A 144,179-nucleotide genomic window follows, 5' to 3' on the forward strand; every position below is an offset into this window, starting at 1 on the left:
TGTGCTGCCCATGCGTTAAATCCTCATTTTGTGCAGACTTAATGAAAAAGATAGTTTTCTGTAATATGTTCTGTCTTGTCAGTTGCTCGTACACAGCAGTATTGGGATGCTTTCTTTGTGCTTAATACATGCAGTGATAATTTTTTCACGTGCTCTTTCTGTAAACGTTCCACCACAAAACATTCTGTTAAACTGGAATTAAGGTTGTAAATATGCATTAATAAGTTAGAGCAAATTCTGTACTAATTGCCTACCCACACAACCTCACGGCCATAGATGGAGAAAATGCTGCTGAAGAGCACTGCAAGCTGGATTCTCATCCCAGAAATGTTGTTCTACCTCCACATACAGGGGTCTGACAGAGAATAAAATCCTGTGCTGAAGTTTATAAGAAACACACACGCGAGTATCAGGAATGCAAAGTTGCACTCCCACTTTACAAACATAAAGGACGGGATTGCAAAAGCACTTGTCAGTGGCCTAAATCTGCTCTCCTTGGAGTAAATGGCATTTTCACCACTGGCAGTAGAACTAAGCCAGTAATCCCTCCTTTCGGAAACCCTGTCCTGAGAGACGTGAATTAAACAAATCCTATTCTTTGTGATTCGAATTAAACAAAACAGTTTGGGTTTCTTTTGTTCCCTCAGCTAACGTCTTTGTACAGTCTCATCAGCCTTTCACTTACAGTTACATCACAGGATGAACCACACAGCAGAGTGATTTCAAATTTACTTTCTGTTCCAGCCACATGAAATACATTCTACTGTCAAAATTCTCTGCTAATTCCTTCAGGAATCAGTCAGTATTATTTTGCCTGTTAACTCTGACAGATCTGTCCATTCCCATGGCTGAAATTAATTTTTTTTTCTGTTTCATAAGATCATATTTTATTGTCAACATATTAAGAGGGAGAACAGTATCAGAGAGCATGCAAATCAGATAATAATTACCAGAAAATTAAATAACGGTAATTAATAATGATACCTTTCTTTGTATGATAATACAAAAATTCACAATGGTGTTGTGAAGCTTGGTTTATTCCTACCTGTAATTTACTTTGAGGTCTTAGAATAAAAGGTGCTTAGAATTGAAAAATATCATTATTAGCATAAAAATGAGGTATGTTCTATTTATTTTGTGTATTAATTTAGAAGAATATATTATTACACAACTTTATACTGTAAGCACAAGGTCACACAGGATGTGACTTGTCACACTGTGTTGCCTATGCATGAAATCCTCATTTTGTGCAGAGCTCTGAAATATATATTCATGTCAGAATATCTTACTGTCCAGCGACAGCCCCAGAGTTTCATTCTATCACATACTGGAGAAACAGATTCAGCATCATTTGAGAGGTCTCTTCTTCTCTCAATACCTGAATGAACTCTCATTAATCAAAAACCTACAAACACTCACCACGAGAGAGCCAGCCCCAGTAATGCTCTCCTCAGCCTGAGACACGATGATATCCATTCCACCAGCATTGTTTTATCATTTCGGTGTGACTATCGTGGTCAAACAGCCAAAACAGAGCATTGATTTTACAGTTACTAGAAAACAGAACCTAACTTCACAATAAATGAATGAAATTGTTTCTAGGGATGGAATTTCTCTGGTACTGCCACTGTTCCACACACTGCACAGACCCCTCAAGACAGCTAATGCACCCTTCTCCAGACTTCCAGTCAGCCTAGGAGCACACACTGGAAGTTCAAGCTCTGCTTACACTGAGCATACCAATGGTTGCAGTTTGATAAACAAGAGTTCCTGCAGAGCTCTGTTAACCACCTACCCATCAAATCATCATTGTTTTGCCCAGCTTTAGATGTTTTTCTCCTCTAAACACATTCCTACTGCAGAAACAGAAACAAAATTATTTCAGTGCTATGTCTCAGGGCAGCCTTTTTTTTTGTTTCTTTTTTTAGCAGCCATAAAATTGAGATTTTGGAACAGTTTTAAGTGGGACACCTTGCTCAACGAAATTCTTAAATCTAAGGCAATGTCAGTTTTCATTAAGAAGAGAAATATTACCTTGGTCTTCAATAGCACAGTAGAAAGCAACAGCAGTTTAGAGACCAGAGCAGATCACCAGTGTAGCCTCCAGACCAGAACAGCAGGTTTGACATGATACTCCAGCAAATAGCCAGAACAGAACAGCAATTAACAGCTAACAGGCCACTTAAATTAAGAGCTTTCCTTGAGAAAACAGCCTCAGACCTTCAGAGATTCTAGGAAGTAAAGTGACAAAAGATGGAAGCGCATGGGGAATTTTCTCACAAGGCCTTTTATCCACAGAGTGTACAAACCCAGAAAAGCCTGGCCGAAATGTCAATGTAGGGGAATGTAACTGCACAGAGGAGGGAATAACGAGAGGAAAGGAAACAAGAGATTTTGAGTAATGACCTTCTAAGCAATGGAAACATAACTTTCTTCACTGATGTCTCCAGAGCCAAAATTTTGCATGGCTTGACATTTGGTGCTAACCTGTGTTTTGTACTCTTGTCATGCAACATGTCACCACAACATCTGGTAATGACAGACAGACATCAAGGGTCTGTAGCCAGCCACAGCCCTTGGTCAGGCCACTGCCCCTCCCTTGGTTGCCCTAGACTTAGCAAAGGGATGGATACGCACACTGAGAACCAAAGCTACAGCCCCTGGATAAACGCACCCAGCCGTGGCACCTACAAGCACCTCCACCCATTTCTGTTTCACTCTATGTTTCAGTGCACCACCACCACCCTGTTGATATGAGCACAAGCTTCTTACCATCACACAACATACAACATTAAAACCTGCTCCCACGGATGAGCAGGAAAAGTAATGTCTCAAACTCCCTGTCCCAAACCCTTTTTCACTTACTGCTTCATAACTCTACAGTATAAATCATTTTTCTTTCATTCATGAATTTGACCTCCACAAACTTTTGAAGTCAAACAGTTCAAAGAGTTAATAAAGACCTATCTTTGCTGCTTTTCTCAATCTCACATAGCTCAATGCACTCTGAATTTGGGACATGTAGGAGCACAGCCTCAGAAATATTTGTACGTTCAGCACTGTGACAGAAAAAGTCTGGAACCAGCCAAGTGTCTTCCCCGGCTCCTACATCCTGCCACCTTAGTAGTCATTTTGCCAGTTCTTCTGCTGCCGAGCCCTGGAAGCAATGCATGCATCTCCCAAACATGCCGATACCAGGATAAGTGCAGTGCAGCAGGACTGCAGGACTCCCAGCCAGTGTATTCGGGTCACAAAACCGGGGGGAGGCCACTGCCCCTTAGCCACATCCAGGAGGGCAGAGGTGCCAAATTAGTTTTACAGCTTTCTAGCACTGAGATGTGTCTGGGGCCAGGGGACTTTTTGATGGACACATGGGAGCAACACTTGCAGCCTGCTTGAAAGGGTCATTTCCACATTTCACAGCAGTGGCCTATGGCGGGGGGAAGGGGGGGGCAGTGTCAGATCAGCAGTCTGGGGGCTGGTGTTGGCAGGGGGAGGGACCCAGGCGCCTTTCTGGCTGTTTCGGGGGGTGGGGGGGTGGGGGTGGGGGGTAGGACGTGGAACACAGTTCTGAGCAGCACCAGAAGCTAAACCTGTTCCTTGATTTACAGAGGTTGGGAGCAAGAGGGTTTTGGGGGATAAAATTTTAGGAGTGCATGTTTTACGGCAAGATCGGGGCTGGTGCTGTTCGGGGGTGAAACTGTCTGCAGACAAGGGCAGCGAGGGAGCCAGGGAGATTGAAATAAAAGCATTAGGGGCAAGGATGTTTGGAAGCAAGAGCAAAGACCATTGAAGGTGAAGGTGTTGGAGGCTAGATGGCACTTGGGGGATAAGAGCATTTGCAGAGTAAAAACATTTCGGGGATAGGGCATTTGGGTCAAGGATATTTGGCAGCCGGCACGTTCGGGGGTGAGAGTGTTTTGGGGAGAGGGGTTCTCCGCTGCTGCCAGCTCCCACCGCCTCCGCCGGTGCCCACGCTCGCTCTGCGCTGCGGCTCTCGGACACCGGGAGAAGGAGCCTCATCAAGCCGCCCCCGCCACCGTCCGCGCGTCTCCCCCCGCTGCCCATTTCGGGGCCTCTCGCTCCCCAGGAGCGGAGCTCCCCCCGTGCCCGGGCGGGCAGTTCTCTGCGCCCGGCGGGGCACTGCGGCGGCGGCGGGCGGGGGGCGCGGGGGGCGGCCGCGGGGGCGGAGCCGCCAGTCAGCGCCGGGCGCCGTGACCCCGGGGCGGGGACGGGCACGGGGACAGAGACGGGCACGGGGACAGGCGGCCCCTGGCCGGCGCGACGGCGAGCGCAGCCCGTGTCCCCCCCGCGACACAGACACACACAGAGACACACACACACGCATCGGGCGGGGGGAGCCGCTCGCCCCCGCCCCAGCGCCCGCCCGGGTCCGGCCGCCGCAAGCTCCGCACTTACCCGGGCCGCGGCGAGGTGTCGGCGGGCGGGCTCCGGCGAGCCGCGACTGCGGGGGGCCGGGGGGGGCCGCTTGGGTTTGGGGGGGGTTCCGTAATCCAAGAGGCTTTGGGCTGCCAAATGTAAACACTCCGCCATGATTTCTTTGTTTAGATAATTGAACCTGCCTCCCTCTCCCTCGCCGACTCTCGCTCGCTTTTATTTATTTATTTCCCCCCCTCCCGTCATCATCATCATCATCATTATGGCTTGTGTGGGGTGTTTTTCTTTTCTTTTTTTTTTTTAAGGGTGGTTATTTACTAGCTGCATTTATCAATTGCTGGTTTTACAAATATTTATATATATATATATTTATCTTTAAATATATCCCTATGGCGGGGCGGTGGGAGGCATGAAGGACAGGATGTTGTTCGCGCAGGTTTGGGGGTTGAGGTTGTACCTCCTCCCTTGGCTGCTGGGGCCGGTGGGGCCGGGGGCAGCGGCCGCATCACCTCCCGCGGCGCCCGGCGCTACCAGGGAAAAGGCAGCGGTTCCAAAGGCATCGCCCGCTCCAGCGGGAAGGATGCTGTGTGCAAGGGGGAGACTGGTGGAAACTTCCAGTCTTAAGTTTTTTGCATTTCCTCAAAATTCAAGCTCGACAGGAAAGTGTGTATATTATTATTATCTATTCTTCTTCCTATTATTATTATGCGGGAAATCCCTGTCGGGAAATGGGGGTTTATTATAGGAGCTGTACAGGAAGTGTGAGCATGACAAGTTCCACCTGCAGCCCTCCTTTGGCAGCAAGTTTCTCTATTTGGAAATACCAGTGTATTTCCTGTCAGTACTACTTGAGAGAGACCTCAATGCACTTCATCAGTGTCCATAAACACCTTTCCATAGACCTGATCTTATCAGATCTCAACTTCCCAAGGCTCTGGTGAAGTGCCTAGGGATGCAGGAGGCTAACTTGCAGTGTGCCAAGCCTGTCAGCTACCCAGGAAGGATGCCCCACAATTCCCATGGGGTATTTGAGGAACTGTAGGCACCGCATCTCTCAGGAATTGTGCCAAAGACTCCAGAAATTCTCCATGGCTTGTATTTTATTCCTTTTTATATTAAGGAAGAGCACCACCTCCTGATGTCTCCCTACTCAGTCATTTCTAGGAGGTCCTCAAATGCTACAGAATGTACAGCATTACCTTTGCTATTCATGCGCAGAAAGAGCAATACAGCAGAGACAGTATAAAGAGTTGTTATATTGGAAAACAAGACAATTTTCTCACCCTGTTACACAATAAAGAGAAAATGCTCTGTGACAGCTACCAATTATCAGATGGCTTCCAAATCTGTTTTGCCCCGAGCCTCTTGCTACAATACTGGACACCATTCCCACAAAAAACTGCCTCGGCTTTGGAAATACACTGACCATTTGTGCCTTATTGTACCTTAAATATTGTGTCTGCCATGGGCAGAGGTCCTCTCTCTGCAAAGGGATCACCAGTCTGGACTCCTGAACCTTCTCTAAGTCTCACTAATCCCTCGTAAAGCCATTGTTAATTGTTGGGATAAGGAGCTCTGCATGTATAGTGAGCACAGAAAAAAAAAGTATACATATGTATTACACTGACACTCTATAGGAATACAGGGTTGCATTACAAGTTACATTTTAGAACTGCACAGGTATTTATAAATTATTTTGGAGTAAAATACTGGGAATCTGATTGGGTCATGGCCAGAGTGGAGCAATTGCCATGCAGGCCTTGGAGTTGCTCTCAATAGTTTGGCCGCCCTCAGGTCACCTCTCACAGTCTGATCTCACTCCTGTGTTTCAAATATCAAAACAAACACCATCACTTGGTTTTCCACAGCGACCCTAGCTCTGCTGTCCTGCTTTTTTCTAGTTCTTTTATACAGAAGTTCAAGAATATTTCCCAGTTTCTGCTTTCTCTGCTTCCCTTTTTAAGGTTACGCTATTTACTTATGATGCTATTTTTATTTCCCTGCTAGGATTTCATTGCAATCTCCCCTTTGTGGATTTTTTACTTGTGGCCGTTTAAATTCATTTCAGGCTAGAACTTGGCATAAAAGTTCGCAGCTTCTCAGCCAGATTTGAATTACTATATTTAATCCATACTCAGCTCTTAGTCTTTTTTTTTTTTTTTAAATGAGAGTGAAGATAGAAATAATTTTGTTGTGGTTCCAAATGGTGCCATCATTCTGTACTGCTTTCAGATCTTGTCTTCATTCCACTAACTTTTCAAAAGGACATGCCAGAGCATTGAAGATGTGACTTTAGAAACATGTTGCTTTACAATCCTTTAAAAACAGTTTATTTCAGCATAAAACTTTGTGAAAATTAAGCATTGTGGGTGCACAAGGGTATTTTTATTGCACTCTTAGATATGGCTTGCTGAACAGCAAAGCCAGTTTTCATGTGGGCTTAAAAGAGGGCTAAAGTCTTTGTTATGCTTTGAAAAACAGATTTGCACAATTGTGTTTGTGTTATTAATTTTTGGGAATATTCAGGTGGTGTTTTGTTGGCTCTGCAGATACGAAGAAGAGGTAATGACATGCAGATTTTTATTAAACAAGATAACATTGGGTACCTTAAATTTCCTTTCTCTGTTTATCCATTTAAAAAACAAATGCAGTACTTAATCCAATATGAATTCCACTGAGTAAGTCCAGCTGAGTAGTTGCTTGAGAAATATTTCTACCTAGTCAAAGTTTTTTTTTGCTCCAGGGTTTATTATTATTATTATTATTATTATTATTATTATTATTATTATTATTATTATTATTATTATTATTATTATTAAACTTTTTTAATTACAGGGACCAGAAAAGGGCAGAGCTACTGGTAGTATTAAATAAATGTAATTAAGATAGTGGTTTTTATCACAGTACATGCATAGGTGATAGAGGGATCCTGCAGGCTTTCACTAACTGCTGGTTAGAGACAGTTGCACCAGTCAGACTGGGCAGAGTTTTTCAACCTCTTGCTTCCAGCTGTGGAAAGTTATGGAAAATCACACCAGACCTGCATGATAGTATTTCCTCTGACTTAACAGAGCTGCTAATGATTGATTTTATAATTAGCTCTTGCATCACACCCCGATGTGATGAGCAGGAGCAGAGAGGACCCTGTGGTGCTGGTGACAAATGGGATAAATGGCAGTGCCTGTCTGGAGAGCAAGCAGGCCCAAATCCAGCAGACCCATGGCTGAGTCCATCGTGACTGCCCTGCTCACCTGTGCAGGGAGCAGGCTGCTTTTTCCATGCTTTGGAAGAGGCTGCTAGAGGGGCACTAACTACTGGCCTGAATGGGGATGGAAGTAGAGGGATCATAGGAGAAAGTGTGCAAAGAGCTGCAGTAATGTGATCCATACTCAAGAATCTTTATGATGTCTATGATGGGGCATCTTGTGCTGGAAATGGGAACTGAAAAAGGCTCTTTTGCAGACAAAGTTTGAAAAAATGTCACAGATTTTTAAAACTATGGAAAAAGCTCAAATAAAGTGAATATGCACATTTTCCTCCATTCTTCTCGTTTGGAGCATAAGTCTTTATGGTAAAGTAACTAGATTCTTTGCAAAGCTGTTTTCTGTATTAGTTTACCTTCCCTGAGATTGCATTTGAAATGTGTGTGTAAAAAAGCAATGATGTGTAGACTGGGAGTGTTTTAATCAATGCAATATGACAATGTATCCCCTGGTCATAAAATGGTTGCAATGTGAGAGCTCTGTAATAAGCTGCAGTGTTGTACAAGGGAGTAGAGAAAAGCTCTTAAAAACAGCACTAAAAGTCTTGCCTAAAAAGATAATATCCAGATTCTAAAGTAAGGTTGAGATTAAATCTGTCAGCCTAAGAGCCTGCATCTACTGAACCAAAAAAAAAAGATTCAGGTTCTGAGTTTCTCTTTCGCAAGCAGATCTTTCCACTGTAAATATGAGTAAAAGCAATTACAGAAGAAAATATGAAAAATAAAGTTTTCTTTGAGTGCTTTGCATGGAGTTAACAAATTGCTATTGCACAATAGTAACACTGCATTAATTATGTCACTATTTTTCCTTCGTGATAGATTATTGTTAGTAATTCATCACTGTAACATATTAATAGTGGTATTAGTTTTTAAACAGAACAATCATATTAGTAGCATACTTGTCATATTAGTGAAAATTAACAAAATGATGAAAAATTGCTACCAAGGCTTTGGGGCTCTAACACTGCAAGGAAATCACTTTTTTCCCAATCCAGCAATTTTTCAATGAGCATATATTTTCTTGCAAAGATAAAGAGACTGTTTTACAGTGTTCTCTGTCCAAGCCCCAGGAGCTATTTAAAAATATTTATGCCATCCTTTTAATGTCAAATGTGTGTATTCTTTTATGAGTCTAATACTGTTACGTTCTGCCTTTTAAAAGCCTGTGTGCTGCCATTCACAACCCCTGGCATGAGGTTTGAGGCCATTAACTCCCTTTTTGTTGGGGATTGGGAGTCTGTACTGTCTGGTGAACTTCTGGAGCACAATCCCACTGCCTTTCTAAAGGATTAAGGAACATTGCTTGCAGAGCCACTTATTGTGAACTTGTCCATGTGACTCCCTTTTAGGGCTGTTGTTGAGGGGGTTTCTATTTGTTTGGAAAGGAGGTAGCTTCAGGCCCCTCTGAGCATCCTCCTTCCCACTTATTCATCCTGACCTTTTGCCTTCACAGCGTCTTTATCTCTACCATGGGATCTCTTGCTAATATACAAAGATGATGTATAGGTTTCTCTCTAAGAGTAACAACTTGAATTAGGGAATGGGGTTAGAGAGTGGATTTCCTGCTCCTTCCCTCATGAACATCTGGTGCCTCAGAATCAAAAAAAGAGAAAACACTGACAGAACCCTGAGAATCCTGTTTGGAACTGGAATCACTGGTTTTGCCCACTGCGTTGTGAAACCAAGAGGTAAATCTTCAACCTTTCGGGTGTTTAGAAGCCAGCAAAATACAACATTTTCCCCATTTATGCATCTACTTTGGGTTAGCTGTTATAAGCAGTTTCTTCAGCTTAAATCTGCTAATTTAGTGGAAGACATGAATAGATTTCATTTGATTAACAACAGAATGTCACACTGGGAAAATAAGTATTTATGGCAAGCAATAGGCCACAACAGGCCTATTCAATAATCACTTGAGCCCAGTCATTCAAATGCAAATTAAATGATACATTTCTAGAGTTTTCAGAATGACCACAAAGATGGCTTTATATTCTTGTCTGTGTGCAAGATTGCTTTCTTTGACCACGTGATTCATCTGTAAGTATTTTGGAGATTCAGAAGCACAGTCAGAACCAGAATTCCCAATATCTGTCCAACAATCCTCAGTCTGTTTTTTGCTAAAGCATCTCTAGACAAAATCCATACTGCCACAAGCTGGAACCATCCTAGGGGAGTCAGACACTGAACGAGCCTGCACCAACCACAGATGTGACCTACACATACAACAGGGTTAATAGCAATGTCCTCATTGCAAAGATTAATTAATGCTTATAAACACCTTTTATTCTCAAAACTGCTGTTGGATTAGCCAGGCCACAGCATCTGTATGAACAAAAGTATGTGCAGCTGTTACACCTGGGCTGTGCTTGGCTGAAAAAAGTTCCTCAGGAAACATCCACAGTGATGCTGGGACCAGCTTTACAGTGACCCCAAGTCCATACCCAGTGACCGTCTGCCCTGAAAGCCTCCCAGCTTCTCCCATGGCAGCAAGTCTGTGTTGGGTTGGAAGTGCTGCTGAGCTCCCAGATCTCAGCTGGGACTGGCCCCTGTCCCCACCTCTCCCACCTTTCCCACTCCTGTGTGTAGAACTCACGTAGGCACAGCACAGCTCACACAGGGGCCAGAGTGTCAGCCTGTGCCAGCCCCAGCACCCCCTGCTCTGTAGTTCCCTTTGCTGGAAACTCAGCTTTTCTCTGTGTTTTTCCTAGCAGCAGACAAGCCACGGGGAGAAGCAAGTGGCATAGGTGACTTCCCCTTGGTCGGTGAGTAACAACAGAGAAGTGAAGTTGGAATTTTAGTGTCCCTCTTCTGAAGTTTAATTTCCCAAGTATTTCTGAGCTCTTAAGGTGTTGTGCAGATGATGGCTGCAAGCAGCTGTACACTTCCAAATGAAAATCTCAGCAGTGATGTTTATAAAGTTGTGCATGTTTTGTGGCACTGATTTTAATACAAAACATTAGATTGACATCCAATCTACACGTAACGTGCATTTGACTGACATGGGCATTTTTTATACATTGATGTGACATATGCCAAGCATAACAACAGCTCTGACTGACAACACAACAAAAAAGGACTCCTGTTATCCATGCTCAAGTCAGAATGTTTCCATCCTTCCCTATTTAGTGGTAGTAATTGTGCTACATGTAAGAGAAGATATTTTTGGAGTAGTACAGCATTGGAAATTGGCCTGAGTGGCACATAAGTCCATGGCAGAAAGAGCAAGAGGTCTTTTTAGTCTCTAAGCATTTAGAAAAGATAACATAACTAGGGCTCCAGTGAATTGGAGTTGTCAAAATTCACACCTAAGAGAAAGGGGGTGTTGGGCCTGTTGCCAGGAAACAGCATCTGGTATCACATTTCTAACAGGATGCATGCATATGAATGCAAGTGGGAGCTGCAGCATGATAAATCTATCCCAGAAACTGCACCTCCTCACGTCTGCGTTGTGGCACCCGCCCATACAGACTTCCTTGCCCTCATTCCCTAACAATACTTTACTCAGCAGCCAGAGTTACCCAGGCAGGTCATCTGCAGGGCCAGCTACAGGTTCACCTTTTGTATGACTGGTGCCACAGACTGTGTGCTGGGCCTGAAAGCAAGCCTGGCTGCTCTTTGTGTGGGTATTATATTATATTATGTTAATTATATTACATTTTCTTGCACAATATCTAGTTTGCTCCCTGGCTCAGTTCTGAAGCCTCACCAGGACATGATTTGTGTGGACAGGACCGCATTAAGCTTGCCTCCCACCATTCTCCAGTCCTCCAGCACCATCCCACCTTTAATATTCTCTGTGTCTGGATGTCACTCTCCGTGGTACAGCAACCAACTGCCACAGTGGTTCAGATCCTAAGAGCACAGACACACTCACACAAGAATAATTCTGTTGCGTGGACATGGGGGCAAGACACAGAGCTCAGAGGAGATCCAAGGTCAGTGTGATCTTGGCCAGCTGATCCACCCTGCCCAGAGGGCAGAAGATGTACCTGGGCCTTGTTTTATTCCAGGAAGAGAGATACAGACCTAGAAGACAGTATTACAGGGGTAATACTGGAAGTATTATCTGTGATCAGGGACTGAAATAGTTTGTTAGTGGAGGTTAGAAATATTCACTCTTAACTTTTCCAAGACTGTGGAGTTTCTTTGGAGAACAGAAATCTCTGGAATATACTGGGGTAAAGCCAGACAAAATCTTGACTGGAAATTCCGGACCCTGGGCAGTCTTGCAGTAATGGTCTGAGCAGACATCCAAAGACTCTGGGAATATCTGGTGTCCTGACAAAGTTCCCAGGACTGTCTCATGATGTGATACTAAAATTGTAATAATCAATATTGAATGGACACTGTGTTACTTAGTTTTCATAAATATTTTGTAGTTCATCAAATTATGGAACACACTCAAAAAGTAAAACCTGAGTAAATAACAGGATCTTATTCTGGGCACTCAGTCTATATCATCTCAGCACAGTTTTCACAGACCTCGTTTCTAAACAGCATTTCTATTCACTCTCAGAATGGGCCATAGTGAAGGAAATTAGGATTTCTTCATTATTGTCTTTTTTTTCCCATTAATTCCCAGCAAGATTTGTCTTTGTTCTGCAGTTTAAGTGATTTCATACTTCTTAGATATGAAAATTTGTTAAAATTTACACTACCTGACAACATTAAAATTGAGGCAGACAAGGAGATTTAGGAACTAGCAATGTAAAGGCCCTTTCCTGAAAAAGTAAGAATTTCTTTTCTAAAAGACAGTGTCCCCCTTCCTTCCCCAGTTAGGAGGATGGCTGCTGAATGGTAAAATCTGGTCGTGTAGAGTTTTAGTTGCCCAAGTAGGTGTTGGTCCAGAGTAACAGAGAGGAAAAGCGGGATAACAGAGATACACAATAAGTTAATATTCTCACAAATTATTTCTCCCCTTGTGTTTAAAATGCCTTCCATTTCAGATGGCCTTTGGCACTATAACTGTTCTGTGGCTAAATAGCTAGTTCCTTTTGTAACACGTCATTGCTGTGTCTTTGTATGACTGTTATATTTATTTTTAAGCAAGGCCTTGACAGACCCATTTGTTTTATTTGTGGTTTTATTGCTAATTTTAATCACATTAACCTTATATATATGTAATGTCTTAAACTGTGCCTTGTAATAAAGCACTGGGGTGCTCTTGGGCAGCAGGTTTTACAGGCACATTTTCTGAAGGGACAATTTGTCATATATTATGATTATTCCCATCACATCTGAAATCAGGTTATCTGGCTTTTTTAAAAATGGGTTTATTTACATGACTGTTAACAAAAAAAGTTCTTTTCAAACAAAAGGATTTTTGAATGGAGAATCATCAATTTTAGTAAGAATCTGTCCCTAGCTGAACAGGACAGTATTGCTTGGTACTGCTGGTCACTTGGTTTATGATTCAGTCCTATAAGGACTGATTTATTTGAATGCTATTTTTGGGTTTTTCAGTACCTTCTAGGATCAGCTGTCTTACTGGAAGATTCCCAACACTGATTTGAGAATGCACTTAATATAAAAGCCTGAGAGGAAATTTTAGTGTAGAATTTACCTCTTCAGTGCCCTTCACAAAGCTGTTATCACAGTTAATTGTAACTGCTAAATATTCGCTTTATTCTTCATATTTACTCACAAGAAACTTCTGCAGATACAGATATCAAAGATCACATATCAGCTGAAGAAATTTGCTGTTTTCAATTGCAAGTGTGCAAAATAACAGGTGTATTGCAATTAGAAAAAAATGTCCAGTGTTCAGTTTTCATAATGCATTTAATAAAATATTTTGAAGTAATTAATAATTGATAGGTTTTTAATATACTGCCTTCTTGGCAATTGTCAGCAACAATCTGTATCACTTACTAGGAAGAAGTAGGGCAACTAATTTTTAGTGCACATGAAAATGGCAAATTAGAACAGGGAGCATATCCAGAAGTTCTGTGTTATTATGGTGAGTAAATATGTTTCCTTGTAGGCATGTTAAATGAAAACAATAGTGGAATGGAGTTCATGTATCTTATTCCACATAGATGTTTTTACAGCCTTCTGTGATTTTTTAAATTGTGCCTACAACAATATTAGTTATCAAGAACCTTTTAATTAATTACAATAAATTAATCATGAACGTTTTCTTCTTTAAATCAGCTTTACATGTCTTTTGCTTTAAATTTTCTGAAGTACAAGTTCTGGATGGACAAGCCATATTACCAGATTTTTTTTCCAGATTTTCCATCTGTTTTGTGTTATTTTGACTGGTTTCATCTGCCAGAGGGTACAGAAGAGCTTTACCTTTCAGAGGGATAGAGATGCTAAGAAGCAAGAATATCCCAAGGTGGGTAAGGCTATGTGCTACATTCCAGTCTCCCTTAGCTCTCATATCAGCACAACTAAAAGTAAGGGCCTTCTAAGATTTTATATCAATGTGTTGTTTGTGAAAATGAGAGATTAACAAAAACATGGCATAGTGACCCCTCAAATCAACATCGTGTTTGAGGAAGTTTTATTGTGCCCTGTGAGGCTTCTCTAAGAATGTAAATTAGTTGGAGATGTGTAAAAATGCAGCAAAACAGAAAAACCCGCTGGGGAGTGGGTTACAAGAGGCCACAAATAAAAGCAAGCTTTACCATTGCAATTACCTTGGTTTCTTTTAAAAAGAAGTACATGTGCAAAAAAATTAGTTCTCCAAAGAAACTTATTCTTTGTAAACAAAAATTGCCTTTGGATAATGCTCCACTTGAATTGTCAGTACAATTCAGTACAATGAGAACTTAAGTCTCTGGTTAACTCGCAGAAACTTCTTTGTGTGTTAAATTTGTTCAATCCTTAAGTTCAGGTCACTCTTAAAACTCGAACGTGATCTTATTTATGAAGACTAATTAATACTAAAAAAAATGTGCAAGTAAAGAGAAACTTTTTGAGTCTGTGTTGCACAAGAGAAATACAAGAGCTAAAGACCTAGAACCTCCTGCTGACCTCCAGGTTGTGGTGCCTTGATCTATCAGCAGGGAGGCACCATGTATTAACCAGAGCAAAATCCAAACTGGGAAGGGACAGTCTGTACCTTTGGCTTTTGCAGTCTGAAATGCAGAGGGTTATTTCAAATCTCACAAGCAGCTCTCAGCAAACTCCTGTCTCTTTGCAGAAGATGCTGATAGATAGTTATGACTGCACAAAAAATTGCATATCATGTGGAAATCCGCTGTGGTTGTGATGTGTGTCCAAATGGGGACTCATTAGGCAATCAGAGTTAATTTCATGTGTAACTCCAAGTAGGGCTTACCTTTTATGTTTGGAAATTCTACTTACTCTAACCCCTGTGTCCTATCAGATACTTAATCAAAAGTAGTCACATTTCCAGCCACAGACTACACGTAGCACACCAGAAGCACTGTCTTATGGTTGATTCTGATAAATAAATTCAGTCACTTGGAAAAAAGCATTTGGGAGGGTGGAAAACTTTCTGGATGGCAAAGAATTATTTAGGTTAGTCAGCACTACAGAGCACTGCAGACACGTTCAATGTGACCTAATAAGCTGCACAATGGCAGCCAAATTCAGCAATGGCAGCCAAATTCAGCATTGACAAATATGAAAATACACATATTGGAAGGAACAGATTGAATTGCTCATGCACATTGCTGGCTTCTAAATTAACTATAACAACTTGGGAAAAGGACCTGAGGGTCACTGCGGGCAGCTCAATTAAACATCTGATCAATGAGCAGTGGAGGTTAAAAAAGCAAACAAAATGTGAGAATGTAGAAAGAATGGGGTGGAAAACAATGATAATATTGTAATTCTGCAATTATACACATTGTTGGCACACTCTCCCCAAATACAATATTCATGTCTGGTCATGCCATCTTAAAATATGTAGAGGAAATAGAAGAGGCCCTAAGTTAGGCAACAGAAGGGAACAGAGACAAGGAGAAACCTCCATATTAAGAGAGATTTAAAAGATAAGAAGTGTTCAGTTGGAAGAGAAAATTAATAAGTGGGGACACGATAGAGAGATATAAAATAATTAATGGTATGGAGAAGGTCAATTGAATGCTCCTATTTACTCTTCCCCATAATGTAAGAACAAAGTGACATCCATTAAATTGAAAAGAAACAAATTTAAAACTGATAAAAAGAAATACTTTTTTTACACAATGCATAATTAGCCTGTTGAACTCACTGCAACAAGCTATCATTATGCCCAAGAGCTTAGTAGGATTCAAAAAGGATTATACACTTATTTGGATAATGAGAGCGCCCAGGGATACCTTAGATAGGATAAAAATGGTTGGGGGTGGAGATGTATGAACCCTCATGCTTCAGGGCATAAACCAATCATTAGCTGTCTGGGATTAGGAAGAAACTTCCCCTATGAGCAAATTATTCAATAATTGTCCATTATGGGTTTTCTTGCAAATTCCACTGAAGCATCTGGTCCTGGCCACTCACTGTAGAGACAGAGCACTGGACCACTGATATGATCCAGTGTGGAATTTCCATTTCCCAAATTGCCATGTGCGTTTGCCATGAGGCTGGGAAAGCCATCTCTGCTCCGAAAGGGATGGTTCCCTCTGTTCTGTGACCTCCCTACTGCCTGGCAATTACTGTGCAGTTACTTATGTGTTTATTTGTGACACAGGCAGGCCAGGATCAAGTTCCATCTCTGGGAGAGGACAGCTTTTCCATTTGAAATGCATCACGCCCGGCTTGCGCGGAGCTGTCTGACGCCAACATGTGAGAGCGTTTTATCCTTCAAAGTTCTGGAAAGCCTTTTGTGAGACTCACTGATAGTCAAAAGAGCATGTGATTCTACTGAAGTGTTATTATATCTATTTTGTTTTTTATTTTGTTCCTTTTGATAGCTCACTTGACAGTTTTTTCTCCTTTTTTCACTTGCTCCACAAGTGGGAAATACACCCTGAAACAATGTCTAAAGGAAGCAGTATTCCAGTCCTCTATTGCACTACTCCTAATCCAGGTTAGATTATCCAAGGTAGGAACCTTAATTTACCCATCCTGGAAAATCAGTCAGATACTCAGTTACTTCCTGGGGGTGCTTTGCCTGTAGCAAAGACAAGTAAACCTGCCAATTTTTCCTACTGTGTAATATATTAAAAATGAGAAGCCATTGAGATACTTTTTCATCTATTATCACATTATGGTTTGTTCTCTGCCATTTACCCTGTTTTTAATTCATTCATTGCATCTTATGATCAAGTTTTACTATTACTATCTAGTTTTACTATTTTACTATTACCATCTAGGGGTTTTTTACTGTCACTTTTTTTTTTCTACTATTACTATCTACTATTTTACTATTACTATATAGTTTTACTATTACTGTTATTTACTATCAAGTTTTACTGTACCATTTTACTACATAAAAAGCTGCAACAAAGAGAGTGTCAGATGAAGATGGAATTTCTGCATTAAACCATGTGTGATGCAGAACCAGTGTCATCATCCTGGAATATCCCTTTCTCCCATTTGAGACTTACCCACCAACATCTGGAAATCTCATCTACACACCTCTTACCCTATGAGTAGTGCTGATAAAATTAGCAGTAGGTCAAATAATCACTAAATACAATCTAAACTGCTTTGTTTAATTGTCAGGATTCATTGTAAGTTTTTATGGTACTGTGACCTGACAGTATTGAAAATAAAAGGATAAAAATGCCTCAAAGACAAACTGTTTGTGGAGAAAGGAGTCAACAGTGGAGAAAATAAAGCAAGGTAGAATAATCTGAGGGAGTAAATTCTTAAAGTTAACTGAAAAACAACTTTAAAATATGTAATTGTTTCATTGTGCTGCACAAAAATCATCCTTAAACCACACACAATTATAAAACTATGTTCCACATGAGAGTGATGTAAATATATTTAAATCCAGTTCATGGAAAACAGACAGAAAGAGTACTTGTAATGGTCAAATAGCTTTCATGTTTTACACCCAACAGAATGGTTTAAAGGTTTGTAAGCTTGCTTAGAGTTTGCAAAATTTGGAATAAGGTTTTTATGCAGCAAAAAATGTTTTCCTCATATGTAATATATTAGTCTTCACTATTTGTATATGTGTTTTAATGATATGTTTGCCTTAAACAATAATAGCAACCAATCTGATTTTGAAACTGTAGGAGCCCTTAGGAGATATAGCCAGTGTTTATCAATCTACAAGTAGCAGATGCAATTTCAGATGGAATATAATGGAGAAAATGAATGATGAAGCTAAGTGCAAGGATCAGCACTTCCAGAAAGCCTCATGAATAATGACAACTAGGTTGGAAGCATAGCTGTAGAAAAGTATATCCAGAGAGACCAGCTGGACTGAGTTAACAAATACTTTACAAGAAACTTTCTGAGTCTTTGGGTTTAATTCAGCTGTAGTTAGCAGTTAGAGGAGTTACTATCCAACAACTCTCTCTGTGGCCCAGATTAAGTGAGTTTTCTAGGTTTGATTCAGTTCCTGTCTCCCCAGTGTTCACACTGCAGGAATTACCATTGGAGTGATCCAGGTTAGCATCCTTGCTGGAAGTCTCACACAGGTATGGACTGACTGGGCACAGGAGTGAACAGAGCTGGCAGCCTCACGTGGGCTCCTCTGGGTCATGCTGGCAGCTCTGCAGAAGTGAGCAGAGTTCCTGCCTATGCTCTATCACTTACAGATAGATGGAGGTCATCAGCCTCCAGGGATGCCAGTCAGGGCCTTTTCTCAGCCTAGATTTCCCAGCCTAGATTTCCCATTTACAGCTGGGATTCCTTGCTCCTAAAAGCTGTGGACTGTTGGAGGCTTCAGGTATTCACAGGAGCAAAGTATCAGAGAAATACAGGCAATATAGAACAAGAAAATATTTCATATTTATTTTCTTGAAAAAGGCTTTGTGACACTGTTGAACAGCCTTTGTTGCAATTGCTGAAGTCAATACAGCCCTCAAAGGGGCTTCTGCTGTGAAAGCCTCAGGTCTGTGCCTGTCATGTGCCTGTCATTGAAACCACCTTTACAGCAAGGATGCAAGGTAAGTGAAGGTCACTACAGTGTAGTTTCAGAACAGTGTTTTTAAAACTTTGTCCTTCTGATGAGTCCTTAGAGAAGTTCAGGCCTGTCTTTAATGCACAGTTGCACCAGCCCAAGCTAATAATTCTGTGGCATTAACAAAAATTTGTCTTGGAAGATGTTCCACCCCCTGATCACCACTCATGCAGGCCTGAGAGCTCTCCTGTGACAGCTGAGGATCAGGGCCATTGTGGTGCTGGGTTTTAGATTCTTCCCTAAAAATTACAGTTAAATGTATTAGAATAGATATAGAAAGAAAATCTCATCTATGGGACCTGAAAATGCACTGTGTAAGACTCTATTTAAAAAGTAGTCACATAAAGACTCATTGCTACAGCATATTTTCTTCATTATTTCTGCCTCATTGTATGTGAAACTATATTAGTATAATGAAGTGAGAAATAGCAGGATATTGGATATTATATTTCCTGCCTAGCAGTTTTAGAGAATTTAGCTCAAGGCAAGAGAAAATGCAGCCTTTCTGCCCTGAAGAATAAACAAAAACCTGTTACAGAAATAAAAGTGTCAGTAAGAAATCAGGTAGTCTCTCCACATGCAACAGCACATTTCTTACCATGGCTTTAGAGACCTGCTTAGGGTTTGGTTTCGTTTGGTTTGGTTTGGTTCAGTTTAGACACATTTAGGTTTGTTACACATTTATGTGTAACTTTCTGTTTATATAGAATGGGGACATTTGAGATGTGGAAGAACCAAGCTGCCATTTATCAAACTTGAATGTCAGAGGAACAGTGCAAAGCTTCCTGCTTTATGACTTCAGGTCCCCTAGATCCCAATTAAGAAAAAATTATTTCTTTTCCTCTCTTTTCAGCCTCCATGCTTTATTTTTCTTATTCTCTAAGATATCTGATGTTTCAAAAATTGCTGTTTCTTTTCCTTCTTATCTATGTTCTCTTTGGTGTGCCATTAGTCAATCTTCAAACACAGAATTCTTCCTCCACATAAATAGTAAAATCTTCACAGTTTTGCTTGAGAGATATTTCACTTGCTTGAGTACATAGCGAAATCTTAGGCTATCAGGGAGAGGAGGATCCCAAAGCCAGAGATACCAACATTTTTCGTTTAACAGTAGAAAAATAGAGGTCTCCAAAATGCAGCAACCGAATCACCAAATTACTGATAATTGCAGAATTATCTAGAAAATTACATTAAAAAAAAAAGTTAGAAAATAGCAGAGGATCAGTGCTGCTGGATGGATTAGTGGACAGCAGTCTTGCTTCTAGCAAAAATACCTTGTACTCTTTTACATAAGCTATTTTTAATGTATAGCACTGGTAGACACTCTCTTCAGCAGACTTACTTAATAGGTTTAGGTCAGAGACTTTCAACAGCTGGGGCTGAGAGATTTTGTAACTTAGGAAGTTTAATAGTTTTCCAGGTATTTGTTTAAAATACCTTTTCCTTTTAGCAGGCCTTAACAAAAAAACAAAAATGTATTCTCATAACAGTGGACTTTCTACATTCCACTTCTACAGTGGAACTTTCTGCATTATTAGGAAAAAGTAAAATGTCCATAAAATGATACTCCTAAATTCTGATATTCTTAAATGTTAAACGCACTGACTTTGTGCTGAATCTTTGGCTTGGCCAAGTGAAGGCAGTGCACCTAGAAAAGCACACAGACCTAAGTAGCCCTTTGACTAGAAAGCTCACAGTTTATATAAATAAGTATGCAAAATAAAGTTATAGTATTCAGAAACCACTAAGGCAAATATCCCCTTGTCAGAGGTTGAAGTGAGATGATTTTATTCCACTTCCACAGTTCTGTCTCCAGACCATGATGCCCACCAAAGCTGCTTTGTGAACCTGGACTCCTTTCAAATTACCTGCTGATCTTTGGAAGTTCATCCTCTTTCCTTTCCAGCCCTGTTTGTCCTTCAAAGAGAGATCCAAGAGTTGCTGGAACTGGATCTCCTCTACTTCACTTTCCTACTGCTGGATATTTGCCCCCCTAAGTTCAGTAAAGACTGCTGCAGTAAGACAAGGCCAACCAGAGTTCTCATTGCATGAAACTGCAATCACTGTCATAGCTTTGGGCAACTGAAAAGATGTAAAAAAGGCTGTTCCTGCAGCTGGAAACCACAAGGAATAAGGAGTGCTTCTATGACATTGCTTTTCCCCTGCCATTTATTGGCGTGAAGAAACACCAAGATACCCTCATCCAAGGACTTCCCACTTAGTGCTGCTTGAGGATGTGTTTGGAGAAAAGAAAATTACTCTAATGAAAGGCAGCTTCCAGCCCTGCACATCAAACTTCATTAACTGACATTTAAACAGTTGCCTATCTTTCCTACAAACTGCCATTTATTTTCATCCCGTTAGTTTGCTCTGTATTACAACACAGTTAGCAGTTACTTCACTGTTAGGATCTGTCACTTGCAGTTCCTTGGTGAATTCACATATGTTTTACCAAAATTCCTTTGTTTTACCTTATAGCCCAAACTAAACTATTTTAAACAAAATTTTCCAGTACAGATGGCAGTCTATTTTATTTTTCAGTTGTGGCCAAAGAATAGTACTTCAGCAGTTGTATCCAAACTCTATGCTTTGCATATATCTCAGAAAACAAGCTTATCCTAGGGGTCAGGTGATCAGTTTTGTGGGAAAAACTGTTTCAGCCTTCAGCTAAGGCTTTCTTTTCTATCAAGAGCTCTCCTGCGAACTGAGTTTTCTTTCTGATAACTTTTCAAATTGTTCTATATGACATTTCTGTATTTTCCTCCTAACTCAATCATCCTATCTTTGTTGCAGGGATAAGGGCTGTAATATATTCTCATGTTTGCCACAGAGCAAGCACAGATTCAACTAAGATGTGACAACCAGCAGGATTTCTTATCTACAGAGAGGGTCATCTGTTGTGCTAAAGAATATGGTGCAAATGATTGTACCAGTATATTGCTAATGCTTAAATCTACATTTCTATGTAAAATTAATTTTCTCTTTTGTCTGTAGTTGCAACTTGGAACGCCTTCCTTATATGCACTATAAAATGTTAATAGCAAAATTTAGTGTGACTTTATGACTGTGGTGTCATTTTTCTCAGCTTGATCAGCTCTTTCAAATGGCATCATTATGAACAAAGTTGTTTACAGTAATAAAGCAAGAATAGTTCCAATAAAATAGTAGGTGCCTTTACAGTTTAAGAGTAGCTGGCATTTAAGAACATAGCAGCTCCTCATTCTGTGGGTACAGAATCATACAAGATCACAATATAATAGAGTTAATGCATGTAATTACAAGATTGCCCCCCTCAGGATTTGAGGGCATTGAAAGAGACAACAGGAAATACATTATGAATCTGAAAAGGGGAAAAGTAGCAAAATTACATATATATTGCCTGTGGATGGAGAAACAACTGCATTGAAGCTTTGAAGTCTCCAAAACTGTGGATTACTCTAATGCACCATTATTGTTCACCAGTAATTTATCACCAGTTGCTGACTTCTGAGAATGAATTGGTGACACTTAAAGGTGCATTTATAAATATTTAACTAATGCTACAAGATTGATAGAAATTACTTCAAAACTAGGTTATTGTAGGTATGTTTCAATATGTGGAAACACATATGGGTGATGTTTTAAAAGATGTTTAAGAAATTATGATCTAACTACCAGCTGTAAACTTTAAAGCTCTGGGACATAGGAAATCATTTATAAAGCGTGGGTCTCTATAAAATCCTTAAAGAAACTTCATAGCATTAAGAAAATAATCAGTAATGGTGCTTTAAACCACTTTCCTCTGTGTCCAGAGTCAGCTTGGATATGGTGCAGCTCTGTAATTTGCTGGGAAAACAGCTCAATGTGAGAAAAAGCTACAAGACACCTCACGGAGGGGGTTGGAAGCTGCTCAGGACAGTAATAGTGATATTTGCTTGGTTAACAGTGATAAGTGGCAAAGCTGGGATCAAGGTTAAACAAGTGAAACCTCACTTGGAATGTTCATATCCTTTGCAGTAATTTATTGGCAAAGGTTTTGCTTGGGACAGTAACAAGTAAATCCCAGACTGATGGTTGCTCTTCAACAGTGAAATCTAGTAGCAGTACTGATTCCATTTGAAGGCTGTACTTCAAGATTGCAGTTCCCTGACAGAGAACTGAGGATATGATTGATTTACATGACAGTGTTTTAACTGAGAACACCATAAAATAATTCAAAACCAGTCTGACATCTTGGAAGACAACCTTATATTAAGAAATGTCAAGATTGTAGAGCCCAGAAAGAGAAGCCCATGATATATTTTTTCAATGAATACCAGAAGTGGTGGGGATGCCTACCTATAAAACTCCTGAACAATGTGTTGCAGCACATTGTATCCTTGGAAAGGCCAATCAAGTAGCACATTATATGGTACTTGTGAAATGTTGCAAGTCTTGGAATGAGGAACAGAAATTTGAAACAGGCATATAAATCTGAGTCAGGCTGTTAGGGTTGAAGAATTTTCTTTTATCTGGATTACCCTGCTGCTCTTATTTGATGTTGAAAGGTGTTTATAACTGTTAAACTGGGAATGAAAAATACAAGCCAAGATAATGTGGTGTCACATTCACCCAGGAAGGCTCATTGAGGAAATCAAAGTTGTCTTTGACTCACAGGATAAGAGAGGGAGATCTGTGCCTGGACAGGAGCAGATTCCCATGTTTTAACAGGAAGAACACCCTTGCTAAAATGATTGCCTTATGTTTTCTCATGGTAAACTACATCCTTATTACATAATTGATTTTTGAAAATGTACAGTGCTGCCTTCTCTTTTAATCTTACAGATGTTGAATGACTTTTCCCTGCCTTTTAAAGCACTTTTAATCACTTGAGACTCATGTCTACAGGGTATATAACACTGTGGTTACAACACACAGTGCCAGACAAACAGAATTACTTTGGCTTCATCCTTCCTACGCAAAGAAAGAACGAATTCAGTTCTGATCCTTTAGATGCTCATTACCATACAGAATTACACAAATTATTGTCTGTACACGTGGTTGGCAGTTCCACCAAAATCAAGAAGAGTTGCAATTCAGGGAGGTAAATATTTGCATAAATCTTAGCAAGATTTAGGTCATAATAGCAAACTCACATTTAGGTTTTGTTTTAAACAAAACCTGCTGATTTCCTATAGAATTTTCTCCACAGAAGAAAACATCCAGTATAGTGGATTTCTCAGGTAGGACCTGATATGGTTATACAGAGCAGTGAGAAACACACAGCTCCAAGATCCAGTTTTCCTTTCACTTTTCCCTGCTGTGTTCTCTCTCTTTTTTTCTTCTTCCCCCTTCCCCTTCTTCTGGCTTGCACAAGGGATGGAACAAAGGAGCATAAACTGATCAGATGGGAACGTTTTGCAGTTTTATTACAGGACAAAATTCTTATGAACAGCTCAAACTGGAAATACTTTTTCATAGGGAAAATGTATTTAAAAGTTTGCCTGCCATGCCTGGTAAGGCCAGAGCTGGACTATTTGAATGAGCCCTTGGAATCTTGCAGTTGTCTGAGTTCATTGTCACACAGAGCTACAGCCCAAGATGACTGAAGCTGCTCCAGGCTTTGCAAACCTATTACAAGCATAGGTGAGTTGCTATCATCAAATTGGAGTGTCCATTAAAACTTCAAAGGAGAAGCTTGATCTAAGTTTTCCTTCTCATAATGTGTAATACTTGTTACAGTGAGAGATTTATTAAGCTGCTCTCGTTTTATATGTTAAATCTAGTGTAGGGTCATGGAACATATTAAGGTTTTGACCAACAGTAAAAGGATGAAATTTTCATATTTTGCTATTCATGACCTTGGGACTACCTAAAATGGCAGCCACCTTTAATTCCTTTAATGCAATTGTGCCTAAGCACATCTGTACTTTCTCTCTATTCTTGTTTCAAGAGACAAAAAACCCATGAAAAGATGAATGTGGAGTGTTTTTAGGAGGCATTTTAAAAGCCAGGCACTATGCTAGGCCAAAAAATGAGAGACCCTACCATGTAAAATAGTCTTACACTCAGCTGGTAATGCTATAAATTGAGGAGAAAAAATTCATAATTCAGTAAATTAAGTTTGAGTGCTTTGTCCTACCCTGAACTAAGTCTGTCTCAGCGCTGCACATTAAAGACCTGTAATGTGTGCCTGAGAAATCAATGTTAAAACAGTGAGGTTTTGCACATCCTTTGGTGCTCCATTGGTATCTGCTCTAACATTACCAACCAGCTCAGCACAGCAATCAGCTCATTTTCCCTGATGGCTCTGACCAGAGCTGCAGAGCACAGGAGAGAAGTGCTTACATTTCTTACAGTGGTGTAATCTAGAAAAAACCAACCAAGACAGAACCAACTGGATTTCTTCCCTTCTTTGGTTCTTCATGGTACCTAAGAAACACTCAATAACAAGGTTGTTTCTGTTTAAAGAAACTAAAACATTTGCAAGGGTTGCAAACCCCATCTAGTTTATGGGATAACCAGTCTATTTGTCTTGAGCTGTTCTATGCAGAGAATTTCTTACTTATGGTCACAGAAGATCCTATTCTCACCTCATGTGACATAGGGTAATTATTTTTTTAAACTAAGGAGTTATTCTGCATTTACAATAATGTAACTGAGCAGAGTATGAGCACGAATTTGTGTCTTACTCCATTTTTACATGTAGTTTTCAAAGTTTTGTTTTCACATGATTTACCAGACTGGGAGGGCCACTGGTATAAATGTGGCAGGCCACAGAGAAATAGTCATCCTCCTGATATTTGACAATAGCTGAGAACATTGTCCCAGTGAGGAGGTCAGTTTCTAAAGCTTCCTGTAAAATCCATGTGGAAAGACAAGCTCCTCTGGAGAGTGTCAGAGAGCACCTGAATCAGGCTTCTGCTCTGAACTGCTCAGTGAAGGGTCCTTTCACTCAGCCCATGTATAGGGACATTGCCTTCCCCCCAGTACACATTAGGTGCCTAAATTTGCATGGAGGGCAGTGACCTCCCTGAAAAATCTTTTTTGAGCATAGACTTCATGAGTAGTGAAAAAAGCTTTTTATTTGAGGGGTTTAATTTGGACTGCTGTACAACTGTATTTAAATCTTTTTGCAAAGAACAACCTTTTGCCTACTGTCCTAAAGAATTTATTTGTTTTCATGAGTTTGTCTAACCCTTCAAGTTATTGTAACAGTTTTGTGTATTTAATATACAGTGTGTGTTAATATCATGGACAGTTTTATAACAGCATTATAACTTACACCATTCCCTCCAGCTTTTTATGGACATCTACGCTTCTGCATTAAACTACTGTAGCTTGTGGAATTTACAATAGAAATCAAGAATGAAACCTGATGAAAAGCCTTTTAAATTGTGGTGTAGACATCCACTGCATCCACCTTGCAAAAGGACTAAAATGAAGAGAACTCTTATGTGATAATTTCTAGTGAAAATACAGGATTACCATCCTGCTAGACAAACCATAAAGGAAAAATGTTTGTGGTACAGTAGGAAGGCTAGCTTCATCTTTTTATTTGAAGTCAAGTTTAATTATTTATGTTTTCTGAGGAAAATAAAAGCGGAATGGTAACTATGCATTCTTAGTTTAATGGATGGCTCATTTTAGATTTTGTAGCATTAAAATATAACCAGTATATCTTATCTAGGAAAATAAAAGCAGAAGAGACCAAATAGATAGGCAGAAACACAGACACCCTACTCCTGCAAAAAATGGAGCTCAACAGTGAGGAATTTTATAATAACAGCGTGGTCTAATTACTTATTGTACTTTGAAGATATATTAATTCTTAATTTGAGAACTGCTATATAAATTTTAGTGTAAGCTATATGCAAGTGATGGAAGTTCTTATTATAGTACCAAGCAAAAAGACAAGATACTAAAAAAAGCTGTGATGTTCTTTTTACATTAGAAATGCTCTGAATTTCTACTGAAAAATATAATGGATGACACAAGTTATACTTCACATAATCAGTAAATACTACTATAACCTCACCATGAGGCAGCACAGGTTGTCATATCCAGTTAGTATTTTGTTAGGAAATAAATGACTTCTGGTTATCATGGGCCGCTGTGACATGACAGTGTAAAATCATATCCCAGTCTATGGTGAGCAAGATGATAACATATGTCACCACTCCACTAAACCTGTGAAAATCCCTTGGAATTTCTATTTATTAAACCTCATGTTCACCACTCTGTATAGTGGCTTCTCCTGTATAGGGCTTCTTCCCTGGTTGCAGTGCAGCACTGCTGACTCTTAATTGCTCCTGTGGATTCCATTTCAATAGCAATCAACCTTAAACAGAGCAGTGAAAACTCTCCTTAAAGAAATGCTCTGAACATTCTTCAGAAGGGCTGGTGTGCTGCTGAATTACCTCAAGGATGGCTCTTTAGCCATCTGTGTCAGTGCTTGCAGGCTATGGATTCAGTTATGTTTAGCTCACAATTAAAGCACAGCTGACCCATACTAAAAGTCCATTACCTGCATTTAGACTCTATTTACCTAACAGTTCTTCTCCTCTCTATCACTCACTCTCAGTTTAGTCTTCTCTATCTTACTACAGATGTTCCTAATCATGAATTCCTTAATCAGGAATTACCATCCTGAGGGAACACGTTGAGGAAAATTATGATTTAAGAGTCTCAATGTACTAGGTAACAGCAATTTCTGCAGAACAGTCTTTGCAAAGCAAAAAAAGCAAACTGAAAAATTTATCTCCAGAGTTTAAGATCTCTGAGTTCATATAAATGTCCAATCTCTTTTTTTACTTATGCCAAACTAACATCCCACTGCAACAAGCTCTACATTGTTTGAGGAGAATGTCTTCTGCTTTAAATTTCCCTGAGTGTTCTTATCATACGATAAGATCCTAACTATCCTTATCAAGGTATTATTTCATGGCTTTTTATCATTTCTACCATGCTTCTGTGAAACTGGTGATGCCAGTTGTTCCAGTCTTTCCTCTTTATCCTTTGCATTCTTACCAGAGAGAACTGAGCTGCTTCTATTTCTGCAAACCTTCTGTTTGCAGCTGGTGAACAGGATTGCACATGATATTTGAAATGCAGAGGACAACCAATTTAATGACATTAAAGACTTTTTCATATCATTCTTTTTCCTGTACCGAAATAGAATACCAAAATTTTCTACTATAGCTGCATGCCAAATGGAGGAGTTTATTGCACTCTTGACAATGCTCTCTAGGTCCTTTTCCTTTGATACAATTAATTTAGAACTTGCTAAGGTGTAAAAATAGATTTTAAAAAGCCCAACCTTGTAAATTACATTAATTTGTATATATCAACATGGATCTTCATCTGCCATCAGATTGATCATTCACCTAACTTGTTTATTTTCTTCTGAAGTTTCTTATTACCCTCTCCAGATTTGATTAACCTGAATAATTTTGTGTCACCTGCAAATTTTATCACCTCAATGCTCATCCCTTTTTCCAGTTCATTAAAAAAATATATTAAACTATACCTCTCCTGCTGCAGAATATCACAGACTTGATATCAAATTCTGCTATGGTGAAAACAGAGAATTCATTTATTCCTCTTTTTTATAGCTCCTACTAGGATTGATCCATGACAAAAATTAAGTGAAATATTTTTTGACTGATACAGGAAGTTTGTTGGACATGAAATTTCTGGTTTTGTTTTCAGCTTTCTGACTGTTTATTATCCTCAAATTTCCTGAAGGTTTGAAAGGTTAGACTTAAATGAGTAGACAGTTTACATTTATCTGTATTTTGATGACATATTCAATGAGTTCTAATAGATGAGTGGGTACAAGGATGCCCTGATACACATGGAAAGCCAGAAAGACAATTTTTATTTACCAGATCAGGTTAATTTAGACGTAGAGCTCTTTGAGCTCAATATGAAGAATGGCAATATTTTTACACAAAGGAGTCCTTTTACAAGGAGTCTCTACCTCATTGCTGGATTATCTGCTGCATACAAAATACTGACGGAAAAATTCACATGAAAGGGTGGCACACAGCATTTTTTTTTTTGTTCTAAATTCCTTGAAAATGTGTATTGCATTGTCCAATGGTTTCAAGATATGTGCACTGATTTTTTTTTTTTTAAATGAGATCTGATGATTTAAAATCATCTGTTCATATGAGGAGAGGCTGAGAGAGCTGGGGCTGCAGCCGAGAGAAGGTTACTGGGGGAATCTCAATGTGCATCAATATCTAAGGAGAGGGAGTAAAGAATTAAGGAGCCAGACTTCTCTTGGTAGTGCCACTGACAGCACAAAAGGTAACAGAGACAAATTAGAAAGTGTAAAATAGAGTGTGAACACAAGAAAACTCTTTTCCAGTGAGGATGGTGAAACACTAGAATGGGCTGCCCAGAGAGGCTTTAGAGGCCCATTGATGGGAACAGTCCTGGGCAAGCAGCTCCTGCTGATTCTGCTGGAGCCAGGGCTTTGCACTACATGGCTCAAGAGGTCCCTTCCAACCTAAACAACTCTGTGTGAATGCATATGGAATATTTAATGATCATTATTTGAAATTACTTACTAGACAGTCTAAACCCAGGAATTAATTAACAAGTCAAACAGGATCCAAAACCAGACAAACCAAATAACAGATGGGACAGGTTGAATCTGAATCTTTGGTGAATCTTTGGTGAAGCTTTGAATTTCCAAACCACTGGACTAACTCCATTTGAAGACAGTCTTTTGAAACCTCTGAGATGCTTTGATACATTTATAAAATGTACACCAAGTGCCTCTTCTCTGTGCATAGATTTAGTCCAGTCATATACGTCCAGTGATAAATGTAAACTGTCAGAATTTGAAAACATCATCAACCGGATGCACTTCATGAAGAAGTGAGAGAAGTGATAAATCCACCATTGACTGCTCTGACCTGTAACAATTCAGTTCTTTGTCTCAGCATAGTTAAATCCCTAAGACATGATTTTGTGGGTGAGAATGTGAGAAATGCTTTAATAGGAACTAATGCCTCATTATTTTTTCCAGTAAATTCATAGAATGAAGTACTAATTAAATCATTAAACCCTTGTGCTCTTCTGTACAGCCTACCTTTTTTCATAATACAAATGATGACATTGTTTCAACAATGGGACTTGAAATATATTTTGAGAAATATTTCTCCCATTGTTGCACATTAGACATGTTTTGTGGTCTGTTAGTGTTTAGAGTTTGAAGAAGAGACTTCTCACTTCTTCCAAAGCAACAGAAGGGACTTCTTGAAATAGAACAGGAAATGTTTATGACTTAGAGGAGCACGTGCTACCAGCACCAACTTTAAGAGGTGTCAGATATTTCTGGTGATGAAAATCTTTGTCTAAGGTGAAATGGGCTACATTCTGTTTCTTTTATTCCAAAGATGAGATGGATTTGAAAAACCTACCTGGCTCCTTGATGCAAGGACTCGCCACATGAGATAATCTCCAGCACATTACTATTGGCACGCAGATCTTTCACCCTTTTTTCTCCATGCATTACAGAAAATATTAAATCAGTTTGGTGTCCATAAAAACTTTTGATCCTAGGAACAGCCTAGGGTACTATCATTATCTTCAGGAGAACCATTTGTAGATCTTCAGTAGGTAGCACTAATTTAATTTCTTTGCTAGAGAAAAAGTGGCTGATTTTCTAGATCAATATTTGATTGAATATGTTTGAAATGTCAGCAGATAAAGGCCCCTTTTTCTGGCCCAAAGAGTTTTTGAACCACAGAGGTATACTGTTCTAGCTCCCCTGGGATCTGACTGCAAGGAGGTCTCAAAGATCTGTTAGAAACCTTCCCGCTGTTCCTTGTGTTCTTCCAGCAAGACTTTCTAAAGGTTGAGATGAGAAGAAAGAAGATCAAGAACCAGAATGTCTTTATATCCATTTTTTAATCTTTCCTGGTGCTTCTCTTAACTAAAAATAATCGTTTATAACACCAGTTTACAAAAAAACTCCTGTAATAGGATCATGTGAAAGAAAGAAAAAAAATATTGAGGGCCAGGCCTTCAGATTTGCTTTAAGAAGATGCTCCAACAACTTTTGCAAGCCATTGACATTTGAAGGGCTTTTTCTCTTTCATGACACTAATTAAAGCTGAATATCAATGTATCATCATCTTGAAAGTGATCTATTAAAGAGATTTGCTCAAGGCTGGCAAACCAGGGCAATGGACACATGTTTTAGAACTTCAGAAGAAAAGTTGCCCAGTTATGTTAAATAACTAGAGAAAAGCATGAAAGTGAAAAGATATTCTTAAACAATGATAAGACATGCTGTTGGAAAAGTGGCGTGATGTGAGAGTCCATATATTCCATAGAAATTCATGCCAAATACATGCACACACAGAATTCCCCCCCTCAGCCCCACACAGAACAGAGCTCGTGTTCGTGCTGTGCAAATGATGAGGATTCTTTAAATCTTCAGGGCCTAGAGATACATTTCTTAGAAAGAGACAATGAAATATTGCGGATGGAAACTTCTCATACACTGAGATAAGAAGTGCATCCGAAGAGTAAACCATATTGCCTATCTTGACTACACGTATAGCTTGATGCTACATGATTAACAGCATGTGTGCTTCTGCATAATAAAATCCATTTATCTGAACATTAAAACATGATTTTTCCTGCATACTATATTACTTAGGGCTTTGATTTTATTTTTAAATAAGTATCTTTAGCTTGCTATTAATGTACATGCACTTTGTTAATATACAAATTAGGAAGAAAACTGTATTGAAGATAGTGAAAGCATGTGGTACCTGATCAGTCCTGATGATAGCAGTTCTTACTCATCTGCTGCAGAGTCTAATATCAGTTTTCTGCCAGCTTTATAAATATTATTTCATTTGCAGGGATTCAAAGTCTCTGCTTTAAAAATGGCTTTTCAGTTACTCACTATTTGAACAACATTGCATTCTACTTTATTTCACTGTGAAGTAAAACACATCCCTATAAGTCAAAACTGCATAAGATACAGCTGTAGTTGGTTTGTTTGTCATTTCAGTGACCCTGGCAAAGTCTTTCAGTCTTTTAATTTCTTTTAGAAGCTGCAAAAATGCACCAACATTTCTGTTAATCTCTTGGGAAATAAAGAAAAAAAAAATCACTACTACTCTTGTATCTATCCCATAATTTAGAAAGGTCCCCTAGTAACTGCAGTGCCGCGTATGTAAATAAATTGTTGGTTGCTCATTACTTCATAAAAAAAAAAATAAAATTAGCAGCTTTGCCACCCACTATTTCTGCATCCCACCTAAATGAATAGATTATATCAAAAACACCTCATCCAGTTGCTGTACCAGGTTCTGCTAACCGAAACCATAAGCCTCCGACAGCGAAGTCAGATACCCAATAGTCTCTGCACGGATCAAAGTAAGCCAAACAAAATCTATGTTTTGTACCTGCTCCCAATACGTCTGGGAAGCACTGTTAATGAAAAATGAGGTTGATGTACCTATTGCACACTTTTGGATTATTGTTCACTACCATCAATCTGAAACCTAATGAAACAGAGACCACCTACAGTGGAGGGATATTGTGTCCATCTGACAAACTGCATCCAATTTACGAACTGATGGGATGGCATAAGCTGCCACTGGTCATATGATTTTCAGCTTCTGATTGGTCATACATTAAGCATTAGTAATGGGGCAATGCCATTTCCACTATCATTCTCTGGCAAGAGTGAAAGTATTACATAGTGCACCATAATTCTGTGATAATGATAGCATGCAATGTGCTGGTTTCTCCCCACTGCGGACACAAAAATTGTAGGAGACTTGGCTTCTCCAGACTGTCTTTATGGAATTAACAAAGAAATATGCTTGCCATGACATATATTGAACCTTTTCAGTGCCTTTCTGGGTAACTTTATGGGCACATGTGTTATGTATGTCACAACCAAACTCTGCAGGAAGAGATAAAATAGTGCACACATCACACAATGGGTATAAGCAATGGGCAACCCAGGCTCCAACCTGCACAGTGCACAGAGGTTTTTTCAAAGAAAAATGCTGACTCTCTAAATGGAAGATGCTTTAGTTTCTGCACCTGTTCTGCTCAGTATCTTGTTAGGCTGCTTCTACTTCTACTATATGTCATACTAATAGGGAGAAGCAAAACAGGGAGAAATTATGATGGATATTAGTTGATCCTCTTGTTATTGCTAGATGTGATTATTGCTTTTTCCTGCTTGGGCTCCCTCAGTGTACTCCTAACAGAGTGCAGCTTATTAAAAAGCTCTGCTGTTTAAGTTTTACTGGCATAATAACCAGCTCTCTCTTTATGGTTGTTCTGAACTCAATTCAGTAGCCACCTGTCAGTTTGTGAAACAAATGTTAGATTTTCCTAATGACTATTAAGATTTTCCATGGATTTTTCTCCCATCGTATCTCTCTGAACTTGTCCAGCGCTGTGTTTGTGCTGGTGATTTATGCTTAGCAGGTGTTTGTTTGCTATGGGTTTCTAAATGTTGGCTTCCTACTGCAAGGAAAGAATGGGAAGGTGGGAATGGGTTTATTATATTCTGTATATTGTTCTACAACGACAAAATGGATTTCCAGCTGACACCCTATGTGCTGCCACGAATTAAGCCACAAAACCCTATCTGTATCAGCAATATACCAAGTAATGCAAGGGAATTCACAGTTAAGACTGAAGCTCCATTATTAACTCACTATATTGTGCCTGGATATTGCTGTACATATTGTTTGGTACATACCAGGATCACTGCAATAGGTAAACAAAAGCAGGTGAACTTACAATACAATTCAGTCTTCCCTGTAAGATTCTGTTCCTCATTGTTTTAACCAGACCTTTTGTCTTTTGCTCAATTTTGGAAACCTGAATTGTATCTTTTGCTGTTTCAGTTTTTCAATTTTAAAACGTCTTTCGAGGCTACATGACCCAACACAAAATATCCTTAGTGATCCCTTGTGCAAATGCAATAAATATTTTTAAAATGTTTTAAATTACATTAATCACATAATTATTTAGATCTACGATGCTAAAAGCACCATTGCAATTAGCTAGATTAGTGCAACCCAATTTTAAAATGCCTATTCCTTACTTGATACACTGTACAAGCTTTTACCAGAAACATTGCAATGTTTTTTATTAATATTTTTGCCTCAAGTTCTCATAGCCACTATTCACTTTAGAGAAGATAGCTACTGCTGTGAAGTTGTGGACTGCTCAGTGTCATTGCCTGCATTGAGACTGTCAATCCTTTACATGTACAAATGCAAGAATCCTATAGAAATCTTACCTTTCCTTGTGCTGTATCTGTAGAAATGGTGGAATCCTGGGGAAATCTTACCTTTCCTTGACCTGTGTCTGTACAAGTGGTGGAATCCTGGAGAAAACTTACCTTTCCTTAGTCCACAAAAGCTTCTGAGGCTGCTCCTGTCACCTGTGGGATCATTACCCAAAGCCTCCCCCTCCTTTTTTCTCTCAGCAGAAGAAAAAATTATAGCCTTTACTGGACTTTGGATTATTCTACACTTTAACACACCTTTCCCAGTGGGTTCACACATGCACAGTTCCCCTTTGTCCCCAAAGACAGCCTATGAGTCCTCATTTACTTGTGTCCTTCAGGGACTCCATTGCATTTTGGTCATCTTTTCCCCCCAAGTTAGGTCTTGTTGTTTTTCCAGTGCTGCTGTCTGAGCATGATTTGGAGTTTTCTTTTATTGTTACATTCTCATCTCATCTTATGATGACATTCCTACACCATAAAGGCGAAGGAAGTTACAGCTCAGCTTTTTGGAAAAAAAAATTGAACCAACCCAACAAAAAATACTGAAAATTCCTGCAAGTACCTTAGTACTGTGGGCTGGTTTTGGTTCCCCTTAAAATCACTAATCTAAAGGCTTAAATCAGCATTTCACTTGAAATTAGAGACTTCTATAAAGAATGGAATCTTAAAAACAAACCAACACATTTCTTGGTGTTTGAAGGATTCTACCCAAAATTTACTTTTAAACTGTAAAAAGCTTTTATCTATCCTTTGCATGAATTTAGTTACTGGTCTTTATTCTTCAGCTATTCTGTGTGTTTGGAATTTACAATGCACACAAGTTTATTTATCATATAACTTTCCTTTGGATCATCGAGATATACACTAGAGCCAAGATTGGCTGTCATTTACCAACAAAAGGTTGTTATTTTTGTTGTTAAGTGTCTGTGTGCTGTTTTGACAATAACTCTTCTGTTTCCTCGTCTCCTCTGCTTAAACTTCATAGCACTTAGGAGATAATTTAGAAGATCTTCTGAAGAGTGCTGCCTATCAATATTTGTTAGCTCCATTTTGTAACTCTCATTTGATTTATTTCTTTGTTTGGATATTTACTACTCTATAATAAGAGTACCCAGTCAATGCTCTGGGCTCTACTGATAACCTGTAAGTATGCACATATATAAATACAATTTCCAGTTGTCACAAGGTCCATCAGAGTCCCCCAAAAATGGATATAACAAAAATAATTTGTCCCTACAAAGTGACTGATAGTTCCAGTGACCTCACTGGAACAGAAGCTGTACATCATTACATAGAACCATCATGACATCACCAATCTCTTCCACCTGTATTCTTGTAGGATAGGGACACAAAATGGGCTGAAGGTTATAAAACATGATTTTATAATGTGAGGGAAGGCACCTTGTAAGAGTTAAAAGAGAGATGCTTCAAATATCTGTAGGACAACCTAAGAAGAAAAAATCTCGATGTGAGAAATCCTGATTACATCACTTTAATCATTAGTCTTTATCTGGTGCATCAGTTTTTATGGATTTTTCCATAATTTTATTGGTTTTAAAAGGACACAGCCAAAGTTATAATAAGCCTAGTTAGCACTTAAAGAATACTGACACAAACTACCTGCCAGACAGAATCACACACACGTGTGGGGTTGTAAAATCTGAGTTCTGATATTGTACCCATGGAATCCTTTTTATCTCACAAAGTCTGCAACAAGTCTCTGTAGATCTTGAACCAGGGACTTTTTTATAAAGTGTTTGAATCACCTTCCTTTTAAATGCTGCTAACTGTGAAATTAGTGTTGTCCCTCAAAGTGCATGGAAATAATTGTCAGTAACTGAACACAGTTTGGGGGCTAATTATATAGAAATTGATATTAAAAGAATACTACAGGATTGATTGAGTTTTGCAGTTCATATTTAGTTTTCAAATTACTAGAGCTGAAAGGCTGTGGTAAGAAACAATAAAAATCCATTCAAAGCTGCTACAGCAAATTAAGGTTTACTAGTCCTTTGAAAGACAAATGATCCAAGTGAGGTAATGTAGGGAGGACAGTAAAAATGTTCCTGAAATTTGCCATAGATTTAAAATATCAGGTGTTTAAGGATGGTGCATGTTGAGCACATGTAATTTCTCCAATTAACTTCTGTTTAAATGGTTGGGGTTTCTGGTTTGGGTTGCCTCAAAAAGGAAAGAAATGCCTTCTTTATGTGTATCAGCTCTAGAATTTTGTTGAGGGTCCATGCGAGTCAGAACATGCTGAGATGAGAGAGGACCATAGGTTGTCATGGCCTTGATCTCTGCTTTGAATGGGAGCAGGAAATTTGGTTTGGAGAGAACTTTTTCTAATTGAAAACCCACTTGTCCTAATCATAAAGTGTCATAAGTAAATGGGATCTTGACAAAAGTAGAAAATATGAACTTACCTTTGTTCCTCATGCTGGAAGGAATCTTGCAACCCTGAAAGCAGTTGAAGCACTCCCAAATTCACTTGGGAGGAGAACTGTAAAACAATAAGAGAAAAGAAAGAGAAATCATGTACACTGTTGCATGTCATAAACCCAGAGGATTTCAAATCTATTGCCTATTTCCCTGTAGCCAGAAATTGCTGGAAATTGCTGGGCAGTTAAGAAAAAAAAGTCAAAGAAACATTTATCTTCCCCCCCAAATTTATTGGAGCAGTAGTATTTCCTTTTTAAACTAGTAGCATGGAAAGACCACTAAGGGGTATTTTAAACATATATGTGACAATGCAGAATGTTTAAGATGTGAATATCCTACTCAAGAAACATTTGGAAGGAAAGACCTAAAACAATTTCATTCAGGGTTTGTTTTTTAATTGAGTCTTATAAGTATTGTGAGGAAGACAATATCCTTTTCTGATTTGTCTATTTTTCTAAAAAAAGTCATTACTTCTTCATTAAAAAATCTAGAGAAAGTATGTAAGAATAATTGCCAATGTTTTTCTCTTAAAATAACTATAAAAATACTATTATAACAAAATTTTAAATCAATACAGTCTAGATAAGTATAAAACAAATATTCTCATGCAATATATTTTTTTAAATCTGCTACGTTTTGGGTTCCATGGAATTGTTTGGAGGGTGAATATCTTCCTATAAATTTTACAAGATTATTGTATTAAGTAATTTGGATATTACAAAAGCAGTGAATTGATAACACTGATAATAAAAAAAAATCATTCTAAAATGAAATAGCAAACTTTGGAAAATAACTGAAGTGCATGTCAGGAAAAAAAAAATATCAGTTTCCCTCAAATAAGACAAAATTGAAGACTTAGCATTTAAAAAAATTTTTCAGAATCAAAGGCTATGGGGAAAGACTGCATAAGACTTCCAATTCTAAAGGATCAGAAGTAAGGAATTCAGAAATAGTTGATGGTATTAGAAGAAGCAATAGTTTTGCAAATTGTGTGAAATGCCACAGTGGTAAATATATGCAGAGAAACTAACAGCCATCCAATGCTCAGATACTAAACATGATTAATTAGTGAGCAATTAAAATGTTATAGGGATGAAGCCAAAGTGTTCTTTCTTGGAGGAGATGCCACTGGCTAAAGTTACTAGCAGTAGAAAAGGAAGCACACTTAGATATAACAGCCCACTGCAAATGCATATGATTAAACAAATTTATCTACCAAAATGGTTGTACAAACCACATTTAATGAGTCTGATGGAGGTTTTAATGCATAAGGGGTGCATTAAATCTATATCACATTGCTAAAGGACCCTGTGAGCTTCCTGAAACAGCTCTGCCACATAAAACCCAATTAACTCTCAGAGTTTAATACAAACTGAACTTCTCCAGATGGCTCAATCATTTGGAGTTAATTCAGACATTTCTGCCTGGGTTAATAGTATGGTCACTGTGCTGAAACAACAAACAAACTTACAAGAGCTTTAGAGATAAGAAAGACGGGAATAAAGCAAACAACCTACAGTGGTTCCCTAGAACAGGAGGTGGAGGGATCGTATTTAGACTCCCAAACACAAGAGAGCTTTCAGTTTGGGCTATCAGCCAAGGAGCCTGGCAAGTCTAACTCCGTAAGGAATTTATTCCTTCAGCTCTTTTTAGAAGAGGTTTGCAAGAATTAACATTTTTCACAATTCCATCCTCATCTGATCTTTAGGAGTATCTTGTTGTAGACATTGAAGGGTATGGACAGCATGGAATCAAGTAATTACTACTCACCTGCTGGGCAGTGAGGAAGTTCAGCTCCCAAATCAGAATGTGGAATTTCTGTAGGGGAAAGAAGATTAGACTCAACAGAAATGCACTTTTTGTTCAGCCTAGAGGAATTTGGTTATACAGAAGAAAATAGTGACAGAAAGCTAGACTTGACCCTGTACAAATGAATCTGAGTGTGTGCATGGAATACTTGAACATATTCATCCGTGACTTCTTATGGTTCAGCACTTCCTTCTTACAATACATAATGGAAGCAGGTTGAACAGCAGAAGGAAAATCTTTGGAATACAGGAGACACAATTCTGCAGGTACTGGAATGTTTTAAGACTGAGCATCATTTGCAATCTCAACTGTGTTATGGACTACTTGAATATTTACTGACATGTGCTTGTAACACTAAAAAATGTTAGAGAATAGTAAAAATTCTTTTATTTAAGAAAGTCTCTTGTATAATGCCTAAGAAACAAGGATTACTTTAAAATAAAAGCATCTCATATGCAAATGATGCTTTGATAAATCCTGTTGTCCTTGCTGAAAAGTTATTGCATATTAACACCTGTGTTTTGAAAAATCAGTGAATTATTGTGCTTTTTCTCTCTATCACTATGACTGCCATTTTTAAACTCGTTAACTGAGATTTGAATGTTACATTCCTGGCAGGAATTTTCACTGGTGGGAATGTTGCCTTCGCTTTAGCTGCCTTAGAAATATGAATCCAAGGTTAATATGAAAACAATTTTCCTTAAAAGTAATCCTTCCTTATAAACAGCTCACACATATTATGCAGTAGTACAACAGAACTCTAACATTGCACAATTTCACCAGAAAAATCTTTCAAGCTTTCAATAGCTTCAAGGCCATGTAGTTTGAAAAAGAAAACTTCAAAGACCACCCCTAAATCCTAGTCCTTCTACATGACTGCACTCTTAGCAAAGTTCCTCTCTATTTTCTTTGTGATCTTTCATGATTTAATTAGAAAAATCTTTTTTAAACTTTTTTTTTTTTTACTGTTGTAGTATAACATCTGCATTTTCAGCAGTATGCTGTTTAATCACATTGGGTTATAAAGTGAAATTCTTACTACTCAGTGTAATATCTTGTAGAACCATGTGTTTGGTCTTTTAGTGTCCCTGACTCATCATCTTATATTCTTTCATCAACATTTTAATAGCCACTCTTAAAAATGTAATTTGATGGATAATTCTCTAAACCTGTTTCAGTTTTGTTGTTTCTTTTAAAAGTTATGTCCCTGCACATGTTTTCTTTCTGTGATTACTGCACCTGAAACTAATTTCAAGCACTCAAAGACAGACTTAAGCCCAGGGCCAGCATAAGCTCATAAGTTGATAGAGCTAGGCCAGGTTGTGGCATTGATTCTGGTTCTCAGGTAGGATAATTTTGTCAGTATGAATTCTTTCATTTTAGCTCCAACATGTATATTTATAGTATATATTTTATGTTATATATCTAGCATATGGTATGTAGTGTAATTTGAGTGTGAGCAACTGAATACTGGTTTAACCCTGTGTTTAATCCCTATGTAATTTGTCCACAACTCTTGCAGTCAGCAGTTTCTGTCTCTGTTCCCTCTTAATCTAAGCTGTAAGTCTAAAAAGGGGAATATTTATTCCTTTCTATTCAATTCACAAGTAGCTGTCACAGAAACCAGGGTACTAGACTGATTGGGAAAGCCCAAAGAGTATCACTGCTGTATTCTTCCTTTGACAGAGTTTGTCTTGTCTTTAAAGTTTTTGCCTTTTTTTTTTTCCCACCTAGGAAATAAGGAAATTTAAACTACTCCACTGCATAAAGTTTAAAACAAACCAACCAAACAAAAATGCCCTAAAATCAAAACTCTGAACTGAATAAAAATCTTTGCTGTCTGTGATTGTTAAGGAAATTCCAGAAAGATAAATAACTTGAAAAAAACAGAGAAAAGAAGGTATAAGTGCTAAATATCTGAAGGGGAGTCTACACCTAAAACTTGAAGGCGTACTTTGAGTTCTGATTTGGAAAATGACTGTGCAGTGCATTATGGAAGCCATATGTGCCTGCTTGGGGTTTTTAACCACATGTTGCAGAGTAGCCAAGAAATGAGTGTATTTTTTTCCTCTGTGTTTAAAGAAACCCAACTCAAACTGTATACAGGTTTCTACCAGATATTTAATAATGCATCAGAAAACTACTATGTTTCTGTAAGGGAATGAATGGTGGGGGGTGGGGGAATTCTGTCCTTATTTTCAGGTGATGCTGCTGAAATTCTCATGTCTTGCCATGCCCACCTTGCTGAAATTCTCATGTCTTGCCATGCCCACCTTGTGCTTCCTTAAGCAAAATCTTTGAAACGCTTTGGTCCTTAAAGCAGTGTTGGACTGGATGTATGCTTTTGACCCACAAGTGATAATTATGAAGCCTTGTTCCAAAGGTGGAAGGACTCTGTATTGCAACTTATATTACTAGTTAATTCTTTAAAAAGTAATGATCAGAGCCATTGTCTGAACTCCATTTCATTACACATGAGCAAATCTGGAATAAAGTTACTGCAGTCAGGTTAAAGTCAATGAACTAGATCAGATTTATATTGGCTCGACTGAGATCATAAATTGGTCCTGTAATTGGACCTTTGGTTTTAAATAAAACATTTGCAATTGGCTGTTCTGCCCAGGGAACAGACAACTGTATCTTGACAGAGTTCTGAACCTATTAGAATTAGTTGGGAAAGAGTGACTAGATGATGAACATCAACATCTATAAAAGAGAGAAATAAAACTGCAAATAGAAAAGTGCCGAATTTGAAGTAGATTATCCTTAAGCTTCCATCTACATTAGCAGAGTAGAAGGAAATGTGAGTTTAAAGTAAAATATGTGGTGATGAGGGTGTGATATCTATGGCACTTTTTTTTTTTTTTTTTTTTTTAAAAAAGCTGTAGCTGGATTTAAAAGACTGACAGGACATTTACAGCTGGAGTATATTAGATGCATTTCAACATTTTCTACTTGAGTTTAATCCAAAAGGAATTTGGTTCATGTGGTTCAATACCACATCATGATGTGAATCAAAGCACAGGACATGAGGACAATCAGAGATTCACTTCAAAAGTACAATGCTGATCTGAACTAAAATGACACTAAAATAAGAACTCCCAGGTACAGAGAGCTATTTGTAGGCTTTGCTGAAGATTGTTTATACTCTCAGTGGAAACTCTCTTACAAAGTACCTGTGAGTGAATTCTCACTGTTCTTTAGAAGAAAACATGGCAAGAAGGCCTGTGAATCAATTGCTTGAAACAAAATATAAAATTATCTTGTCAAGATCAAACTATCCTTTCTGGGTTTCATGCAGTTAATATAAGAATGGTATATAAAACATCTTTTAGGACTGAATTTCTCCCAAAAGGAATTATTCAGAAAGTAACAAGGATGTACTGAGATAATATTAATTCTGCTGCTGACCTTTAAGAGAACACATAAATTGCGGGGGAGCTACTTTTAGCCCAAACCAACTAACCTGGCAAGGTTAAGGGCTGAAGTACAGCTTTTGCTCCCTTTTACAGAACACCTTCTGTGGTCAGTGCAGGTGAAATCCCCAGTGTGTTGATGGCCCCGTTACAGCCTTTCCACAACTAGGTAGGTGTCTAACAAGTCAACTTGCAGAAGAATTCCATGTGACTTGATAGCAGAGCATCTTCAGGGTAAGGCAGCAGCTGAGGAATCCTTCAAATAGATAAGGCTTGATAGTGAGGCTGCTCACACAGTGATAGACAGCCTTGCTTATGCACCTGCAGCAGCCACCACAGCTCTGGATTTGTGCTTCCAGAGCTTTTCTGGAAAAGGCAATGTGATCTGCTTCAGTGCAGCTTTTCATGAAAGGGGTTTCTGTCTGTCTGTCTGTCCATGGCCTGAGACAAGGGCACAAATCTGGGAGTTAACTGTGTGCTGCAGAGACAGCCCAAAGGGAATTAGTTCTTTTGTTTAAGAATAAACTGACTGCTGCTTGGACATGTGGTTCCTTCACGACAAAAAGGCAAGTAACTGGGTTACATTCAGAAAAATGATTTTAATGAACAGGAAAATGGCATTTAATCTTTTGGTGCATCCTGCATTTTATGAGCAAATTTCATGGGAAACTGTGTAAATGGAACATAATTATTTTTAAAATAGAATCCTTTGTTATTAGCTGCATAACTGTCGTGTGTACATAAAGCACCCTGCTGTACAGACAAAAGACTAGAAAAGTTTCCTGGAGAGTTACTGCTATTGAAAGAATAAAAATTGAAGCAGTGGGATGAACTTTTGGTTCACAGACTCAAATACTGAATGTTAAACCTGGCTGAGAGAAAATCACTTTATTCTGATAACCGGATTAGTTAGAACAAAAATAGAGAAAATTAAGAACTGAAGAGCAGAAAATTAAGGTGGAATGCAATTTAAAGAGTAAGTAGATGATGTAGGCTTTCATTTTCATCCCCCCTAGTGTCCAGCTAATTAAAATTACAATCAAAATGAAAGTCTAAACTTGTAAATATCTTTAGCTAATGATTTTGTCTTTTTAATCATCTTCACATTCAAAGACTTTATTTTATTCATTTAGAGCTTTACAATAAAATGAAATTGTTTTCCTCTAGTAAAATCCTTTTAATTTTCGTTATCTGTTTCTTTTTACATCATACATTATGTATTTTCCTCTTTTCTTTCTAATTTCTGCACAGTATTCTCTACTCTTATGGTCTGTGCTCCTCTTAGGCATTAACTTAGAACTGTTATAAAGTTAAATGGAATAAAGTGCTAAAATGTAAACTTCTTGCTTAGTGCAAAATCCCTGGAGTTGCATCTTGTAGCTCACAAACTGATCTAGACAAATAGCAACTTACTTCATAAGGTGCATCTGCAATGAATTTTTAAGCCACTGATCACATAGTACTTATTGTTTTGTCTCAATTTAAAATTTTATCTCCTTTGTTTCTAAGAGAAGTAATGGATTTGCCCCAATTCATCAACTGCTATTTGTGGATAATAGCTGGGTTTTTTCTGTGACTTGTTAGGTCCTTTTTGGTTTTCATGCTTATTTCACTGTGATATTTTTAAAGAACATATTTAGTTTTGCTTCAGAACTTGTTTTTATTATGGAAGTATTCTAGAAGAAACCTTGAAACTGCTGCTTGATGATACAGTTCTTTCTTAATGACTTCCCTCATTTTGGATAATAGGAATTTTGTTTTATTTTGCTAGACAACATTGACTTAAAATGGGCACTAGGGTTGTAACTTAGCCATAACAATGTACTTCAACACCATAGAGATACATTTATTTTGCAAACTGGCTCATTTCAACTGCATGCAACCTTTCACAACCCAGCTATGCTGTAAAATCTGAGGATTCTGCATTGGATTCTGGGTGTCAGCCTGGATTCTGAGCTATGCTGGAGAGATGGGCTTGTATTTTGAGTATTGTAGTTAGAAAATCCCACAAAAAGGCAGTGCCAACACCCAGGTGAAACACCAGAAGTTCAAAATACTCAGATTTGGTAGCTGCTGATGGAAAGAAATGCAGTGTGAATGCATCTAAAGGTGCTTGACCTTTAGCTTTACAGGAAGGTGTTTCTCATCTGTAATGACTCTTCTGGATGCTTCAAGCCATATCTCTACAGGAGATTGATGAGTGGGTTTGCAATTTTTAACCTACCTTTTTTGACTTACCTGGGAAGATTTACACATCAGTCATCACTCTGGTATCTGAATTATCTTCACATAAAACCTATTAGGACCACAACAGACCCTAAAAACTATCATAAACTGTCTGACATGTTTTAGATGTTATAACACTTCTAGCTGGAAGAAAACATTTTCATTTGTTGATCTTTGCTTTGATTTTCTAGTCCATTAAGAGGAAAGCATGTTAGTATTATACACTTTTTTGCAAGATAATGATCAGTTTTATATCAGTGCACTTATACAGAACTCTCCTGAAATAGTCCCATTTTATGCTGGTAAAAGCAAGGCCAGATTTTGGCCCAGCATGTTTTGGAATCTCTAACAGCACACAGCCCCTGCTTCTGAAAGGCAACTTTCATCTGGCTGCCTGGAAGATCTCCAAGAGCTTGTGCTCTGCAAGGTTTGAAAGGGATTAACTGCATACTCTTGTGTCTTTAGAATCAATATAACATATGGATTGGCCTCATCTTCCTGAGCTGCCACTGACTGCAAAGGGAGTATTTGTACAATTGGGGAAGATGTAATTGGGCTTAAAGGCTCTGTTTTTTATGTGCAGAGTTAATTTATGTGAATGCATTAATGTTCATACATCAGTCATTTTGCTGGGTCATCTGCCAAAAAGAGTGCCAAGACTTTGCCTATATATACAAAGATGAACGTGAGCTTTGAGAGCCCTCTAGTCCCAAGACATTTTTAAAATAGCCAATGCTTAACTTAATCATTTTATACTGTTAATAGATCAATCACTGCTCTTGGTTTGGATATGATAGTAAAAGAAATAATTGCAGAAAAATAATTGCATTCAAGCTCATCAGAACAGAGGTGTTTGCTGCTTAGACACTTCCGTGAACAGCTGCACTGCTTTGTGCTGAGGTGTTATGAGGGAGGTGTCCAGAGTCCCTGAGTTTGTGAGCTGTTAACGATGAAAAATATTTTTAAATAGCCAGAAATAAAAGCAGAGTGTAAGACAACTCTATGCAAATAGGATCACAGAATGGTTTGGGTTGGAAGGGACCTTAAATACCATCTAGTTCCAAAACCTGCCATGAGCAGGCACACCTTCCACTCTCTCAGGTGGTTTCAAGCCTTGTCCAACCTGCTCTTGGACAATTCTGGGGGTGGGGCAGCCACAGTTTTCTGGGCAACCTATGCATGGGCCTCATAACCCTCACAGGGAATTATTTCTTCCTAACACCTAATCTAAACCTCCTCTGTCTCACATTGAAGACATTCTCCCTTGTCCTGTCACTCCAGAGATAAGCAAAGGAAGATGTGTCTGTGGTATCTGTGCCAGTAAGAGGTTGTGGCCTGGGAGGATGGTGGTAGGAGGGGAAGCCTGGTGGTTTTCACCTGTGTGCTCTTCCACTGTCTGATCTAACATCTTGTTTCCAAAAAGGGTGGTTTGGCTGGTGAATGTGCCCTCCTGATGCTTTCTTCATGTCATCTCTAGCGCCTCTGTCACAGCTTCAGCAAACCAGGCCAGTTTGAAAAGAATTTTAAAAAAATCCCCATTAGCTCTTGGTCAGTGACCAAACTGACCCATTGTACAAGGGCATTGATTGGGAACCAGAGCTGGCATAAGGGAGAAGAGGCTGCAGGGCCAGGAATGCCAGGAACAGGGGAAGGGGAGAGCACAACAGACCTTGACAGCAAGAGGAAGCCTTTCAGGGGGAGCAGGAGTCCAATAAAACCCTTTCCAGGTAACAACCATAGTTTGCTGCATTATTCACAGAAAACTTCAGGGAGTCACAAAAATGGCTGTTGGTGAGTCTGAGGTATGCTTTAAAACCATGGAAAACTGAAGAGAGGAAAACTCCTTCACTAGCTGAGGACAAGGCTGGAGTGTTGTTTCTTTTTATGTTGTTGTGAGGTTTTTTTGGTTTGTTTGTTTGTTTTTTGTTGTTTTTCTCTAGTACTTCAGTTAAGTTTCAGTGGTTTTCTCTATGTACAATGTATAGCTTTTAGATACAAGGAAGCAACTTTACCTTTATTTTAAAAACCTACAACTACACAGTACTCAAAGTACTATTTTGGTATAGTTAGTTATGAGTTCTAATGTATTGTTTTACCTTTAAGAATTAATAAGGGCTGGAATCTTAAAACTGGGGTCTATAGTGCACGTTGGAGAGGCTTGGGAAGTTGTTCTCTGTTTTTTAGGTCTGCTTAAAAGATAAAGCCATGCAAGAAAAAGAGTTGTTTGTAGGAAAATATATTAAATCCTGTTTTTAACACCCAATTGTGTGACTGCTAGGTAGATGAGGAATCACCTCAGGAGAGAGGTGCTGCTCTCTGAAATAGAGATGCTTTGTATCAAAAAATAATCTAAACAAGAAAAGTTTGAGAACACTTGATCGATGGCTTTTTGCTCTTAGTAACATTGACCTTCAGTGGCTTGAAATACTATTGTAATTTTTCAATTTACTATTCTAAAATCCAGATTTCATAAACATATTATTATCTTTCCATTATGATTACTTATTGCCTCCAAGGTCTGCAATGCTTTCCTTTAACATCTAAATGGAAATGGGATTAGGATGAGATTCTGTCACTCAGGGGATTTGTGGGAAAAGGTGGGGATGTGCACAGAAAAGGTCATTTCTTAGGGACGAGATGAGTAAAATGACACTGAGTTATGAAAAAGGACAGCAATAACAGTATTAGCCATTTTGCATGGGTTTAAATGGATTGTTTTTTGTTGGAGACACTAATGCTGGAGAACAATGCACTGTTATTCTCTTGCTTTTCATAACATCCTTAAATAAATAAAAAAATCAGCTCTTAAAAAATCCACATTATTTCAATGTGGTTCCATGTGCATTCTGACTGATGAATGCACTTTCTTTCTGACTGTTTGTGGGATGACTTAACTAACAAAATGTAGCCCAGAAATTGGTGCTTTCAAGTGTTTGCTCTGTACACTGCTTGTTTTGCCACTGGAGCCATGATTTTATTGATGGCTTAACTGGCTGAATATGATATTTGAATGGACAAGTAATTAATAACATACTCCATTAAGATTCTTCAGGCAAACAATAATTGTAATTAAATTGGTTTATGTGGCCTGTGGCTGAAAGATCAGATCAGTGCTCCTTTCCCTTGAGAAGCAGAGCTGTCCAACTTCTCACTGATCTTGTTTTTCAGTTTTTCTGCTTTAAAAATGCTGGTATGCATGCCAGCTCGAAGTAATATGATGCTTCAAGTAATTGCATTTTTTTTACCAAGTTTCAAAGTGTGCAGTATATACAGTGTAAAATAATGATTAATGTTTTCTGGACCCCAGTAGTAGAATATTTTATGCTTCTGATCTTACGGTATGTTTATTTAGATGCATTACTCCATAAATGCACTTGGCTAAAGGGACTTGACATTTTTTTTAATGCCAGAGACTCAGATAAGCATGGCCAAAAAAAGAAGAAAAAAACCCCAGCCTTCAATTTTGCACTTGATGCAATTAAGAAATGATCAGTGGACCTGGTAAAGTACAGAGCTACTTCACAATTAAATAAGGTAATTTCTAGTGCAATGCATACTGAGAGAAAACAGCTCAAGAGGAGAAATGTTTTGGTCAAAATTAAATTAATAGATAAGACGAGGGATACAAATTGCTGTGAAACACTGGATTAACTGCTCGTGGTGAGCCATGCTGGGTAGTGAAATGCACAGGAACAGCTTCAGGGGAGCAAACTACACAAGGGCTGAACACCATGGTATTTTAAACCTGATCCTGCATATGTTTAGAAAATGTTTCTTGCCTTGGTAACAGTCTTACATTGTCCAAGATTTTCTGGAGCAGAAAAGGGTGAGTAAAGCAACATTGTTGCACAGAATTGAATCTTTCTTTCTCAGAGACACTGAGAGTTTGCTGGAAGTCTGGAAATCACCAGTGACACTTCCAAGGTATAAAAAAAAGTTGAACAGCAGTGAGAATATATATTTAGTAGCACATATTCCTGAAAATCCTACTGTGATGAGTTTACATGTCAAATCTTGGGACTCTTTCACCTATCTGTTGCCTCCCAGTGCATTCCATATTATCCTTCCAATAGCCTCTGGAACAACATAAAGCCACAAAGGCTTTCACTGCTTTGGACTCTTCTATTTACATGCAATCCCTGTGAATGGATCTCCCAAGCTAAGGGAACAGGATTGAGCTGCAGGTGTAAACATTTGTGTGGTTTTCTTAATTTCTCTTTCAATCCACCTCCTGTCCCACACAGGCACAGTTGCTTGTGCCACACACCTCTTGGGTGACTATGGTAAGTCCCCTATCTCTTCATAAAACTAAATTTTCTTCCTCAAATATATCTAATTAGGCCAAAAGCAATGATTTCTTTCTTAAACATGCCTGTTTGGGTGGAAATTGACTCTTGCATGATGCTCAGCCTCAGTGATGTGCAAAGTTTCAATGCCTTCTAAAACACATGCCAAAAACCCCAAAGTTTTAAGTTTCTCTCCTCAGGCTTTCCCACATACTGTGGCGGCCAGGTCCTGGCAGCATCCCACCCAGAAAAGAGAGGAAGGTTTTTATCCCAGCACCTGTGAGAGGGCAGAAGAGCTATTATGACCCTAAAAGTGTTATGGGAGGAAATGTTGACCACTAGAAAAGAATGCATAAATTGAGTAAGCCCTTTGCCCTGGGTGGCATGAAAATCTCCATGAAACAGTCAGCTGACTATGACTCATACTTAATATTAATCCTTGCTTAACAGCTAGTCCTTACTTAATCCAGTCCCCTCAGGATGTGCTAAATAGCAAGGAAACACCGGCTCTGCTCTAGGGAAGCCGTGCTCCTTAAGCACACTGGGAAAGACGCTCCTCAAAGTAGCAGGAGCCCCTCCTTGCTGTGGGAGAAAACAGGGCTGCTCCTCGGTGTTCTCTGGAAGCTGCCCCTCAGGAGCTCTCGAAGCCGCAGGGGCTCCCCCTCAGGGTTTCCCGCCTTCGGGACGCGCGCGCGCCTCCCCTGAGGGCGCACATCCCTCAGCGCGGTGCGCTTCTCCCCTCAGGTGTTCGCCTCTCCACAGGTGCGCTCCCCTCAGTGGCACAAACCTCAACACTCGAGTGCGTTCCTCCCCTCAGGTGCGCTTCCCCCTCCTCAGGTGTGCTGCCTTTAGCGGCACAACCCTCCTCTCAGGTGGGCTCCTCCCCTCAGTGACACGGTTGTCCCCTCAGGTGAGCTCCCCTCAGTGACACAACCCTCACCTCAGGTGTGCTCCCCCTCAGGTGAGCTTCTTGCTCCTCAAGTGTACTCCCCTCAGCGACACAACCCTCACCTCAGGTGTGCTGCCCCTCAGGTGAGCTTCTCGCTCCTCAAGTGTACTCCCCTCAGCGACACAACCCTCACCTCAGGTGTGCTGCCCCTCAGGTGAGCTTCTCGCTCCTCAAGTGTACTCCCCTCAGCGACAGAACCTCACCTCAGGTGTGCTGCCCCTCAGGTGCGCTCCCCTCAGTGACACAACCCTCACCTCAGGTGTGCTCCCCCCTCAGGTGAGCTTCTTGCTCCTCAGGTGTACTCCCCTCAGAGACACAACCTCACCTCAGGTGTGCCCCCCCCCCCCCCCCCTCAGGTGCGCTCCCCTCAGTGACACGCACCTGACCCCTCAGGTACGCTCCCCCCTCCTCAGCTGTACTCCCCTCAGCTACGCAACCCTCCTCTCAGGTGTACTCCCCCTCAGGTGTTCTCCTCTCCTCGGGTGCTCTCCTCTCAGGTGCGCTCCTCCCCTCAGTGACACGCTTGTCCTCTCAGGTGCGCTCCTCTCCACGGCTGCCCTCCCCTCAGCGGCACGCGCCTGTCCTCAGGTGCGCGCCCGCCTCAGCGTCGCGCGCCGCCCCTCACGAGCCCGCCCTTCCCTCCCTTCCCCTCAGGCGCGTGCGCCGCCCGCGGGCAGGGGCGGGGCCTCGCGTTCGAACGGCGGCGGCGCCGAGCGGGAACATGGCGGGGACGCGGGCTCTGCTCCGGCAATGCCCGCTGCTGCTGCCGCAGGACCGCCACGGCACTGCCTACGAGGGCTTTGTCACGGCCCAGGTACCGCGGCCCGGGCGCGGCTTGGCCGGCGGACCTTACTCCGAGGTGGAGGGGGGGGTGCTTCCCGCTCTGCTGGGTCTGGGGAGGGAGATCGCTTCCCGCCGTGCCGCGCCTGGCTGTGAGGGAGAAGCGCTTCCCGCCTTGCCGGCTGAGGGGTTCAGCCCTGCCGGGGTTCCTGGCTGAGCCACCGGGAATGTGAATTGGGGAATGCCGTTTTCCTGCCCTGAGGGATCCCGTCCCGCGAGTTGTCTCTGGGAATGGCTTCCTGTTGCCTTCTGGGCTGGGTTAGTTGTGCTGACAAAAGTGGTTTTGGGGCAAGGCTGAATGTGCCCGCGTTCGTGACCTGTGGTAAAAGTTGACATAAAGGACTGATGGTGGGTGTTTTCCTTTCATTTACTTTTGAGGCTTCAGCTGAAGGGGCTGCATTATCCTTGGGGGATGTGGAAAGCGCGGTGCAGGGGCAGAACAGCGCCTGAGGCAGGGTGAGGAGCGTGCTCCCAGCCCGCCTTTGCCTGCGCTGACACTCTGCAGCTGTGGCTCCTTAAAACATCACCTACACAGGGCTCTGAACGGGTGCATTTTAATTTAGAAATAGCGTGGCAGTAGTAGATTGCAAAAGACATGGGCTGTGTCTGCTAGTATTGTCCAAAATGTAGCTGACATTGAGATTGAAAGGAACCTCTGGAGGTCCTCTGCCTTAAGTAGTTGCTTTAGACCATTTGCAGCCGGGTTGTGAATATCTCCTACCAAGAGTGTGCAACCTCTTAGATGGCTTCTTCCAGTTTCTGATCCCCCTCTTAACTATTTAAGATTTTTTTTTTTTCATTCTGCTTAGGTGATATTTCCTGTATTTCTGTCACCTGTCAGTGTGTGTCACTCAGATCTGGCTGTACCTTCTTTAGTCTTCCATGATCCCTCTTTTCCCCAGGCCAAATAGTCCAAGCTCCCTCAGGCTCTCCTGGCATGAGAGATGCTTTGAGCTCTTGGTGACCTTCAGAGCCCCTCCCTGGATTAACTCCAGTGTGTCCATGCCTTGCTTGTGCTGGGGACCCAGTGTTCCCAACTTCAAGGTGTCCTGAGCTGGGGTAGGGTCTGGAATAAAAGTTTTAAGATAAGTTATCTGCCCCCTTTGCTTCGAGGCTTCACTGACTTTCTTTATATCAGTTTTATTTTGATCATCCCGTAAGAAAGTAGAAGGAGAACCTCAATAAGGACTGAAAATACAAGGAGGGGGGGTAGTAGAAGCTGCCCCATGTGGATTGCACTAATAAAAAAATTAAATTTATGTACATGGGGCTGCTTTTGTTTACAGTTTGTAAAACTCTGCTGAAATCAGTGGATCAGTGCCCAAGGTTCTTTTTAGTGTAATTGCTTTTATGATAAGCATCTGTTTTGTCTCACTGGGATTGAAGACAAACTTTCATGTACAGTAGCATGTTTTGGATTACATTATATGTTTTTGACTTGTCCAGATTTGGATAAGGTTTATTTTTCTCCTGAAAGGTGTTATGTTTGCTTTATGAAAACTGATGTACTGAAGAGTTTTTACTGAATATTGTGAATTAAAGGTCAAGAGTACTTCAGCTTCAGAATTAAAATCAACATTATTTGTACCTGTCACTCATACTGCTTTTTATCCCTAAGGAAAGAGATTCTGAATAATATTCCTGAAAGACAGAAAAGACAAATTTTCTTTCTTAGTCACTGATGTGATGGGGAATCATTCCCTCAAGTGTCTAATATTTTTCTTTTCTGACCTTCCTATTAACTAAATACTTCTTTTTAAGGGTAGAAACTTCCACATCAGGATACTGCTACCAGTGGATTTGCAGTTGAAAAATGCCAGGTAAGAGACTTTTATGGTAGCAATTTCTAAGTGTGATGTAACAAAGTTAATTTTGATAAAAGCAATAACGGATATGAAAATGAGTTATTCTATTTTCCAATATCAATGTTATTAATTAATTCTCACTGGTTTCAGCTTAACCTTGCAACAAAATTGCACAGCATCAGTGTTAATAAATGCTGACAATAAGCATTGCCTATATCAAAATATTTTGTTGTTAATTAACTTTGAAACATGTTGTAATTAATTGGTTGTATTTACATATATGAAGCAATGTACTTGGGAAAAAAATTATATTTTTTATATCATTTGTATTTATAGACCATTTATATGTCACCATTTGGGAAACAGCAAATTCAGTGCAAAGTTGTAAATTTAAGCAATTATGTAAGCAATTTAAGCAATGATGGTTAACAGAGCTTTTTAACTTCATTTTCTGTTTGCTGTTTCTATTAATTGGTATGACCCAACTTTCTTTAAAAGCCCTGTTCTTATTTCTGTGTTTGTCCCAGCAGTCTGTGGGAAGTGGGGTGAAAGAGGCAAATCCAGGTGCATGGATGAGCTTTAACTTTGTATCCCACAGTCTACCTAGGCCAGCCAGCTCCAAACTGGGAGCAGATGTGGCATTCCATGGCTTTATTACATTCTAGGCTGGGTAATTAAAACTGCATTACAGGTAACTTTGACATTTTCAGGTTATCACTTTTAAATATTAGTGAATTTTATGAAGTTACACTTGCTTGCAAGAATGATGTTGTTGTTTTCAGCACAGAGCAGGCTTTTGCAGGTTGATGCTTAATTTTTAATGGGCTTTGGCAAAGTGACATTTGGAAGTTTTAAGTAACTTTGAACACAGTTTTGAAGTATTGTTTCCTTCCTTTGTTTTTTTCCAAGAAAAGCTGTTGTGCTGTTGTGTGTAGAAGGCTTTCTGCTCTCTTTGAAAAGTCTTGTACTGTGAGTTTGAAATGTGTACAAACTCTGTTTGTCCAGGGTAGAGTGCAGCTGGCGTCTGAAGAGGATCCTGCACAGCTATCGGCACATTTTGAAGCAGGTATACAAGTTTAAAACCACTTATTGAATTATTATTATTATTATTATTATTATTTTGTCTTAAATCTTTGTTTATAATGATTTTGTGACACCTTGGGACACCTATTCTTAAAAGGGTTAAAGAACTTTCCTTTCACTCTAGAGCCAAGATTTATTTTTAAATGTCTGAGGGTTTACAAGTAAATATAATGAGAAATGGGTGTAATTTAGTAATTTTTTTTTTATTCAGCTTTTATTCTTCTTCTTTTTTTTTTTTTTTTTTGGAGATCAGGCTATAGTAATTTTTAATAAGTGACTTATGACATTTTACTGACACTTATCTTTAGTCTCTCAATTAGAACAGATTTTGTCTTTTTTGAAAATGTATTTACTTTTTTACAAGTTGTTCACAATGCGAAGGAGAGAATTCACGTTAATTATTAATAGACTCAGTTCACTTTTGGGATCTAAATTCCATCTCATTATCCAAAGGAGGCTTTGGAGTGAGGATACAGCAGCCTTGGAGTCCCAAGGAGTACTTTGTTTGCAAGGAGGAGCCTTTGCCACAGGTGCTGCTTGAGACACTGTATCTCATGGACACGGCTTCAATAAATACATAAATGAGTGCTGCCAGGGGATGTTTCATTCTCAGTAAAGTTTCCTGGAACTTCTCTTCTGTAATTGGAAAATTTAAACATGTGGAATGCACTTGGTCTTTTTTATGTTTGGTTTGACAATACCAGAAAAACAATTGGGCTGAACCACCAGAAGTTGCAGAAAATTAACTAATCCTCTCTTTCCTCCAGAGGCTGCACAGCTGCCCAGATCTTGTCAGCTTTATGGTGGAGCTGAAAACTGTTTTGGTGAGTGGCAGGATATATGTGTGGGACATGGGATGCTCTTAGAGCTTGGGGTTTCACTTTCAGTGTTTTACAGATTACTGTCCCATAGATATATAGATTTTTTTTATTATTTATTAAGAAGAGGTGATTCTGTATATATGCTGTTCATGTAATAGCTGTATAAATATCCTTTAGGATTTTAAGTGACTGTATTCTTTGGAAGTTGGAGTGCTGTAGAAAATTTAAAATCCCAGCAAGGGATCTCAGTGTAGAGCCATTCTCTTTGCAGTGATTTTCTTGGAATTCCTGTTACTGTCTAGATGGTAAGGCAGGCTTGTAATTATACAATGGGCTGTAAAGTCAGTGGATTGCTGGAGGTGCTTTCACCTAACAATTTGACGAACAAATGCAGAAAGCTTTTATTTTTTTTCCTAATATTTCAGAGGCTGCTGTTTATTCTCCTTTTAAAAATTTTGCAGGTCTGGGGTTGAAGAGTAGCAAACCTTTTAATAAACATGTAACTGGGAATTCTATGAGTATTCTTGCTGATGAATACTTCACCCAATCTACTTTACTTTAGAAGTAAAACATGGGAAGTATTCTTCAAAACCACAGCAGAAATTCCTCCTGGCATTACTCTGCTGCTCTGCTATGCTTGGAATAGGCCTAAACAAGAATGTCTATTTTGGAATGCTTTACAATAGTTATTCCAATCTATTTGCCTACGTACACAAGCACTCAGAAAATGAGAATGCAGTGAAAGTATAATTCATTCAAAATAGCAAAATAGTGATTCTCAGTTACTGCAGAGAATGAAAACCCTGACAACTGTGTAGGAGACCTGGGCAGGAATAATTGGTAAACTTGTCTTATAAATTATATTTTCATTTAAATTTATTTTATTTTAAATTATTAATAATTTTATTATAGATGTCATAAATGTATGTGTTCTCTAAGCATAGTTTTAGCTCAGATGCACTTTTAAAGAACAAATAGCACAACACAACTGAAACACATGGTTAGGGCTTATTTTTCACAGTAGCATTAACTTTTGATAAAAAGTTCTTTTTGAAACATTACTACATTCTTGATGAGTGTCTGTACCAAAACTTACTCCAAGGGATCCTGTGATGTTGAAACTGAGAAACTGATTTTGTTTTTATTGTTATATAAAGTATATATAAATATTAAAAATATGGGAAATATCATAGATGTGTTTTCTTTTGTGGCAGTGGAGCCCAGGAGACAGCTGTGGGCTTAATAGAACCTTCCTTTGAAATGTTCTTTCAGTCAAGATGCTTGACTTCAAATTTATTAGCTGAAAAAGAGGCACATTTGATATTTGCATCTGAAGACTCCGTTGTCAACATCTGTGGGGTTTTTTTTAAATTGCAGATGTTTTCATTACCACTATCTGAAGTAATTTACCAAACAGCTTCTTTGTCTGCTTTAGCTGGAGGCTATAACAAAACAAATGCACTGTACAGTTAATTTTACATAAGCTTAATATTTCCAAATGAATTGCAAAAATCACATGGCTAAATAGATGCAAAAATATTGAAATTGCTCTTAATGATGTTTTTAATGTTCTTTTAAACAGGAAATTGCTTTAAAGAACACACAAGACCTGCACATCCCAAGGCCTCCAGAATACTACTCCTGCCTTGTCAGAGATCTAGAAATACTGGGCTGGAACAGGTATGATTATTTTAGTTCTTAACAAACATCATCTTTAGAATATCTGTTTCTCTTTTGTATTTGTGAGCTGAACACATCAATTGTACTCATTCTCTTCATTTACCCTATTCAGAAACTGATTTTGCTTTGTTTTTAAATTAAAAAAAAACCCAACAAACCTGTATCAATTCTAGGGATATATTCTGTCTCAAATAACTGAGCTGAAAGGTGATACACTACTAAAAAATAATTTCTTCTTTGACCTATAAACTGCTGTTATATTAAACATATTTAATGTTAATATTTATAGTTCTCTTTTTCCCTGTTTTGTACAGCTGACCCTATGGATTATGGCTGATCATCATTTACCTTTATGCTTTCATAAAAACATTTCATACTTTTTTTTAGAATTAGCATAATAATTTTTAAAGAATCTGCTCTTTCAGCACAAGGATCTTCTTAGAGGAATTTCTTATTTATTCCACAGAAAGGTAAAGCTACCAAAAAATTCATGAGTGGAGGGGAGAATATGAAAGGCTCTCAACCAAAAACTTTAACAGGTGTATCTTGTGCTAAATGAAACACAGAAGCTTTAGGTGTAAGAAGAGTTTTGAGTTTTCCCACCTGATTCCTATAGATCAACAACATGTGATTAACACTAAATGGGAATTTCAAGGCCCACTTTTATTTAAAGATTTAAAACACCCTTGAGAAATCAGCTGAAGTTTTTGTCAGTGGTTGCCATTGTTAATATGTAGCTGTGCCATACTCTACTTAAATTTCACAGACTCAAGTCAGAGAATATTAGGTAAAACTTCTTAAACACGTGGGAAGTAAATTTTCAGTTATGTTTACTCTCGCAAAATGGATAAAAAATTAAAACACCAACCAAAAAAAACCCAAAACAACACCCAAAATCTTGAAGAAGGGTTGGGGAAGTCAGTCACTGATCAAAGGACTGCGCTGCACATAGGGAATCACATCAGGTTTACTCTGACTTGGAAGGAGAATAACCTGGGCAGGCCATGTGAAGTCCATTAGCAAGTCACACTTTTGATTTCAGAGTGCTTTTAGCACTGAAGTGACTCTCTAAGGAAGCCTCTTAACTGAGGCTGATTTTGAGTTGTAGGTGATGCTTGATTTGCATGGCAGTTAAGAACATCCTGCAATGATCTTTCAGCAGAGCTGCCCGTGTTTGGTGCTGGCAGTGAGGAGCAATCACTGCTCACACCTTGAGCTTTATTTAAGGATTTTTCTCAGGAAAAACCCTTGCTTGTTGTATACCCCAGATTTACTCATTCCCAGCAAATTTTGGGTCATGCTGGAAGCTGACTGAGAAATTGAAGGGTTTGGGTTGGGGAGAGAGATACTACTGCAGGAGTAAAGTTATAGGAAAGGCTCTTCTAATACTTTCCCATAATCAAGCTGGTTAAGCCAGTGGCAATGGAAAGCAAATTATCAACTATAAAGCACCTGTAGAGCTCTTATAATCCTCATGGGGATTCAAAAAGGTTGCCAGTATCTCTTAAGTCCATGTTGTCTCAAATCTTAAAGCTCTTATGCATGATACTTTCCCATTTATTTCATACAAAGTATCTTCTGCTCTTGCCTTCTCCATTTCCAGGGAATCCTGCCTTGTCCTGTGCTCTCAGTCATTTGTGTGTCATGCTGGACTTCAGAGATTTACCTGAGGCATTCCATCTTAATGCTGATTCCTTTTATTCCTTTTTTTTTTTTTTTCTATGATAAAATGAGGGAGCCTACAGAGGAATAAAAGTCTGTATAAGTGAAATATCACCTATGTACACAAATCCTTATATGTTTATACAAACTAAAAGAATCCATATAAATCCATTTTCTTATAAATCGAGATTGAAGTGGTCCAAACAAGGAGATTGTCAGAACAGGTAAAATCCCAGTCTGATACACTTTTGAGCTAAAGCTGGAACAAAGCAGGAGTAATGATGTTTCCCCCTCCCCGCCCCAGTTCAAGGAAGAATCCTCTAATTCTTTCAAAGTGTATCAAGTTTAACTGGCTGCAGTTGAATTACACTTTTATCAAGACTTGTCTTTCTTTCAGCTGTTGTGGAGAAATACTCCCAGAAATCTGCAGGTCTCTTTAATATTGCATTAATCAGCATTAAACATGAAATAATCTCTCCCTTCTTACTACCTCTACTGCTTTCTCCATCTGTATTTTTCAGTTCCCTCCTATTGAGGCTATTTCATTTATGTAGACAATTTTCATCTTTTCACTGCCTTCCTAGGGATGTGCAACCCTTTAGTGTACATCTACTTTTTCCTCCACAAGCCTCTACAACTCTGGTGCCAGCTTCACTTGAGAGAACCATGTGACTTTTTCTAGTATGTCGTGGTTTTAAAAAAAATAAATGTTGCTTAGGCCAGCAAGCAGATGCTCTCTCTGAACCCTGTTAGGCCTTTCCATCAGTCTGGGTGATAAGTTGTGCAATTATCTTGGACTGCTTTTTATCTTTACACAGGAATGACATAGTAAAAATGCCAAAATATCCACATGCCCATTTTACTGGTAAATATATGGGAAGGTTTGAACCTTTTTGGCAATTGTTGAAGCCACTAAGCAGAATCCACCTGTAGAGAAGAATATATTTTACAATTGTATCCATCTTCATTGTGGTGGGAGACATGAACAGTGCCATCTTAAGCAAAGAGTCAGAAGTTTTAAAACTTTTTCACATTTAGCATGTACTTTCTGCTTGCTAGGGTGCATGAATACAGTGTAAAACTGTCATGTAATGAAGGCAAATCATCATAAATAACTCATTTTGTGCCTGTTCAGGTACTATTTTCTGCAGAAAATCAATTTTGGAATATGAACCAATATGCACTGAATTTCCCACAATAATAGTATTGATAATAAAAGAGAACTTCATTGAAGAGAAAAGCAAATCAAGAGCATAAAAGTCTCCTAGAGTAAGAAACTGCAGAAATGGATCAAAGACTTGACAGGAAGTTTAATGTGTACATAAGTAGAGGCTGACAGGAACATGCTGTGTGTGTCAAAGGTTCCGGTGATGGAAAACTGCAACACGGTGCTCACTGACCACAGCGTGAGCCCTGACACACACTGTAAATAACCCAGAGATATATGACTGCATTAAGCACTAGGCTGGTGTATTAGCAGCAGTAAATCTGCAGCAGCAGAAATGGTTGGCATATAGGGCTTCTTCTGATTAATATTTGTAACAGACTAATCAGAGCATTTCAGGCCTTTCAAACTGCAGGGCTCTGAGAGTTTTCTTCTCTCTTCCAGAGTGGCCTATGTGGACACTGGGCTGACCACAGTCAAGTTAAAAGCTGAAGACTCTTGTGGTCGTCAGCATCTCATCACTCTCAAGTTAAGTGCAAAGGTAAAGTGGTGTGGGACAGAATGTCTTGAGGCTTTCTTGAAGTATATCAAACTTTTTTAGTTCATTAGGAATTTAGAGGGTTGGTTTGCTTGCTGGTATGTCTGTTCTGCAGAATAATAGGTCAGTTATTTTTTTTTTTACTTGAGTTTTCAGACTAACTATATTTAAAATTAATATTGGATTATGGTTATCTGTGAGATGCATCTGTGCATCACATGAAAAACACTTTGATATTATACTCATTTGACTGGATTACTGACAAAGCCATCTGGGAGACTTTCCTTCATTATCACTCCATCCAGAGACTGTGCATAGAACAAGAATTAGAGGATGTTGGGTTAGTTATTAACAAGTCTTGCTGTTAAAGTCAGAGATGTAAAGATTTATGAAAAACTGAAGTCAGTCAGAAAAATTATTTCTTTTTAGTCTAAAGAAATGTCTCATTTTGACAGTACTTGCAAATCAAACCCATGGCATTTACAGAAACAGAAAAAATTTAATTCTTCCTGGTACTTATCACTGAACTCAAATTACAGTGTTTCTTCAGAGAATGTCTCATTTCAAGGCATAAATCTCCCACCAGGGACTGTGAATATCCAGGCTGTGCGGTGACAATTGCCTGGCAATAACTGTTGTCTTCAGAAGATCAGTCCAGGGGAAAAAGGGATCTAAAAGTGTCTGGATGTTGTTGTTTGGGACTATCTGTGGTCCATCACCTCAAGTTAGAATCTTGAAAGCATGAGGAAGGGACATGGTATTGAAGGATGAAATCCCACCTTCACAGGCATCCTGTGTTCCTTTACAAACCAGGAGGTTTTTTTAAAAGTTTTTTAGTCTTACATAACATGAACAAGCTTTACCTTTGTAGGGGAAAAAATACTATTTGGGAATGAGTTTTGCTCAAGGAGATTTTTAGAAAGAGTAAAACTGTCCTACATGCAGAGAGTAATGAGTGCATAATTAATTTGCTAGTCAGTCCACTATTAAATACACTGATGGAAAAAATCCATCTGGAAGTACAATTATGGCCTATTTCGTGTGCAAGGAGAGGAACCAGGTTGTGTTGTTTATAAGGGATAAATATGCTTTGTGTGACACTAGAAATTTGGTGCAACTTGCTGCCCTGAGGTTTTCCTGCCCTTAGGACAACAGAAGTAAAGTATTTTAACTGTTTGAAAGTATAAAAGTGCAGAAAAAAATTACAGTGCAATATTCATTTTTCCCAAGCAGCTGCCATGGTCAAACTGGCACTTGTGCATTGGCTGCTTCTGTTCAGCCTTAACTTAGCACTGTTCTGAAGGAATGGAGATTCCCATTTTCTGTCCTTGTACAAGCTTGTGGGGATTTTTTGATAGTAATAAAATAGCTGAATACTCCTCATAGCAGTAGAAAGCACCATCTAACAACTAAAGATGTATATAATAAAAAGATTAGATTATCAGACTTGTCTGTTTTAATGAGTAATCATCCTTTTTGTTTTCATTTTTTTCATTTTGTTTTCAAGTGGTTTTGATGATGAAGGATCAATTGCTTGTCCTTTTTAAACTATATCTGGCATTTAAACTTGCCAGACAAAATTTATGTGTGAAATACTGTTTTGGTGACCTGGGGATTTAATTTGCCTTCATACACACAGGCACTACATTTCAGAAGACTTGGCTGAAATCTTTTTTGGGAAAGCATTTCTTTTGATAACATGCTTTAGTAAAAGTGTGTTTATTTCTGTTATGCTGTTTCTTTGATTAGGATCAGTGCAGGAGCATTTCAGACCCCAAGGCTTCAAATAGGCCACTGGAAGGATTTGCCTGATGTGTAGTAATTAAGACACTTTGGTAATTATCTGAATGATCTGGCAAGGGCTACGAAAATGCTTTCTCTAGATAAAGTTAGCTGCATGCTCAGAAAACCAATATAAATATTGTATTTAATAACTGCCTAAATTGACCTAAGGAAAATAGGATGTTTTCTGACACACACATTTGGTTGTAACTGTAATATGCGAAGATGTCATGGAGTTATCAAGCATTTTATAGCTTCTTTTTTTTAATACAGCCTTTTAAAAATTTTCTTATTGTTATCTCTTAATTTGGATCAAGTTTTTTTCTTTAATTTTGATCTATGTTCACTCATTTCTATCTAAATAGTTGAGTACTCTAGATTACTTTCAGTTTTAAAAAACAAAATGTTACCATTTAGAACAAATAGCTTAAATTAAAATTAGTTCTTGACTCATGGAAGGTTGTTTGATTTTTAAACTTTGCTTTCCAGTATATATAATTGAGGAGAAATTCTTAAAAATATTTCATTCTTTGTTTCTTAAGGTTTCTTTAATGTTACTTTGTGACCACTGAGCACAGAAAATTGTGATTCTCCTGCCTTTACTAAATACTGATATATAAAACATTTACATGTAGCTTTCTTCTTTAAATGATAATTAACATTCATAACTGTTCCTGAAAATGCTTTACATACTGTTTCCTCTCAGAGCCAAGTTCTCAAGATGCTTGAAGTGCTCATATTTTGTTATCAAATTTGGCAGCTGAATATCAGTCTGACTTAAAACCACTAAGAAAAAAAAAATCCCAAACTGTATTTTCTTTCCCTCCCTCAGTATCCCACAGAACCACCAGATTGCCTTGTGGATTTTCCTGTTCCATTTGCTGTTTCCTGGATGCCACAGGTAACTGCTGGACTAGGCAGCTTTTTTAAAATAAAAATACATATGCAATGAAGGGGTGGTAACAAGGGGTTGGCTTTGGTTTTTAACTCCAGCTTCTCTCCCTGTGTGCATTTTATTTCTGTACATGCTCATGAAAATGTAATAGCACTGAATTCCATATTCCTTATCATAGTACCTTAAATACCATCCTTGCCATGAGATGTATCTTGCATGCTGTATGTACTGGTTGGGTTTTTTTAAGCTGTTCATATGACAGAAAATTCTCTAGGAATTATGGTGGGAAAGTGAAAAGGAAGTGAAATATAGAAAAAATTATTGTCTTTTAGAAAAGAAACACCCTCTGAAGTTGACAGACATTGAAAAAAGGAGTTGGTTATCCTGTAGAGTTTTCATAACTTAATAAAACTTTTCCAGTTATAATCAATATAGGAAAGTATTTAATGAAATTCCAATTTCTTAGTTTAACTGATATTGCTGCTGTGAAAAACCACACTGTCTTTTGTGAGTCTTTCACATTATTTCATGTACCTTTCTTTCTGAATAGTGCATGTGTGCTTTATTAAATGAATTTAAATATGACTACTCAGATACAAGCTAATTTGAATGTAGAAAATAATTGATATTTCATTTAAATTGGGAAAATAGGCTTTTACATAAATGATTGCACCTGATAATTTTAACTCTCACAAGGGTTTCTACCCAGCAATAAATAACTTACATAGGGGAGATGGCTGGGAGGTTGCAGCAGGATGAGTTTAAGCTGGGCATATAATTTTTCTGCAGAGCTCAAGGTTCTGTGTGTCACCTCAGACCCACTAATATTGAGAGGAAATAACTGCAAGGATCAACCACTGCAAATGAAAAATGTATTTATTTATGTAATTTTATGTTTTGATTCTCTGATGTGGTTTGGAACAGTTTAAATAAATGTTTTTCCCTTGAATTTTACTGGAGTCCCTATACTCTGGCCGGGATTTCAAGTGCTGTTTTTAACCTCAAACTTAACACATTTCCACCAGTGTTTTATTAATTTTACAGCCTTGCAATTTATGTTGCCTCAAATTAACAACATTTCAAACATCCCTGACAGTGACTGCTTCTCTGTGTTTACTATTAAAAATTTTAAAGATGGACTCACGTTTTAAAAAAATGCTCTGGAAAAACCTGACATGGAGCAGCCTTTGACAAGTTAAAAATGGGGGGGGATATACTGATACTGGCACTACAGCCAAGGAAAAATCCTCTTTAAAAATACAACACTCTGATGCTTAGAATCTTTTTCCAGTTAGAATTACCTGGGGACTATTTGAAAACGTGAACAAAAGGTGTTTGTGTGTAAGTGAAGAGCCTGTTCTGAAATCATGAGACACTAATTCCAGCTGCAGAGAGCCTGCCCTAATCCTGAACCAAATACCAGCAGACAGAAATGCTTTAGCTGTACAGCAGCTTTTGCAAATTGACCTTTTGTGTGAGGGTGACATGAACCCAGCACTCGTGGGGACAAATGGCTTTGGTAATTGTGTAAATTGTGTTTATTTTCCAAATGTGTGGGAATCACTGTGGCGAGCAGCCCTCACACCGTGATAAAATATGGGTTAAGCTTAGATAATGCTGCAACACCACTGGCAGCAGAATTCAGCAGGTACTCAAGTGCATGAAAATTTTGGTTCCTAAAAGGGACAAAGAACAGGCTACACCTCTTCTCTAGTGAAATAACATGGTGTTTTGGTACCAATTGGTCTTAAACTTTTAATATTACTCCTTTAAAGTATAAATTGACTAGGCTTAACTAAATTGGTGCAATGGCACCATTAGAATATAAACTCCTATGAAAGAAAATATAAATAGATTGCAGGTAATTGATTTTTCTTTCCCACCCCCTGTGTGTGCTGCTGCCTATTTCAGGCTCATGGATTTTAAACTTGAGGGGTTGTTGGTTTTTTTTTCTTCTCTTTTTTTTTTTTTCCCTTTCGTATAATAATAGACATGGCTTTATGGCATCCATATTAAAAATGGGTAATTTTCCTTATGGTCCCTGTCTTCCTGCTGGGTTGATAATGTTTTGATGTATTTTTCTTTTGCTCTGATGAGAGGTCTGCTGCTGCTGCTCTGACATATTCATTTGGATGAATAATTATAACTTGCACAATGTCAAGCTGAAGATGGTGGGGTTTTGTGCGTCATGACAAGCCCAGTAGCCAGTGCAGGTGTCTCACAGCATGAGCAGCAACAGCCAGTGGATTCTGGCTCAGAGGAGACGTTTTAGAGTAGTAAGAAATCAGCACCAAGGGCAATGCTGCTGCTGCTGCTCCTGCTCTAAGTGCCAAATAAATGCAGAGTGCTTCTCAATGACAAGTGCAAGAACATCTACTTATTTCTGTTATAGCCTTTTTCTAAAGAACCAGATAAATGTGCTGTCTCCAGTTTTAGCTCACGCTGGAAGTGCAGCTCTGCAGAATCAGGGTGCCTCATGTCAGGGTGAGGTTTCCAGACTGACCACTGCCCACCTGGCTGGCTACATGAAGGTCATGGGAGTGGAAATGAATGACTAATGAGGTCATGCAGCAGCCAGCAAGGAAACAGGAATGCAAGGTGCAGAAGGTGGAGTGGTGGGAATGAGATTATTCTTGGGTTATTTAGAGGAAAACACAATAAAAAGCATCGTAATTGTGCTTTTTCTTGGCAAAGGAACTTCACAGGCACCAGCTGTAAATGCAGAAAATGGAGATGGTTGACAAGACACTTTATAAAGATTTCAGGCTTGTGTCTTGGCTTGATTTCTTTTAAGGAGAGGGGAAATTGTTAATCTGCTGTTGATGAGGAAATGTTTTCAAACAAATCTAAGGAATCATAAATTCTTTAGGTGATCCCTTTTCCATTTAATGACTGTTTGCTTTATTAAATTGTATTTTATTTATTAATTCATGAAGGGCAAGAAGGTAATGGTGCCTATAGTTTAGGCTATTTCACCTTTCTTATTAGGGGGCTTTGCAGTTGTTTTAATTTTGGTTAAACAAGTTTTGTGTTAGGAAGAATTTTGGCCAAAAAAAATCTCAGAATGAAGATTGCATTTTTATCTATTTTTAAAAAATAATTTGCAATCAGTTGTTCTGTATTTACCTTAATTAGAACTTTCTTTACCACCATTTGATCGCTATTTAGTTCATCCAGGATTTGGAGCAGATGCTTGAAATTTGGCAGAACAGCCATATAGGTTACAGCACTTCTTAGAAGTTCCTGAAAGGCTTCATTGGTTTTTTGGCAGGCACAGACTCGAGATTTTGTCTTTATTCTTCCCAGCCTCTGTGGCTCTAGAAATAAGAACCAAGAGTAGAGGGAGATTTTTCTCCCATTCTTTCTTATTCCTTTGATTGGAGGGAATGGTGTATGGGCAATAAGGGTGGGCTTGGGATAATGTTTGAATTGAAGGAAGAAAGGAAATGGCATGAGGAGGTCCTGGTGATGAGGGGGAGATGAGAGTGCAGAGGATAGAAATGGAAATAAAAAGGTTGAGAAATCACATGATCCTTTCCCAGTAAAAGAGAAGGTGTGTTCTCCTTGGAGACAGGGAGGTCCAGAGTATCTGATTTTCCCTGGACAAAGTCAGTGGTGTGAATGGATGTGGGATCCATGGATCTGATAACACAGAGGTGACACTGGGGTCACAGTTCCTGGGACCCATCAAAGCCAGAGTGTGTTTATGGAGGATGGAGGAACCAGTTTGGCTTTGTGAGTGCTTTTACAGCGAGGGTGAGCAGCACTGACAGCCTGAATGAGGCATGTCTTGTTTTCCAAGGAATTTTGACATATTTTACACAAATTCTAATTCATTTGTACAAGGGGGACCAGGAAACAGAGTTGTGCTGTGAGAGATTATTAACAATGGTCTTGGTGTAATTTAGACCAGAGAAAAGTATGAGCTCAGGCTGTTGTAAAAGTGCTGGGCAGCGACCAAAAATTAGTTGGTTAATCAAATCAAAAAGGAATCTTGGAGTTTTCATGGTTTGCATGACAAGCAGGTGATGTATTTAAATAGCTATAGATGCATGTAAGTATAGAGCAGGAGACAGCTGGCAACATCAGTGAAGCATGCAAATAAGATCAAATGAACAGTGTGAAAAAAAAAAGATTTAACTACCTTTTTAAGGAACATCATTGAAAAATTACAATTAGTATTAAAATTAATTGGATTTTAAAACTTATCTGTGGGTTATAATCCCTTGATGTTTCTTTTTTCTAGTGAAACCCTTTGAATTCCCGGAAGATAAAGATAAAAATGATTATTAGAGGATTTATCTGTATGTGATATAGAAAAATGTAAAAAATCAAAATGGAAAGCAACTGTTGCAAGTACCAGAAAATTATGCTATTAATTTAAGTGTCATCAGAGCACAAAAGATCACATTTCAGGACTGTGTGAAAATTATTAAAATACTGGAAATAATAGTACTTAAGATGAAGATACTATACTCTAAGATGTGGTTAAGTGACTGACACTATTATATCACTTCAGGTATTATAAAAGTAACAAAATGCTTTTAAAGATAATAAGCGTTACATTTTGAGATTGGCAGAATTCACACTTCTCTGCTTAGGTGCTTTCCCAGTTTAATATAATTTAACAACAGCAGGAAAAATGTAGCATTTTATTGCCAAGCTACGCTGTTTCTTTCTAAAATACACATGCACAAAATATAAAAAGTTATTATGTAGAAAAATTCTATTTCTTCATCTGAGAACACTTAGATAATTTGCTGCTCTTTGTCCAGGTGAGAAAGGAAGAACATAATCACTGCAGATTAAAGGAAACCATTCCTTCTGTATTTTGTTTAATTCATAGAAAAATACCTGCCTGAGAACAGAATGTTTAATTTGCTTTTTCTTTTGAACCTCAAGATATCTGAAATCTGTCCCTCAATGGGCATCTGCTCCTGCAAAGGATTCCCTTGACCACCAAGTGTTTTCTCTTCTTGGAGAAGTCTTTTCCTGGGGAAATGGTGACTTCTTTTTGCCCACTGATAATTTCAAAAGAATTCTTTAGCATTGCTGTCCTGTATATTGTCCTGTATAATGAAAGATATTTCTGATTCTGTGTAATCCACTCTCAAATATTGAAATCCCCCACGTGTAATCCTCTGCTTATTAGATGGTTTCTCCTATTCATGCCTTATTTACAGGGTTTGAAAGCTGATCTTAAGCACCTGTTTTTATACTGCTTAATTTGGAGATAATGATGAGGTTGTTGGGTGATATTCCATGTTTTATGCTGTCACGATACACTGGGACACACACATGGATTTCAGCACGCCTTAAATGAATAAATTGGTTTTAAAATATTCTCTCAGGCTACTGGTGGAAACTCAATGAAATCTGTTTAAATTTCTTGTTTTCTTAGAACTCCTTAATAGACATTTACCACCAGTTTCTGGCAGCATTGGAGTCGCTGAAGGAATTCTGGGATGCCCTTGATGAAATCGATGGGAAGACATGGGTGCTTGAGCCAGAAAATCCCACACGGAGCGCTACAAGCAGAAGAATTGCAATAGGTAGGAACAGATTTAAAGGGATACAGTGGATCTGAAAAGTAAAACTCAGGGAGCCGTTTTGTTTTGCTTGTCTCATCAGATGGTGCTTCTTTGGGTTTGGGAAAGGAAAGGCAGCACTTAAAACCAAAGACAGAACTCTTTTGCATATTAAAAAAATAACTTTCTGTAACAGAATGCTGATCCTGTTTGGGAAATTCATTACAACTTTCTGGTGTCAGATAAATGAAAATTTCTGCAGGAAAGCCTTATGTATTTGTCAGTGATGAACATGGAACTGTCAACAGCTGAGCACTTAAATGGTAACCCTAGAAAAATCAGTATTTGTAAAAAATCAGCTTAGGTGAAGCCTTTACCTCAATCACAAATTCCAGAGTTTTAAACTTTAGATTCATCCTGTCCTGGAGTGGAAGGAATATTGGAGTGCAGCCCAAGGAAAAGGGGCTTAAAGGAAGCAAGGGGAAAGGACAGAAATAAAAGAGGAATAAGGCTTCCCTGTCAACACCTGAAAATGTACCTCAGTTTACATGCTGATGTCTGGCATTTTAAGGTCTTAACATACATAGGATAAGGAATTTTATAATTATATAAAATCCACATCACCAACAGCAAACTGTAGAAATGTGAGAATACAGAGTGGACCCATGTTGTCCCTGACAGCTGTAGAGGGAGGGAGGAAGGAGCTGAAGGGAAGCTGCTTCATGGGAGTGGAGGGAAGGACAGGAAAAGTTGAGCAAGTGGCTGGAATGGCGTGGGTCAGACACCACTGTGTGTGCAGTCAGGGGGGCTTTGTCCTGGTCCTGCTGCCCTTTGCCACAGGCCAAGGAAAAGGGAAAAAGCCTCAAAAAGTGCCTCAGAGCAGCTGAGGAGAGGAGGGACGGGGCTTTGAGCCCTTTGTTGTCAGGCACAGAGAACCTTCAGCTACCTCTGAACTTTGATTTCATTCATTCCCACCTCTTCCAGGATAGAAAGCTTAATGCAGCTTTAATTACAGAAAAGGTTGGGTTTTACCTGGGCTTGTTCAGAAGAGACTCTGCTGTCATGTTTTGGAGCTGGATCCAGAGCACCACTGAGCTGCTTCCCTCTGAGGAACATCCAGGGATGGTGGTGGGGGTCTTGTAAAGCCAAATATTTGCTGTTTCAAAAGTACAGCATTGTTGTCTCAGTCCTGGAATTTGCTGGGGAGGGGACTGACTTCTGCTGCTTAATATTGGGTTTGGGCTTCTCTTTTTGACTATAAAAGATAAAAATGAATTAGTAAGTTATATGTCTCTACCTTTAAAGTTTCACCAAGATTTTGGATGGATTTTGTCATCTAGCTTGGGTTGATTACGTTTCTTTCTGAGTAAGTGTAAAGGTTAAGCCAAGTCTAAAAGAAACACAAGCCTGACAGGTTTAATTAATCAGTTGCTAATTTTAATTACAGTTTGTGGAAATGTAAATATTTGGTATATACTGATATTTTGTACAATCATTTGAATACCTCCAACTTTGTTATTATTGAGCCTAACGAAACCCAGCCTGAGTTAACCAATTTAAAACTGCCTTTAAAAAGGGTTCCTTTTTCAAATCCTTGACTGCAAAACTTCCCCATGGCCTTGCTTTCTCCTTGCAGGGAACAATGTCTCAGTGAACATAGAGGTAGATCCTCACCATCCAAACATGCTTCCAGAGTGTTATTTCCTTGGAGCAGATCACGGTAAGGCAGCAAATTCCACTTGTTTCTCCTCTGGACTCAGACCTCTGATCCCAATCCCTGCCTGGAGCCTGGGAGATTCACTGGGGTGATGCCATTATTCCTGCCTGTTGTTTGCAGAAGTGAACCCTCTGAGAACTAAACTCAACAACAACATGCACTTGTGGTGAGTGTCCCCAGTAAAGCAGGCTGGAAACCCAAATGGTGTTTGCCATTCCTCATGTGGATTTTTCTCTCCCCTCTCCCACCCGCAGGGATCCGGAAGTCAGTTTGTTACAGAACTTGAGAGAGCTCCTAGGAATTGATTTTCCATCTCGTGCTGTGTTGGAAAAAAGCGTAAGTTGGTTTTGGCTAAGGATCAGTCGTTATTGCTGAATAAGTCACATTTAAATGGTCACTTTCTAAGAGCCAGGGACAATCAGGGACTTTTGAGAGGTAATTGGATTAATTTGTTGTCACAAGAACTTGTGAACTTCAAGCAACAGTTGTCAGAGCTTGTTAACCGTTGATTAGAGGTGCACACTTCCCTGTGGCCTTCATAGCAGTGAGGACATTAATAACAGGCTCCACTATTAAAAGGAAAAGAGGACGTTCCTGAGTGGCTAATGAGATGTGGAAAATCCAAACATTCTGTTATGGATGTTGATGACTTCAGTTCTAATTAGGTGGAGCTGCTTAGAGGGGACAAGAGGTCATCCAAATACTGGTGCATTTCAAACAAACTGGGAACTAATTTTTGACAATGCTTTAACACTGGATTATGAGCTTTGCATTCACTCAGAAAGCTTCTAAAGATCTGATCTGTGTCTAGTGACAAATCATAGTAGTTAATAAACAAAAAGTGCTCAAAAGTATGAAAATGCTTGTTGAATGAGATGTAATTCAGTAAGGGATGAAATACAACCCAGTCAAGTCTTCCACACCTGGAACACAGTTTCACTCTAAGCCATTGTGACACAAATAGGTATGTCTTAAAAGCAAAATATAGTAATTCCGGCCAACAAAAACTGCAGAAGGAAAACCACAGGTGAAGCCCAGCCCTGCCCTTCAGCTGCACTGCTGTGTTGCAGGACTTTGCCAAGGACTGTGGGATCTGCTACGCCTATCGGCTGGAGGGCAGCGCGCCCGACCACGTGTGTGACGATCCTCGCTGTGGGCAGCCCTTCCACCAGGCCTGTCTCTATGAGGTAAAGTGACCAGTGGCACAAACTGGCTTTAGCTGGCTGGCATGTTCTGGACAACAAGCACTGGCCACTTAAATTCTACATTACGCAAGAGCCCATAAGGAACATTATGGCAGTCATGTGTCCTGTCACCCCCAATTCCTACATGAGCTCTCTGGGAAAGGGAATCAGAGGCTGACTTTTCATGCACCCTGTCAGATGTTCATCAGCTGAACTCTGGTAATTAATAGATGTTTCTTAAATTGGAGATGAAACCAATGTGATTTTTAACCCACTTCTTGTGTTGCAGTGGCTACAAGGCCTTCCTACCAGCAGACAGAGTTTTAATGTCATCTTTGGTGAATGTCCCTATTGTAATAAGGTAAGGAAAGCCAAGGAGTAGGAGTGAACTAGAGTGGAAGAGGCAGATGCATCAGTGTTTAACTGAAAGTTTTCTGACACAGTATAAAGACAGCCCCACACTAATGCCAGAGTAATTAAAGACCACACTCCATTGTATTTAATGATACTTTTTTAATGTCGTAACAAAAGGTTCAGTTACAAACAACAAAAAGAATGTCAACATTTATAACAGAAGCCAGCACAAGTAGTTCAGAGAATCCATAACTACTGAGTGCAGATGAGAACTTTTGCCTGTACAGGCATGTACTGACAGGATTATTTAAAAACTTCTTTTTCAAGCCCCTGACACTGAAATCTTCAACGAAGAAACTCTAGGAAAAAGCTGCGTGGTGGGAGCACCACTGCACTCCCACTGAAGACACAGGAACAGCAACATCACAGCAGATACAAGGAGAGGACAATGAGCAGCAGAAGCACCAGAACAGCTGCAGTGTAGGGATAGGTTTGATCAGCAAAGGCCAACCTCAACACAGCAGAGAGAGAGGGACGAGTGGTGTCAGCACCAGCGTGGGATGCAGCTGCAGGAACTGGAGTTACAAGGTGATTGTGTTTCTTTCGGGATTCTGAGAGTATTCTGTAGGGGTCAAATGGTGGCAGCTCTCTTGCAGTGTCTTCCTGCAGGGGAAAAATAGCTGTGATTATAAAGCTAATATGAAGTGAGATGTGAATCAAAAAACCAGAGATGCCATTGAGGTATTTAAGTTATCCTAGAAAAAAGAATTACAATTCTTACAGAGTCTTACCTCTGGAATTTGCACTTGTATGGATATTGTGTGGTAAGTGTGTAACATACAGCATGGTTAAACACCTCCTCAAGAGACATATCTATATTTACTACTGAAGTCTATAGCTGAAATTCTTCTTTATCTTTGACTTGTGTCCAAAAATGTTTTAATATATTCAGTCTCTGCTGTGTTCTTACTAATAAAGGTTTATCCTGGAAACTCAAGACATGATTTTAGAGGTGAATGTGCTGGCTTCATTTGTGTAAATTTTGCATTTGACAGTGAAGCCAAACTTCAGCCCATCATGAGGAACATAAGGAACATAAACTTTAGAGTGGGGCTTGTTCTGGCTGGCCAGGGGTGCCAGGGCTGTTCTACATCTCCAGCAGCAATGCTGTTCTTGGCCAGCCTCCCCCTCTGAAAGGGATCCCCAAACACCACAATCCCACTTCTCACTTAGCCAAGACTTGACTCTCTTTAATAAAAACTGCCCCTTAGCGCCAGGGACAGCTTTGGTTTCCTACAGAGCTTTCCATTACCAAGCTCCTGAATTACGTGAGAGGAACAGAGCAATTCTGCAAAATGAAACTAAGAGAATCCTGCCTTTTTTCCTTCTCCACTTTCTCATTTGAATGGCTTGAATGCTATCTGACATTTAAAGTCCCCCCTATTATGCAGAATGGTTCTACATAGAAACAGCATGTTTAATCCTATTGGAATAGCAGCTTTTCCATTAGAAAAACTAAATCCAAACACAAATATCATCTAACCACCAGCCCAGTGATTGGTCCCTTTTCTGCAAAAATTTTACATTTGAGGACTAGGAAGTAACAGTGGAATGCTTTCCTATTTCAAAGTTGTGTTTGACTTGTCAGACTCCATGTCCCCTGCTGGCAGCCAAAACATCTCCCAGGATGGTTCTGCTCACCACTGTCCTGCCTGGTGCTCTCAGGTACAGCTGTGCTTTTTCTGCTTCCCTCTCTCAGCTTGTACCGGAGTCTCCAGGCAGTGATGATCAGACTGCTTGAAGCAAAGAATTTTGGATTAATCATAAAGCTACCTTTAAAGTTACATTTTTGTGCTCATTAGAAACTGTCCTCATTTAACCAAGTTATTTGTTTATATGAAAGGAAACCAGGGTGGAATCCACTCACTAAAATCACCAGAGCTCCAGAGAACAGGAGCACAGGGTGATCATGGAGATGGATGTGGTGCTGTATTATTTGTATTAAAACCGATTCATTTTTTCTTTTTTTTTCCTGTACGGTTGAAGAGTGAGACTGAAACTATTCATTCAGCCCTTTTATGCACTAAATTAACAATAATATTCAAGATGAGTTTGGTAATTGCTAAAATCCTCTGATGCAAATCTCAGAATTTTAGGACTTTAAGCAGTGAGCGCGATGAAGTTATCCACTACACAGAGAAGGAAACTACTGAACAAAGTTTCTACCAAGCAAAAAGGGGGTCCACAAAGGGAGACAGAAGAGCTGGGAAGTAACAATTTGCATCCACATGCAGAGCTTTGCTCTGCAGCTACACAGACTGCAGTGGTAGCTGGCCAATAGGGCATACAGGCAATTACCCACAAACCTTTAGTGTTCGTGGCAAACAGAGTTTGTGTACACATAGTTGAACCCTCAAGGGGTTTTTGGAACTCTTGTTTTTAGAAAAGCTGATCTTTCCTTCTCAAGGCACTGTGACTGTTGTATGGTAACACCAAATCCCTCACCTTTTTTGGGTGCTCAGGTTCCTGAGATGTAGTGTAAAATTTAAATGGCTTCTCTTCCACGTGGAACTGCTGGCGTGTTCCCCGGGTCTGGGGCCTGCTCAGGCAGCTGCCGTGGTCCTTGTGCCCCATGTCTTCCTTCTGCTGCACTGGATTTAGGGAAGGCCTGGGCAAGGGAGCCCACTGAGGTACAGACAGTATCTCTGTTTGCTGAAAGGAATTCCATAAGTTCACAGTCAGCACAGGTCCTGATCCAGCACTTGGAGGTGCCAGGCTTGGGGCAGGTCAGGCACTGCCCTCCTGGCACTTCTTCCCTGGGCTACCAGACACTCAGGTTCCTCTTTGGAATACTGGAAGCCAGCAAGCATCTGCCAGCTTCTGGAGTCTGTGCCAGAGCCCGTGGCTCTTTTCCAGCCCTGTTCCTCCTCACCCACCCCACGGGATGGACATGGAGCTAATGAACAGGGAGAGCTGGGTGCTGCTGCCACACCCAGATCCTCACCTGCTGCAGCTCTGCCTGGGGACGCCTCCTGTTCCGTGTACTTGGCTTTCCTTCTTCCAGGAGCTGTGTGCCTGTCACCCCCACACACGCTTTGTTTTGATAGGCAGGTTCTTCACCTTGTGGCTTTTTTCCCTTCTGCTGAGCTGGTTTTGCTGGAGGCTTTGGGAGGCGACCCTGGGGTGCACAGTAAGCATTTTGTACAGTGAAAAAAGGTCCAGATCTCACACAGAAAAAGAATGATCTTCACCATATATACACACCTTAAACAACTGCATCACTTTCCAAACAGGACTTAAAGCAAAACCAAGTTTTCACTTAAAGTTCCAGAAGTGAAAATAAATGGGTTTACATCTAAAAATTACCATATTTCATCCTAATGAAATTACAGGTTGGTATTAATGCAGTTGTTCTTTAGTCTGATTTCTACAAGATCAAGCAAGCAGTGACCTGGCTTTCCCACCCACTTTCACCCCACTTTCCTTTTGCCCAAACATCAGCACTTTCACTGTAGGGGGAAAAGATGGAAATATTTATCCAGAGCAAAAAAGTGTGGTAAACAAATATGGGAATTAATGCAAATAATATTTTATCACCTATCTTTGGTGTGCAATTGGAACCAAGAATCGGGATATAGCCACTGCTACAGTTCTTATGCCACCTCAAGATTAAATTCAGATTCTACACAGGGAGCAATATCCTAAAATCCATGCAATCCTCTCCACATCATCAAGGAGCTGATGCTACAGAAGCCTCTGTTACAGGTGCCATGGCTCTTCAGAAGGGAATTAACTCCAAATCCCCGCATTTCCTGTGTACCAAAGTGGTACAGAAGGAATCAGATCGGCTGGAGTCAAATCCTGCTCACAAGAAACAAGTGAGGAGACAGTGGCTTGTTTGCAGTGGCTCCCACTGTTCCAAGGTTGTCTCTTCAATGGGAGAAGTGTTTGGTGAAGGAGAGAGGGAATGGGAACACCGAGATAAAAAGAGTCAGGCCTAGGATCACTCCAGGCAATGCCATGAAAAGATGCATTGAGAAGAGCTGCCTGTCAGGGCTGCAGCACCCAGTGCACAAGGCCACTGAAACATTGCACTTGCTGAAAATTGCAATAAATTTCAAGAGAGTTCAGTTACCTGTCCTCTCTACTTGCATTTAAGTCCTCCTTAAATCCTTTGGATAACCCTAAAATTGCCTTTCTGCAGCTGTTTTGCAGCGAGTGCCTAGAGGAAACTGGCTCATGTCAGCAGCAGAACTGGCGGAAGGAACAGGCTGCAGTCACACACAGGTGATCCTGGTGTTCTCACTGTTCCAAGAAGTGAGACACTCAGCATCACAGATTTCCCTGAGAAAGTGCTGACAAGTGCCAAGATTTAGTAACACCCAGGCATTGCCCCTGATCCTGTTTCTGGCCATCACACCCAATCCCACTGAATCCTGCAGCACAGGAATGGTGATAACCATTCACTCCTCAGCCAGGGATTTTCCAGGGGGGTGTGACCTGCAAATATCCAGTGCTGCAGCAGCTCCTGCAGCCTGCAAGGCTGGGATCGTCTTTTATGCTACAGACTGTTGAGCTTTTGACCAGGCTTAAGAAGGAAACAGATTTACTATTTAGTGTCTGACTGAGAAATCAAAGACTCCTGTGAAACAGAGATCCAGCAGGATCAGCTGGAGATCGGTCAACAGCTACCTGATGCTCCCAGTCAGTTCACAAAACAGTGCCAACTTAAAAGAACTTCTCAAATGAGTGAGGGCACAGTGGTCACCATCACAGCCACATAAGTCCAGTCACCAAAACAGCTTTTGGTTTTGTTAAAAGAAAAAAGAGGTAAAACCAGAGAAGTCAATAAAAGTGCTAAACTAAGTATCTGTAATTACCAAGATCAAAACCCAGTACCTTTTCATTAAACATGAACTTTTGTTCTGCCTTCCACAATACGTAAATAGTGCTGACAATTGGTTCGTGAGTCACTTGCTACAATAAAATCTAATTGTATCATGAGAGAAAGGTGACAATCAGGAGATCATGAAAAAATTACATATTCTCACTGGTGGTTAATTAGCCATGCAAAACCCCCTCAAACAGATATTCTCTTCTATTAGGAATGATTACTATGCAGGCCTACAGATGTCAATACCACAGTCATTCAAATACTTCTTTCCCTACTAATTGAAGGTTGTAAAGCTCTGGTGCCAAGGTTTTGCTTCCAAAGAGCTAATTTATGACTAGAAGGATATTTTATGTCTTCAGTTGCAGCAGCTACAAAACTCAGCAAATCAGAACCATCTGTGCACTGATACTTGAATCACCATTCATCTCGCAGCCTATCAGTCACATTAGTTTGCATCCTGCATTCTTGGCTCACGTACACTTGTGATGGTCCAAAGTTCACCAGGAATATTAAAAATGGATGGGACCCTGACCCTGCCTTATTGCACACGCCCCAGAGCCCCACACGGGGCTGCTGCATGCGGGCACTTCCACAGGAACAACGGGCCTGACATTTCCCAGCAAAACTGCTAATTACCTCCCTCTCTGCTTAGGGGAGCTGGGCTTTATTAACTTAGAGCACTGCAGGAAAATAGCACAGGAGAGCTGTGTCACTTGGAAAACCCTGTGCCAGTGCACACCAGCAGCTCAGCTAAAGCCACAGGAACATCTCCTCCACACTGGGGCTGCAGGAGGATAAAGGCAAATGACAAAGAGCAGCCTGAAAGCAAGAAAATGAATTAAATGCTGTCACTAATAAAGGTAACTTTGCTTTTAATCTGGGACGAAGGAAAAACCTGGCATTCAGGCCTGTCTTCAAGATGTTAGTGAACAAAGTCCTTGACTTCCCCATTATCCTGAAAGTAAATCATTCTCCACAGACCTACTGCTTTGAAGTGAGAGCCTGTGGGTCAAAAGGACTCATGGCAGTTCTTCCTCCTTGAGGGTTGACATTCCACTTTTTAGCAAAGCCAGGGGAAACAGGAATTAACAAACATGGTGTATTTAAGGCAGAAGAACTGCTGTGTCAGTCTCATTTTGAGAGCTTTAACTATTTCCTCCTCTCCAAGAGGGAAGGCCAGAGGCAGGAGCTGTCAGGAATGCTCCCAGAGCTGTCTCACTCACCCTGGACACCTTAGCAGCGAGGTGATTCCGTGCACCCGCTGCTGTGGAAAATTCCAGGGGGCCGTCGTAGCGCATCCCGCTTGACTCCAGGCCATCCAGCAGGATTTTCTTCAGCACCTGATACTTGGGCTTCTCAGCATAAGCTAGGCCAGAAACAGAGGCTAGAAACTTGGCTATTTCACCTGTAGAGCAGATTAGAGTGTGAATTTCACTGAGTGCAACCCCAGAAGTTCGGAAAGGATCTCATTCCAACACAGATGCCAAACGAGACAACACAATTTCAGCTGAAGGCACACTCCAAACACAGAACTGACAATGTCTTGTCTTTTTGGGAGGAGAAAGGGAAAAGACAGACTTGGATAAACAAGCCAGACTTGAAGTGCTCCATCTCGTTATGTTCATACACTAATTCCCACAGCACTGACAGCTATCCAAGGATAAAAATTTAAACATTTTACCAACAAGTATTGATAATTCTGTGTAAAAGAGGAAAGTCTTTGATAGATCACAATATCCCCTTCAATATTAATTACTCTGAACAGTATTATTTTAATCTGCATAAATACTATACTGGGAATGTTTTGGAAAAATACAACTTTTTTTTTTTTTTTTTTTTTACTTCAAACACTACTATTGTTTTTCTGATTGCATCCCAAAACAGTCCGACAGCAGCAACATTTTTCCATCAAGTGGTTCAAAAAACAGGGAAACCATTGAATGGGCAGAAATAATGCTAGTAGGAAAAACATATGGGGGGTTCAAACTTTTCTTTCAGTTGAAGACCCAAGTGTATCCTAAAACTGGAGTGCTACACCAGATATTAGCATCTGGTCAAATCCCAGCAGGAAAGATTTATTAAATATGTATAGACATCATGAATAAATTTCACTAATACACACTGCATTCCAGTAATTCCAATGCAAAAGTGCTAGGAAAATAAGGGAATAAATCAAAAATAGATACTGACCTTTGGTGTTTTCCCTGGGTTACTTTTGTATTTGAGGGAAGGAAGAAACAAGACAAGACAAACTCTGCATCCATTTGCTTTTTCAAACTCTGAGCAATGAGCAATAAACCTTTGGTAGACAGTTGCTTACTATTTCCATGCTAACAGCTACTTCTGTTTCCAAGATAGTCACTGCTTCCCAACACCTTGGATTACATATGGCCAAGATCCCTTATGTCACTCCATGGGATACAGCACAGACTGAGCAAGATTCTATTTTCAAAGACTTTGTTCAATTTGTGTTACTTTCCTTCTCTTCTGCTCCCCCCCAGAGTCAGACACTGAACTGTGTTTAGGAAGAGACTGAAGAGCCAGGGGGTACAGGTGCAAGTACACTTACTGCAGCTGCTTCCAGGAGAATCCCACCTCAGCACTGAATCTGGGAGCTCATCCATAAGTCTGAAACAACACCAGAGTGCAACAGTTTAATGCGCTTTAGGAGCAGGTGATTCCTCATTTGGGATTTAGGAAGACAGCAAGTCTCAGCTCCAAAGGGAGTGGACCTCCAGGATAGCTAATGATTCACAGGACTGCTTTTGAACCCAGATCTCCCCTCACCAGCTCCATTTTTAACTGTTTGAACTCTGCTGGTTTCACCAAGACCAGGCTGACACCTAAAACTGCACTTTAAGTTTTTCTTTGCACATACTTTAAACTTTTTAGAAGGAAAAACAAAAGCCCTTTGAGCCAAATGGCTTGTTCTGATTTCAGATTGATGATTCCAATTTCTATTTTGGAATTTAAGCAGCAGTTTTGCTCTGCCTTCCTATAATTTAGCATCAGGTCCCCTCTGCCACGGAGCACATGGCTGCCAAAGTTACACCCAGGCACGACAGGGCCATAAGGGGACAGGGAGGTCACATCACCCAAAGTCCCACACATTTCATCAACAGTAGGGCTGGAGGTGGAATTCCTGTCCATCCAGAAACAGGAACAGCAAAGAAGCCCAGCATCAATTCCTAAAATCAGGAATAACACCAGCCCTCATCTTGGGCAGTCCAGCACCCAGAGGAACCTGAAAATTAAGACAGATAAGAGGGATAACCTGGGCAAGATACCTAATTCCAGGAATGAATTCATTAGAGTAAGAAGATATTTCTGATGAGTGGAATCTGTGTAATTTTCTATGCATTTCCTTGGAGCCTCTTTTTGCTCAGCATCCTGGAAACGTGAGCCATCCAAGGGTTAACGGAAAGGGAAGAATCAGTGGAGCAGCTTGATTGATTAAATTGATTTCCCATTGAATTGTATAAGTGTTACCTTGCAGGGGGCTGTGTAATGATCAGAACTTCTAAAGGAGAAGTATTAAACACAGCAGAGGGTGTCAACATCCCCAGCTGCCCTCAGCCCCGTGCACGGGCTCCAGCCGCCCTTCCCTGTGCCGGGAGCTGCTGCCCCGCGTTGATTTCAGGGATCGGCCAGCCCCAGCAGGTACCTCTGCTGTGACCTGCCCTACTTCAAAGTTTGCTGCCTCCTGGTACTGGGATGCTCCAGCTCTGGGTAACTCCTCTGCTGTGGAGCCTGCTACAGGTACCCCGTGCAGTTAACTCCCTCCAGTCCCAGCTGGGAGGGCAGAGGAAGAAAACACTGATGCACTGTTGCTCCAAGTGAGCTCCAAGTAACGCTGGGAAAAAGGAAAGATTTTCACCAAGCTCCTTAGTGTTTTGGAATTTAATTGTTTGTAATGGCAGTAGGCTTATGTAACACTAAAAACCTACAGAAAAACATCTGAAAAACAGTATTATATAGAAAGTTAAATAAATAGAGTGCACATGTGGAAAAACCACCAAGAGATGTTTGTACTCCAGTCTCTACAAAGCGCCCATGAAGTTTAATGGAACCGCACAACAGCCTTCTGTATGTGCACCAAGGCTCGTGCTAATTTACAAATGATTTCTTGGAAAAAGAAAGAGTATTGGAAAAATACACAGCAGACAAAATGCCTGTGTACTGTGCACTGGAATCCATCCTCTCCTCACAGCAGCACAGACATAAACATGCAAAGGAGAGTAGACATGCACATAAAGTTCCCATTTTAACTGCTTCCAACATCTCTCTTAATTAAGGAAAATTGTTTTAGCTTTCTCCTAAGGTGCTGTTCTACAGCATGGAAAGCTGTGTTTCCCAGAGCTGGGAAGCAGTGAGGATGCTGCAGGGCTCCAGGCTGGTGTGTCCACGTGTGGGGGGGTTTGTCCTTACTTTGTTTTCGCACTCTGGACAGCCACAGGGTCCTTGAGGTTCTGCTCCCAGGGCAGCTTCCCACACAGCCAGTGCAGCATGCAGTAGCCAAGGATTTCAAGGTCACCTCGTCTGGATGGGGCTAAAATGTGGGAAAGGGGAAAGGGAAAAGAGGAAAAAAAAATAGAATTAAGAATAGGAACCTCTTCTTAGGAAATAGAAAAGACTTTGATTGAACTGGTGCTGATGAAATATGAAGAAGCCAAATGGGCAAAGTGTTTTGTTTGTTCAGCTGTATTAGACCTGAACCGCCCCGGCATTTGGCCACAGGCCACAGACAGGCAGTGACTTGTTCCTGCTCAAGTGAGGGTCAGCTTCCTCACCTCCTCCAACTCCATCCTTCCTCAGTCTGGCCTGTCACATGGACTTGATCCCCATGGCCTCTGACATGATCCAGACAGCCCATAACTGAGTACCAACACTTTCTCAAAGAGCCAAGCAGTAAAACAAAGAAATAAATGTCTGCTGCTAAATTGCTAACACATGTTCCAGGAAGTCCATGGGGTCCACATTGGTCATGCAGGGACTCTGTGAGAGCAGACTAAACACTGATGGCCTTTCCTGTTCTCCCGTGGAGCCGTTTGAACTCGGATGCTGGGACAAAAGTGCCATCTAGTGTGCACTGACTCACCAGAGCCTGCTCCCAGCTCCAGCAGCGCCGGCCGAGCTCTGCACAGCCCAAAATGCACTCGCTGTTCAGCAAAGTCCTGGGTGAACTTCCCACTGCTGCTTCCAAAAAGGAAGTTATTTCAGGAACAACTTACTCTCTGCACACCCCAGGCAGACACAAATACAGGAGACAAAATTAAATCAAAAATTAACCCCATCCCTGAGCATCCTCTACGCAGATAAACTGAAGTTAAATCTGGACTGGCTTTTCCTAGAGAAAGAGAGAGGGGAAAAGTGCAATATCAACAGAATTGCTAGTGCTTGCTGCTACCCAGAGGAGACCAAACTTGCTAAAACTGAACAAGCAGGAGCACTGCAGGATTTCTTTGAGTTGCAGCCTACAGTTTGCACGTCAAAACCACATGGAATCTACAAAACCAGAAACTGCTTGTCGTGATTAAAGACAGACAGATGTAGAACTTAAATTTATGCTTTTCCAAAATGAATTTGTGCTTTCCAAGAAGGAAAGGAGAGTTCAGACTTGTTTGGCACTTTTTATCCAGTGCAAAGACCAGTAGCTGAGCACTGTGCTGTTAATCCAGCTGTAAACAGATATCATATTTTATGGGCCTTCATTAAATAAATTCCAGAAAGTCACTCGGTGAACTTATCTTTTAATTTAAGAAGTCATCTGCTAAAAGCCATGGTGCCAACACATCATAACTGTCCCTCATTCCTGTACACACATTACTGGAAAAGCAGCAGATTAGTTTTTATCCATTCCCTATCTTAACTGCTCTTAGGCCCGGGATTATTAAAGGCCCTGGATCCAACACCGCTGCGCTGTCCCTTGGGCATCGTTTATTTCCTGCCCTGGATTCAACAACGTCCTAATGCAAGACTTGGCTCCCATATTAAAATAAAAACACAATCTCTACCACTTGCTGTTCTGTAGTGATTTCTCTGGCTATAAATCTCCCAGTAACTGTGGAACAATTCCATTCACACACACGTGTTCACAACTCTTTTTTCCATTATGGCAATTCCAGATTCAATCCATATAAGCCAGCATTTTTGACTGCAGATCCTCTAATTTTCACAATGTCTTTCTGGCACCTGTTTGTGTGAGAGGGGCTACAGAAAGTGGCCTTTTGAGGAATATTGTCAGAATTCCAATGAACAGCTTTTTTCCATGGGGGAGATTCATTGATGTGTATTTATAAATAACAGCAAACCGATCAGATTTCAGAAGCAACCCCAAGAAAAGTCATTTTCTGACAAAACAGTCCCAGAGACTAAAGTTTCTTCATAGCTAGGCCATGACTAATGACATTCCCTCTCACCTGCAGCTCCTGGGACAAAGCCACAACAAAGCAAAAGCCTTGGTGACACCTGCTCAAAGCCACAGCAAGCACAGGGACAACAAAAAGTCTGTGGAGCTAAAGCACCTGTGGCCAGCAGCAACAGGAAATGTTCCACAGGAGACAGTAAGTCAGCCCCCTATCCCTTCATCTCCCAGGCCACCACAAGGGCTGCTAAGTGCAGACATTTACATGGGGTTTTTGCAGAACCACTTGAAAATGTCAGCATTTGATTCTTGGCTGTACTTCTTATTTCCCTCTGCTCCATAGAAGTGAAATCCCTCAAGCTTTTAAATCATTTAGATTCTTGTTAAAAAGTAATTGATTAATCTTTAACGAGTTAGTATTATCTATGGACAATGGAATTATTAGATTTTCATGTCAAATCCAGCACTAATAGATAAATTTCAATGATATGTTTACTTGCAAAAATAAATCTGCTCACACAATTGAAGATTACAGGAATTCTTGATAAACATCAACGGAGAGAAATCAATCTGCCTTCACTTTAAATATGACAGCCAGGTGAAAATAAAACAATTCTGCTTGATAACTTGTCACAGTTACAAGAGTGTACACTCCAACCAGTACTTATTTAAATCAAAGTCTTACTTCTCTGCTAAAAAACTTGATTCATTTTATTTTTTCTTTTTTTTTAATAAATGTTTGATTTCTGCTTTTCTACTCACAGGATTTTTTTACTATTATTTTAGTCTCATATGAAATAGTATTTAATGGGAACATATTGGTGGTATTTTATTCCACAATGTCTTTAAAGTTTAATTTTTTAATTTGGAGATTTAAGGCCTGATTCTGTTCTCAGTCATGCCAAGATAAATCAGGAACAACTCCACTGAAGTTGATGAACTCACAACCACATCAATGAAATCAGAGTTTTAAATATACCACAAACATACTCAACACACAGGCACAGGCTCCAATAACTCAGAATAACTGAAGCAATTCGCCTTAGAAGAAAATAGATGATGTATCTCTGTACACTGAATTTGGCAGCTATCTCCACTGTAATTTATATTCAGATTATTATTTCCAAATAGATCAGGGATATCACAATATGCTCTCAAAACTCCACTGCTCCTAGGAACTCCTCTGAAACAGAAGTAAAAATGGGAGGTTTCTCTATGGCCTCTGTTTAGCTGATTTTCTCCAGCCTTTTGTAAAGATCTAGCAAGTGACAGATGAAATATTGTCTTATTTTAATCATCACTGCTATGTGATAATTTCACTATTAGTGATTTTTTGGATTAGAAGCTTTTCATAAACAGGATCATTCTGGTTGCTCATGTTGCATGGATGGGCAGTGGCACCTCCAATTCTCACTGGCATTACAGGACACCAATTTATAGTAACTCACAAGCAAAGAGAACTCACACCACAGCCAGCAAGGCAAAAGCCCATAAAGGAAAGGAGGGTTAACATGATCATGGTGAAATGCAATTATGATAAAAATGTATCATCACAAAGCGATATAACTTAAAGGCTGAGATGATTAAAAGCCAGACAAATACAAGGCTTGACAAAAATCAGTGCCTCCATTAGGAGTAGGAGAAATTAGAAGACCCCAAAAAGCAGATAAGGAGGTATTCCTTCCCCCAGGTGCTGGTCAGTCTCAGGAGCTCCCTGGAGCAGGATGATGACCAATGGAATAGTGGGTGGGCTCCACAGAAGAGGTTCGAGAAATACAATTAATTAATGATCCATTTTAGTGCTTGGAGGCCATTCCACAGAACTATCCAGCCTCAGACAGGGCAAAAGCCAGCTGGGAACCTCCTGTGCTCTCCTCATGCCCAGCCCTGCTTGGCACAGTGCTCAAGTACTCCCTGACAATAACCACCACCACGGGTTGCTGGAAAGCAAAATCCATGGCACCATCACAATCCAGAGAAGCCAGCCTGTGACATGGCAGAGAGGGACACCTCCTGTGCCAGCCACGCTCTCTGTCCCAAACGGGGATCCCACAGATACACACTTGATGGGATGGACAGGCATGGAAGTCACAGCAGAGCTGCCAGGAGGGAATCATCAGGACTGGTGGAATGGGATGTGCTGAAAGAAAGAGGGTTGGGGTTCTGCTCTGAGGGGGAGAAGTTCATGTAGTGGGAAGGCTGGGAGGTGCAAGGCAATGTCACCATGAGATCTGGGTGGCAGGAGATGCTGGTACCTGGTTGGAAGCAAAAGGTTCCAGGCTTGCAGTAAGGACAACATGTGGCAGAAGTTTAACTCTTCTTTCACATCTGTGTGGCAGAAAAAAAGAATCACAAAGGTGAGGGCCTGACAAGTAGGGGTGGGCAAGCAGCTGAGATTCACTACCTTTCTGAATTCCTGGTGTAGAGAACAACAGCCCTTTCCCAGGCACAGTCCTCAGATGTGACAGAGTTGTAAATGCTTCTCATCTTATTTTTGCTGCTTCTGAACATTCCTGGCAGCTTCCAGAGGTGGCTGTAGAAGCCCATCCAATCTTTTCCTTGCTAGTGACTCTTCTTTCACTTACAGCCACCTCCTGCTCCCTCCTCTGCTGGGCACACATTTCTAATCCAACTCTCAGGAACGAAACCATCTTTTTATTTATTTCCCACTGCAAAGTTCCACCCATTTTTCGCCAGACTGGTTATATTTTCCTTTTATTATTTAGGATTTACAGTTTGTCCTGTACACAGTCTTTGGGAAACACATATCAAACTGCAGCAGATCAATAATTCATTTGACCGACAAAAAAAAGGAAAAAAATCCTGCAGGCTCCCTCTGAATCCTAACTATGCATGGACAGATGCCAAATCAACCTCTTGATCCAGAGCCACTCAGAGCTCTGTTCTCTGGAAGCAGGCTCCCAAAGAATGTATTTCCAGGCATAGGTGTTTATATTCCTGCACATCCTTCCTCACAAAACGAACCCTGCACATATTTTAGTCAGCAGAACAGGAAAAATGGCCAAGCACTGAGCTGTGTTTTTAATACCACTGAACAGCTCTGACTGAGCAGGGGGGAAAACCAGCACAAGGGCTGCAGGGCTTTCCCTGCCATCAGCCCAAGGCTGGCACTGCCCCGGACGTACCCAGTGTCCCAGGGATGGAGCCCAAGGAGTACATAACTCCATGTCAGGGACACAGAGAAGCCTTCCCAAAATCCCCACTCTTGTGGGAAGCAACTTTTACTACTGCAGATGTAGAGATCAGTCCTGCAGAGACTTCAGTGGGGTCTCTACTGATGCAAGAGATGGCAACACCGCTCAGAGTTCCTGTGAAATGCTGGGAGAAGGGAGAGGACTCAGCTTGGAATCGATGGCAAACACAAATATATGCAGGAGGGAATTCAGCATAGATACTTCATACTCTTATGTTCATCAATGATAGCAAATTAAAACTGGGCTTACACACTCGATGCACAGGACTGGAGTATTTAAAAGAACCTCAATATGTTAAGTGCAGTAAATCTCCAGAGAAATTAGCTATTGACTGCATGCCTCAGTGAGGAGAAAATCTACAAAAATCCATAAGAGGCATTGATCCAAATATTACTTTTTAACACTAACTATGTAACAACTTTTTAAATGTACACTGAGTACAGATATAATTCTCCTTAATTATCAATCAACAAACCAAAATGCAATACTGTTTATACAGGCTGGTCTTTAAAAATGAATACAGCGAGTACACTCCAATGAGACACAAACCAACGACGCAGTTGTGCCCCGAGATATCTGCACCAGAATAAAAAGGGTTTCAATTTCAAATACCCACACCCTGGCTGGGATGGGATCCTGCCACAAATCCAGGAATGCTGATGGTGTAGGCTGGATCCTGAGGCAGAGGCCAGGCTGGGCCCTACTTAGTTCCAGAACTCCAAACACAGCTCAAGGATGCAGCTGCCACAGGAACAGCACATCCATCCCACCTGGCCTTTCCAGAGGCTGTCAGAGGAACACAGACCAATCCCACCACCCCAAAGTGTTTCCCTGCAGTGGCCTCTGGTAGGAACCTTTCTGGATCTCAGTGCACTGCACACTCCACACCTGGTGAGCTCCAGAGATCCTGGGGAATAACCTCCCATTAAACTCTCCATTCAACCACAGAAACTCCAGCATTGACTTAAATTACTGGGAAGGGAATGCATTTGACTGGCTCTATGCAAGGAGGGTATCAGCTCCAAGCATTGCCAAGAGGCACTTTTGAAAGCTACAAATTCCTAATTTTGTTAAAGCTTCAGCATGTCCCTCAAATCACTGCATGTATTCAGTAGCTGCTTCATGAACAAGTCAAAATGTTCTCATTTGTCTGGCTCAGCACAGCCACTGCTGCTGTTCATACTTATGTTGCTGCACACATGCAGGAAATGCCCTCTGGAAAGGATCTCATTTATATAAAATAACATTTAAAAATTAAATTTATATTCCTGGAGCATTGAAATAACAAAGCACTCCACTCTGAAAAGCTGGGTGACACCAGAATGAAGGCTGTCTCTGCACCTTCCATTTGCCAACAGTCTTTAAAGACTTTTCAGAACACCCCACCTCACTTTGTACAGGAGATTGTGCTGAGACTGCACCATGAGTAGGGAATCCAGGAGATTGCTGAGCAAAGAAGCCCTTTGCCCCAGCTGCTGGAAGTCTTTCAGCATCCTAAGACATCTCTGTGCCTCTCAGCCTCACACCAAGAGAGCAGGGGAACCCATTGCTGTGTTCTGCCAGCTGAACCCGTGCAATCTCCAACAGAAGTCGCTGCAGATGCAGATTTTCCCTGGGATGTGGAGAGCTCTGCTCAAGTGGGGAAACTCTGGCAGTTTGATCTTCAAGGGTTCAGGCTGTTTGTCGTGGTTTAACCCCAGCCACCAATTAAAGTACCACACAGACATTCACCCCCTACCCCTCCCTCGAGAAAGGAGAATCAGGGAAAAAAAATTAAAATCCATGGGTTAAAATAACAACAGTTAATTATTGGAACTGAAATTTAAAAAATAATAATAATGAAAAGGAAGGTAAAGAAAGGAACAAACCCCCTGACAGAGAAGTGATGCACAACAGAGCTGCTCAGCACCACCTGAGCAGTGATTGGCCCCTCCTGGCCAATCCCCCCCCATCCCAGTTTACCCCAGGTATGGAACATCCCTCTGGCCAGGTCCCTCACAGCTCCTCACTGCCAGAGCATGAGGAACTCATCAGTCCTTGACTGAAGGTAAGCACTGCTCAGCAACAACTAAAACATCCCTGTGCTCTCAGTGTCATTCTCATCCTAAATCCAACCACACACTGCACCAGCTACTGGGATGAAAATTAACTCTGTCCCAGACAAAAGCAGGACACCACCACAAGGTCAGAGCTGGCATTCCATGTGAAGAGTTTGGATGCTCTGTAACATACCAGATCCCACATCATGTTCTGCAGTCTCTTCTAGCAGGAACACCAGAAAAATCTGTGGATTTTCTGTTTGCAGCTATCAAGGAAACACTTTCCAAGTGTCAGGGGTGGGGGGTAAGCTCCCTCAAATTATCTTTCTGAACATTTTGTTTTGTGGAGTCCTCTGGTTTTAACAAATTCCACCATGACTTTGAGGAGGTCATCTAAGACACAGATTGCAAACTTACCTCAGGCTTCCTCTGCACACCTTTTGTTATACAAGTCTGTAAAATTTCCCTGCACTTTCAAATAGAAGGAATTATCTGTCCTGGAATCACTTACCCATCCACAAACACTACCAAACTGGCTGCTATAACCATTCAACAGCCAAATCCTAAATATTCCAGCTTCCACCTACCCTTCAAAGAGCATCCACAACAAATACCAATGCACAGCCACACCACTCACTCTACCAGGCAAAGCAGGCAGAGTCAGGTCTCCAGAAAACAGCCTGCATGCTTGGGAAGGCCAGAAGAGTCCAAAACAGATGCTCTCTTCTCACCACAAAATATTTTCTAGCAGGTGAAATGGTGCAGTTGTCTTAGCAGGAAATACTTGCCAGTCTTATTTCATTTTTCCTAATGACCAGAGTTAAACGAGTGCAGGTTTTAACAGCTCCAGCAAATTATCAAGACCCTCTACATTACATGGTCAATGGTCCTTTTAATAGAAAAAGCAATAATATACAGTTGTTTGTGCCAACTAAAACTCGTTAGAAAGTATTAGTTTAAGGTAACAGTTCAGCAGTTATTAACAAGCACAAATTCCTGCAGTTATCACTGCTGACACTGATGCTCACCAAGCTGGCAGCAGCAAACCATCCCTCCTGCTTGAGATGATCTTGGGAGTGAAGGAGGGGAAAGGGGAAAGAAAAGTTAACAAAAACACTCTTTTGTAGCAAGAGTCAAAGTTTTTCAATAATCACCATTTTTTTCACTAGCATAACATTAGAATTGACTTTTTGTCTTGCTGACATAGCAACTAAGAAAGTTGTGTTGCATTGACCATATTGATTGTGAACAATGCAGCCATCAGTGGGACTTTACACCATATATTTTCAATATTGACCTCCCAGTCCCTTTTCCATGGCTCTATGGGTCTGCTATTGGATTTGGACTGCAGCGTAATAAACAGCTAAGGTTTAATTAATGGTAAATGAATACAAGACATAGGTTATGACTTTAACTAATTAGGGAATTGTTGAATTAAGTCTGCCTTGGAATGCAAGGCAGTACAATCAATATCCAATAAAAGGACTATGTATGTAATTTACCTGCAAATGTGTTTCCAATACCATCAAAGTGAGTTTAAATAAGTAAGATATATGAAAGGCTACTGGAAAAAGATTTCAAAAAGTTAACACTTTATGGCTTCAGAAAAGGTTTTTCTCCTTGCAGAAGGAATGTCATCTTGAAATTCCCTCCCATAAGACAGATGGTGACACTCAGACACAGCTCTCCCTAAAGGACAGTGCAGACTCCAAGCCCCTTTCCTTGACAATGCAGCATTAGCAAATGCTGCCTCTGCAGGGTACAGCGAGCACAAACCAGTCCTCCCAACACAAACCAATTAAGTTTGATGTCGAGCTCTTCTCAGGGCTGTCCTGGGCTGCTCCAGTGCTGTGTGTGCAGAGCCTCACAGGGTTCCTCCTGCTGCCCTTCCCCCAGCCCTGGGGAAGCATTCCCAGGCACACGAGGAGGTCACCACACGAGGGGCTGAGCAATCCCCAACACTGCTTCTCCTGTGTACAGCAGCACTCACAGCCTGATTACTCATTCTATAATCACTCATCTGAAATAAAAAAAAGAAACCTACCTACTCCCTTGTGGGCATCTATGCTGGTAAACTCTATTGTCCCATTATGGCCCTTCCTAGGATTTTCCTGATACTGTTTGTGGTTCCCATTGGGACAATATCTGTAGCAAAGTCCATAATCTGCAAGATAAACCTGGAAGACATGAACAGACAAATGAATAATGCTTTTGTCCTTTGAAAGTATAACCTTTATAATTAAGTCTTAAGAAACTGATAGGTTAAGGACAGCCTTAGATCTAAATTTTATTAAACCAAATGGTGTTTCAGGATAAAATATGTACAACTGGGGGCTATAACAGCTGCCCTCCCCATTTAAATCCTTCCACTACTATACTCTTATTTCAGAGTCGAGCAGGATTTCAGTCATTTCATTTTGTTCCTGAGCTCTCTGCTCTCCAGGTGGGCATCCAGACATCATAAACTGCAATATGCCTTTTATGCAGCCTCACGTTGCTTATGGGACCCCATCCTCCCCTGACTTAAGCAGGCACACTCCCTTCCCCATTTGGATTTTCCAAGCAGTTGAGACTCTTCCAATTCAACTCTAATGTGCACCTTTCAAAGCCAGAGGAAGAGGCAGCAGCTTCCCCCAGCTGGACTGGACATGGGGCTCCAGAGCCCCAGGGCTGCTGGGCACTGGCCCACCTGTAATCCAGCCCTTTGGAATGCCACTGTCACTAACTTCCTACATAAACTATTGAAAGTGAAGGCTAAAACAAAGCAAAGCAAAACAGCCTTCCCCAACCCAGAAAGCCATCCCAGTAAACCACTCTTGGATATAGAATGCATTTTAAAAAGACACAGAACCAGACTGTGGTCTCTCAGTTACTCTGAAGTAAATACATGGAGTGAAACCAATGTAAGAGAAAAAAAATTGGGCCCAAGTTGTGTATACTGCAATAGTGCCACAATCACCATTCCATCCACGGATTTCTGGGGCAGAAGCTGAAAACCAACTGAAGGCATAGAGATCATTTCTGCTAAATCTTATTATATGATAAAGAAAAACATCTTATTTGAACGTTAGTTTAGTTTCCACTTTAGCTACAAAACAGTTTATCCTAGAAAAGTCTAAAATAAACTTTCCTGGCACTCACTTGCTATTTAATTATGTCAGTCCTGGTAAAGGCAAAAAACAAACAAACAAAAAAGCCTCAAGAAAACGTAACGCATTACTTTGTACCACATTCTGTTAAACTTCTGATTCCTGTTTGTGCTCCAGGCAGCTTCAAATCCTGGGATTGCTGGTCTCTTGGTTTTACTGTTTCTGCTGCAGGATCTGAGCTTATCTGGAGCGTGTAAGCCAGGCTGCAGCCCTCACTTCCTGCAGGGGGGTGGCTTTTAAGATTATTGATGATGTTTCTCACCTGACAGCCCAGCCAAACTGGGATACAAGTTTAAAGACCAGAGGCATGGATGGCTACAAAATCTGGGACGGGGCATCAGCTTGGTTGGGCTGACTGATTTGATTTTCTCCTGCATCCGTTCTCTGGTGTATTCCTGATGCTCTGGTGCTGCCCTCACTGAGCCCACAGCCAGAGAACTCACTCAAACTACCCTAAAAACCAAGTTCTGTGAGTGTCCTGCATCCTTTGTGAGCTGGGAAGGAGACAGGAGCCTAGGAGGTGCATTCTTCCAGACTCAGTGCTGTGCTTTGGATTCTGCTTGACTACAGGTTTCTGACATAGACAGGAAGATAAAATGCCTCTAAAAATTAAGGCCATGCCTACATTAAAATAAGATTTCAGCTGTTAGGAAAGAAAATATACCCACAGCACCACTGGTAGCTCTCTGGTTTGGGCTGGGCATACCTGCTTATGTGATAGAGACTCCCATGTGACAGCCCAGCCTTAGTGATCTTTCAAACTACAGTAACAACAGGCTACCCAGAAAGCAGTCACAAATATTTGCTAATCAAATTTAAACTCCCCCACACTTATCCTATCACAGTAACTTTGTACTTTTTTATTTTTAAAGCAGCTCCATAATTTTAAATCAATGGATTTGCATAAAATATGCAGGGTCATCCTGACATCTGATCACAGCAGTTCTCCTCAAAAGTTGGCCATGAGTGTACCAGTTCAGCTTCTTTCTAGCTGGGCCATTTATCACTTCCATAATTTTCACATCAGATTTTTTCCACAAACATGGCAGCCTCTCAAGGCAAAGCCCCTTGGCCACCAACAAAAATCAATCCCCTTCAGCTTGTACAAAACCAGCAAGGCACTGTTACAACCTTGCCACAACCATTATCAGAATGACTGTGTTATTTTAAATTACCATTAATTTCATTTCATCAATTCTCATTATAACCCTTTCATCATTAAAAAGATATATAGTTCTTTATAGCTAGTTGTCACTTTTTGATAATGTAATACTGCATGCCCTTCCAAATTTGCTCAGAACACGGAAGAGGTAGCTCATTTAGAGTTTATAGTTGTTGTGGAATTTTTAAGGGTATGGGGAAGGGGAAAAGCAGATGACTGTTAAAGAATACTGACAAAAATTAGGCAGTTTTAGTATGTGTTTCAATACCATAAATATTTTTTATCTGCATGCTTTTTTTGGGAAAAAAAACCAAACAAACAAGAACAACAAAAAAAAAAAGAACAAAACAGAGCAGAGCAATCAAGACAAACAGGACACTGGAATAAGAAAAGGTACTGTGGATGAGGAAGGTGGAGCAGGGACAAGCCCAGAACAGCTGGGTTTAGCTGTGGCACACTGTACACTCCTTCCCACTCACTTATTTTAACTCTCTTGTTCAGGTTTCTCTTCTTTACATAGCCCAGTTTGTATGAGGCTCTGCAGTGCTTAGCATGGTCTGTAATTAATGGATTGTTGTTACCAGCCATGAGCCAGATTTCTAAAGCCTTCACCTTTAATTTCATGCACACATAAACGTGCCCATCTTGGTCAAGTGAATTATCACAGGCACAAATAATTATTTGTGAGCACAAGCAGCCAGCCACAGCTTCAGCCATTCTCTGCCCTTTCTGTGCATGACTCCCTCACAGTGCTTGGTGTCCAAAGTGCTAAATATCTGCTAAACAAACACAATTCTTCCAGCTTGGACCCATGATGATATCTGATTGCACTGAGCTGGGTAGTTATTAGCCTGGCCCTCTGGATTCTCATGGTATTCCCTTTACCTGGAAGGACAGAGCAGGAGATTTATTGCTGGCAGGATGAAGTACAGTGATTTTCTCTGTGTGTTTCCATTCCTAGGTTTACGTCATGCCTGTAAATAATTAAGTAGATACCGACTAATAAGAGGCAGATTGGTTGCTAATGGCCAGAGTGCTGTCAGGTTCAGTTGGGCACTGGACTACAAAAAAGGTAAAGGCAGACTGAGCTCCATTGTGGTTACCAGCAGAGAGAGGGGAAGGGGCACAGGGCATCTCTGCCCTGAAGGAGAACAGAGAAGATCTGATTTTTTCTCAATTCACCTGTACTTTAGCAAGTCTGTCCCAGTGGGCTAAAAAGCAGGAATCATGATAATTCACCTCACAATGAAAAACAGCTTGAAGTCAGAATTGCTTTCATGCAACTTTTTCCCAACAGATCAATGCATGATTTCTGTATCTTCTGAAACAATTCTTCTGATAATCAAGTCAGAGTTCTATAATGTAACTGTCTTGTCTAAGAAACACTTCAAATCAGGACTAAGATGCACATGCAATTAAAATTCACAGCTTTTAAACCCAAACAGACTTGAGTCTGCAACACATCTGCCCATAAAATCCATGGGGAAAAAACATTACAAGGTGATTGCAGGAGGTGCTCTCCCAAATCTCATTTATTTAAAATGCAGATTTTAAGCTCTTGTCTGGTGACCACTTGCCCCTCTTACTAGTATCACCATTTAAATGAGATGAATGGATTTAAATTTCTTTCAGTCTCTAAGTTCTGCTTTATCATACAAACAGTTAGGACCATACAACGAATTATCTTTAACTCTCCCCAGCCCTGAGACTGTGTTTCACCTGTAATTTATAGTTCTGATGACTTCAAGTTTCCTTTGAGGCCTCAGTGAGATTCATGGGCTGTGCACTCCCCTCAGTCCTTCACTGCTGCTTTGGCAGTCCCTGTGCAGGCCCGTGCTCAGAACCATTGACTGCAGAATTGATCCTGTGACCTGTAACTCGGGGAATGGCCTCACTGCCCCCTGCTGAGCACATCTGCAGCTCTCTGAGTCACTCGATTGGGAGCCTCTCCCCATTTCTAACCATCATTTGGAGGTCACACAGTGACAGCACCTTTACTTTATTTGTTTCTCTGCCGTGCCACAGAAAGCAGGGGATAGCAGTATGGATTTCACATGCCCTTTGAGAAAGGGGACTCTTACTTATTGGCTATGGTGTAAATTCACCAGGTTAATTTACAGAAGAGAGAGAGACCAGCAGCAGGAAGTCTAACACAGGAAAATTGCATTTTTTTCTGTCATTTAGTGACTGCTGATGTGTGTTCTTAGATGCAAATCTGTCATCAATTTTCTACAGTTGCAAAAAAAGATAAAGTTTAGTGTAAAGGTACACCTGCTTTTTTGAACAGGGATTTAACTCTCTTTACCAAAACAGAATATGGAATTATATTTTGAATAGAGATTAATATTATTTTTAAGAGATGAGTTTTTGGTTTCTTTTAAAAACAAGTTTCTCTAATTCTAGAACACTTAAAATATATTTTCTCTTAAAATCCTAGACCCTAAAGAGAAAGAACTCACTGGCATTAAATTTTTGAAAAACCTCATAACAGAAATCGTTAGGTCAGGCAGGTTTATTATGCCAACTCCCACTGGAGCCACAGGAGCCCCTGGGCTTGTACTCCTGAGTTGGAGTTTGCCACAGGCTAGATGCTCTTACTCCCTATTTATGAGATTAGGTTGATCATTTTACCTTTAAAAAGAAAAACCAACCAAGACCAAGGCAATCAAGTTATTCACTGTGTTGGCAGAGCGAGAAAGGTGGCACAAACACTTCACACATACAGGAATGGAAGTTTGATTCACACCACAGAAATGCAAGAAAATATTAGAAATTCTCCCCATTAGCACTTCTGAACTAGAATGGGAACTTTTTGAAAAGTCTTATAGAATAATTTCAACAGAAATTTTGGTGAAACAAAATTCTACAGCAAACCTCCCAGCAGTGATGGACACTTCATAGGTGTTGAGTTAGGAGCTATTCAAACTGGAGCATTTAATGATTTCTTTTATTTAATAAACCCTAGAAAATAAACACTAAAACCTCTGTCCAGTAATTCACAACTGTCTTCCTGTCAATGAATTTACTATCATTAAAGCAAATTACAAGTACAGCACAATCTTCATACAAACAACACATGAAACAAATCAGAAAATCACCCAGCACCCTGCCCAATTCCAAGTCAGCTCCAAGTCTTAACATTTTATGATTACTGTAAGTGGACACTTCCAAAGTGACTGCAATTTGAAAAACAGCAGCATTTCTCGCTGTCATAAAAATATATAATAGCCAAGACAAAAGGAAAGTCCTTTGCGTTATGCTAATGGTTGCAGATCAATTTGGCTCTAAAGAGCCTCCTCCTCTGGATTCAGCAGAACACCATAAACTGTGATTATGCACTGGCTGCAACCACTGTATAAACCCAGGGTTGTCTTAAACAGCCATGCTGCGTTTCAAATGATGTCTTTCAGAAAGCTAACAAGTTAAATTTGACTCAGCCATTTAACTTGGAGCTTTTAAAAAGAGCAGATACACTCAAATGGTTCACCTCCAATGGCAGTGAGCTGCTTTGCAAGATCTGGTTCTTTATCACAGCAGCAGAGAAATCAAAATTGAAAGAAGTATTGCTTAGAGCTAATTATATTTAAGTGAAGTTGAAGATGTCCTTTTTTCCTAAATGTTTTTTTTTCCAATTAAAAAAGCATACTTAGATTTTATTACCTGAAGAAAAAAAAAAAAAGACATCAGAGGAGCACGTGCAAAACAACAGGACCAAAAGATTTGTTTCAAAACATTTTACCCAAAGACTTCCATTTCAAGGTTGCCTTCAGAGTGCTAGAGAACAGCAACTTTAATCCTACTTACCTGTCCTATCCACTACAATGAGCAGGACAGGAGAGTTAGGGCATGGAAACAATTCATGGCAATATTAGAAATCTAGAACTTCCCAGAATGAAAGTACAATGGGCCACATCCAATCCTTTAACTGGTATAACCTAGAGCAGCAATTAAATCCCACAATTTATCCTCTTCATGAGTTTACTCATCCATAGCAGTATCCCAGTCAGCAGAACACAGAGGGAACAAAGAAGCAGGACAAAGCTGGCCTTTCTCAGCCCTCTAGCTCCACAGAGCCACTCCAGATCTGCTGTGAGGAGATGTGAATGCTCATGCATAAACTCATTTTAATATGTGAATTGCGAAAGCAAAACATTTGCAAAACTTAAAACTTTTCAATGGTTATAAACACAGTAAAGGGGCAGATAAGTAAACATGCTCACCTCATGTGGATTGCTGTAGCCCAGAAGAAGATTTGCTGCTTTAATGTCTCCATGGACATACTCATTTTCATGTATGTACTCCAAAGTATCCAACTAGGAAAGAGTTTAGAAGAGAGGAGAGAACATCATCATCATCTTCTCCACTCTGCCCCCAAATATTTCTCACTTAGACAGGGGAACCAAGGGCTACAGAGATTGAGCTGACAAATTTGGCTTGGACTAACAATGGCAAAGCATAAACAAGCCATACTTTGCTTGAGATATCCCTGTGGATTTACCTGAGTACCAGCTTCTATATCACAGAGCAAGAATGAAACCAGTACTTTACAAACACCAGAGGAGATGCTGAGAACACCAAGCTCTAAGAAAAACCATATTCCATCAGCTCTAAAGGCTTGGCATACATTTGATCCTGCCAGCTATTACATGACCAGCACCTCATGCCACAGCTCCCCTCCATCAACACCTCCAGCTCCTTACTGAGGCACAACAGCTCTAATTATTATTAAAAAGCACATTTGCATGTGGCAACTCATCCAAAGGACAAGCCAGTCCTGACTTTTGGAGTGTTACAAGTTTATCAATTATGTGACTATGAAAGCCCTTCAATTAAAAAAAAAATTATATTTAGGTTAAAGGGATGCTTTGGACGCATCCAGTCTGAGAGTTCCTCTTCTCCAACTTAAGACCATTATCCCTACTCCATTCTCTATCCACCTCTGCTCAGCAATAGCAGTACTTCACAACACAAATCATGTTACAAAGGAGACCATGTGTAACTTTCTCTTGGGAAGTGCCAGTCTACACCCATTTGAGAACAAAACTGGTATTTGCAGACTGGACAAATCCTGGCCTGTATGAGCAGTGTGTTCAGCAAACACACTGAAAATTTGGCATTCAGGCATGCAATTGTGAACTTCGACAAATATGGATGTCTAATACAATACCCTTCAGACACTGAAAAAAAATCAATACATGTTGAAACATGAGAATAGCCTTACACATCTCAGTCTAGACACACAGGTTGAAGTGGATGGTCTGTGTTTTAACTTATTAGAAAAAAAATTGGTTTGACCAAATTTCAGACTATAGGGGAGTCTTGATTTTCCACTGAATAGTTTTTTTTTCCTAAAAAAACCCCAGAGAAAGAGAAAATACATAGCATTTACACATTTAATTTTAAACTCAGCAGCCACCTAAAGGAGCTGTATCAGCAAGGTAATTCTCTAGTTGAACTCAGCAAACTTGAGACACAGGAATTTCCCCTCTCTCTGTGCGTACCATCCGTGCCCCAAGTTGCAGAACAATTTCCTTCTTAAACCTGCTTCCACAGTCTTCAAAGATTCTTTGAAGGTCTTGCCCCAGTCTCTCCATGACCATGAACCTGTAGCTGTCAGGAAATACAGAAAAGGGAGGGATCCTTTAAGACATAACTGCAAGTTTGTGTCAGATTGAAAGGACTAAATCTCCACTTTTGAAAATGGGTGGTCAGTCAAACTGAGGCTTAATTACCATTTATCTCATTACCTTTTTCCCTTGTACTCAGCCAGGCCTGATCCCCAAAACACTGGAATTCCTAAACATCTTATTTTTTTGAGATTCATCCATTTTCTTACTGTAATAACAAGAAGAACATAACATTGGGTTAAAGGCAGCTGAGAACTCCAGGTCTGGGGTGTTTTCTCTGTCCTAGGGCTGGCCTGTCTCTGGAGTCCATTCCTTGGTGTGCACATAATAAATGTGGCCTGTTCTGGCTGCTTGGCTTCTGTTCTCCCTTCTGACCAGAAAGGACAAGGCCAACACTCAAATAACAAAACCTGCAGCAATCTAGAACTACCACAGCACCAGCTGGCACTGGTTCTGGCTTTCAAGCTCTAAAGCAACAGTTCTTAACAAAAGTAGTCAAACCCAGACTCGTCCTTACCTCTGAGTCAGAGCTGAGACATTACTTACTATGCTCTTGTTTTGCAGCCCTCTGGTAAAACTTCAGCTCAGAAAACAAGGGGCCATTTTCAAGATACTCCTGTTGAGGAACCAAGCTGGTATCATAAAAGGTCTTAGAAAGACAACAGTTTCTAAAGCAAACATGTAAGAAATACCAAGAGAATGAAACCCCTTTTATCTCCCATGTTCCAGATTTCATGTCACGTGAAATTTAAGTAGCGCAAAAGAAACGTTATTTGGCAATGCATTTTCTTAACCAACACAGATTCTTTCAGATATTATTAAAGAGACGGTTTTCAGAAATATTGGAGATCAGGTGTGTTTGAGATCATAGTCTAATTTTCCTTAGTAAACTGTTGAGGAGCTGTAATCAAGGAAAAAAATCAAGTCAAGGAAAGACTGTGTGTCATGGAAATGCCAAATATATCCCCAAGCAGGGAAAGGGTATAAAAACCCAAAGCACCGAAAGCAACAAGCACGCAATAAAGACCCAATGCTGAAAATAAGGGTAGATAATTAAGAGGAAGAACTGCAAGCAAGTTAATAATTTAGAAATGAGATCTACACGTTACCACTTTAATGACATGCACTGCATCATCTTCAACAGGAACCTGAGTCTGAGGGGATGCTGTAAAGGAACAAAGAGATGGAGATCAAGCTGTATGCAACAAAATGTAATTGCAAATAAAGACTGTGCTAACACTGAGTCAAGCAACCAAAAATACACACCAAAAGATAGTCTGAATTCCTGCCTTTAAAGGTCAGAGCTTTGCCAAGTTCAAAGAAATATAAAACAAAACCAACACAAAGAGAGAAGTTTTAATCAACAAGTAGAAAAGCAATTTGAAGCCCTGTTTTCAGAAGTCTCCCCTGGATGTTAATTAAGGAGTAAGCAGGATGTCCTCAGTGCACACTGGCACCACAATGAGCCATTCCATTAGGACAGACCCTGTTTAAGTCATTCCAGCCAATTGGAAAACCACTGTATTTGGTTGCTGTCAATCTGCTGTTGTGACAAAGACGCCACTTTAAAGTTCTGACCTACATTATGCCTCTAGACAGGATTGTCTGCTTTCCTCTATCACAAATTAATTTGGCCCTAGAACCTTGATTTCTATTCTGGCATTATTTAGACACTGGCCTAAGTTGGGGATAGCACAGCCACCACCTGCCTAAAGGGGAGCTGAGGGATTGTGCCTCTCAGTGCAAGTAGAGATTTCAAAACAATAATTGACCACATGTGCCAATTACAGCCCAGGAGACAGAACCTCTGTGCACAGACAATGCAATCCTATTTTCTTCTGACCCTGAGAGAACTATCAGCTCTCTCTGATACTACTGAAGCTACATAGAGCTACACTGGGATTAAAATTTAATGAGACTAAATCATCTTTTAGAATCATCACTGAAAAAAGGTAAAAAGAATACAATTCCTAGGAAATAAGTGTCCCTTTCAAACTTCTGAAAATGATCAAATACCAACAACAGTCCAGGTGTGAAACACTTCAACCACGAGCACACACAAAAATAGACCCCTTTTATCCGCATAATAAAAATCAAGTAAACTTGGATCTAATCAAACCATCCAAGCTTACTTTTTTTGATGGTCAGGGCATAAAAATACTTCTACAATGAAGTATTTTTATCCTTCAGCTGCCATCTTCCTTCAATTCTATTCAGCATCTTGGTTAAATCTGGCAGGGTACACACCCCAAACACCCACAGGTTCCCCACTGACACTTCCCCATGTGAATGATGCTGTGCTAAAACCATATTAAAATAAAATTAAACTATAAAACCAGTAGATCTGGAAGGTGTGAACTATCCATAGACTCACACAAGTAACAGTCACATCCAGAACACACATTAAATCTACTAGAAGGGAAGTTTTGGTACACTTTGTTCTTACCATATTTTTGTACTGAAGTGGGAATTAAGGCACAGGCATTTTTGTGTTTCATTTTTGTCTGCCACATATAGAATATGTGTTAATAGAAGACATTAGTAAAAGGAGCACATCCCATATGTTTTCACTGCATTCAACAACACATTACCCAAATAGAATTTGATGTGCTCCCTTCACTGGCACAGATCAGAAAAGAACCTCTGGATAAGAAAATGTAGTTCAATACCAAGTTACTTAACAGAGGTTTGATAGGTGTAGGCAAGTATCAAATTTAAATGCATTTGAAAGAGGCTGATCTAACTTCCCTGTAGACTTCTTGACATTTTATAAAGAGAGGCCTCATTCATGATAATCTGGAACAGAGTAACAGCTGTCAGGGTAATGAAGAGGAGCAATTAACAGGAGGTAGCCCAGCAAAAGGGCTTCACCCCCGTGGTTCTTACACTGTGCTGGCTTGGATGCTTTTGGAGTCACACTGAAAGTCACATCCTGAAGGAAAATAAACCCAAACATAACCAGGAATGGTTACAAAGTGAAAAGTCAAAGCTCAACACGATACTGAAACAGGTGCCCCACAAAATGAGTTCATTTCAAGTGTACAAAAGGAGAAAAGGTATTATATTTACTGCACATACATGGAACAAGGCACAACAGTCCCCATGAATAACACTAAACTTCTTACACAGATAATGCTGGGACAGTCAGTCTCACCCATACAGATGAGCAGAAGTTGTAGGTGCACCTTTGGCTACACCACTTTAATTGCCCATTCAGATGCCAACCAGCAATACTCCAGTCGCAGCTCAGAAAAAAGACAGACTATTTTTTTGTCCATAAATAAACATAAATGGTTTTTTAAAAATTGTCTCATTACTATGTATAGTTATTTAACAGACTGGAAAGGCTCCCAAGGTTTAACAAACAGTCTGATTACATACCTCATAGACCACCACCACATACTCTCCTGCGAGTTTAGCTCATAGTTAATTACTGTATACTCGTAATTAGCCATGTGCTAGCCTCGTTCTGTGTGGTAGCACATGGCTATTTATAATATTACAATCAGTTAAATGCTAGACTGCAGGACAGTGAGCAGGGACTCTGCAGGAGAGCAGTGCTGATAGGCAGGAGGTCTCTGATGGCAGATAAGTACTCACAGAGGGTACCAGGAGCACTATATGGTGAGATTATGTTTGCAAAAAAAGCCCTTAAAATAGCATAACAAGTGCACAAGTTCCCAGCTTATGCTGCTTTTGTCAACTAGAGATGCACAACCCCTGACATTTGGGGAGGGGGTTGTTGATGCAGGCACACAACCCAAACCATTGTCTGCATAACTGGGAGCACGGGTGCAGGATGTAGTTGTGAAGGAGGCTGTGGCTGTTTTCCCCTCATGCCAAGAGGAGTCTCACAAAATATTTGTAGAGGGCAAAGGACACAGCTCTGCTTTCCCTCCCTCCCCTTCAATCCATGGTCACAGCTAGCACACCAGAGTGGGGCACACAGCTTTAAAATGCCCTCTGAAATAAAGCAGTGCAGTAAGATTCACATCCTAGCCATGATTTCCAACTGCTGTGCCTGCACAAAAACCTCACCTGGAATTAACCCATGTCCAGGATTCCCTGGTTTCACCCAGCACAGCAGTTATGGCCTTATCATGCACTTTAACCATGAATTGCATCCTTTTTGTTGCTGAGTGCCACATCCTTAATTAATGGCACTCTCTAAATGTTAACCAGCTATGGTAACAAAAGGGTGTTTGTGGCTGAACTGCCATTTCCTACAACCACACAGCACAATTGCAGCCTGACACAGAGGAAGGTGCCAATTCCCTCTGCCAGTTCAAACGTGCTTGTTGTAGTTTTAGCAGTTAATTTGTGGCAGTCACATTTGGAATATGGTGAAATATTTTCAATGGCTCTCACAGAACCACTTTTGTTGACAAAGTTTACACAGTGGAAAAGAAAACAGCATTGATTTGGCAGTTTGGAGAAACAGCCCTGCTCCTGTCCACAGCTGGTGTCTTTGCCACTGTTGGATATTTTGAGGATGTATTTGTTTGGGAAACACAAATAAAAGTATTTTCAGAAGTTCCTTAGTTGCTACTATTTTATTTTTGCTTTGTCCTATTCATTATCTAATCCTGAGGAGTAATATATCAGCTTAGTTTTTGCAGAAATCGAAAATAATCTCAAAAATATCACATTTCTGAAGTTACAGGCTACCTATAAAAAAAGCTGGAGAAGTTCTGACCCTGTTCAAGTCAAGCCAAGAGCTGTTAAATTCAATGGGCAAAAGCAGGGAAGGAGTGTTGCTCAGAGCATAAAAAAGGACCCAAGCTGCAGCAACAGTTACTAAAAACAAAATGTACAGAAGTACATAAAAAGCAGCATTTGCTAAACACCACTTCATCTATTTCCTACATAGGGAAGGTGTAAAGGCAAACAAAGCACATTGTCTCCCCCTCCCTGACACTGCAATATCCAGTATTCCCCAAAAACTGAAACATTCAGTGTTTGAAGGGTGTTTACACCCCACTTTCAGTGCAGCTTAAGGAAGATCTCCTTCTCTGTTACTTTATAGATGCAGCATCTTTTCCTGGACAGACTCTTTGCTGAGCAGCGTTTTTGACCAGGTTTTATTCAAGATTCTTATTCCAGGTAGCTTTAAGAATGTAGAGGGGTTTTAAATAGATTACAGATAGATAACCCTCCACTAGACCCACCTTCTGCAAGACCAAACTAAACTGATTTTGGGACAAAATAGTGTTCAACTGCTCCACTTCAAATGCCTCCAAGTTAAGAGCATTCAGTACTGGTAAAGAAATTTCACAACATCTCTTACTTGTGCTTCTGTGAAACCCTAATCTTGACTCACCAGAGTTTTTGTATGCCACATTAATGGAAGCCAATTGTTTGACTTTCAAAGTTAATTACTTCAAGCTGGAATATGGATGACACATCCTTTAACCCCAGGCAGAAAAGCTTTGCATGGCCTGCTCTTACAGCACACTCAGATGGGAGCCCAGGCCTCCAATATTTAAAACTTGATGCACAAACTGTTTTCTGGCAAGATTCTGCTACAGCCCATCTGCTGGTCTGACATGGTGCCCACTCAGAAGATACAATGCCAGTTTCAGTAGGGTACAGGTGCCAAAGACAACTGAAGGAGTGCCCTCTGTGAGGCAACAGGTACCTTAGCTGTCCTCCAAAGCTCCTCCTCCCTCCCCCACAGAAAGTAAATAATAAATTCAACCAAAACTGCTCTCCTGACCTCCCAGCATTACTCAGCATATAGAAGAAGAATCCCAACACATGATGTGGCAGAACACTACAGTGTAAGAGCAATGACTTCTGCAGGCTTTGTAACAGGATTTCCACTACTGTGCAAAAATGAGTTACACATTCCAAGTCAGACTTTCAGCTTACAAGGGACCAAAAGAGAAAAAGAAAGGGGGAAGATTCCAGAGGAAGCACTCACCAGCAAGAACTAGTAAAGGTAAGGAATATTTTCTCTTTGAGAGATGGTGCAGGTCAGTCAGCCCTAAGTAGCCTCTGAGCAGCAAAATCATGCTAAATTGATGATTTAGTTTGCCTACAAACAGGGCGCTTGCAGTATTTCTATTTGTACAGTTGTTATTAGTGACTAGACAAAAAAAACCCTTCCTGAAGTGGTGTTTGTCTTCTAACAAATTTATTCTCACACTAAGGTTCACACCTGCAGGTATTTTAACATCTTGAAGTTGAGAAAAATCCATCCCTAACCTGAGTTACCTGCTAGTGCTTTTAATTACAGGGCTTTGCTATTATGATCCGTCCTTCCACTGAACTAATAAAAACCATGCTGAATTTATCTTTTGGTATAATTTTACTGCATTTTGAATTATTTGCTGAATTATTTTAATTTAGGCAACTGCTGAAGGATTTTGTTTCTTCAGAAGCAATTGCTAAAGCAGCTTCCCAAGCAAACCAAGGAATGAACAATAGGACCAAGCTTCCATTGATGCTTCTCTTCCTTGACACAGGTACATCCCTGCTCAAAACTATACAAATTATCCATGGAAATTAGTCGGAAACAGAAACAAACTCTTTCCCACCTCAGCCTGATTCCCAGAATACCAGCAGTTAGATTGCACTATGACCCAAGGTTTAAAGAACAGGCCCTACCAGACCTCCTCCAGTAGCAGGGCTCACTGTACTGCTAGCATTAAAAGACTATATTCACACATTTAATCTCTGCTTAGGAAGAAATTCTTTCTCTCTTCCTTGAAAATGTGAGAAAAAAAACCTCAAAAGGAAAGGAAAGTGCACTGGCTATACTGATCTCCAAGCAGGGTACAATTCAATGATGACTTTATCAATACTTACTTTCCTGAGCTTCATAAAATTAAAACACATTCACAATGTAGTAAGTTCTATTGTAAAAGACACCATCTAAGAAACATTTGTGCATAAATTTAAAAAAATATTTCTATTTTTCAGAACCATCTCTTTCCACGAGAAAGAAGCCTGCAAGCACTGGATGCAGCAGGCTCCACATGACAGAGGAATCTTAACAAAACATTGTGTGACCTTTCTGCATTTAAATTTTCAGTCCAAATTGTGCATTAATAGAGTGCTTGCAGCAGGACTAGAGAATGATTTATATAAAGATGGGTGTTAATTACTGGCTGTGATCAGAGAGATAAATGAGAGAATGTAAGGCTCCTCAGCTCTTGGTTCATTTTCCACTGCTCTCCACAGGGCTACAAACCAGAGAGTTGTGAGACCACCAATGTCACAGCCTTCCACAGGTGCTCTTCATTCTGCTCCCCTTATCAAAGGGGCAACAGCTCTACCTGAGAGCAAATCAGCACCAGCAACACAACAATTTGGAACAGATTGGAAAGAGTAAGAATAATCAGAAAACAAGGGAAAGCATTTGTGAGGCAGGGCAGAACCTGAAGATCATGGTAACTTTCACGCACACAGTTAGAAGTTCTGATGCCCTACATTTGCATCCTGGGACTCAGGGTCTGGAAATGCCTTTCAGCAGCTTTGATTTACTGAACAGAACCTTCTTTCACAAAATGCACCCCAAGTAAATAGATTTTGCAGAGATACTGTAAAATTTCTCAAGAACGTTGTTATAGATTAATGGAGTATGGAATACCTTTAATGGGAAATTAGGCTATAACAACCACATCAAAATCTTTACACTGCTACTGTAAAAATACTTATTAAAAGAGATAGCTGGCAAAGTTAACCTTTAATTTCATAAAAGGGCTGTGCTCTTCATACCTGGCAGGCAATTGAACCTCCTGTCTCCCACCTCTCTAGAGCTCCTTCTCTCTAAGTTAGTGGTCCTCTCACACCTTGCTCTAGATGTTTTAAAAACAGGTCTGAACAGCACAGAGAAAAGGGGATGTTTCCAAGCTCCTGTATCTTAAGCACAAAAATTTTTCATTCACTTCACTCCCCCTGGTTCTCAAAGACAGCTGAATTTTGTAGCATCAAGGCCTCAAGAAGCTGCTAAATGGCATACTTTAGTATAAACACATCAGAGATCAAGAGGTGGACAAAAAAAAGAGAAAGCTTCAGTGTCAATACTTAGGGATAAATGTCCATTTTCTCTTTAATTGATGAGCTACAAGGGGAACTGAGGCTTCAGTGCAGTGCTGCAGGTAGCATTCACTGTTCTTCCTGAAAGAAGGGATTAAATGAACACAAATACCATTACAAAAGTGGCAGCTGCATTTCCCCAGCCATGCTGTCACTTACAAAAAACCAGAGAACAGTAAAACCAAGAGTCCCTGATTCTCACTCTAATCCACTGACTGCTCTCCAGTTCAGTGGGAGCCAAACTGCAACAAACACCTCAGTATAAGAAATCACCTTGGTGGGCTCTGTGATCAGACAGAAAACTCAAATCTGCCTGGAACTGTCTGAATCCCATGTGCTAAGCCACCCTCAAGGTCCAGTGTGATTTGCCTACAGCAGGAAATGACAGAGCCATATTCTGAGTGATGCAGGAACACAACATTTGAGTGATGCAGGAACACAACATTACTGGTCCTACACATGGAGAGCTACACTCACTACAAACTTGCTCTCTGCACTGCGTTCCCAGTTCCCTCACACCCTTCCATCTGTGGGAGACTTCTGCAGGTTCCCATCTCCCTGTCCTTTATCTTGGAACGGAAGCTCCCAGAGACACCTTTACTCATGGTAACATCTCTCACGTGTCCAGCTCACAGCACCTCTCAAATGTAACCAACTAATGCCTCAAGGTGCTCATAACAAGGCAATAAAATATACCAAAAGGAAAACTGGTGCCCTACCCTTTGACACCTCTGTATCTGATCTGTTAGCTGAAATCCCTGTCATTCCCACTGGCTCTGAGGAATAGTGTGAACTATAGAAATTTCAGAGGAAGCCAAACCAGAAACTTCACTACAGGAACCTCTTGGATGTACTGCTACTGTATGTGTAGCTGATTTCTGTACAAAAGGAAGCTGGTTTGTGTATAGGAGTGACTTGCTTAAGTTTTAAGCCTTAATATTCCAAATAGATTTAATATTACTGTAACTGAAAAAGACCATGAGGCTTCAAGGACAATGCATTGAACTGCTTTTAGGTCATTCTTCACTGCTCCATACAAGCTCAACTTAGCTCCAAACAGACACTGAGAAATAGTTTCTATATACTGCCATGAAAAAAAAAGAAAAACCAAACCACCCAAGCTCATAATATTGGCTGGGACACAGGATTTGCCCTTTCACAGAGACCAGCAACAGTAACATACATTCCACCCTCTGCAGTGACCCAGAATGCTTTACAAGCTGCCTTTCAGAATTATTCACTCCTCACAAAGCACAAACTGACTGAAATGCAGTGGCTTCTTCTGAAGGAATCACAGAAACTTATCTAGGCCAGAGCAAATACAGAACACCATTTCCACCTCTGCCGAAAAAATGTGAATTCAGAGGCAGCACCCAGCTAAGTATTGTTACTATTTCATTTCCTGGATCAAAACTGATTTACTCTCAGCCAGAAAATAACACTTGCAATAACCAGAAACTGAAAGAGAACTACAGAGCATGAGGCTGGCATAAGGCCAAAACCCTGGCTAAGAAAAGCACTTTTACTTCGAAAAGCATCACCTGTCGGTGCTTTGACCAAGCGGCACCTGGGTTGCCCTGCTCAAGATCCATAGATAATCGTGTTAGTATCCAGCAAAACGAGCTGGACACGCCATGGAGAGCACGCTGCATCATGAGCAGGAATGCAGCAGGAACCTGAACAAGGATCACCACCAGCATGTAAACCACGCTTTTTAAAGTTACTGCCTTTTCCAGTTCCGGAAGTTACAAAACAATTTGCAAGTCACCCTCTTAATTAGCAGCAGTGTTTTACCTAAATAGATCAGGCCAAATCCTCCCTGGCCGATCTGATTGCCCAGCCTCCAGGTTTTTCCTTCGGTGTCTTTCAGGATCATGTCTTTAGGGAGCGGGACTGGCAGCTTGCCTTTGCCGGGACCTTTGGGCGGCATCGTACCTTGAGGGAGGGGAAAACGAAAGAGAAAGTTTGTTGAAAAATTGCTGCCAGAAGGTACAAAGTCCCTCGATGCACTTTGCCCACCAGCACGGAGCAGGGCCAGGGGGCGATGTCCCTCAGCCCGCTCCCCTTCACCCACCTCCACAGAGCCCCCCCGGCCTCCCTCCGCCGCCGGCCGCAAACTTCCCAGCCGGGCACTTCCGCAGCAGCCGGAGGAGGAGGAACGGCTGGCAGGACGCCGTCTTCCCGCCGAGAAAGCCGGGGCGGGGGAACCCGGGGCGGGGATCGGGGCAGGGCCGGGGCAGCCCCGGCCGGGCCGGGGACTCCCGCAGCCGCCCCCTCAGGGCCCTCCGCGCGGCGGGGCGGAGCGCGCACCATTCCCGCCTCCCCTCAGCCCCGCCCTGAGGCGCCGCCGCCACCGCCTCTCCTCGGGGGCACGGAGCGGGGGTATGGTGCCTCTGCAGTCGGTGTGTCCCGGGCGTTCCGGCTCCTTGCTCCGGGAGAAGGGAACTGGAGGAGCACGGACATTAAGGGGAACGGAGAAGGAGAGAGATGGAGCAGAGAGATCATGAGGGAGATGGCGTCCGCTGCCATCAGCCCCAGGCGTTTCCGCTCTCTCGCTTCTGAGGCTGCGTTTCGCGAGGGAGGAACTTTTAAAAAATTATTTCGTGCACAGAGAAGTAGGAGATCAGACGGTCTCCTGCCTGAGGTAAAAAAAGAAAATCTCAGCTGACAGGATTTGGAGTCAAAAAAAAACCCCAAACTATTCTCCAGGCACTTTGAGAAGGTGCAGCGAAGTCACAGAACTGTCGTGGTGCCACGCTTCCCTCAGGCCACTTCGGTTTTCCCTCAGGATCTTCCTGGCAGAGGTCAAGAGTAACCATTTCCACCCAGAGACACAGGTACTGCCCCCAGAACAGCACAGTGGAAGAGGCAATGGCCACCTCAGGCTGGTTCCAGGCAGGGACAGAGGAGAGATGCTGCTGACCCAGGAGTCCATCAGGCCCATCCCCATGTAAATTGGCAGTAAAGCACACTGTGAGGTGAGTTTTAATTGCCTAAGATCCCAGGGCTTAGCTTTGATCACGAGCCACCATTTTGTGCAAGCTTTGCTTTATCGATAGGGTCCGTTCACCCAGGTACACAGCACCTGGGCAGACCTGAGGGGGAACCACCACACCACGACTACAAGTCCTTTTCCAGAAAAAAAGGGTACAAAACTTAAAAGTTTAAGCCTACTTTTTTTTAAAAAAAGTACTTCTGTCTCTTTTAAAAGAACAATCAAAATCTAAAACATCAACAACCACATAATTTGCAAGTAAACTTAAAAGTAGTAACACATATTACAACTGCAAAGCCTGTATTGCCATCAGTAAATTAAGCCTTTATGTAACAATTCTTTTGGCTTCATCAGTCTTGCAGGCTGTGGTTTTATCATTATTGAAAAGACCAGCTTAAGAATCACCAGCAGAAAGCTCAGCCATAAAGAGAACAAATTCAAAATTTCCATAAAGCATTTTGTAGAGTTTTTTCCCTTTGCAGCAATTGCCGAAACAGACTGTAGGAGGGTGGTGTTGAGGTTGTTTGGTTAATTTACGAAAGCAACTACAGATGCTCAGTTCAGCATCAAAGAAACCATCACCATTATCAGTGTGATGTGTTACCTGGGTAAAGGATCTTTCCAGAAGAAAATTATCTGAAATAGTTGCCTGGGAATCAGAGGACAAACCTCTGTTTAAGAGAAAACGTCTTTGCTCAGCTGTTGCAAAGAAGTATCCACGTGATTGAACTGAAATGAAAGCATTATCAAAGGGCTTCCTGCTTCCGGGCTCTTTCCCTGCCCACACTAGAATAAGAAAGTGAAACAAGTCAGATGAGGTAGACGGAAAAAAAAACCAAACAAACAGGTTAAGTATGAATAATTCATTAAGTTCTGCGGAATAGTGAACCATCTTTAATAACTTAGAGCTCTATCACAACTTGTGCAATTTAATGTTAACATGTGGTATAAGAGGGTTTAAGGTATTTATCCTACAAGTCACAAGAAATACCTGAGGGTTTTTTTTGGTTGTTTTGTTTGCTGGGGATTTTTTTTTTTGTTTGATGGTTCTTTTTTTTTTTAGTGAGAGAATGGATGCAAAGTTAAAGATTTTCAAGCTTTTGTCAGTCATTAAAAGTTAAAATCCTCAAAGACAACCACTCAGGAATGTAACAGAAACTAGTCATATGACTCATATTTAAAAAGAAAATACTAAAAGAAAAGTTTCTGCACATATCAGGCTGTTCCTGAAAAATGAGCTTATAATTTAAATCCAGATCTTTATTAATAAACAGCCATAAGGAGCAGGCCCACAAAAAGCTGCATGTTACCAGCAAAGTTTTTATGGTTTGGTTTCAGACACTTCAAAATAAAATTGACACATACATACTTTTAGAAATTAATAAAGACCAAAGGCTTTACTGAGAAAAGCTCCAAGCAGATTAGAACTTGATTCTAGAGCCTTTGGCCCTGTTAAATAGCACATGTACATGTTTTGTGGGTGGGCCTAAAAAAATCCTCTTTTCCTGTGGAACTGAACTGGAGGTGGGGCTTTTTGCTTTTCCCCTGCTTGTAATCAACCAATTAGCAACCTTCTCAAAAACCTATTCTTCATTTATGCAGATCAAATAAAGCCAAGTGCCCTCTTCACAGTTGCTACAAATGAGCAGTTTGGGGAGGTGATAAAGGGGATGAATGACCATTATAACTACAGATGTGTGGGTTTGGGTTTTTCAGGAAAGCCTAATCATGATGGAAGCAATTTCCCTTCAAGGTGATCCAGCTACCGCTACTGCCAAGTTCAAAAATCCTAGTAGGAGAAATGTGTATGTGCTAATAACAGTAAAAATGTACAGATCCCACCAATATCAAAGTCTTTCTGTCATATGTTCTGGAGAGTAACAATCAGCTGTGCTGGTTTATCATGGGCTTCATTTAAAGATTCTCAGGGAGTCGGTGCTTTAAGTGTTTAATAAGACAGCAAACCTGTCCTGAAGCTGTATTTGTTTCTGTCTTTGTCTTAAAGCACTGTACATTAAACATTCAGTCCTTTTTCCATTTGCTTTAATTTTCTTCTCCTTGCTCAAACCTAAGCTTGAATATAAAGGATTGCAGTCAATTATATGAAATCTTGCAGTGTCACATGCACAAAGCCCCTTAAATTTCCTACAGTAGGTGAGCACTTGTAGCTTCTTTCACCATTGCATTGTGGTATTTAACACTGACATTTTAGCACTCCCACATTCAATTCCCCTGCTTTGCTCCAGATCTCACCGATGCTTAAAATATCATGGCTAAATTTACTCCAGAGATGTAACATCTTGATATTAAGAGCATTGACAACAAGGCATTGAGTTTCAGACTGCTTCCCAGTTTGTGCTGGAGATCTATTTGTGTCCCTGCATCTGTGCAGATCCCGTGCTCCTGCCGGGCTCGCTCCATTGTTGCTGCTCCCTGCCAGTTCCTCAGAACTTTGGGAGTAATTACTTCTTGCAGTATCCAGGGAGCTCCAACACCCGGGGGCCGTGTTGCTCAGCTCAGTCATTGCCTGGGTGCACTGACACCCATTTCAGAGCCTCCTGACTCTATTTTGTGTGGCTGGCCCTGTGATTGAGATCACGTAATTACAATAATTAGGAAGCTCACCTCAGGATATTATCAGAGCAACCCACCCAAACCTACGTCCATATGGTCTGAAATAGCTAATGACTCAGTTAATGTGCTATGTCCAGCAGTAATGGACACTCAATATGGATGGCATGGAGACATCATTTACCAAACTCATGACTGATTAAGGCTTTTCATTTAGACAGTTCTTGTGTTTTGCATCTCACGGTAAGTTCAACCTGTTAGAGGTGTTTATGTGTTAAGAAGATCAGAAGAAAGAAGCAGAGACTTGGAAAAGGCAGGTAAGAAGTTAGTCCTCTCTTTAAAGGAAATACAAAAGATTGGAGATTGGGAACTTTCATGTGAAATAAACAAAGATTATTTGAGAAGTGCTGTTAAAGTACAGTGACAGTGGCAACAGGTGACATTCATTTTGCCTGAATTAATGACTCCCACACTTCCAGAGGAGCCACTTTAGCCTCTGGAACTTACCTTCCTTTAACACTCACCTTGCTACCCATCCCATGGAATTGTGCAGCCAGTTCTACACCCTGAACTCACCAGAACACAGGAAATCAATACAAGGAAGGCAAACTTCCTGGCAACAAAAGCACCCAAAAGCCCTGAAAAGGGTAAGAAGGAATGCCTGCTTTTGAATGAGCTACAGAATATGCCTAGTCAGGGTCAGGATTCTTCTCACTGAGGAATTATTTTAATTTTAAAATGCTGCTCTCTCATCATTTTCATAGCTATTGGGATGAGCTGTTACTCCCTGTTCCTATCACTATAACTGCAAAGGTGGTCAGAGCCTGGGCATGTTCTCGTCTCTTGGATGTCAGAGGTTTTATTGCTCATGCCTTTAGAAAGCAATTATTGCTGAGCACTCAAGAAAAAGTGTTTTCTTATCCATTTTTATTTTCTTTCAGAAATGTGTGAAGAGGTAATGTAAGTTTATTGGTGTTGTGGGAATGGGTTGTGTTTGCAGGGAGAGCAGACTGTCTAGTGCTCAGAGAAGGGAAAGGGATCAGGAAGATTCCCCTCATGGGAGTAATTCCTGGGTTCCTAATCCTGGTTCGGCCACTGCCTAACCTTATAGGAATTATTTCATATTTGTTTCATTTTATCCATGGAAATCTTTCCATTTCTGAGATTATCCACATGAAGTTGTTCAAGAAGGGAAACTCATCTGTCATGGCATTCATTATTCACATATCAATGTTACTTTTTATGTATAAACTTAATTATGCTGGTAGGATATATTAAATATGACTAATTTTACTGCAGGATTGATTTTTTTCCCTGACCTCAGAATAAATATTGATCTTCATGATCTTTAAATGTAGTGCAAAGGTTGTTATATTAATGGCATATTAATAGAAAGTAGCCCTGACCATGCAATATTAATATATTTGCATTGTTATTTCTCAATTCCCAACCAGAAAAAAAGGGGCAGGGTGCCAATGCCTTCTTTCCCAGGAGAAATCAGGGAGCCATTGACTTTCCTGATTGTTGAGACTCCTTTCCATACGTTGTTGTGTTTTGGCTTTTTGGTTTGAGGTGTGTTTTGGGTTCCTTTTCAATTAAAATATTAAAACCAGTGATGAAGTGGCAAACAGACTTTCTAAAAGATCTAACAAAACAGGGATTGGATGTGTTTCCAGCCTGTCCAGGAAAGCAAGGCCCTGTCTGAACCTGAGCGTGCTCCACTTCCCACTGCCATGCTGTCAACTCCTCGTGCAGAATCGCCGATCTGGGAGGAGAAATGGGATCATTTGATAGTTTGTGGCTCTGATTTCAATAATCAGGCTAGTCATTTTCTTAACAGCTGATTTTTAAAAGCAGTTGCCTTATTTAAGTGAGATTTTGCCCTGCGTGTGTGACTTTTATTTATTTTTTCCTCCTTCTCTTTTGTGTTTATAGTGACTCTTGAAAATCCAGGCTTGGAACTGTTGTTCTAATGGTTGGCTGAACCAAGACAAGTCTGTTAGTTTTTAATACTCCTCACAGAGTAATTGTATGTGAATTTTCTATAAATTCTGTTTTATAAGAGGTTACACATTGAAATAACCTTTAAATAGTACTGTACACTTTCTATAGCTCCTGAGAAAACGGTGCCCTGTTTAATTCAGTATTACCAATTTCATGAGCAACAAAACCAAAAGAGAAGTGTCCTTAAACAATTTGCTGAAGAATATGAAGTTGTGAGGTACTGGGGTATTGGTGTTAGAGAAATAAAACAGAATTTTAGGATACAAAATATGGAAACTGTTGATTTGGAGGAAAAAGAGGAGAAGCACAGGAGGACCATGGGCTAGTAATGTGATTTTAGAAGTGTAGAAAAGGCAGGTCTGATCCTAGGTTGTATCACATCAAGTGTTTTATTATGAAATTCACAATACCTATGTGGTAGCCTTCATTTGAGAATACATCTTTACAGTCCTTGAGGGTTAAATCATGAAATTTATGTCAAGGAATGCAGAGGGCAATGGCCAAACTCAGTTTTTCTGTGGAGAGCAGAGCTAGATTGAGTGGAAAAGGAACCCATCTGCTGGGAAGCAGTTCTTGTAAGAAACAGATTTGATAAGAAGTTTTGAAGAAGTTTCTTGCCAGAGGCAGAGTAAGCAAAATTATGGGTTTTTTTCAGATGTTAGGTGTGCTGGGGGATAGGAACACGCTCCTTTGTATAAGCTGTAAATAGTAGGGAATTAATTAACTTGATAGTTGAATTAAGAGCTGGGCAGAGGACAAAAACAGGATATTTGTTTTGTACCTTCAGAAATACCATGAAAGGCAATAATGAGGCTGAATTTATTATAACATGGATTATTTTATGATATGCAGGGCTACATTGTGCAATGAACCTATCTCTCTGTCTGCTTCATGATGTTAAGACCTATTACTTCCATATACTTTCATCCCTTGCACAGGAAAAAAAGGAGGCAAGAACTGATGAGTTTGGAGATAATTTTGTCTTTTCCTCAGAGGATTTTCTAGGAAAAAGAAGAGATTTTCAGGTCATCTAAACACTGTTAATAGTTTGGTGCTTCCAAAGCGCAGAAACACGATAATGGTTTTGTACTATGCAAGTAAATTAAGACAATGGCACTTAACAAGTGTTTCAGGAGCATCCTGGTCTGTTTGTCCCAAAAGTTTTCAAGGGAAAATCGAACTTGTTTACTTGTTGACTTAATCTTTTGATGAAAATGCAGCTTTCTGCACTTCTCTGTGACTCTGGAAATTAGTAACTACATTTAGCTATTAGGGATATCAAAAGAAACAGTTAATGTCTGTTCCTGCATATGGTACTGTTAATTTGCTTGTTTGTGTGTCTGTCTGCTCTTTGCTTGTCTGCTCCTGTGTGTGATATTTTATTGGAGCACATGATTTGAAGTAGCTGACTGCCTGCTGTGATATTTATCCTATATAAATTCTACATTAAATGACAAATTTTAGACCCATCAGAGACATAAGACTAAGTCCACCCATTGAAATCCTATTTGTATTATTACTTTCTAATGAATTCTGTACTACAGCAGGTGTCAAATCATATCTGTTGTTTTGCAATCGAGTATGAATAGAAGATGTATTGCTATTGCAAATGAATCTAATATGAATCTAATGAGCAGTAATGAGCAACTGTTTTGTCATTATTGAGGCAACCACTGTGATGCTAATAAACTCTCGTTTCTGCTACTTAGAAAAAAGCACTGACCAGGATTTATATCATGGCCTTAATGTCCCAAAAGCCTGAGGCAAAAGAGAAGAGTGGAACCCCTAAACTGAGTGTAATTTAGTAATTTTCTGTGTGGCAGGCTTCTTATTTTCTCTTATTAAATGAAACCTGGTTTAAGTCTTTCAAGCTTTCTTACATTTGAAAGGAAAAAATGAAGAATGAGAGTCTGTTAAAGAAACATCAAGTTAAGAAGATGGGCATTCTGCCTTAATTTTCTTTAACTTAAGTAGACTAATTCCATACTTCTACACTTGGCAGTGCTTTTGTGATGCTAAGGTAACTGTGTGCAAAAGTTTTAAAAGCTGTCACTTTAAAAAGAACGGGCCATGAAATCAATACAGAACTCTGATACATTTTGGGGGAACTATCTCAACTCTATTTTAATTGGAACTTCATTTTTTATTTTTTAAATTTATTTTCATTGTGTGTGGATCATAGGACTGCTGAACAAACAGAAATTTGATGCAATAGAATTAAAAGCTTATTCCATAACTTAAATGTAAACAACTTCTGACTTCTATGTGGCTCTGCATCTTCCAAGAATAAATAATACATAGAATGATACATAAAGCTGTGTGGGAGGGACAGCTGGGTCCATGGTGCTTACAACTGGTGGAGCACAGGAAAACCAGTTAGCACTGCTTTTCTAAAAGCTTAGTACAATCCTTCCATCAAAAAATAATGCTTCTGTGTATAGAGCCTTCCTGGAGCCATCTCCCTGTGCAATAAAGACGCACTGGAGAGATTCATTTCAGTGCTTCATTTGGAGGCCTGAACTGTTCAGTGTAGGGTGCAGCTGTTTGGTTTACTACAGTACACTCCAGACTTGCTTTAACTGCTGGATGGAGACTGGATTGCCAATATTTAAGGTATTATATAGACCCAGCAGTGAAACTGTGAATTCCTGAGCAAGCCAGGGGGTGGGCATTAGGACAAGTTACAGCAGTCATCTCTCAAAGTTGCAAATAGGATATCAGAGGTTGTAGGAAAGTCATAAACTGTTCCTTCCATGCTGGGGCACTCAGAGAACTCGTGGCCCCCTGAGCAGGAGCTTGCAATAGTTCTCATTTACTGACATTCCAGTTCCATCTTGATGCCTAAGGAGGGAGGGGAGAAGGGAGTTGGGCTTTCTGTCAGCTGCTGTGCCAGTGCTCTGCTCTTAGCTGGGTGGGCCATGACATTCAGCTTCTCTTCCCATCTTCAGTAATATATGGATCAGATTTACTCACCCTTTATGTAAATCACAGGATTATTTTTCAGTACTGCTTGATGGGCAGAGTTGAAAAAGACAGCTCAGCTCTACCACATCAGTGTTCTAGAACTCACCAGGAAATGCCTTTCTAGATCTGTTCACTCCAAAAGTCGCGTGGCTTCATTCACTCCAAATGGAGTTACTTCTACTGCTCCACAATTTGTTTGTACCACAAACCAAAGCATGATAAGGGGAGACAATCAGGAGCTTTGTTTTGAAGGTATAACCCAAATACTATTGGAGATACATCCCTAGTTCAGAAGGAAACAAGGAGAAGCAAGAACAGGTCCAGATCCAAGAATTACTATTAAACCACCATCTCCAGACAAGAGAGTCTGTGAGTTGCACATGATGATAAAAAGACTGTGGTTATAAAGATTTTGGATGAAATATCTGATTTCTTTGTGCATTAGGATGTAATGTACTATATTAATTTCTTTATTGGGGATTTGATTCCTTAGATGATACATAAATTTTTGTGACCCAGCACATCTAATGAAGGCTTTTGCATTGCTCATGGAGTTAATTGTACCATATACACAAGTAACAGTTCAAAGGAGTAAATTAATACTGTGTAAAAGTTCAAGACTATTTATATTTCACTTTGCTAACTACAATTTCATAAAATTGTGTACGTTGGTCCAAGAAAAATCTCTTCAGGTCATCTGTTCCAACACCAGTACACAAAGCAGGACCAGTTCTGAAGCTTTATTAGTCTTCAAAGCTCAATCAGATTGCTCAAGGCCAGAGCTTTCCTGTCATTTGAACACTGTAACAGTTTGTTATTGAATGTCTGGCAGTTTTATAACAATTTACATTTTTCCTGATTGCTTTCATCTGCACTAATAACAGACGTATGTGGTGGCATCCACAGGTCTTTGTTAGGGCTGGATCTTTCCTAGAGCAAACATGGCAGAAACATGGAGGTGGAAGTGTCAGCCTTTTGGAATGTGTTTATGATCATTAGGCAGGGATGTTTCATGGCAGTAGAAGCCATCTTTCTGTTACTTTTTTTGTGCAGCTCCTCATAGACAATCTCTGCAATCTGGATTCATGACTCATCTGTACATGCTAATGAATGAACTACAAAATTTAGTGCCAGGGGCAGTAAGTGTTGAGGGGCTGTTTGTCTGACAGTCTTTTTTTTTTTTTTTTCATGTAATAAATTTTGCTCCAATGGAAAAGCAAAGCAGTTATTAACTCTGAGGCTACCTTGTCATGGAATTGCTGAGTAGGAGAAAGTTAGGCTGAATGTTTCTTTAGACACTGCCACGTGTTTGAGGGTCAGTGAGGAGCTGTGATGACCATTCTGTGGCTCTCTGTCCATAATTCTGGTAGCTCTGGACATTTCTTTGAGGTCTCCCATACATTCTGAAGTGCAGGAATGAAGTAGAAGTGTTTGGTGTGGGAGGTCAAAGGGCACTTGGGTAGTCAGCTACTCAGAAGAGAGCCCAAGTGGCAGCAACATTCCCAAAGATGAGAAGAGAATGGGGAGAGTTGGCAGCAAGGGAGCAAAGGAGAGCTCGACGCAGTTTTACAGACTATGCACAAATCACAAGAGGCCTCATCACAGGTGTGTGTGTTACACAACTCTCTCCTGGGCAGGGGCTGAGACAGAGCAGATGTTCAAGGCTTTGTGTTGTTCACCTTGCAGCCAGGGTCACAGAGTAGCCTGTGGGGGATACCCACAGTGGGTTGGGTAGCAAGGGGCTTGCTGCTGGCATTGGGAACAGACAAATTTGGGGAGCAGATGTTGTTTAGACCATCTTGGAATTCTTCAGTGGTGCAGGGAACTTTCCAGCAGTGCTACCAGTGGTGCACAGACCCTCGTGCTGACCGCACTGTTTGCAACTGTGTCAAGCTCCACCTAGAAAATTTCACCAAGAGGATAAAAGAGACTCCAGAATTAGGCACTGTGACTGAAATAACTGGAAATTCAGCTGAGATGACTATAATTTTTCTACTTGTCTGAGATGAAACTGCCTTGTGTAAGTGTCTGTGCCTGACATTGTCATTACATCACTACAATGACCTACTGTAATTGAGTGGTTCATCAGATCGAGCCTTTATGGAAAGTAGATTGCCATGGGAAGGCATTTGAGGAAATCCCTTAAGGATATAAATATCACTTGCAGGAATCCAGAAGCATGTCTTTAGGAAAAGAAAAAAGATTTCCTTCCAAGAATCCGAGTCGTCATACTCTACTACTTTTACATAAATAATGAAGCAGCTGTTTAGCATAACCATTGAAAGCTAGGACTAACTTTGTTTATGAACACCAAACCCCAGACAGTCTCCAGAGACATCCTTCCCCTTGATTATGGCTCTCTTCTCTCTTCTGCTGCTTCCTCTGAGTAAATGTCAACAACAAATTAATCAAGGGGTCATTAAGCTCTAATAATCTATCCCTGTCCATCCCCTTGTTCACACAGAATAGAATCACAGACTCATTGAGGTTGGAAAAGACCCCTAAGATCATCAAGACCGACCATTCCCATGGCATTGCCAAGTTCACTGCTAAACCACATCCCTGAACTCCACATTTACAGGGTCTGTCAATCTCTCCAGGGATGGTGAATCCACCACTTCCAGGGCACCTGTTCAGTGCTTGACAACCCTTTCAGTGATGATATTTTCCCCAGTATCCAATGGAAACCTTCCCTGGTGCAGCCTAGAGCTCATCCAGTCTAGATTGAGAAGTACAGTCTTGCACTTTCTCTGTGTTAAAGAGCTGACCCTACTCTGTCAGAGTGAAGGGCACCTGAATCCAAATGAGAGGGACAATATGCATAAAGAAAATGGACTTACATTCCCTATTCTAATAGGTGGCAGAAAATCTATAAAGAAGCTCTTTGTAAATGCGTTCCCAAGGCGAGTAAAGGAGCAATAATGCAGCCAAGGTAAATGTTACCCTCACAGCAGAGGAGCCTGCAGTGTACCAACATCAGAGAAGGGCTATGTGTACTATGTGCAGTATGCTAGGAACCTATGGATAAGGAGCACCACAGCCAAAAAAAGGCCATTCCAGATGAATTTCAAGTTCTAGGAAACAAATACCAGTATTCCAAAACTGGGGTGACTCTAAAATGTCATGAAACCATTTTGGTTTGCTGTGTGTGCTGACTGTTAAATATGAAGTATGGAGGATTTGCAGGGGTCTTGTGAAATGAATGTCTTTCTTCCCAACTATAAAAATAATCTTTGTTTCATGTCAATTCCTGCCAGCTCTTCCATCCTACCAAGTTTTGACAGGCCACAAATTTGGCCCCGTTAAGTAGGTTGGATGTGGACATTAGAGGGTTTCATAGCTTGTGATTATTAGAATGGATGATCACACTGGCTGTCACAACCTTCACATCTCTCTGGAATTTCTAGACCTTTCAACTGTGCACATTGTATTGTTAATCAGAAATATGCATTGTTTTTGGGTTCACAGCAGTTGTGCTCTATAGTTTAACATAATTTTGTAATCCAAAGAGAAATCAGTTGAGTCTGTATTGCTGCCCTGCAAGAAGGTACTTGTTCCTACAATTGGATGAATTGGAATTGCTTAATTTTCACTTTCTAAGTTTTCAAGGTTTCCCTCAAGCTATCAATGATCTTGTCATTCTCTAGCTCTCATGTGCTTTGTTCCTTGACTCTATAGTGGAGTTTCACTGTGGCTTTTAAATCTCTTTTTTAATAGCTAAATGCACAAGGGAGTGAAGTTCATTTCTAGTTCTTGTGAGGTATTTATTGTCCCCAGTTATTCTGTACTATTACAGGCTTAATTTTTTGGCAAAAGGAAGAGTAAGGTAATTCCAAACACCCTGTCTGAGCACTCCTCAGTACTGTCATGCTTTTGTATTTGTCTAATGCAAGGCTTTAATTTTATCAGTGTTCCTGTGCATCCTTCCTGATTAAAGGAGAGTGAGCGCTTGGTAACTGCCCAGATCACCTTTGATCTCTTTTGAGAAGGGCCTCTCTGGAGGCTCTTGGCAGCACTGAGCAAAAACTTGGTGTCAGCTCATAGCAGAGAAGTTGCCTTGCCCTGTAGAAACCCTCCTGCTCCCGTGGCTTTGCTCATCTCCTTTAGCAAGCAGCTGCTGTCAGTGCAGAGAGCCTTAATGGAGCTGTGCCTGGGATTGCTGATGAGCTCCAGCAGGGACTGCACTGCAGCTCCCCAAGGAATTGGCTCCCCCAGCTGAGCTGTGTCCTTCTGGAGCCACGCTGCCCTCGGTGACACGGCGGGTGCGTGGCGCTGTAATGCAGCACTCCGAGGCAGGGTGGTGGGAAAGTCATTATCATTTCAGTTGGGAAAGGCAGAACTCAAGTGTCTGAGTGTTAAAGGATTTATGTTCTTTTCATCAGCCAGCCCGGGATGTTTTGTACAAGGCCATTTGGGAAAGTTCAAGGGTAACTTGAGTTTTAAAGTTTTGTTGTGATAGCAAGGAGAGATCTTTTTCCTGATGGAAAAAGAAGAATTACTGGAATAATAATAGCTTTTTTAAAAAAAGAACTTTTAAGGGAAGGAGGAGTTTTATGGATTAGACAAGAGGTTATTTCTAAACAGAGAAAGCATAAAAGCCACCTTTCAACTGAACTCTGTAGTTGGGGACAAAACAGCTTAATGAGTCTATTGCAAGTAATAATCACAGGGATAGAAGCACAGGCTGAGCCTCTGGAGAAGGTTCTGGTGACAGTCATCCACCTCCTGATTCCTGCAGTGAGATCCAGGAAACAGAAGGCAAAGGACATCCAAGTGCAGTTAAGTGGAAGAAGGGTAATAGATATTTTACATCACAGGTTTAAAGACATTGTAAAAAGAGAAGTAAAAGAGGATCAGGAAAGAACTTATACTCACTGCTTATATCCTTTTGGGCAGGAATGTTGCAGACTTCTGTACCCTCAAGGAACTTTGTTTTCAGTGTCTAGGGATGATGTTTCATTTATTTTCCTGAGGGCTTCTCAAGATGTATTTTTAAGGTGCAATGGATAAACAAAATCTTATTTGCAGTAACTCTTTTCAGTTTTAAAATGGAAACAGTGATAAATGCAGAATGCATGCAAACCATCTTTCAGAACGTGGCATTATTTCCTCTTTATAGCTCCGAGTGGGCTTTCATTAATTGGTTGTAAAATGAAAAAATCAAAAACCTTGTTCAAAATGCACAGAAACTCCATAAATGCTTAAAGAAAGGGCTGTGTTTATCAGTGTCATTTTCTTGCTGATGTTTGAATGAGTCAAGGAACACAAGCAGATGAAACAGAAATGTAGGCAAAGCATTGAAAAGTCCAAGTGCATTATTCTTCTGCTACTCTTCAGAGTTTTATTCTTCTGTTAAAGCACACATCAAGCTTTCAAGTTTGGGGTTTTTGATTTTTAAAAAACAACTCCTGTGTTATAATGTGCTATGGACTGGTATGGGATGGACTGTCCCAAGTGACACACGATGCTCACATATGAAGTCATTTGAAGGTTTTGCAGCTTTGTAAAAGAAGCAAAAGCTTTGTAGTTTAGGCATCAAACTACAGAGGTGCAAGTCTTTTGTCTGCAGCAGGCTGAAGATTATGGATTATCAGAAAAAGGAGGGGAAAATCCTGGTAAAGGACTTTTGCAAGGGGAAGCAGTTAAAAGGAGAGTACAAGCTTGTGCTTTTTGTGGTGTGATCACAGTACTGAAGTTACTCCTAGGGTTTAAGTGTAATTCAAACACATCTCAGGTATCTGCTTCATTCAGGTACCAGAGACAAATTACTCTGATGACATAATTAATGAATATTTGCCAGTGTGAGGTAGCAAAGGGAACCAAACAAACTCACCTTTATCAGTATTTAGCTTTTCATGAACCTTGCATGTGTTTCACAGATACCTCTCCAGGGTATATAATAACCATTCATAAGAATTTGGGGTTTTTCACAGGACATTTGTATGTGAGGGGTTTTGTTGTTGTTTTGTTGAACTTAAACCATTGATTTCCAAGAAAAGCAGCAAACCAGAAGCCTGTCTTAAGGTGCATTTGCTTTGTGTTTTTGAAATGGTCAGTGCTGTCAGTAGCTCAAGAAAGTAGTGACATATCAGATGATTTCTAGATAACAATAAAAGTGTTTAAAACATAACTAAATATTATATCTTTATATCTTAATTCATGGAAGTGCATATTCTATGACAGATATGTAATATTCCAACCCGCTACAAAAACAACTTTTTAGATAGAGTTTAACTTTTTGTTAAAATCAAGGGAAAAGTCTTTCAACTGTTTTGTTTTCTTTTCTGGTTTTTACCCCCTGTTAAGGATTACAATTATTAATGATTTGTCATTTTTCTATGACAAAGACACTGAGTAAATTGTAACCTCTAGAACAGAATATCTAGAATAATTTGAATTTAGTTAAGGTTTGTGTAATATCTAAGGAATCTGTTCAGCCTAGTATTATGAAAGCTTAGTTTATTAAACAAAAGGAAGCTTTCCTGCACAACTTATTCTTGTGAAGAGGTTTCAAAGATTCTTCCAAGCATTTGTGCCAACAAGACCTTTTTATTATACATTCACATGATAGGCAGTCACCCACAAGAGCAGGTGTGAAAATCAGAATTTGTAAATTCTAATCCTAACAGAAGTGTGGGCTGAAGGTATCCACAGTTTCTTGCCATGTTCAAATGTCTTATTATATTTGTTAGTCTAAAGATCTTCTTTGACCATGCCCTAAAACTTACTGCCTATTTTATGGACTTAGAGAATTTGAGAAAAATTAGTGCTTCTTGTTGAGTCCTGCCACCTTCATGGACATGGAGCATCCCAGGCTCTTTGCAGACAAACAACATTTCTTGGAGAGGAAACACAGCTCCATTGCCAGTACTGCCTTCTGGACAGAATAAACTCTTAAGACTCCTGAGCTTTTGGGTAACTGCTCAAAGAAGGAAAGATAGGATTTTGTGCAGTTTTCCTCAGCCTGGCTTGCCACAATGAAATATTTGAACTTTTGCATGGATTACTTTTACTCCCTGCTTTTAGCACAGAAACAGTGGGGTTTGTGCCCACATAAGCAGCCGTGTTTCCTGCCAAGGAGGTGAAATTCCTGCCACTCCCTTGAGGGACAGAAGTATCTCTGTCTTCACTTCCCATGTGCACAGGGAGCTGTGCTCTTCCAGGGTCCCACAGGAAACCAGTATCAAAGACCAACAGATGTGTACGGACAGACAGAAATGTATGGACCTTCCCTTCCATGTGTGTCTTTCTGCCAGCATGGTTCACCCTCTGCTTCCCTTGCTTTTCCCTTCCCATTGCACTCCCCTCTTCTTGGAAAAGCCCCACCTTGCCTCTCAGTTATTCATTTTCAGACCACTCACACTCTCACTTCATGGCAGGAAAGCTCTGCAGTTCCGTCTCATGCTGAGCATTAGCTCTTCTGTAAGTTGTGGTGCTGCTTTGTTGTGCTGTGAGATCCAGCTGGGGACAGATGTGCTGCTTCTGCTGTGCTCCCAAATGTCCCCTGTGGCTGGAGTAGAGCTGCAGGGATAGAGGATTCAGTGCAGGCTCAGGAGCAGCAGCAGGGGCACAGTGACAGCACTGGCAGTTGTTGACTCTCGCCAGGTGTAACACTGCAGCATGAAGGCTTTCCATGCTGTAAAGACAGCAGCAATATGCCTAAGTTAGAGCTTTTCTGAACTTAGAAAGCAAAACACAAATAAAAACTCAGCTGAACAAAAGCTGAGTCTATTAAAGAAGCGTGTTAGTTCCAGGTTCTGTAAAAAAGAAGCTGCTTTGGAATAAATCTGACCTGACAGTGACCTTCAGAATAGACTGATCTTCCCAAAGGAGCTTCCTAATTTGTACCTATAATGAACACATCATCTATATAACCCATTCCTGTATTTGAACTACGCCATGTTTGTTCCATTATATGATGAAATACAGATGTTTTTCCAGACACACCAGGAAGCTATTTCTAAATCATCTTTTGCCCCACTGCTGACTAAATAAAGTGATTCCAGGCTTTCAAGATTTAAAACAGGTTCCTCTCTAAACAGTTGTTGAGGGTTGCTTTATAGTCCCTGTAACCGCAGAGAGACTCCTGCTATTTCACAGGATCCTTGCCCAGCACATGTAGAAAATTACAGAGTTAATAGCTAACAGTAACCATTTTCTCCCACAGCTTTCAGAAGCTTTATTCTGTTCTGGAGTGTGCACAGTCCTCATGCTGACAAAGAAACTGAAGCCTGTCCCTTTCTAACCATATGGTGCTTATGTTCTTTCTAGCAAGGCAAAAAGCCCCTCTTACATATGCTTGTTTCCCAGGATGGCTTTCACAGGGGCAGCCTGGAAAATGTCAGAGAATGGAGCCACAGCACCTCTAAAAAGAAAACTGGGACTATCACCTGTGGGTGGTTACCTAGAGTAACAAATTTCTGTGGTTAGCAGAGACTTCTTGTTTCGTGAGCTCTTCTGTCCCTACAGAAATGGGTTGGTGACTTCTCCAGCTGACTGCTGATCATCCCATTATTATTTTTTTTATTCTTCCACCCTTTTGTCAGAGACTGCCTGAGCCACCCCGTTGCAATGAAGGGAAGCCTAAAGACAACTTTATGTTGTGCCATTCCCCTTTCCAAGAATATCTTGGTATACCTTGGTGAAATTTGAAAAGTTAGCTCACCTGGAGTGTTTGGGCCAGATCTCCTAAACTGCTGCAAAGGGCAATTGTTCCTTTCAAAAGTACCAAAACTCTCTTCTCTCTCTCTTTCTCTGTCAGTGAAAGGAGCAGTACGGTGAATTCTTGACCTGAATTTGTGCTAATTCTGTACCATAAGGATAGAGCAATGGCTGTCAGTTTTCATGGCTCTGGTGATCTTCCTTTTGGCATTCCAAAATCATTTGACCTTATGTGGGTGATAGTGAGTGAGAGGCATGAAAGGAGTTAAATCACTAAACTTAAAAAAAAGGAAAAATGGACAAATTTGTGACTTCATAAGCTCATATTTTGCATGATTTTTATGTGATACATCATGGAGAAAATGAATCAAGTACTAAAAATGTAATTAGATCAAATCCAAAAGGTTATAGAATGGTTTTCAAAGTTTTTTCTCTAAATCGGTGACAGAAAAAAGGGTTTCTTAGACTAAATTTTGTACAAGCACAACCTCAACCAACCCATTTTTGGTGCTAGCCAGGTTTCCTCTTGGAAAATACCACAATAAGAATTTTCTCTTCTCTTTTTCACCTTAACTTCTAAGTTAATTCACCCTGACTACACTGACAGATTGGAGGTCTTTTAAACCACATTTATTATTGAGCCAATCACTATTCAGAACATTTTACTGATTAATAACAATAAAACATAAATAGATGTCCTATTCTACATAGATTGTAGAAGGTCTTTAAAGGTTTTTTATTTATTTTTTGTGGTAGCGTTGCTCCCCCCCCCCAAAATTACAGGCATGTTAAAGTGGAAAAGGAGAGGCCTAAGATACTGGACTGTAAATGCCTCCTCCAAACTGCCAATTTCCAGTAAAAACAAACAGATCCCAGGGCAGGGAGCATGAACAAAGCCTGCCTTTTATGTATAATATAAAACTTTCTGAGCTTAAGCAGCACTAAAGCTGAAGTTTGCTGTCTCCTGGTGAGGCTGACACCACATGCCCTGAGCTGAGACAGCCCCTCACCAAATTGTTGCAGGGAATAACGAAGCGTATGGTCATCAGCTCCTACCATATTTTCCTCACAACACCATCAGCAAGCAGATGCTTTATGTAATCAGAAATTCCTGCTTACTAACAGGGAAATCACAAATATGCCAAATTGCCCAGCATTTGGGCTTTTTTTCTTTTTTTTTTTTTACTATGGGATGGCTACAGGAATTTTAAATATGTCGTATAAAACTCAGGAGTGAGTTTGTCTTCTGTAACTTTCCTAAAAACAGTGAAGTCTCCCCAGTCACTACTTCCAAGCTTTTTCTCCTGTCTCATTAAGCCAAGAATTCATATGTATAACTTGCTTTTATAAAAAACAATTTTAATTGTATTTACCCCATGATAAAATATGTCTTTGATTTTTCCCATCACTCATAATATCAACTCAGCTGGTTTCAGAATTCCTTTGGAGGACCAAGTGCAAACTGCCACCAGGCACAGAGTAGGTTAATATCAGACATCCTCTTGTACTCTCCAGCTCACTGGGAAGTTGGCCAGTGAGGTGGGAGCCATTGATTTCAATACTGGTGTTCTATAGTCTCTTAGGATCAGGAAGTTGGACACTTCCCTGTTCAGGGTGACAAATGTTAAATGTTACAAACGTTTAAACATTGTATGGAACTGTGGTTTGATCCACTAAGGATATGCAAGAATAGAAAAAAAAAAAAAAAAAACAGTTTATCAGAATTTTATCGCTTAGAAAAAGCTGCTTTTTCAAGCATATCTTGAAAAGCCCAGGCAAACGTGACCCTCAGCATATGACTCTCACCTTCCCTTGGCTCCCCTTGAGACACACCAAATTTCAAGGCAATTTGAGCAAGTATGTGGATTTTAGAGCACTTAAAGTGCCGACCTTTAAACAGAAATAGGTACTCAGCCTTGGAGAGCCTGCACTCCCTGATAATTAACAGGAGGATTTTGGTTTTAAATTGTATTGTGGGAATGTAAAAGCTCTTTGTTGATATTATTAAAATTGAATTCCTGAGTTATGTCAGATTTAGATTTGCTCTTCCAGGTCCTAATGAATAACGCTGCTTAGAATATATCAGAGCAGAGCCCTCCTTAAGGATCTTTACCTCCTATATTCTGGAACTGTCAGAAAATGCTAAGATGCACTTCATGGTGTTTCACCAGAAATCATTTGCATTTCCTGAAGAAAATATTTCCATCATGTTGTTTTTGTTGCTTTGCTCTCCCACACTGCTCAGGTGGTCAGATGCTGCTGCATGTTATGGTGGCACCAAGGAGCTCCAGCACAGGTCGGGCCTTTACAGTGATAATATTGCAAAAGAACCTCGACCCCAAACCAGTAAAAACAAAAGTGTTAGTGCAGATAAAAATCAAAAGATACAGTGACAGGAAAAACAGAAACTGCAGGAGAACAGTGGCAGAGGTAAAATAATTCAGCTCTTTTTTTCATATCTGTGTACCTCAGCATCTTTCCATGGACTCCAGGGCTGTGGAGTCAGAAAGCTTCTCTTATTTAATTGATATTCTAGCAATAATCGTATTTCCTTCCCTTAGTACCATCTACCAAAATCTTGCCCATTTTTCAGTCCAGTTTCAAGCCTTCCTGAGAACTGGGGCAAGGTGTTTAGTTATGCTCCTTTTATCCTGCTCGATCTCACATATCAGAGATAGCCAGCTGGATTCTGTGGTCTTTTCAAGCACATGCTGCTTGTAGTCCAAACTGCAAGCAAAGACTTGAAAACAGTAGGATGGATTTTTTTTCTCCAGTTCTGGAGACAGACTCACAGTTGGTGTAAGCAGCCATAAAACTTCTTATCTGTCACTTATTTCTGTTTATTTTTGTTGCCAATTGTTCTGCAAACCCCTGTTCTCAAGGAGAGTGCAGTGTGCCTATATTTAAGATGCTCATATGAAACCACCCTTTGCAAGAATAAACCCAAGTTCTTTCTCTGCTTTTGTACACAGCCCAGCCCTTCCTCACTCCTGCATTTGTCATTCCAGCACTGGTTTAGTTTTTCTTGCCTGTCATTAATAGGAATGTGGATGAGTGTGGGCCCACCTCAGAACCTTCTGGCTCCCCAGTAGGTAGCAATATGCCAGGTTGAAATGTGTCAAGTATCTGTCATTCCCCTTTGCTTGCAGACCTTCAAGCAGCATCTTTCACTACCTCTGGCAGAGTGTTTCTCACAAGATATCCTGAAAAATTAATATCTAGTTTCTGGACAGGGGGACTGTGACTTAGATGTATTAAATAATTCTATCAAGTGCTTTTAATGTGACATTTTTGTGATGGTGTTAATACAACAAGCACGGATATAGTCTGGGCTGTTTTGGCTTTTTTTTAGAATCCTTGTTGCTTGTTGTTCATCATTTTTGTATTTTATCATAAATTCTGATGTCTTTAATGGTTATTGAAGATGAAAATATGGATTCAGAGTTGCATAGTTAATGCCACAAGTCTCTGAGTGAGTCTATGTGATGATCTGTGTGCACTCATGTAAAAAAATCAAATTTCTAATTTGATTTTATCTCCCTCATCCTACTCAATTCAGATAGTATTTTACCATCAGAAACAGGAACAAACCAGTAGACAAAAAGTGGTGCCTACCTTGTTTTCTCCAGTGAGAGTTCACTGTTCCAGAACAAAAGCAGCAGGTTTACATTCATTAAAGGAAGTAAATATAAACTGAACAAAATACATTTACATGATTTAATTGAAATTATAGACATTAAAACCATTAAAAACAAAAAATAATCAAAATATAGTTAATGTTTTAAAGTAGTTTATATTATAAATAATTTAACTGAATTCACAGGCAGATTTCTTTGTTAAAACTGCCAAGCTTCAGAAAATTGAGTATTTTTTCACAGTTGTTCTGTGCATGTCTTAGAAGATTTCCTTAGCTTGAAAAGAGCCGTGGAAGGAAAACCCTTCAGCCTGTTGGCTTGACATTGGAGACACAAATTTGAATATCACATCAGACAAGCTAACTTCTTACTGGTCTGTCACCCCTGGCAAGTTCTTTGTCTTCTAAAATGTAGGTGTTTTGGGATGTGGAAAATTACCTTGTCTGTACTTTTCGTGGCCATGTGGTATTAAAAGACAGTAAAAGTAGACAACTAACAAGGGAACATCTTTACAAGAGGGCAAAGAAGCATTTAGACCTGTGGGAGATGACTCTTTCCCCCTCTCTCTTTTTTTCTCACACACGCACACAGCCACACACGCAGCCCAAGCCGTGAGTGATCAATGCTCCTGCTGGGCCAGGCTCCTGATGCAAGCACAGGCAGTTCTAACAAAGCAGCCGCTCCCGTGGCCTCCTGCAGCAGCTCCCCAGGACAGGGCCAGCGCCTCCTCCCAACATCGTGGCTTGTTTGCATCCTAACTGAACAGCATTAAAGGGGGAAATGGGAATTCAGAGCTGCCAGCTACGCTATCTCTGCCAGCAGCTCACCAATAAGGCCCAGTACAGACCTGCAGAGCCTCTGGATAAATTGTATTTTCCAAGGGTTAATTAAGCTGTCTTGAGCTTCTGCATGAAGGGGAACAAACTGGCACTTGCAGCGTTTTCTGAAACCTGCTGTCGACATTACAGTCCCTGCTGCTTTTAGCTGTATCGATCCGATGCCTGACCTGTGAAATCCTTGATGGCTGCTAACACTGGAAGCTTACTGGAGCTTTCCAAGGGAGCTTCAGGACAGCTTGTGTAGTCAAGTACAATTACCTGCCCCTCCAGGAGAGCCAATTAGTTCACAAAGAGCTGGAGCAGAACAAATGTTTTGTGTGTGATTTAGAATCTTAAAAAAAAAAGCTTTGTTCTGTCTCATTTTTTTGTTTCTAATTTTATGATTATTGCTCCGTTCATGACAATCCACACTGCATTTCCTCACATGTCTCATCAAGGACTACTTGGGCATGAGAAAACAGATTTATAGTTATTATTTTTTAACGGAAAAAAGCCTTATGTGCAATGCAAAAACCAGCCTTGGCCATTTTAAATACCATGGACCTAAATGTAGAATGTTCACATACTGGATATTTTCAGAGCCTTAGATTAATGTGTTTAAAACCCACAGCATATGTAGATATTTGTGCTGTAATTTTTATAGCACATCTATACATATATGTATATATAGTTATATACAGATCTCACTTTAAATTCCTGGGCTTGATTTTCTGAAAGTGAAAAGGCAGCAAGTGTTGTACCAGAAAAGCCAACCAAAAACCAGGCCATAAGGAGTGGAAACTAAAGAGATCACTATCTATATTATAACCCAGTTAATGCAATATTTATAACTTTTTAAAGTAAAAATTAAAGACATAAAAAATACCAAACCAAAATTTCATCTCCTGTATTCCAAACAACCTTACCACTTGACTCAAGTTGTACAGGGCTAACAGAGCAGGATTGGCTCAGGAACAAACCTCTCCAATTAATTTGAACTAATAATTCAAATAAATAAGGACCCAATAATTTAGGTGGTCAGTTACAGTGGACTGATTCCAAAATCTGCAATGGTCTACATATAAATCAGAATGTAGCAAAGGGGGTTGCCATAAGGAAATGTTGGATGTTATCAACTGATGGTGAGAGATGTCCTGAGGTCAGGGATGGTGAGTTTCATAGGTATTGCTCAGCTCCTGACCTGTTGCTGAAAACAAAATCCTTGGGGCTTTGATTTTTTGGGTTGTTTTTAATCTTCCTTGAGAAGAATGGTAGGGAATAATTCTCATTGGCTTCCAGTTTAGAGCTCAAGGTTCAATGACATACTCATTACATTTGGATTCCTTCCAATCCTAACAACTCTTGGTGTTGCTGTTCTGCTGCAGAAATGGAAGGAAGGGGAGTGAGACGAGACCTTTTCATTTCAAGGTCACTGCTTTGATGGGGTCTGGGTTAGCAGTGACCAAAAGTTATTACTGCATGATGACTGTTTTGGTTTGCAGTGTGCAATGAGAGGATGGGTTTGCAGTCCAATTCCCAGCTAAGAATGTCTGTAGTGCAAATCCACTGCTGCAGCTGACACTAGTGGACACTCTGCTTAGCAGTGAGAGCCACAGACCAGGCATGGAATGGGCACTGCAGGGATTTAAATCCTAGTTCTTTGTGCTTCTCCTTCCAAAGGAGGCTTGAAACACTGTGGTTGAGCAGTGGGGAGACATAACTTGCTGTTTCCTTTACTATGCGAGTGTTTCTTGTAGGGGATTTAGACTTCCATGCTGTCAACTTGGCAGTTTTCACATGTAGGAGAAATTACCCAAGTAGCTGATCCACTGAGCAGATAACTGTAATTTTGGGGTTTTTTTCCAGAGTAAACAGTAAAAAATCCTTACCTTTTCTAACCAAAGTAAATTGTCATGTTGCTTGAGATGGAGCATCTTAGAAAAGTGTCTCATGTTGAGGAACACTGTTCATCCCATTGGAAATTGGTTTGACCAAGTGCCATTGCCCAGAATCTGGGGACTAAGATTTATCTATGTGACTGGCTGACCTTCAAGGTGGGACAAGGTGTTCACCATTTGAAGGGACATTCGCCGAGTTCCAGAGATTTCCAAGAAATCTACTGGCAGTGGTAGAGCAAGGTGATCTTGCAAAGGATGTCCTGGTGTGTTTTACAGCTGGGTTTTGATTGGACTGGCAGTTCCCACAACCACACTGAGCCTGTGCTCTAATCAAATGGTGGGGGAAAGAAGGAACCACGTGAACAGATTTAGTCTGGCTTCCCCTGGATTGCCAGCACACTCTTAAGTGCCAACAAATGCCAGTTCCTCTCTGCATTAGGGCTTGTACAGGAACTGTACTGAGCTATGAAATAATCAATTATTTATTTGGGAGGCTTAGCAAGTCTGAGTGGCATTTCTGTAACCTGGAGCTTCACAATTAAGAAATAAAACAATTTCTTCTGCTGTCAGTGGCCTGTGGCCTTGCTTGCTGAGCAGCATGCTGGGCAGCCAGAAGAGGAATTGTAAGGGCACAGTGCCATATATTTGCTCTGTTGGTGTAATTACTTGGCAACACTGTCAATATTATCTACCTCAGATGAAAAAGGATATTACTGTGAAAATCTCGACAATAACATTTAATGAAGCCTTACTCAGTTATTTGCTAAGGAGGCATCATAAATTCTATTGCAGCAAAGCTTCAGAACAATTCCTTTACTTGGATTTCTCCCTCTCTTCCTTGGTACTTCATAGAAAAGCTCCATGATGTGGTGGGCAGAAGTAAGGAATGAGGAGGAAGTGAGCACAAGTGCTGCAGCATTCCTTGCAGTGCAGTGATTTTTGTCCTTTGGGTCAGGGTTAAGCACAGGCCAGCAGCACTTACAAACTGACTTGTGAGTAGGAGAAGCTGCAGAGAAGATGATCTTGTGGATGGTCAGCAGAAGTGAAGTGTTATTGTTATCTCTGTGTGTGGAACTTCCAAATGTTTCACATGTTGGTGGTACCAAGGGGAATATTCTCCAGACCAACAATTAGTGTCCAGTCCTGGGGAGGTTCATTTGTGCCTCTTCAAATTTCTGATTCACATTTGCCTTAGAAAAGGACAACTCATTAAGGAACAATAAGAAACAATTGATACCACCAAAAGTTTGCACATTTTCATTTGCTAGGTTTTGCTCCCTGATGCCTTCCTGCAGAGCAGTCTCAGATGTCTGGTCTGTGAAAATTGAGGCATCCTACCCAGCCTGGCTGTATGCAGGGATGGAGAAGAGCTGGTGTTGTGCCTGGAGAGGCAGCAAAAGCATGGCCAGAAATTATCTCTGTGGTTTCCAGCTGCAAAAAAACTGCCTGTGCCTCAGTGTGCTCCAGGACTGATTATATAAAACCAGACTGATTTTATTCAGGAGCACAGAGTGCTGAGCCTGGGTCTTCTCCTCTGTATTGGGAGAGTCACTCAAGAAGATGCTGAATTCCTTCAAAATTGAGGATTTGCTTGTCTACAGCATGGAACTGAAGGATTCTGGTACTGAGAGCTGCAATAAGTCAAATTTGAGTTGGTTGTCTGATAGAGGCCTTTTGGTGTGTGCTCATTCCCACACCAAGTCATGGGAAATCAGCAGGCAGCCTAGCCTGGAGGCTGAGCACTTCATCTCTTGGAGTTGTTCTTTTCTTTCTCTTTCTCCCAGATCTGGTTTCCACCTGCAGGTCATACTTTCTTTTTCTAACATTTAAGCACTTAAGTCAGCTTTTTATTCTTTTACTACCAGAAAGACATATGAAAAAGCCCAAACCAAACCCAAACTCCTCTTTTTCTCTAATTGCAGCAGTAACTTCCATTTGAATATTTCAGCTGATTGAGGAAATTTAACATGGTGCTGAATAGGTCTCATGAAAAAAAAGTGTCTGTGAGCCACTGTTCAGTGAGCCTCTGTTCAGGGGTATTTGGTGTACAGTCTTAAATTAAATTTGTAAAGCCTGTACTAAGCTTGAGTAGTGAGCTAAGCTAGAAGGAAAAATCACACTTAAGGTGTAAATGTAATATCAGCCAAAATACTTATTAATTAAACATTTCTGTTCATCCTTCTGCATTAAAATACTTTGGGCTTTTCAAGTGCAGGGAATACTTCATTCCACCTCTCCACAACAATCACGTGCTTCATGGCCAGAGAGGTGGTCACATTGAACAAAATAAAAAATTCTGTAGCCTACACTGTCCCTACCTATTGCTGCAGCTCTCCACTGGTATTCATAAAAAATGGACTTGGGTAGATTATAACCATTCTTCAAACATCTCTGAAATATCTCTCTCCACAAAACATTTGGGCTTTAATTGTTTGCAAAGCCTGTCTTAAAATGAACCTTCGAAAAATGAGTTTGGATTTTCCTTTTTGATGCAAGCAAGATTTTTATGTTCTAAAAGTAAAAAAAAAAAATCTACAGCTTTGTCAGAAATGCTGTGTTCCACTTTATGAACCCTGAAGTAATGGCTCTGCACAAGTGTGTGCAGAAGTCTGTTAGTGACTGTGGAGACATTTGGTACCAATTGACTGGGAACTAAAGCATCATTTTCCCTCTCATACCAGCATAGAGATAATATTCTGTTTGAACCTCTGATTTGATTGATACATCTCAGCAGCAGGACACTTAGACTTTTATGTCAGAAAATGAAAATGAAATATTTTATGTCACTGAGCACAACAGCCTGGCATGCAGTAGTTAAAATCCAATGAAGTTCCAATCAATCCTGTAGTTACTAAAATACCTAGAATGTTGTGATTTTGTTCTGAGAGGGCTTCCAGGAAAATGTCATAAAGTTAAAATGGTGACTAGTCAGTATTTGTTCTTTTAAAGCTTTAAAATTTCCCAGCCTGCAAAGCTGCTAAATATAGACAAGCAGTTGCATAAAAAGCAGCTTGGAATACAGGTTAGCTAACCCACTCTTTCTTCAAACAAAAAACTCTGTATTTTGCAAGTGTTTTTGACCTATTGATATTTAGGCAGACACATTTTGCCCCTTGCTCAACCAGAGCATTTAGTTTTAAACAGCCTTTTCTAGAAATTCTATTAGTCCAGAAAATATTTAAGTGGAATAAATCCTCTCAGTGATGGGGTAATCTTGAAATTTTTTTTAAAGAAAAAAAAAAGTAAAGGTTATTTCAACTTTTTATATGAACTGCCTGTCTTGACAAGTTCTTAACTTCATTATATTGTGCCTCATTAGTACTTTAAAACCTGCTGAAGCTAAACTGCATCTTACTTGCCTATTAGTTCAACCTTAGGCCCATCAGTAGAGCATTACCCAATGTCTTGGGAACAATTAAGGCATGCCTTCCCTACCAAACAGTTTCTAAGTGGACAAAACATACTTAACTGTAGAGTTTGTGGCACACAGAATGGAAATGCAGTGAAAACTACTGGGAATATGCATTAATCCTAATGCTGAACAAGTTCCTAATAACTCACTTGAAACTCCTGGGGATATAGTATCAAGTATGTACTCTCTAAATGCTACTAATGAAACATTTACAGTCTATGGTGATAAAAGGGAAATAGAGGAGTCTGTGGCCAGTTAAAGGGCTTCTTGAACAACACCCAGAATGCAAACGTAAGATGTATGTGATTATTGATCTTTTCAGCAAAAAGACTTTATGAATAATATTCATACCATACCATTAGAAGCTAAAGTAGCCTGGGAATGAAGCATCAGCAGGAGAGCAATTGATGGATTTAGACAGGTCAGACAATGTCATTCTAAAAGCAGCTAATCAATATGGACAAATGTGTCAGAAAGGTGATTTGAAAAATGACTTTATAATAAGGGTAGGAAAAAAAGCCAGGTTCCTTAGGTCCCAATTTTTCCTCCCTCAGAATTGCATATTATTGAAACAAGGTTGTTAACTGTTTCACATTTCCACAAGCAGCAGAAAGAAATGAAACTGGAAGCCCACAAGGACAAAGCTCCAGCTTCATTCACTGACAGGGAGTAAACAGGCTGACATTGAGGGGATTTTGCCCAGTGTAGCTACTGGGGTGTCCCTGCTGCCCAGTTTCACAGCTGGGCTGTGCACAACCCCACCTCATTTTGAGTCCTCTTTTATTGGGTAAACTGAGCACCAGGATCTGTGTAGCATTTTGTGGAAAAGGGCTGTTCCAGCACTCTGAGGAGGTAGAACCTTTCTGAGCTGGATCCTTTTTGGTCTGATGGCTTTGCCTTGCTGGCTTGGGTAGTTTGGTCTTGTTCAAGTGGTGCAAAGTGATCAGAGATCCCACTTGTTTTCCAGTTGGACCTCAGGAGCTGACTGCCATCCACTGGATGTTGTTCAGCTATTGTCTGTCAGATTAAAAAGTGCACATCCCACTGAAGTGTGATGTTACTGCTCCTGTGGTTCACCATGGCCTATCAGCACTGCTTATCAGGGCTTGTTTAATTCCAGACTCAGCTGGCTAAACCCTGCTGGCATCTGTTCCCTCCTCACCACAAAGAACATCCAGTGACTAATGCTGAGGGCTCCAGGTTAATGTTAAGTAAGTGTTTCTACTTCTGACAAAAGCTTCTTGTGTGAACTATTGGACACATAAACAAACCTGTCCTTTGCTGCAATTTCCCCACCAGTAAAATAAGCTGAATAGTACTTCAGCACTTGAGAAGTTCATACTTATGAAATCCCCTGCGATACTACAATGGAAGGGAAAAAATAAGAGGTTTATAAGGGCTTAGAGAATTGTTATTATTTCTGCTTTTGTCAAAAATATGCCTACCTTCAATTTATTCAAATCTCAAAATGTAGGAAAAATAGACCATTGAAAAGCAATGGATGAGGAAGTTTGGGATGAATTTGTTGTTCCTTTTAGTCTCTGCTGTCTCAGAAAGCACTGTTAACTAAGTCCCTCTGAAATTCTTCTTTATCATCTCTCCCTGTGTTACTCCCCTCACTTTGATCCAGTAATTAAATGTGTCAGCTGAAAGATGATGTTTTCGTCCCCAGAATAGGTTTTTTTTTTTTTTGAGGCCCATCTGTGACATGTCACCTGAGCAGGAATTTTGGGTTCAACATCCTAAAACCATTGTTCCACATCTGAGCTGACTCTCACCGTTTCCCTGGAAGAGGAAATACTAACTTGGGTGTCATCAGTAACTTCTTGACAGAGTTTTTTATTGCCCTTTGAAAACATTCCCATGTCAGGACCGTGAATGAATGTGATCAGGATGAATGTGGTCCCTTCCATGCCTGCTGAAAGGAGGGCTCTTGGGAAGGGTTCTCCATTGCCACCCGCTGGACCTTCCAGGGAGGAATGAATGGAGCCATTGTAGCACGGCCCCATCTGGAAGCAATTGCAGGCAGGAGGAATAACGAGGAACAATGCACTCCGATCCAGTGTGCTTTGGCTTGTGTAGGTACCAGGTCAGGAGATGGCAAATACAGTGCACTGTGAAAAATAATGCAGGGCTGAGAAGCCCACTTGGGGATTGACAAACCAGGACATTTATAGAGTGCACACATGGAGAAAAGGAATTTGGGCAGTAAATAAAACTCAGCCAAGACCTAATGTGTCTGGATGCTGATGCCATTGTACTTAAAGGAGTGGAGATTTGCTCAAAGCTTTCCTTTTGCTGCTGGTTACATGTTTATTATTGCTGCCAGTTGCTTGTTTACTCAGTTCTGAGTCTTGGTTTAAGGACTGGAAAGATTTACCTGAGGTGAGATGCAGCTTACACATGGCCTTGATTTCACCCTGGAGAGAAGACAGCTCTGGATCTGGCTTGGAGCTAAACCTCAGGGACAGTCCCAGAGCTCATAACTGAAACCTGATCCTTCCCCTCCTCCTTCTCCCTGATGACAGAGTTCAAGAGGTTTGGCATCAAGGTTCCCGTTTCTCCTCCTATTGTTGGTAATTATTTGAATAACACAAAATCCCCTGAATGTGAATTATGAGATTGTCTGTTGTCGGTTGCATTAGTTCTGTGATCAAGTTCAGAGGAAAAGCCTTTAGGAATATCAGTTTTTCCTTGCCTCTGTAGTCCTGCCTCTTTGGCATGGGTGCTTGCAGCAATTCCCACTAGGAGCAGTAAGTATTGAATGGGATTTTTCCTGTCCCTGAACACCACTTCAGCAGCACAAGGTCACTGCTGCTTTCCCTCTGGTTTTCCCACCTCAGGAGAATCACATTACTGAACACCAGTCCCCAGTGTTTAGAGCTACCAAGTCCCCAGTCCTGAAGCTCATCTTTGCTAGTGAGAACAAAACCATATTCTCCCCATAACCCACTGACCTCTTGTCACCATCTGCAAAACCAGACCTGGAGTCTGTTTACAAATCATTGTGGTATTCCCAGGAACACTGTGTTGTAAAACAACAGTTTGTCTTGAATGCATTTTGATTTTCAAACCAGTTTTATCTTGAAAGCAATCCTGTAAGCCTTATCAAGCAAAGCCCTGGTTCCACTGTAGCCGTTTGCTGAATTAAACAGCGCTAAACATTTAACATTCTAAATGAATTAGGCTGGGAGATGTGAAGAAAGCTGAGCTTTAAGATGAAATGTAGGACAAACTCCAAAGGATGTTTTGCCCGTTTCATTCAGCATTAGTATCTTGCCTATAGGCCTTCCTTTGAAATAATCTGTGAACATGGTTCCCATATAATTAGCTGAGCTGTAAGTTAGGTGTTTAAAAATATTTTTTCAGGTGCTTTTTTGTATTCACGATAGCTTCTCAACACCAAAAATCAATCTCAATCAAAGCTGCTACTGAGTTTATCATAAATTATCATGAAAAGGTTTTCTACTGAGTAGATGGTTAATTACTATCTAATTTGAATAATTTTGCATATTAATGAGAAATGAATGAAAATCATTTTTAGATTTTTAACTTCAGCTGAGAAACCCATGGAGATAATGGCCCCCTTTTAAGATGCATGTGATCCTCTTACTAAAGGAGACTGAGAATTTTTTTCATTTACCAACTTGTTTTAAATTGATTAATGGATTAGTGTTTTTGTCATTAATAAACTATATCCAAATGAAAGACAAGTTCATTATTTGACTGTGTGGCCTTATATCTGCTGCCAGGAAGAAAAAAAGTGACTGACTGGAAACTGATTAAGGCTTTGCTTAGGGAGGATGTAGCCTCACACAATCCTTTGTAAATGCCAGAAAGGCAGAAAACAGTGGGGTTATGCAGAGCTAGTTGGAGGCAGGTAGCAATTCCTGTGCTTTGCTATTTAAAACATGGAAGGGTATCCCAAACAAAACCCCTTTCTTCTCCTCAGCCCCAACACCTGACTGTGAGTGGATGAGAGCCTGCCCCTGGAAAATGAGGGTGCTCCCTCAGCCTTTGTGCTCCCAGTGGGCTCCTGTGAAAGAGAGAAGGACCAGAGGAGCCTTGCTGGAGCTCATCCTGCTTTCTTCTGCCTTCACTGCATTCCTCTTCCTTGCACACCAGTTTACAGGGAATTTAGCCAAATAACAGCTGCCCTGTTGCCTCACTGAATCAAAGCTGTTCAGCATCTGCAGGGAGAGAAGTGAGACTCAAAATCTAAATTCCCCCAGCAGTGGCAGCATAAGGCCATTGGAAGGAGCGCTGTAAATGACAGCACATCTGGCCAACCTCCTGTACTTTCTGTTGTCCTGTACTGCACCAAGGCCCTTAGCAAGGTGACAGTCTCTTTGCAGAGTACCTGGAACAACGTCACCCTGACCCACTGTTGTGTGGTTCTCTGCATGCTGCAGCTGTACAAATAGTAAATAGGGATAAAATACACACACCACTGCATGAAACCACACACTTGTTCAGGGATGTGTAGTTAATATTGCATCTATTAGGATTGGGGTTTCTGGGATTCTTCCCTGCTGATTTTCAACCACACAGTGTTTATAATACGAGCAAAAGGAACTTGCAATGGAATTGAAGGGTTGTACATTAAAATCGAGTATACAGTGCGCTCGTAGAATAAATAATTCATTGCCAGAAGATATCAGTGAAATCTAAGGACTGGCATTTATATAAATATAACAAGACTATCCAGATTTCTAATGGCAAATATTTAAAGACAGGAGGAAAAAATTTTGTAGGGAAATAAACCATCCTGCTTCAAAGCATATGCCAGACATTGCTTAACATGGGCTGGGGAGAAAATATGCATGATCACCCCTGGGAGGGGTCTGACTGCTGCTCTGCCTGCAGCAATTGGTGACAACCTTTGTCAATAAAAAATTAGGGAATATTAAATACACCAGCACTCTTGATCTGCCCAGTCTTACATATTTTTCATTTTTCTTCACTTTGGTAAATGGAAAAGAAAAATTACAGAATCACAGAATCAGTTAGGTTGGAAAAGACCTCTGAGATCACCAAGTCCAACCTTTGATCACTACCTTGCCAACCAGACCATGTGTCAATGTCTCTTGACCACAAGAATTTTATGCATGCATTTTTATGCATTCTGTAATAAATCCTGGGACTTTGTAGGCTGTGATCCTTGCTCCCAGTTGCAAAGCAAGTGGTGCCAAGTTTGAGGGGAATCTGAGCTTTTCTGGGGAGAAGTTTGTTAAAATACAATATTGTGATTGCTGAATTTGCACAAAAAAAAGAGGTTGAAATTCTTAAAGTGGAACAGGGTATTTAGCTCACAGTTTTCATTCTGGATAGTGATAAACATACAGCTAAATCTTTGGAAGGTACAGATTAATGTGAAAAGTAACCAAAACTGTAGGGAGGGGATTGATAATTTTGGAGTCGGTGTTCATCCCTTCAATGATCCTCTCTTTAACTCCAATTTAATTTTTAAGAGCTTTTAACTGTTGCTTCCAGCATCTAAAGTATTTTGGGGCTTGGCATTTTTCCGTGTTGCAAAGACTTCCTCACCTCCATTCCCCTCCATTTTGTCTTCCTTCCTGTCACTTTGGGAAGAACTGCCATGTGCATGGCTCAACTAGCAGTTGGTTGGCTTTGTCTTGGAAGAGCCCTAAGGGTAAGCTGTGGTCCAGCTTAGGCTGTACACAAATAAAAGTGGCACGTCAGTGAGTCAGAACACTTGAAAAGTCATCATGGGAACTGAGTATTGGAAGCAGCTGCTTGATTAACACAGTTTCTTTAGTATGACAGCATTTTCTCAGGACTTGGAATGAGATGCCTGTAGAACACAGATGTTGAAATGACCAGTGTGAGAATTCTGTAATGATTTCTGTGCTTCTCTTGCTCACCAGCATGGAATGGTGAAGTCCACTCAAACAGAGTGCTCTCTTTTGTTTAGAACATCATTGCAATCTGTGCTAGTGCTGATAAAAGAGATTTAACATTTGTAACTCTTAAGAATGTGTGAAAACTCCTACAATTTATCAGTATAAAGTGAACAAGCATGTGACTGGCATTATTATAATTTCCAGCATTAAGCCATACATTACAGATACTTCTATTAATATATCTCTTAAAAAAACAGTTTTCATTCAGTACTCTGATTTCAATATTTTAATTTCAAAAGAGATTCTGCCTAAATTCTGACCACCTGTTTGAGTTGGTGGTTTCATCCCTAGGAACACTTTGTCAACAAAAATAGCCTCTGCTTGCAGAGGCTCTGCAGGTGTGGTTTGCAAATCATACCCATGGACTGCATGCATAGGTCAGAAGAAATAATGAAGCCGTGAGGTTGGAGGCTGTGTTGGCACCTTCAAGTCACCATGCACAGGTCCCCAGAACCTGCCACTGATACTGAAGTATTTAATGAACAATTATTTTCAGATTTTCTATCTTCTTACATTGTAGTGGAGGCTCTACAGGTTTTACATTTTCTGGTGAGTAAAGTATTTGCCATCATCAGAAGCATCAGCAGAAGGTCAGACTGACTGCATGAGATTGTGTGAATATTTTCGCAGCTTTCATTAGCAAAATTATTTTAATTAGTGAAGACCAAAGTAATTGAAGGAGAAGGTCATTTTATTTGTTTGGGATCAATGCCTCCATCACCAGCCTGGTAGAATAAATTTTTCCAGTTGTAAGGACTAATTCTAAGCTGGTGTAAATCAAGAATAACTCCACTTAGGTAAAATAGAGCCCCTCCACTCTAACACTTGAGTCTTAAACCCTTCTGTAACAGTGAAGAGTGAAGCTGGGTGCCTTTTTATATCTGATCCTTTCCATCTGATCCCTTTGTCTCTCAAATGGTCTTTGGACTAATTTAGATTTACAAGATCATCTGCAATAGTATAGTAGACTTTTAAGTATGTAATGTTGAGAGATATCTGTCCATTATATCCTAAATATTATATAAATGCAGGAGGGCACTGACCTTACTTCGGGTGTAACTGCCCACCCTGTGCCACAAGCTGGCAGATCATCCTAACAATTGTAGTAAGGGAGAAAGGTATTGCACGTTCCATCATGCTACACCTGAAAGTAAATGTTTGCTCATATATTTTTCAAATAACTTGTTATTTTTCCAAGAAGACCACACATAGGTAGAGTGTGAGGAGTAAAGGCAGCCAAAAGTTAAGAGCTCTGTTGGCTTTACATTTTCTTGAATTTTGTGATGTTTTCACCTATGTACATAGTCCGTGCACAAATTTCCTGCGCGCCTTTTTCTGAACTTCTCTCATGAGTGGCTCAGCTCTGACTTCAGAATCAGCCAGAGAAAAGGTGTTATTCCTAGAAGTCAGTGAGAACTTTAAGATCCAAATGCTTCAAACATGATTTGAAATGATCAAGGGCAGGGACCACTCATGAAAATGACCATGTGCCAAGAAGCCAGGCATTTAAAATACAAACACCACAAATAATTTTTGGTCTGGATCATATGAATTCATAGAGTAATGACCAAATTGTGGCACAGCTCCTCTGTCACTTCTATTGAATGCAAATTTATAGTAGTTGCAGTGAAGTCAATAGCATTTCTTTGGACTTACAGAGGTTACTGAATGTCAAATTCTGCTTTCAGGCTGAGAACGAAATAGTTTTAAAGATATACTGAGAGCATGATCCTAATTTGCTTCAGCAGCCTTTGGCCTCTGTGTCATATAGAAACCAAGGAAATTACAGAAACTTCAAGTTTGGGGTCCTTTTAAAGGATGTTTTTTCAGAGCTGTGTGAGGAAGAAGAATGTGCACCAGTTAGGCACTGGCCTGGTTTTGAAGGCCTGGTGGATTTGCATGCCCTCATCTGGAACGAGGAGCGTTCCCTTGCTCGCCTAGAACTGGGTGATCTTCATTTCCTTGAGTAGAACTGCCAACCTCAGGGCAGGCAAAGCCCTCCCTCCGCTCCCTGCTGTGCCCTCGAGTGCACAGGCTTGACATACTTTAAAATGATAAAAACTTCCTGAGCTCCAAACACGGCTCAGCCCAGGGCGAGCTGTTGAGAAGCCAGGGAGATGTTCCGCCTCATTTCAACAATTAGTGGATTATCCTTATGCCATTTGATTATCTTTGTTATAGCCTTGTGCACTTTACTGAAGCCTAATTCCCGCTGATTTCAATGGGTAAGAAGTGCTTTTTGTTTTAATGGTGACTCTGGAATCTGGAATTAACTATGCCAAATGAGGTTGCATATGGAGGTCCGAGTTAATTTCTGTTTAATAGAAATAAATACAGGTGACTCTCCCTCAGGAAATCAGGGTCTGCAAGGTCATTTGTTTTGCTGAGCCGTGTGGATGTTTCTGTGCCAAGCCTAAATGGTGGGCACAATTAGAGAAGTTTCAGAAGGGCATTTGGAATTTGTATATGTGCAGATCAGATAGCCTAAACCAAATGTCTTCAGAAATGAGAGTCACAAAAAGGAATGGAGAGTGTGGGACAATGTCCCTGTGCCTCTTCAAGTTGAAGTGCTGTGTCACAGCTGTGCCCTTATGGCCAAAAACGGGCTGCTGTTTAAACCATACACCTGAGTGTGTTTTGGGATGAGCCTGCTGGGTAATCCCTACAGCTCTGACATTCTCTGTAGCACAGGCTTTAATGCTTGGTGAGCCCGTGTGCACCTCCAGCCCATCCCTCTGCAGCAATGCCAAGCGGAGAAGGCCCCGTCCGCTGTCCCCTGCTGCCAGGACAGACAGGGCTGGACACTGCCAGAGCTCCTGAGCTGGGCTGTCCTGCAGGAGAGAAGTGGACACCAGCAGCAAGGTCCCTCTGGCAACTTCCACATGAGAGTATTCCTTGGACAGCTGTGGCAAAACCGAGGTACCCCACACTATGTCCTGTACAGGCACAAAGAATGCGGGTGTGTTTTAACACTTGCTACCGAATGGATCCCAGAGTGGGAGCTGCAAAGCTTTGGGCTTCTAACCCCAGCCTAAGCCAGGAAGTCCTGTGCAAAAGAGCAGCCATTACTGAAGGGACTCAGGATAGTCACTGTGCTCCTGAAATGAGGCTGCTTTTTGTGCAGGTTCAGTGACCAATAACATGACTTTGGGGGATGAATTATGTCTTGACACTGGTCCAGGTAAAGCAGCGCAGATGACAGATAGTTTGGCAGAAGGGGTACAGTTAGCATATGAAAGGATATCTATAACATATGGGCATCAGTATATATTTGTGGATTAATACATAGCTATTCTCCTGAAAAATAGGTTTTTAAATTGTCCTTTCTGCTTAAAATGTCAATGAAGATTTAATTATAAACCCAAACATACCTAATACATATGTAAGAGAGATCCTGGGGAAAAAATGTTAGAGGACACAGGAAGAAATTAAAGCCAAAACTTGTCAGTGTAATCATTAACTACAATGGATCAGTGCCAGTTTACACCACCTGAGAATCTGGCCAATAATATCTATTTAGCACACACTGTCCTACATCTCTTGTGGTATTTATTTTTAGTCATTGGGATACCTCTGGCAAAATAAGCTCCTGCTTAATTCCAGGGGCATGTCTTAAATGAACTTTAATGCTTGATATCCTTTTTTCAGTTTTCTTCTATTTGTGTATATAGAACAATCCAGCTATACACAGTAGTCTTGAAACTCTGTGTTTTCATGGGTTATAGATTTTCTTATATATTTATAGTCTAATTATATAACTAGTTTTGTAAACTTGTACTTCTTAGGTAAGATATTCCAGAAATCAAAATAGTCAACATTAAACACCACAAGTACAGCTGCAGTTTTAAATATTTTATAATCCAATCAAATTGTTTGAGTAGTAATGCATTTAAATGTTGTTATGGAATCCCCTCTAGACTTTTTAAAATGGTTACTCTGTTCTTGGCTCTGCTATTTATGAAATTCATATGGGATGACATTTTTAATAATAGAGCATTTGACTTACAGAGCAGCAATTCCTGGAGTGTCTCAGTATAATCTATAATTTTCTGACTGAACTTTCAGAGGGACACAAACACATATCACACTTTTATTAATGAACATATACATCTGTTGATGTTGCCATAATTGAAATGACCTTAAGTGAGAAGACCTACATAAGTCATTTAGCATTTTTTATGATGCTCGGGTGAAGATGCTGTACAGATGCAGCTTTGGGATGCCAAAGCAGGAGTACAAAAGCTGTGCTAAAATGATGAGGGGAGGTTTAATTTGGAAAAAAGCACAAAGCAAAGCACAGCCCACGTATAATTAGGCAACATCCAGTACTATAGAGTTGGGCAGCAGAAAGCTGTCGGGGAGTCTAAATTACCTCTCCTCCCTAGAGAGGATGGCACTGTCAGGTCAGGGCTGTGCTAAATGCTGGGTAACAGGAGGGTATTTGATTGCAGCTGCTTTCACTGTACAGAGGTTGTGGATAAACTGAGGACATCATTTCTGAGAGGCAAAAGTTCCTTGACCTCCTCGAGCACAAGTGTGTGTCAGAAGGGCATTTATAAAGCAACAGCCAGAGCTTTGGAAAGGGAAAAACAACCAAACAAAATGGCAAGCACTCGTTCCTTTGCAGTTCATCTTAGGCTCTCTTCCACTCAAAGGCATGGACAGAAGCCA

General features: G+C 40.4%; 2 protein-coding genes across 5 annotated transcripts; one reads left to right on the forward strand and one right to left on the reverse strand.

Moving 5' to 3' along the window:
• Positions 1 to 49,766: 49,766 nt before the first annotated feature.
• On the forward strand, positions 49,767 to 71,130 carry FANCL (FA complementation group L). The gene is made up of 14 exons (XM_059840537.1): positions 49,767 to 49,893; positions 51,681 to 51,739; positions 52,730 to 52,790; positions 53,575 to 53,631; positions 55,211 to 55,308; positions 58,580 to 58,676; positions 61,288 to 61,356; positions 66,752 to 66,902; positions 68,515 to 68,598; positions 68,716 to 68,761; positions 68,850 to 68,931; positions 69,666 to 69,782; positions 70,069 to 70,140; positions 70,461 to 71,130. The coding sequence occupies exons 1-14, from the start codon at positions 49,801 to 49,803 to the stop codon at positions 70,494 to 70,496; spliced, it is 1,122 nt and encodes a 373-aa protein (XP_059696520.1). The 5' UTR covers positions 49,767 to 49,800; the 3' UTR covers positions 70,497 to 71,130.
• On the reverse strand, positions 70,273 to 106,915 carry VRK2 (VRK serine/threonine kinase 2). 4 transcript variants are annotated; one of them, XM_059840536.1, is made up of 17 exons: positions 106,701 to 106,915; positions 106,421 to 106,561; positions 97,693 to 97,748; positions 97,130 to 97,199; positions 96,704 to 96,791; positions 96,458 to 96,566; positions 95,177 to 95,269; positions 88,690 to 88,822; positions 83,647 to 83,719; positions 80,126 to 80,220; positions 79,456 to 79,576; positions 77,597 to 77,655; positions 76,251 to 76,432; positions 73,138 to 73,311; positions 72,639 to 72,845; positions 71,835 to 71,926; positions 70,657 to 70,796 (listed from the first exon to the last, which is right to left on the reverse strand). In XM_059840536.1, the coding sequence occupies exons 2-16, from the start codon at positions 106,554 to 106,556 to the stop codon at positions 71,855 to 71,857; spliced, it is 1,668 nt and encodes a 555-aa protein (XP_059696519.1). In that variant the 5' UTR covers positions 106,557 to 106,561; positions 106,701 to 106,915; the 3' UTR covers positions 70,657 to 70,796; positions 71,835 to 71,854. The 4 variants fall into 4 exon arrangements, with proteins under 4 accessions (XP_059696515.1, XP_059696518.1, XP_059696519.1 ...); XM_059840533.1 differs by having other exon boundaries at positions 71,835 to 71,929; XM_059840532.1 differs by lacking the exon at positions 71,835 to 71,926 and having other exon boundaries at positions 70,273 to 70,796.
• Positions 106,916 to 144,179: the final 37,264 nt, after the last annotated feature.

This window comes from Haemorhous mexicanus, chromosome 3, assembly GCF_027477595.1.
Source record: "Haemorhous mexicanus isolate bHaeMex1 chromosome 3, bHaeMex1.pri, whole genome shotgun sequence".
Lineage (NCBI taxonomy): Eukaryota > Metazoa > Chordata > Aves > Passeriformes > Fringillidae > Haemorhous > Haemorhous mexicanus.

Bases quoted from the DNA above. Each gene is read 5' to 3' on its own strand.
- VRK2 (XM_059840532.1), bottom strand. From the start codon at position 106,556: ATGCCGCCCAAAGGTCCCGGCAAAGGCAAGCTGCCAGTCCCGCTCCCT. The intron at 95,270-96,457 runs GTACGCACAGAG...ACTCTTTCCTAG, and splicing joins TGCAACTTGGGGCACGGATG to TTGGATACTTTGGAGTACAT. The intron at 79,577-80,125 runs GTGAGTCAGTGC...CCCACATTTTAG, and splicing joins GGAGCTGGGAGCAGGCTCTG to CCCCATCCAGACGAGGTGAC.
- FANCL (XM_059840537.1), top strand. From the start codon at position 49,801: ATGGCGGGGACGCGGGCTCTGCTCCGGCAATGCCCGCTGCTGCTGCCG. The intron at 53,632-55,210 runs GTGAGTGGCAGG...TCTTTTAAACAG, and splicing joins TGGAGCTGAAAACTGTTTTG to GAAATTGCTTTAAAGAACAC. The intron at 55,309-58,579 runs GTATGATTATTT...TCTCTCTTCCAG, and splicing joins GAAATACTGGGCTGGAACAG to AGTGGCCTATGTGGACACTG.